A 144,179-nucleotide genomic window follows, 5' to 3' on the forward strand; every position below is an offset into this window, starting at 1 on the left:
CTGAGTTAAATTCACCCATTCCAGTCCATTTTTGTTCACTGATTCCTAGAATGTCGATGTTCACTCTTGCCATCTCTTGTTTGATCACTTCCAATTTGCCTTGATTCATGGACCTGACATTCCAGGTTCCTATGCAATATTGCTCTTTACAGCATCAGACCTTGCTTCTATCACCAGTCACATCCACAGCTGTGTATTGTTTTTGCTTTGGCTTCATCCCTTCATTCTTTCTGGAGTTATTTCTCCACTGATCTCCAGTAGCATATTGGGCACCTACCAACCTGGGGAATTCCTCTTTCAATATCCTATCATTTTGCCTTTTCATACTGTTCATGGGGTTCTCAAGGCAAGAATACTGAAGTGGTTTGCCATTCCCTTCTCCAATGGACCACATTCTGTTAGACCTCTCCACTGTGACCCGCCCATCTTGGGTGGCCCCAAAGGACATGGCTTAGTTTCATTGAGTTAGACAAGGCTGTGGTCCTAGTGTGATTAGATTGACTAGTTTTATGTGATTATGGTTTCAGTGTGTCTGCCCTCTGATGCCCTCTCACAACATCTACCATCTTGCTTGGGTTTCTCTTACCTTGGACAAGGGGTATCTCCTCACAGCTGCCCCTCCTGACCTTGAACGTGGAGTAGCTCCTCTCGGCCCTCCTGCGCCCGTGCAGACAGAGGCCGCTTCTTGGACTTGGGGTAGCTCCTCTCAGCTGCCACCCCTGACCTCAGACGTGGGGTAGCAATGGTATATTTTATATTCTGCATAAGAATCTTTTTATATACTTTCTCTAGTTATTAAAAAGAGAGATTTCAATGATCCATAATAGATTAAACTAAATCAGTATGTATGAGGTCAGATACTGATTCTGTATACTAGAAACTACCATAAGGAGTCTGAGAATCACAGAGATGGAAGAATATCTGAAATATACTTTACTAAAATATTTTAAATGACTATTCATTGACTGCTTCTTAACTCCCTTCTTAAAATTAAAAAAGAAGCTATATAAAGTCAGATGCACAGGCCATATGCTCAGAGATTCATACAGGAAATATATGGTCTAACCAGCAGGCTGTATATTTAAAAGTCTTATAGTGACTATTTTGTAGGAGCAGGATTAAAAATATTTATTATTATTTGTTGTGAAATCTGAAATATTACATAGATGAACCTATCTACAAAACAAAAACAGACTTACAGACATAGAAAACAATCTTCTGGTTGCCAAGGGGAAGGGGAAATGTGGAAGAATGGGATGGGAGCTTGGGGTTAGCAGAAGCAAACTATTATATAAAGTGTGAGCAAACAACAAAGTCCTACTGCATAGCACAGGGAATTATTTTCATTATCCTATGATAACACATAATGGAAAAGAATATGAAAAATAAGTATACACACACACACACATATAGCTGAATCACTTTGCTGTACAGCAGAAATTAACACAACATTGTAAATCAACTGTGTGCATGTGTGGTAAGTGGCTTCAGTCATGTCTGACTCTGTGAAATGTAGCCTGTTAGGCTACAAATGTACCCTATGAAATGTAGCCTGCTGGTCTCTTCTGAGCATGGGATTCTCCAGGCAAGAATACTGGAGTGGGTTGTCATGCCCTCCTCCAAGGGATCTTCCCAACCTCAGGATCAAACCCATGTCTCATTATGTCTCCTTCATTGGCAGGTGGGTTCTTTACAACTAGAGAAACCTGAGAAGCCCAAAATCAACTACATTCCAATTTAAAAAAGAATATTTACTTTTTTAATGTTGAAGACTGTATAAAATTGAGTTCTACCAACATACAAAATTTTAAAGAAAATATATGTATTTATCAGTTTGGCTACTTAGGACCATCATTGATCTACTTAAGAATAATTAAACATACTCATTAAATTAAATGTAAAAATTGTTCACTTTAAAATCATCCTGGAAGAGTATAACAAAGAGTATACCAAATGTTATATTAATAATATGAAAAGTTAAGCTCCTCAAATCCCCACTTTCTAATTCTACATATTAAAAGTGAGTTAATAATTTTCAAATATTTGTTTTCAATGATATATATATATATATATATATATATATATATATATATGAACCGTGAACTTCCAGATGTTCAAGCTGGTTTTAGAAAAGGCAGAGGAACCAGAGATCAAATTGTCAACATTTGCTGGATCATTGAAAAAGCAAGAGAGTTCCAAAAACATCTATTTCTGCTTTATTGAGTATGCCAAAGGCTTTGACTGTGAGGATCACAATAAACTGTGGAAAATTCTGAAAGAGATGGGAATGCCAGAACACCTGACCTACCTCTTGAGAAACCTATATGCAGGTCAGGAAGCAACAGTTAGAACTGGACATGGAACAACAGACTGCTTCCAAAAAGGGAAAGGAGTACGTCAAGGCTGTATATTGTCACCCTGCTTATTTTATGCAGAATACATCATGAGAAACGCTGGAGTGGATGAAGGACAAGCTGGAATCAAGATTGCTGGGAGAAATATCAATAACTTCAGATATGCAGATGACACCACCCGTATGGCAGAAAGTGAAGTGGAATAAAAAACCTCTTGATGAAAGTGAAAGAGGAGAGTGAAAAAGTTGGCTTAAAGCTCAACATTCAGAAAACGAAGATCATGGCATCTGGTCCCATCACTTCATCGGAAATAGATGGGGAAACAATGTCAGACTTTAATTTTTGGGGCTCCAAAATCACTGCAGATGATGATTGCAGCCATGAAATTAAAAGACACTTACTCCTTGGAAGGAAAGTTATGACCAACCTAGATAGCATATTCAAAAGTAGAGACATTACTTTGGCAACAAAAGTCATTCTAGTCAAGGCTATGGTTTTTCCAGTGGTCATGTATGGATGTAAGAGTTGGATATGCAGAAAGCTGAGTGCCAAAGAACTGATGCTTTTGAACTGTGATGTTGAAGACTCTTGAGAGTCCCTTGGACTGTAAGGAGATCAGATCAGTCCACCCTAAAGGAGATCAGTCCTGGGTGTTCATTGGAAGGACTGATGATAAAGGTGAAGCTCCAATACTTTGGCCACCTCATGCAAAGAGTTGACTCATTGGAAAAGACTCTGATGCTGGGAGGGATTGGGGGCAGGAGGAGAAGGGGACGACAGAGGATGTGATGGCTGGATGGCATCACCGACTCGATGGACATGAGTTTAGGTAAACTCTGGGATTTGGTGATGGACAGAGAGGCCTGGCGTGCTGTAATTCATGGGGTCACAAAGAGTCAGATATGACTGAGCGACTGAACTGAACTGTTATGGTAAAACCAACAACAACATTAAAAAAAAAAAAAAAAAAAAACTATATATATATATGTGTGTGTGTGTGTGTGTGTGTATGTGTATATATATATTAGAATACATCCTTTTTTCCTTATCAGACACCTGAGAATGAAAGAGAAGTCGCTCAGTTGTGTCCGACTATTTGTGACCCCATGGACTATAGCCTAAGACTATCTACACATTAAATTTTTTCTTTCCTTTCTCATTAAAACTGTATAATATTACCAACACTCTGTGTTTTATTGAACTTTTCCAGATATGTGGGCAATCTTCCCATACTAGAACTTACAGTTTAATTGTTTTAATGGACATTTATACTTTACATTTATAAATAATGTATTTAACCATTACTTCATTTATAAATATTATATTGCTCCACATTTGATCTTTACATCTTTTAACATTTTAAGAATGTAAAAGTAATGTTTTATCACTTCAGTTTCTACCACTGAGGAAAAAACTTTTTTTTTTTAACTGGCAGGCTAGCGATAAACCACTCTCCAAAAATTTTCCATAGATCACACATTTTTAATGCATTACCAATAAAGCATGAATGTTCATGCCCCATACATTCTCATCAATAGTGATAAATATAAAATGATTTAATTATGGCATTCTAATTTAAAAGGTGTTTGTTGTAGCTTTAATTTTCATTGCTACAATTATAAGCAAAATTAAACCTTTCTGTCTATTTATTGCTGTGGTGGTTTAGTTGCTAAGTAGTGTCGACTCTTGTGACCCCATGGACTGTAGCCCACCAGGCTCCTCTGTCCATGGGATTTTCCAGGCAAGAATATTGGAGTGGGTTGCCATTTCCTTCTCCAGGGGATCTTCCTGACCCAGGGATCGAACCTAGATCTCCCACACTGCAGGCAGATTCTTTACGAACTAAGCTATCGGTCTATGTATTAATGATACGATTTTTTATGTGAATTACCTGTTTGTATTATTTTGTAATATATGTGATCATGTTGTGTGTGTACATGTACACATAGTAGTAAAACAAAACAAAACAAAAGAAAACCCCACTAGTCAGTGTTCTATTACCCATAATTACTAAGCATTTATTAAAATGATGATTTTTATATTGGGAAATTAGCATTTTGTAATTTTATTTTTTTCTCACAATTATTCCCACCTCATATATGCCTACATAACATTTCCACCTACAGGAGCATGACCTATTTTAATAAAATCTAGATTTGTAGATGTTTGACTTTGCTCTTATAGCCATTTGTGCTGATTTAGTGAAGTGTACTCAATGTGCTTAGATAAAATGTTTTCTGACAGAAAAAATAATATTGTTTCCATCTAAAATGCATTGTCTCAAGGAAAAATAGCCAATTTCAGTCTTTCTTTAGAAAAACAAAACAAAAACATAGCATTTATATAATAACAGTATGAGAGTCAGAGTGGTGGCTTACCAGGCTGTATTTCTGGGAGACTTCCTAAAGCCTGAGTTTCCAGTCACATAGGGCTAGTTAAGTCCTTCATCTTCTCTAGGTAGATAAATTGAGTGCCGTGCACTTTGCTGTGCAGGGAACTTTTAAATACAAACTTTTTAAAAAGTATTTTGGTTGCTATGAGTGAAAATCAAATGAGAGCCTTGAAATTTTTATTAATAAAAAGGGTTTACATGGAAGCTGATCTTGTCCTAGAAAATGTTTGATGTTATTGAATATTTACAAAATTTTGTTATTTGATAATATTTACATAATAACCCCTAGTCAGTTTTCCTCTGGATAGAATATGATTTTTATCTGTATTTTATCCAATGTCATCTTTATTTGTATTTATAGTACAAATAAAAATGTTTTCTGGGTTAATTATTCTAGTGTGCTGATAAAAACTGTGAAAAGAAATCACTTCTAGAGTGATAGTCACAAAGGTAAATTTATTTTTAGAAAAACTAACATCATGACTAAGAGAATAAGAGTAAATATAAAGGTAAATAATAAAAGTAAATACAAGAGTAAATATATATTCTACTTGTTTTTATTGTAGAACATATATTATGCATGCCATGCAGTTGCAAAAATAACTCAGTTAAAAATAATAAATACCATTAAACTGTCCTAATGTTCTTTCATAATTTCATTCATCAATATGAAAGGCAAGTATGGTTTTGGAATTTTCTTTATTAAAAATAAATGTCATGTAATATTCAAGCACTAAACCCTGGAATAACTAGAATCAGACTTTTTGGTCTAATTATTATGCAAGTTATTTAAATGACTAAATTTCAACCTTACAAGGTTATTGTGAGAATCAATTTACATTTGTGCATAAAAATATTTAGCAAACTACTTAGCACATAATAAGAGCTCAAGAAATGTTAGCTCTTGTTATCACTGTGATAAATAGCTGCCAGTCTCTATATGAGAAGTCTGAATTTCCTGTGACAGAACAGGGAAAGAGAATGTTGATAGGTGTATTACACATTTATGGGGTTGTGTGTTCTGTTCCTTGAGGAAATAAGGGGAAAATGCCTGGAAGGTATGCTCTAGTTTAAGATGAAAGATTACAAATCAATGCACATTAAAACAAAGAATTAAGGGTGAGAATGTGAATTAAGACCAGACTAGCAAGAAAAAGGCAATGGCACCCCACTCCAGTACTCTTGCCTGGAAAATCCCATGGACAGAGGGCCTGGTGGGCTGCTGTCTATGGGGTCGCACAGAGTCAGACATGTCTGAAGCAACTTAGCAGCAGCAGCAGCAGCAAGAAGAAAAACTAAGAGGGAGACAAAGTATCAAGAAAGAAATGAAAATGGATATAACTTTGAAATACGTATTTTGAAACACTGCGTTGAGAAAAAAGCAAATAAAATATATGATGCTTTTGAAACTGTAGGTTTTGTTGTTTATAAATCATTTTCACTCTTTTCTAGGGTGATCTTACAATAACAATTTGAGTTTGTTAAATAAGTGTTATACTTTCTATCTAGCAGTTGAGGGATTAGGATCTAGACATTGTAAGTGGTATGACCAAAGTTGTATCACAAAGTATCAGCAAGGCCTGTAGTTAAATCCTATTTTTCCTTATTGCTTTTTCAAATTGTCTCTGTAAATAAATCTTACCAATACAGATTACCTCAAACCTTTTTTTCAAATCTATCATACGCCAAGAATTCTGTCACACACTCTACACAGCTTTTATCATTTAAGGCTTCTAATAATCTTTGAATATGTCATAGAACAGATCTGAGAAAACAGAGATGTTAGCTAATCCCTAAAATATATATACCTGCTTGTAGATTATGGATCTGTGGCTTGAACCCACTATATCAGACTCCAAAAGCATCCAACATTTTGCACTAGATCTCACAGAAGAATGGTTCCAGGGAAAGTGCTTAATATTCTTACACATAAATCTACTATTCATTTTTGAACCCAAAGGTTTTCATTCTAAATTTTGGCTTCAATTAGAAGTAACCCTTTCTGTCAAGTCCAGTGGGACTCTACAGCTTTCCCATTTCCTGTGGCAAGGCTAAAAGCTGGCTAATTAAATTACCCTGTTTGGATTATGAGCTTGTTCAGTACAAGAACATTTGTCTTTATTCACTCCTACATCCCTCAAACTTACAATGTTTACTCACAGAGTACCTAGATTAAAAATAGATATGGTGGAAAACTAGCCATTCATTCTACCAAAGTAAATACAAGATAGAAAATTTCCCAATTTTTTTTCCTATGTTTTATTTTTCTATACAATGAAAAAAAAAAAAAAGAAGAGAAAAACACCTGGATGCTTTACAGAGGATTGAATTTTGCAATACCAAAACCTTTTACATTCACCAGTTTCTTTTTACCTCTTTTGAATGACCATACTTTAACATATTTATTAAAACCTATTTTATCTTAAAAGACCTAAATTCTTTGAGTAATTAATCCTGACTTTTAATTAATCAGAGTTAAGATGAAAACACAAGTGTTAGATAAAATAACTGCTTTCTGTTTTGTTTTATAACTGTAATTATGAAGTTTCTAAAATGCAGAATCACTAGAATTATCTAGTGCACAATTAACAACAGAAAAAGTTCAATGTCTGATTTTTTAAAGCATTTGGGGATTCAGTTTATTTCAGAAACAGCATTGGATAGATATACTCTATTAAAAGACTATTTAAACACATGAAATACTCTTTTGCAGGAATTATCCAGTATTTCTAGTATATCCTATGCCTATATATTCTATCTAGAAGTCTTATATTGTAAAAGAAGAAACCAACACTCATCCTTTAAAATCCGTTATGTTTATTCACAAAATTTGCAATGTGTAATAGAAAGTATCTAAATTTTGATAATGAAACAAAAACCATTGTTGACTTTTATTAATTCTACTATCCAATTATCATCTACTAGTTTCTAAAAATAGGAACTACTAAATTCTAAAAGTTAGTACACCATCTGCATTCTGGAGATGATTGTGGTTTGAAAGAGGAATCTGACTCATTAAGAAAGAAAAAAAAAGTATGCATATTTGCAGTTGCACCAAAACATTTACAGAACAGTAGAAGAAACCAGCCTAAGAAACAGGTTTGTCATTTTAAACAATTTTAAATCTTTTTTAAAGTTTCTACTACAGAATACCTAATTGTAAATGCCAAACACCATTATATGTTATAAAATTGTAAAACACAGTCTTAAGAAAAAATTTCTTATGTTTCACCTTTCCTTTTCTATTATCAAACAATTTTCCCAGATATTCATTTAATATGGCATTATTTTCATTACTTTCCAAATGTTCACCATGCCTATGTATATATCTATCTATCAGAGTACACTTCACTTTCAATTCTAATATTTTATTTTTAATTTTTAATTTTTTTTAATTTTACAATATTGTATTGGTTTTGCCATATATCAACATGAATCCACCACAGTTATACACGTGTTCCCAATCCTGAATCCTCCTCCCTCTTCCCTCCCTGTACCATCCCTCTGGGTCCTCCCAGTGCACCAGCCCCAAGCATCCAGTATCATGCATCGAACCTGGACTGGCGACTCGTTTCATATATATTATACATGTTTCAATGCTAGCAAATTGAAAAATGAAAACCATATGATTATCTCAATAGATGCAGAGAAAGCCTTTGACAAAATTCAACATCCACTTATGATTAAAACTCTCCAGAAAGCAGGAATAGAAGGAACATACCTCAACATAATAAAAGCTATATATGACAAACCCACAGCAAACATTATCCTCAATGGTGAAAAATTGAAAGCATTTCCCCTAAAGTCAGGAACAAGACAAGGGTGCCCATTTTCACCATTCCTATTCAACATAGTTTTGGAAGTTTTGGCCACAGCAATCAGAGCAGAAAAAGAAATAAAAAGGAATCCAGTTTCATCCACCTCATTAGAACTGATTCTGGAGCCTATTATACAGAGTGAAGTAAGCCAGAAAGAAAAACACCAATACAGTATACTAACACATATATATGGAATTTAGAAAGATGGTAACAATAACCCTGTGTACGAGACAGCAAAAGAGACACTGATGTATAGAACAGTCTTATGGACTCTGTGAGAGAGGGAGAGGGAGGGAAGATTTGGGAGAATGGCATTGAAACATGTAAAACGTCAGGTATGAAACGAGTTGCCAGTCCAGGTTCGATGCACGATACTGGATGCTTGGGACTGGTGCACTGGGACGACTCAGAGGGATGGTATGGGGAGGGAGGAGGGAGGACGGTTCAGGATGGGGAACACATGTATACCTGTGGCGGATTCATTTTGATATTTGGCAAAACTAATACAATTTTGTAAAGTTTAAAAATAAAATAAAATTGTAGTTGGAAAAAAAATAATAATTGTACAATATCACTTATATGTGAAATCTAAAAATAAAAGGAATGGACATAACAAAAACAGACTCACAGATATAGAGAACAAACTAGTGGTTATCAGCAGTGGATTAATAGGCACAAATTACTATGCATAAAGTAAGCAATCTATAAGGATATATGGTATAGCACAGGGAAAGATGGCCATTATTTCATATATAATTTTAAATGTGACATATAAAATATTGAATTATTAAGTTGTGTACCTGGAACTAATGTAATATTGTAAATAAACTCTACCTGAATTAAAAAAAAAAAAAAGGAATCCATATTGGAAAAGAAGAAGTAAAACTCTCACTGTTTGCAGATGACATGATCCTCTACATAGAAAACCCTAACGACTCCACCAGAAAATTACTAGAACTAATCAATGAATATAGTAAGGTTGCAGGATATAAAATCAACACACAGAAATCCCTTGCATTCCTATACACTAATAATGAGAAAATAAAAAGAGAAATTAAGGAAACAATTCCATTCACCATTGCAATGAAAAGAATAAAATACTTAGGAATATATCTACCTAAAGAAACTAAAGACCTATATATAGAAAACTATAAAACACTGGTGAAAGACATCAAAGAGGACACTAATAGATGGAGAAATATACCACGTTCATGGATTGGAAGAATCAATATAATGAAAATGAGTATACTACCCAAAGCAATTTATAGATTCAATGTAATCCCTATCAAGCTACCAATGGTATTCTTCACAGAGCTAGAACAAATAATTTCACAATTTATATGGAAACACAAAAAACCTCGAATAGCCAAAGCAATCTTGAGAAAGAAGAATGGAACTGGAGGAATCAACCTGCCTGACTTCAGGTTCTACTACAAAGCCACAGTCATCAAGACAGTATGGTACTGGCACAAAGACAGAAATATAGATCAATGGAACAAAATAGAAAGCCCAGAGATAAACCCACACACCTATGGACACCTTATCTTTGACAAAGAAGCAAGAATATACATTGGAGAAAAGACAATCTCTTTAACAAGTGGTGCTGGGAAAATTGGTCAACCACTTGCAAAAGAATGAAACTAGAACACTTTCTAACACCATACACAAAAATAAACTCAAAATGGATTAAAGATCTAAACGTAAGACCAGAAACTATAAAACTCCTAGAGGAGAACATAGGCAAAACCCTCTCCGACATACATCACAGCAGGATCCTCTATGACCCACCTCCCAGAATATTGGAAATAAAAGCAAAAATAAACAAATGGGACCTAATTAAACTTAAAAGCTTCTGCACAATAAAGGAAACTATAAGCAAGGTGAAAAAACAGCCTTCAGAATGGGAGAAAATAATAGCAAATGAAGCAACTGACAAACAACTAATCTCAAATATATACAAGCAACTCCTACAGCTCAACTCCAGAAAAATAAAAGACCCAATCAAAAAATGGGCCAGAGAACTAAATAGACATTTCTCCAAAGAAGACATACAGATGGCTAACAAACACATGAAAAGATTCTCAACATCACTCATTATCAGAGAAATGCAAATAAAAACCAGTATGAGGTACCATTTCACGCCAGTCAGAATGGCTGTGATCCAAAAGTCTACAAGCAATAAATGCTGGAGAGGGTGTGGAGAAAAGGGAACCCTCTTACACTGTCGGTGGGATTGCAAACTAGTACAGCCACTATGGAGAACAGTGTGGAGATTCCTTAAAAAACAATTCCAATATTTTAAAAGATTGTTATTTAAAAACTTCAATATATCCCATGACCAAGAAAAATAACTATTGCTTTGAACTTAAATATACTTGAAAAGTAGCTAAAATTACACAATAAATAATATCTCATTTAAATAGCGATTCTCAACTCAAAGAAAAGAGAGCATAAATCACTTTGGAAATCCTTAGATGATTATGGTTCAGACAGTATCATCCTCCCGTTTGTCAAAGTTAAATCTTTTGCTAAGGCAGAGTGAACCTTCCACAAAATTAACTGTAAATCACAGAATATCCTTCCTCCATTCCCACTATCTCCACAAATATTTCCCAACATTTAGACCTCAGCATTATCATATTGATGAATATTTGACTCTATTATCTTAGAATTCCGTAATGTTTGCTAGTTATATTGCTATGTTCTCCTTTCTTCATCTTATGCTAACTTCAATAAATGAATTACTTTATATGCACGACAGTTTAATTTCTCATTTGCCTAAAAATCTCCCTAACAGATTGAAAGGTTGAAAGTCAATGGATCTTCAAATCAATTACAGTATTAACCCCATCACCAGGCATGTAGTATTTGATTAAAAAATACTTGAATAAATGAGAACTTGAGAATATTACTTAATTATTCAAATCAAAGTTACTGAGAGAGTCAATTTCTGGGTAGGTTGTTAAGAAGTCTAGGAGCCCTCAAGGAGGAGATAGGGTCCTGGAATTCTCAAGGAGAAGGAAAGGACAATTTTTTTTCCTATATTAATTAATCACATAAAACATTTTTAGTTTTATGTGATTTATTTTATTTTCATTTTATTAGTCACATAAAATATTTTTTTCTTTAAACCCAGAGATGATGATTTTATAAGAAAACAAGTCAGCTTAAACTCTGTACTAAGGATTATGTAACCACGATGTTGTGATCACTCACCTAGAGTCAGACATCCTGGAATGCGAAGTCAAGCAGGCCTTAGGAAGCATCCCTACGAACAAATCTAGCAGAGGTAAATTCCAAGTGAGCTATTCCAAATTTTAGTAATAAAGCTGTTAAACTGCTGCACTCAAGTTGACAGCAAATTTGGACAACTCAGCAGTGGCCATAGGACTGGAAAAGGTCAGTTTTCCTTCCAATCCCAAAGGAAGACAATGCCAAAAAATGCTCAAACTACCGTACAATTGCACTCATCTCACACATTAGCAAAGTAATGCTCAAAATTCTCCAAGCTGGGCTTCAACATTACGTGAACTGTGAACTTCCAGATGTTCAAGCTGGTTTTAGAAAAGGCAGAGGAACCAGAAATCAAATTGCCAACATCCATTCAATTATTGAAAAAGCAAGAGAGCTCCAGAAAAACATGTATTTCTGCTTTATTGACAATGCCAAAGCCTTTCACTGTGTGGATCACAACAAGCTGAAAAATTCAAGAGATGGGAATACCTGACCATCTGACTTGAGAAATTTGGATGCAGGCCAAGAAGCAACAGGTAGAACTGGACATGGAACAACAGACTGGTTCCAAATCCAGAAAGGAGTATGTCAGGGCTGTATATTTAACTTATTTAACTGCTTATTTATCTTATATGCAGAGTATGTCATGTGAAATGCCAGGCTGGATGAAGCAAAAGCTGGAATCAAGATTGCCAGGAGAAATGCCAGTAAACTCAGATATACAGATGACCCCACCCTTATGTCAGAAAGTGTAGAACTAAAGAGCCTCTTGATGAAAGTGAAAAAGGAGAGTGAAAAAGTTGGCTTAAAGCTCAACGTTCAGAAAACTAAGATCATGGCATCTAGTCCCATGACTTCATGGGAAATAGATGCGGAAACAGTGGAAACAGTGGCAGACTTTATTTTTGGGGGCTCCAAAATCACTGCAGATGGTGACTGCAGCCATGAAATTAAGACATTTACTCCTTGGAAGGAAAGTTATGACCAACCTAGACAGCATATTAAAAAACAGAGGCATTACTTTGCTGACAAATATCCATCTTGTCAAAGCCATGCTTTTTCCAGTACTCATGTATGGACGTGAGAGTTGGACTGTAAAGAAAGCTGAGTGCTGAAGAATTGATGCTTTTGAACTGTGGTGTTGGAGAAGACTCTTGAGAGTCCCTTGGACTGCAAGGAGATCCAACCAGTCCATCCTAAAGGAAATCAGTACTGAATATTCATTGGAAGGACTGATGCTGAAGGTGTAGCTCCAATACTTTGGCCACCTGATGCAAAGAACTGACTCATTGGAAAAGACCCTGATGCTGGGAAAGATTGAAGCAGGAGTAGAAGGGGACGACAGAGGATGAGCTGGTTTGGATGGTATCACCGACTGGATGGACATGAGTTTGAGTAAACTCTGAGAGTTGGTGATGGACTGGTGTGCTGTAGTCCATGTGTTCACAAAGAGTCAGACATGACTGAGTGACTAAACTGAACTGACTGAATGTATCCTGCTTGAGCCAGTTTCTCCTTGTAAACCTTCTGACTAATTCTGTTATCTTAAAATGTGTATTATGAGAATAGGTCTGGTAAGATCTTTCTATTGTTAGTTCTTATCCTGCCATCTTAAAATGTAAATTGTGGGAGTGGGTCTAGGAAGGTCTTTACAGCCTTGAAACGTTTTGATTTATTGTAATAACGAATTAAAAAAGTATATAGCTCCCTTGCTAAGATTAGGGAGGGGGGCACTCTCCGTCCCCCTTCCGATGTCTATGTCAGAATCTTTCTCTGTCCCTTTTTACTTTAATAAAACTCTGCTATGCAAAAGCTCTTGAGTGATCCAGCCTAGTCCCTGGTCCCAAACCTAAATCTTCTTTGGAAATCACAAATCTGACATTGTTCACCATAAGCTACTGGACAGAATAAAATAATCTATGTGAATAGCACCTATTCATTGAAATGGGACTGATACAAGATCATTTAGATAAATGGGATGACACACTCAAAAACTTGTAAGAGCAAGGTTATTGAGTGGTTATGTTTTCTTTCGGGGTGCATTGGAGAGTTACTTAAACTCTAATTTAAGTATAACTCACACTGGATGTTCAGGGCCCAAATCCCTTTTCTCTCTCCCTCTTTTTTCCCCCTATGCCTAACACAAATAATCACCAATTCAGATCCCTGGTCTATTTTTCAACCATTTCACAGTGTCTTTACCAATAGTCTATAAGTATGTATCCACTGGCAGTGAGTAGTTTAGCAGGAAGTGTTTCCTGTTTTTATAAAAAGAGACAAAACAAAGAAGCATGTTCTCTCTCGCCTTCCCCTTTCTGTTAGTCTCAGTTTAGCATTAGATGATTGGAACGGAAGCAATCATCTTTCAACCATGAAAACACAAGTATGAGGATGCACCCTATACTCTTGAAACAGTGAAGTGGAAAGATGAAGATGTATATTTTGAGCAACTCATCCAATGCTCCAGTTGTCTGACTCTGAAGTTGGTTAAACCACCGTCCATCAAGATTTTTGTCACTCACATTGGCAAATACTACTCCTTGGTACACTAAAATTGTAATTTGAATTTATGATCACTCTAAAATTTCTTTATAATTGTCAGATAAAGCAGCATATTTCTCTTTAGTTTTATATCCTGCTTTCAGACTGACTCTAAAATACTTAGTAGGAATATTGAAAACAAGATTATTTATCCTAGAAACAGGCAGTTTAGGCTATTGCAAAGCCTTTGACAAGTTTTACCACATCACGAAAGTCATAAGAATCACCTTTAAAAAATGAACAAGATAATACTGACACTGACCTGTTCTTGGACTTCATTTTCCACAAGTTCAGTCATATTAGATAGAGATGAGTTTTCACTTCTTTGCTTTCCAACTTTATGTGTGGAAAATGCAGTTTCTCTTCATGCTGCAAATATTGAGTTAAATCCCTATCTCTTAGTGTGTGATTCAAGGAAGACAAGCCTCAGAGAGCTAAATAGTGAAAATAATTATAGACAGTTCCACTCTCACAGCTTAAGTGTGGGGTCTTGCAACATTAGGATTTTAACTTGACATATAGTATTTGAAAAAAATCTACTGTATTATTATTTTTCTTTCAAAACCTTGAAATAAAATCATGTTATACTCTGTGACACCAAAGAAAATGTGCTTTTGTTTTGAATTTGACCTTTTTGGTCCATAAAACGGCTCTTGCATGTTCTAATTTCCAAGACCGATTAACCATTTTTCTAGAGTCTTATGCTGTCATCTTTGTAACTTCACCCTGAACAACACAGAGTTAAATAATCTCCTTTAAACAGTTCCTTTCTTTTCTAAATTGAAAAAGAAACAATAGGTATGCAGAAAGATTATGGTGACGTTTCAAATACCTTTACAAGAGTATCAAGGCAATGTGTCATTTCAGACTACTATTAAAAAGCTTCTATTGATTACAGTGACATTTGTTGTTTAGAAGAAAGTAGCACTTTATTTTCTTATATTAGTTTTACTGGTTGAGGGGGGTGTTACTAACTTTGTTGTGTAAAAGCTATGTTTTGTTTTTTTTTTTTTGCATTTTGCTTATGCTTGATATAATTATTATTTTGAGAAATAATTGTAAATTAATAAATGTTTTACATTTCCTGAAAGAAATTGTGGCATAGTCTGAATGAATTCTTTTTTCTTGGCCAAGTTTCCTTTGTTTTTTAAAAGTTGCAAAGATGAGAATAAAATCTATGTTGAGACTTCTGTTTTAGAAACATGAGAATTAATTTTTTAGCAAAGTCCCTTAGGCTGATTATCATCTGACTTTAAAAAGTAAAAGCCTTTTTTATTATAATTTAATAGAATAGACATCTTAAAATAAGAGCAGTATTTTATAGGATACCATTGTATGCATGGGCTTCCTTGGTTGCTCAGTGATAAAGAATCTGCCTGCCAATGCAGGAGATGTGAGTTTGATCCCTAGGTCAGTAAGGTCCCCTGGAGAAGGAAATGGCAACCCACTCCAATATTCTTGCCTAGGAAATCCCATGGACAGAGAAGCCTACACCAATAATTGTAGATATGCTTTTCCCGTATCTGCTCAGTTACTTTTAAATGGGATAAATGAATCCAGAAGAGATGGCTTTACTATCTTTAGGGAAAATATTAATACCACATGTTAATGAAGTTTTAAGTTCCAAAACAATTATGAATGCTGAAAAATAAGCAAAGAAAATTAAAACAACTTTATCAGGAACAACAAACACATTATCAGTTGTGTTCTGAAGTGGTTAGGTTTGCTGGTCTTTAGGTTTAGTTTACTTCATAAAACTAGAATCATAGTATAACAAAAATGCCAATTTGGATGAGATCAGCTTTGTTTTCCATATAGGATTGTTCTAATAATATAAATCAGAAATTTCAGTAATTCACATGATATACAAATTAATCTTTCCTGTGTCAACACATTTTTCACTCTACACAGTCTAATTCTTATCATATACATTAATTCAAGAATGCTACCACATTGTAAGCCTATCAAAACTTTTCTTCTGCATATTTAATTCAAAGCAGTTCTTACAATGTTGATACTCAGAGCTTATGGAAATGGTAGTTGTTCAGATGAAAGTAATTGCATTTAGAACTCAGTATTGTTCAGATGAAAGTAATTGCATTTAGAACTCAGTATCTAAGATGGCTGTATATTTGTTTATTTTCCTACATGATCAAGACTGTTTCATTCCAGAAGACAGCTTTCCAGGATCCAAATCACAAATGTACCAGGAACTCCAGGTAGGCTTTTCTATTTATCAATAAACAGAAACATTAATGATGGCAAAGGCTGCAGTACGTTAAAGGTTGGCCTTATGGCTCAGGCTAGATATCTATTTATTTGTTCTTCATCTGTGGCATAAAGTTACTATAATTCTTCATGATTCATTGAAGAAAACTGACCTCATTTCATGGAAATCCTACTGGCTCCTAACCTGTCTATGTAGTACCCAATGGAAAAGCACTTGTAAATGTACATTTATCAAAAAAGCATAAGGTCAAATATTACTGCTCCTATACTGTCATTAAGTTGTTATTACAATAGCATTTATTGAAAAACATCTTAAATTTCTGATGATTCAAAATACCTTATTGTCACTAGAAAATTCAGGTAGACAGCTAAATAAACACAGTAAGTTCTTGTTAATTGCAAGTTATGTTCTAAAAAAAAATCACCACAAACAGTGATTTGGTAAATACTGAAGAACTGCTCTTAGAAGCATAGGGTTAGATTCCTGCCAAACTCTGCTCCTAACATTTCTATCAACTTATCAGTAGGTAACTTGTTTTAGGCATGGTGCTGTTTAAAGATATATTATGTAATGTATAATATTGATTCCCTAGCATTAAACTCAAGGCAAACATTACTGCTACTCATACATGAACAAAGCCTACTGAAAACACTTATTTTCTTTGCATGTCACATAACAGCTTTCTTACACTAGGAATACTAGATAACCTTTAGCACTATGACTAGGGTCCATTTTAAACAGCAAAATCACTAACAAACACAAAAAAATCTGAGAAACATGTTACAAAATAGATTGTGAAAAGGATAACGGTTTTGCATATGACAGCTGGAAGAAGGCAGAGTGTTGCCCTTTCTATCAGCTGGAAATGTATACATTAGCAGTCAAATTTTTTGCTGCCTTTAGCAAAATATCTGAGTATGAGTGTGAAAATTGCATGAATGTTGATTTGGAACTATATACAAATTTTAGTGAGTAAACAAATTCACAAATATGGAATCCTCAGATGGTAAGGATAGACTGTAGGTAGGTAGACAAATAGCCTCTTTTGTGTTTGGTTTTGTTTCTTCTGGTACAACAATTTTTAACCCCCAAATTTATAAATGTTTACTTCTTTATATAGGTATTATGCTATAATGCATAATCTAAAGCATAGTACTTTCTCTTATTATAAAGTAAAAAAGTGTTGAAAAGACCCTGAAAAATACTGTAATATATGAAATGAAACAAGTTACACAGAATCATAATATTTAATGGTGTATCAAGTCAGAAAATCTACATCATGTATGTCTTTGGCTGTATAAATTAGCATTAATCTTGTTGGGCTTTATACTGTTTTCCTTTTTCTTCTCATTATAAATAAATTATGATAATTCAATTTTCTTAATTTTTTCCTTTTTTTGGATTATTATTGAAATTTAAGTTTAAAAGTTATTTTTTAAGGCTCTTAGTTAATAAAAATGGTTAAATGAACTTACATCCTCCACATCCTTATAATGTAAAGTTTTGCTCATTTCATCTCACCACTTTTTCCTGCCATTGGATATAATCATTAATACATATACATACATATACTCATAAACATACTTCCCACTATGAAATTTATGTAAGCATTAACATTTTATTTCTTTTGTGTAGATCTATATAATTGTCTTTAAAATGAATTTTTAACATTTTTTTTACCCTTTATTTTCCAAGTTCTGAATGGCAGAATTTTTTGTCTTATTCATTTGTATGAATTCTTTTTTAATTAGTCCTTTGTCTATCACATGTATGGGCTTCTCAGGTGGCTCAGTGGTAAAGAATCTTCCTGCCAAATCAGGAGATGCAGAGGTCGTGAATTTGAATCCCTGGGTCAGGAAGAATCCCCGGAGTAGGAAACGACAACCCACTATAGTATTCTTGCCTTCCAGAAAATTCCAGGGACAAAGAAGACTAGCGGGCTGCAGGCAGTCCATGAGGTCAGAAGGAGTTAGCCATGACTGAGCACTATCACCTGTATGGCAAATTATTTCTCCCAGTTTATCATTACAACTTTGTGGTTAATTGCCTCTCAATATTCATTATTTCTGTCTTCCCTGTGTTCACAGAAATCCTATATATTGCCTCAAATTCATCCTTTAAAATCAATCCCTTCTCAATTAATAGTCATTCACTCCTCTCAGATTCTATCTTTAAAACATTTGCAGTCACTCTTGAAATTTCTCTTTCTATCATATTCTATCCGTAAATTCTGACAGAACATACTTATTCCAGTCAGTTTCCACTATCACCAATGCTAACAATTCACTCTGTGTCACCATCACTTCTCACTTGGCTTATTTTAGTATCTTTATGACTGACCTCCTAACTTCTGTGTTTCCACATTTGCCCTTAGTCTATTTTCCACAGAGTTGCCAGAGTGATCCTATTAAAATGTCAGGTTAGATCAGATCAACCCCACAAAAGTTTCTTCATAAAAGCCAAAACCCTAAAATAGCCTACTAGAGCTTCTTGATCTATAAACTCTTGAAACTCATCTCCCATCATTCAACTTCACCATTACTCTTCTAAAACACAATGGTCTCTGTTCTTCCTCAGTCACGTCAGGTTCATGCCTTTAGTTCAGGGCTTTGTACTGGCTTTTCCCTATACGTGGAATGTGTTAGGGAGTCAGCTGCTTGAAATCACTTGAAAACAACATCTCTACTCATTTATTATTACACTTACTATTTTCAAATGTACTTAAAAGTGACACATATATTCTCTATTAATTATACATTTAGTTAAAATCATTAATACCCCTTTTATAAGCTTCATGCTCAGTCAGTCACGTTTGACTCTTTATGAGCCCCCTGCCAGGATCCTCTGTCAATGGAATTTTCTAGGCAAGAATACTGGAGTGGGTTGCCATTTCCTCCTCCAAGAAATTTTCCTGACTCAGAGACTGAAGGTACATGTCCTATGTCTCCTACCTTGGCAAAAGAAAGCTAGTTTAATGATCCAAAACAGTCTGCATTATGGACTATTTTGTCATAGAATCTTAGCAGTACGTAATAGTCTTAAAAAAGTAATCAATCCTGAACAAATGGATTAGTTTTAAAATAGCCCATCCTATTAAAAGATTCACTTTCAATAAATCACATTTTTTTTCATTTTTAATACATTTTGTCAAAATGTATGCTTTACGGTGTTTTGCTCAGTTATACTAGTTATATTTTCAATAACAATCCTGAAGATTTTTTTTTTTTTTTAACATCTAAACTAACAGAAGCAGAAGATATTAAGAAGAGGTGGCAGGAATACACAGAAGAACTGTACAAAAAAGATCTTCATGAGCAAGATAATCAGGATGGTGTGATCACTCACCTAGAGCCAGACATCCTGGAATGTGAAGTGGGCCTTAGGAAGCATCACTACGAACAAGGCTAGTGGAGGTGATGGAAATCCATTTGAGCTATTTCAAATCCTGAAGGATGATGCTGTGAAAGTGTTGCACTCAATATACCAGCACATTTGGAAAACTCAGCAGTGGCCACAGGACTGGAAAAGGTCAGTTTTCATTCCAATCCCAAAGAAAGGCAATGCCAAAGAATGCTCAAACTATCGCACAATTGCACTCATCTCACATGCTAATAAAGTAATGCTCAAAATTCTCCAAGCCAGGCTTCAGCAACATATAAACCTTGAACTTCCAGATGTTCAAGCTGGTCTTAGAAAAGGCAGAGGAACCAGAGATCAAATTGCCAACATCCACTGGATCATCAAAAAAGCAAGAGAGTTCCAGAAAAACATGTTTCTGCTTTATTGACTATGCCAAAGCCTTTGACTGTGTGGATCACAATAAACTGAGGAAAATTCTGAAAGAGATGTGAATACCAGACCACCTGACTTGCCTCTTGAGAAACCTATATGCAAGTCAGGAAGCAACAGTTAGAACTGGACATGGAACAACAGACTGGTTCCAAACAGGAAAAGGAGTACGTCAAGGCTGTATATTGTCATCCTGCTTATTTAACCTATATGCAGAGTACATCATGAGAAACACTGGACTGGAAGAAGCACAAGCTGGAATCAAGACTGTTGGGAGAAATATCAATAACCTCAGATATGCAGATGACACCACCCTTATGGCAAAAAGTGAAGAGGAACTCAAAAGCCTCTTGATGAAAGTGAAAGTGGAGAGTGAAAAAGTTGGCTTAAAGCTTAACATTCAGAAAACGAAGATCATGGCATCCTGTCCCATCACTTCATGGCAAATAGATAGTGAGAGAGTGGAAACAGTGTCAGACTTTATTTTTTGGGGCTCCAAAATCACTGCACATGGTGACTGCTGCTATGAAATTAAAAAACGCTTACTCCTTGGAAGAAAAGTTTTGACCAACCTAGATAGCATATTCAAAAGCAGAGACATTACTTTGCCAATAAAGGTCCATATAGTCAAGGCTTTGGTTTTTCCAGTAGTCATGTATGGATGTTAGAGTTGGACTGTGAAGAAAGCTGAGCACTGAAGAATTGATGCTTTTGAGTTGTGGTGTTGGAGAAGACTCTTGGGAGTCTCTTGGACTGCAAGGAGATCCAACCAGTCCATTCTGAAGGAGATCAACCCTGGGATTTCTTTGGAAGGAATGATGCTAAAGCTGAAACTCCAGTACTTTGGCCACCACATACGACGAGTTGACTCATTGCAAAAGACTCCTTTGCTGGGAGGGATTGGGGGCTGGAGGAAAAGGTGACGACAGAGGATGAGATGGCTGGATGGCATCGCTGATTCAATGGAGGTGAGTCTGAGTGAACTCCGGGAGTTGGTGATGGACAGGGAGGCCTGGCGTGCTGCGATTCATGGGGTCGCAGATAGTCAGACAAGACTGAGTGACTGAACTGAACTGAACTGAGAGGATTTTATCACATTAAAGTTAAAACTAAGGCCATACTTTATTTACATATTTTGGTATGTTTGCAGAGGATCAGTACACATTCAAATGTAAATCAATATGACTTTCAAGGGAAAATTACAAATAAAGTGTCTAAATGTTTTTGCTGTGATGGAGTAACATATTCAAACATTTATAAATGAATGATGGTGGGTATGATGATTAGTTTTATGTGTCAACTCAGCTTTGTTATGGCACCTTGCTGTTTGATCAAATACTAGCATAGATGCTGCTGGAAAGATATTTTCATAATTCGTTGATTTTAAGTAAAGCAGATTACTTTCTATAATGTGGGTGGATCTCATCCAATTAGCTGAGGATCTTGAAAAAAAAAGTACTGAGGCTATCCGAAGTTGATGGAATTCTACCTCAAGGGTGAAACACAAGAATTCCACATAGGTTTCTTGCCTATTAGCCTGATGAACAGATTTCAGAGGCTAGACTCCAACATCAACAGACAAAAATCAGTTGTTTTTCTATACACTAACAATAATTCAATAAGTAAATTAAGACACTAATTCCATTTACAAGGGGCTTCCCAGGTGGCAGTAGTGGTATAGAATCCACCTGCAAATGCAGGAGATGTTAGAGATATGGGTTCAATCCCTGGGTTGGGAAGATCCCCTGGAGAAAGGAAAGGCAACTCACCCCAGTATTCCAGCCTGGAGAATCCTATGGATGGAGGAACTTGGCAGGCTACAGTCAATAGGGTCATAAAGAGTCAGACATGACTGAAGTGACTTAGCATGCATGCATAAAAATAAATGTTTAGAAATAAAATTAATAAATAAAGCAAAATAAAATTGTACATTGAAAACTACAAATCTTTTAAAAAATTAAAGAAGACAGAAATAAATGGTAAGACAAGCCACATTTAAGAATTTGAAAAATACTGTTAAAATATTTGTATGATACAAACAAAGAGAGTTACAGAGTCAATACAATCCACATCAAAAACTCAACAGTAGTTTTTACAGAAATGAAAAAATAATCTAAAATTCACATGAAACTTCCCAAGATCTAAATAGCCAAAAAAAATTGAGAAAAATGAACCAATCTGGAGGTCTCATACTTTCTGATTTCAAAACATATCACAAAGCTATAGAATGTAAAACAGTATGATATTGGCACAATGACAGAAATATAGACCAATGGAACTGAACAGGAGCTCACAGATGAATACATGTATATACAGTCAACTGATCTTGAGGAAGAAATGGCAAGAATATACAACAGGGAAATGTTGGTCTCATTAACAAATGGTGTTGGTGGTGACTCACTTTAGATTTAAGGACACACATAGGCTGAAAGTAAAGGTATACAAAGTAAAGGTATACAGACTGAAAGTGTGTATACACATAAGAAAGCTCCAAATAAATTGCCTAAAAATAGGTTTTTCTCAGGTCAGAAAGCTTTGTTGTGACACTATCATTGCATAAAGAAAAATGAAAAATATAAATTTATGTCACAGTGAAATAATGTGAACTTCCTATCAGTTTTCAAGGACTGCTTTATCATTCAAAATAAATGATGCAACCTCTCATAAAATCTCAGTTTTGTTTGAATAACATTTATATAAATGCTGACAGATTCTATGAAGCCATTCTATGTGATGATTAATTAGAATTCATATTGACATGTTTTCATGTTAAAAATATTGCAATAATAATTTATGCTTTATACTAATACATATTTATTTATATAGAATTTATAGAAAAGGAATATACATCCAAATTATTGTATAATATATAATTGAATGGCACTCCAGTGTTTATCAGTTCAGTTCAGTTCAGTCACTCAGTCATGTCCGACTCTTTGCGACCCCATGAATTCCATTACGCCAGGCCTCCCTGTCCATCAACTCCCGGAGTCCACTCAGACTCATGTCCATCGACTCAGTGATGCCATCCAGCCATCTCATCCTCTGTCGTCCCCTTCTCCTTCTGCCCCCAATCCCTCCCAGAAAATGAGTCTTTTCCAATGAGTCAACTCTTTGCATGAGGTGGCAAATTGGAGTTTCAGCTTTAGCATCATTCCTTCCAAAGAGCACCCAGGACTGATCTCCTTCAGAATGGACTGGTTGGATCTCCTTGCAGTCCCTGGGACTCTCAAGAGTCTTCTCCAACACCACAGTTCAAAAGCATCAATTCTTCAGTGCTCAGCTTTTTTCACAGTCCAACTCTCACATCCATACATGACTACTGGAAAAACCATAGCCTTGACTAGACGGACCTTTGTTGGCAAAGTAATGTCTCTGCTTTTGAATATGCTATCTAGGTTGGTCATAACTTTTCTTCCAAGGAGTAAGCATCTTTTAATTTCATGGCTGCAGTCACCATCTGCAGTGATTTTGGAGCCCCAAAAAATAAAGTCTGACACTGTTTCTACTATTTCCCTATCTATTTCCCATGAAGTGATGGGACCAGATGCCATGATCTTCATTTTCTGAATGTTGAGTTTTAAGCCAACTTTTTCACTCTCCTCTTTCACCTTCATCAAGAAGCTTTTTAGTTCATTGCTTATTTTCTACATCACTCATTATGTCTGTAAGGGAAATTGGCTTTTGTATATCATACAGTATAATAAATTATTCTGATGTATTAGTCTGTTCTTCCAATACATAAACATATAAATTCTTTGTATACTGTCAAGTCATATTTGCTTACTGATTCTTAAACTCACAAAATATGTCAGTTTTAAAGGCACATATTTAGACATTATCTGAACCAACAGTGCATACTGATTGCTTGGGTATATATTAAATATATATATATATATAGATTTATTTATTTAATAAAGCTGAGTTTATTAATAAATAAAGTTGTGTTTATATAATAAAGCCAGCTTTATTGAATACATTATTTATTTATTTATTTAATAAAGTTGGGCTTAGAAAAGGAAGAGAATTTAGAAACAGGGTTTTAAAAGGAAGATAAACCAGAGATCAAATTGTCAACAGTTTCTGGATCATAGATAAAACTAGGGAATTCCAGAAAAACATCTACCTCTGTTTCATCAACCACACCAAAGCTTTTGACTGAGTGTATTGGAGTGAGTAGCTGTTCCCTTCTCCAGGGGATCTTCCCAACCCAGGGATCGAACCCAGGTCCCCCACATTGCAGGCATATTCTTTACCAGCTGAGCCACCAGGAAAGCCCAAGAATACTGGAGTGGCTAGCCTATCCCTTCTCCAGTGGATTTTCCAGACCCAGGAATTGAACCAGGGTATCCTGTATAGCAGACAGATTCCTTACCAGATAAGCTACCAGAGAAGCCCTATGAATAGGGTAATAAGCTATGAAAAGCTCTTAAAGAGATCGGAATAACAGACCATCTTACCTGTCTCCTGAGAAACCAGTATGTGGGTCAAGAAACAACAGTTAGAACCCTGTATGGAATAACTGATTGGTTCAAGATTGAGAAAGGAGTATGGCAGGTCTGTCTGCTGTTACCCTATTTGTTTAATCTATATGCTGAGCACATCATGAAAAATGCCAGGCTGGATGAATTACAAGTTGGAATTATGACATGTGGGAGATACATCAGCAACCTCAGATATGCAGATGATACCACTCTACTGGCAGAAAGGGAAGTGAACTAAGGAGCCTCTTGATGAGGGTAAAGGAAGAGAGTAAAAGAGCCTGCTTAAACCGAATATTAAAAGAAACTAAGATCATGGCAGCCAGCCCCATTCAGTTCAGTTCAGTTCAGTTCAGTCACTCAGTCATGTCTGACTCTTTGCGACTCTAAGAATTGCAGCATGCCAGGCCTCCCTGTCCATCACCAAATCCTGGAGTTCACTCAAACTCACGTCCATCCAGTTGGTGATGCCATTCAGCCATCTCATCCTCTGTCATCCCCTTTTCCTCCTGCCCGCAATCCCTCCCAGCATCAGAGTCTTTTCCAATGAGTCAACTCTTCGCATGAGGTGGCCAAAGTACTGGAATTTCAGCTTTAGCAACATTCCTTCCAAAGAAATCCCAGGACTGATCTCCTTTAGAGTGGACTGGTTGGATCTCCTTGCAGTCCAAGAGACTCTCAAGAGTCTTCTCCAGCACCACAGTTCAAAAGCATCAATTCTTCAGCACTCATCTTTATTCACAGTCCAACTCTCACATCCGTACAAGACCACTGGAAAAACCATAACCCTGACTAGACGGACCTTTATTGGCAAAGTAATGTCTCTGCTTTTGAATATGCTATCTAGGTTGGTCATAACTTTCCTTCCAAGGAGTAAGCGTCTTTTAATTTCATGGCTGCAATCACCATCTGCAGTGATTTTGGAGCCCAGAAAAATAAAGTCAGCCACTGTTTCCACTGTTTTCCCATCTATTTCCGATGAAGTGATGGGACCAGATGCCATGATCTTCGTTTTCTGAATGTTGAGCTTTAAGCCAACTTTTTCACTCTCCACTTTCACTTTCAGCAAGAGGCTTTTTAGTTCCTCTTCACTGTCTGCCATAAGGGTGGTGTTATCTGTATATCTGAGGTTATTGATATTTCTCCCAGCAATCTTGATTCCAGCTTGTGCTCCTTCCAGCCAGGCTCATCACTTCATAGGAAATAAATGGGGAAACAAAGCAATAGTTCAATACTTTTTTTCTTCTGCTCCAAAATCACTGCAAATGGTGACTGCAGCCATGAAATTAAAATATACTTACTTCTTGGAAGAAAAATCTATGACCAACCTAGACAGTATATTAAAAAGCAGAGACATGACTTTGCTGAAAAAGATCCTTCTAATCAAAGCTATCGGAGAAGGCAATGGCACACCACTCCAATACTCTTGCCTGGAAAATCCCATGGACAGAAGAGCCTGGTTGGCTGCAGTCCATGGGGTTGCGAGGAGTTAGACATGACTGAGCTACTTCACTTTAACTTTTCACTTTCATGCATTGGAGAAGGAAATGGCAACCCACTACCGTGTTCTTGCCTGGGGAATCCCAGGGACGGCGGAGCCAGGTGGGCTGCTGTCTTTGGGATCACACAGAGTCGGATATGATTGAAGTGACTTAGCAGCAGCAGCAGCAGTCAAAGCTATGGTTTTTCCAGTAGTCATGTATGGATGTGAGAGTTGGACTATAAATAAAACTGAGCACCAAAGAATGATGCTTTTGAACTGTGGTGTTGGAGAAGACTCTTGTGAGTCCTGTGGACTGCAAGGAGATCCATCCAGTCCATCCTAAAGGAAATCAGCCCTGCATATACATTGGAAGTACTGATGCTTAAGCTGAAGCTCCTTTACTTTGACCACATGATGGAAAGAACTGACTCATTGGAAAAGACCCTGATGCTGGGAAAGATTGAAGGCAGGAAGAGAAGGGGACGACAGAGGATGAGATGGTTGTATGACATCACCGACTCGATGGACATGAGTTTGAGCAAGCTCTGGGAGCTGATGATGGACAGGGAAGCCTGGCATGCTGTGGTCCATGGGGTCACAAAGAGTCAGACATGACTAAGTGACTGAATTGACTGACTTAGGAACATTTTTCAGACACAGTTATAGGTACTGATCCAGATGTGATCTGTATGTCCTAACAGATCAAGCCAGCTTTTGGAATATGATATGGTGCTATTTATCATGCATTTTAAAATATCTCTTTCAACTATTCTCTCTTCCCACTTTCTCCTCTTTTTCATAAACCCTATGCTCTTTGGACAAAATCACAAATTTTTATTTAAGTTTTAATTGAAGCCAATATGAACACAGACAGAAGAGAAAGACAACTAGAATTGTACAGCAGAGGGAAAAAAGCTAATATTTTATAAAAACTTCAAATGGTGTAGAAGCTATAAAATATGGAATACTATGTAGTATACCTGAAACTAATATTGTAAATCATCTACAGTCCAAACTCTTCTATAGTATAAAGGAACTGGAAGTAAAGTACTTGTTTTGTTCATTTTCCTCCTCAAAGTATAATAAATGGACTAGCATTTAGAATTTCACTTATTATGAAAAAATGTTGAAAATTTTAGTGTTTCCAAAATGCATGGATTATTTCTCCTCAACTGTGTATTGTGCATGTGTGTGTGAATCTGTCCTTAATAATTAAATATTGATGAGTTGTACGTTATCTAAATCTATAATATGTATGAATTCTATATTGTTAGCACATTCGATTCAGTTGGCCAAAAATTTGTTCAGGTTTCTCTATAATATATTATGGAAAAATGCAAATGAATTTTTTGGCCAACCTAATATACTGTTACACACATTAACTAGATTAAAGGTTAAAATATTTTTATATGTACTTTTGGGTCCCGTGAAATATCTAGCACAGTGTAATTATAAACTTGTTGGAAAAGTAAGAAATGAATAAATACATATTACCTTTGTGACTAAAAGTGTAAACTTTCAAGATAACTACTTAGGATTCAAAGTGTACTCTTTTTTAGATTAAAATAGAGTTTTTCTTTGACAAGTGGCGGGTTAAAATATTACCTAAAATTAACCAAGACTGCTCTCTCGGGAAAGACAAAAGTTTAATCTTGTATGCTTGGTTGATTGGGATCAGCTAACTAAAATTCTTTAAGCTGTCTCAGTAATTAACACTAAAAGTATACAGATCAATGTGTGGTAGGTACCAATGACCACCATGTATTCTATATATAGCAGTAGTAACGTGCACATTTGCTGACCCTAATTTAATTCATTTATGAATCCTGTTCCTCTATGGAACTATAAAACATCAAATTTCAAATGTGAAAAAATCTTACAACAGAGGCTCAGAGAAGGGAGAAACAGTATAAGAATATATGAGCCACAGGTAAGTCTTAGAGAAGAAAAGGAAGATACGATTAACTTTTTGCAGCCTGGTGGAAATGTTAGAATTCATAAGAAAATGTAAGTGAAAAATATACACATAGAATACTATTTGTTGGACATTAGTATCAAATATAGGAGATACCACGACAACAGATTGTATTCTTAAATGCACTTCTAAGTAATCTCTCCTGGCCTTGCCATTACCTTTGCTGTATTTCCTCCATTCTGACTCTATTTTTAATTTCTCTTACTTAGAATTCTGCAAAAAAGGATCTGTGATTGCTGTTTCCTTTCTGCATCTGTAGTTGTTCTCAAGTAACTCTTCTTTTACTTTAAAACCTATCCCTCATGAAACTGTTTTCTTCAAGGTTACCAATGATCTCCAAATTGCTAAATTTGATAGCTTTCATAATTGTTCTTGGCCTCTGCAGAATTTGACAGTGTCAAAAATCCATTTCTATTAATAAAAGTTTCACTCTCTTTCTATCCATGAAAATTTGTTCTCTTTGTTTTATACTGAATCTCCAGGGCCTTTTACTAGGTCACCCAAAATGTATTATCTTCTTTTTTTATTTCTTTAACATTACTTATTGAGCTCTAAGTATTTGTCATGATCCTTATGAGTATGGAAAAATAAGACTTGCCCTCAGTGAGCTAATGCTCCAATTGGGTTGTTAGGAATACAGAGAAATATACAGTGTTCAAGGGAAAGAATGCAAACACACATTTGGGAAGTAAAAAAGATACTTTCTATATTTAAAAAAGTTTCAGAACTAAGTGATTAGTGGATACTGGGTTTTATGTTGAAAAAAATTTCACTAATTTGGAAAGTTGCTTATTCATCCCTATTATTAATATTCATTGATGGGATAATGAACCTTATCTATCTCAGAAAATAAAGAGAACCCTCTCTGAGGGGAGACTATTACACTTTTGGCTTCCCTGGTGGCTCAATGGTAAAGAATTTGCCTGCAATTCAGGAGACATGGGTTTGATGCCTGGGTTAGGAAGATCCCCTGGAGAAGGAAGATCCCCTGGAAAAGGAAATACTGGAGTGGGTACTCCAGTATTCTTGCCTGGGAAATCCCATGGACAGAGGAGCCTATCAGTCTGTAGTCCATGGGGTCGCAAAAGAGTTGACATGACTAGTGACTAAATAATACATACTTATTGATACATTTAAGTATAGAAAATTTAAGAAAACAAGTCAATTTCACAAATTCACATATGATTATCATCTAATGATGTGTGGTATTACTCCTCTAGTTTTCAAGCATTAGTCCAAAAAGTTTTCTGAAGGATGATTAATGTGGTCAAGGGGACTGATTAGTGGAAATAATAACATTTAGTACATATACTGATCTGTGATTTATACATCACTATCAGTTGAAAAGCAGTACAGGAAATAATGAAACTTGTGTTTTTCATTTTTTAGAAAAATCAGTTCAGTTCAGTTCAGTCACTCAGTCATGTCTGACTCTTTGCGACCCCATGAATCGCAGCATGCCATGCCTCCCTGTCCATCATCAACTACCAGAGTTCACTCAAACTCACGTCCATTGAGTCGGTGATGCCATCCAGCCATCTCATCCTCTGTTGTCCCCTTTTCCTCCTGCCCCCAATCCCTCCCAGCATTATATATGAATGTGGTGTTCAAAGTAAAACAATAACAAGTGATGGAAAAAGAATAAAATAAGCATGCCTCTTTTTTTTGTCTTCTGTTTTTGTCACTATTCTGTGTAGCCCTTATTGACGATATTCTTTTAAAACAATCAAAATATCAATAAATATTTTTTTGGTGAATATAAAGTTTTCCTTAATGAAACCAAATGGGTTGCAGTTATAAAGACAATATCACATTGATAAACCTGAAATAGAAACATTTCAAAGGGTACATGTGTGTGCTTAGTCACTCAGTCGTGTCCGACTCTGCAACGCCATGGAATGTAGCCCAACATGACAGTCTATCCACGGGATTCTCCAGGAAGAATACTGGAGTGGGTTGCCATTTCCTTCTCCAAGGGATCTTCCTGACCCAGGGATCAAACTCAGGTCTCCTACATTGCAGGCAAATTCTTTACCATCCGAGCTACCAGGGAAGCCCAATAAATTCTCTTTAAATCTGAATCAAACGTCAAAGGTTCATGACCTTAATTTCTTTGAAATGATGTCTTGAAACTTCTCAGGGTGTGAGAATATTATACCAGATTTACACTGATGTCAATTACAAAAAAAAAAAAAAAAAAAAAAAACCCTAAAACCCTGAGCCATAATTATGTTAATTATAGCAAGGGAAATCAAGGATAAAGATGAACTGTACTGCTTCATGGAAAGATATTGTTTCACAAATCTAAATGTCACTTAAAGAATTAAAGAAGCAAAGAGAATTTATAATGTGGATATTACTTTGGGATATAAATCAAAATAATGATAATTAGATATTAATTGATGAGAAAATACAATTTTAAAATACTAATAAGTCTCTAAAGATATGAACTATTTAAAGACTTTAAACAATTAAGAAATAGCTCTTTAATGACTGAATTTTATGGCATTCCATGGAATTTTTACATAAATTAAAATATAAATAAACATAGTAGTTTTGAAGTAAGTAATATTTTAGCACAGTGGTATTTTAATTGTTTCTAATGATACAATTAGAAACAATTGTATCTAATTGTTTCTAATGATACACCTCAATCAGGAAAAAAGCTTTTGACACCATGGTCTCAATAACTATTATTATTTATTAATGTATTATATATAGGCATTATTTAATTATTGTACTTTGTCAATCATAAAATAGACACAATGTAGAAATGAGGAAGATTTGCTTGATATCATCAGGTTGTATATGCCCTGCCTTAAAGACTACTACTTTGATATCATAAACAACCAGATCAATGTATCAAAAGCTAATTCCAAGGCTTAGAGCCCTGTATTATCCATAGAAACCTAGAGTTCTTTATTACTGTTTCCAAGAATCTAAAGTCTATTTAAACAATATGAAGGAGATTGTTTCAAACAGAATCCATCTGTGAAAAATATCCCCAATATTTTTCCAAAGGTATCTTACAACTGCTGAGCTCTTGTTAGGTAGCACTGGAAAGAACTACTGCAAGATAAGCATAAGAAGCATACATATTATAAGAGATAGTGTCAAGGACTTCCTTTCTAATTCAAAGAATATTTGGTATACTCCATATAAGTAAAAATGTTTGATCATCTTTATTCTACAGACGAAACAGGTAAAGTCAGGAAGTTAAAGTGAAAGTGAAGTCATTCAGTCATGTCTGACTCTTTGTGATCCCATGGACTGTAGTCTGTCAGGCTCCTTCATCCATGGGATTCTCAGAAGTGGGTTGCCGTTTCCTTTTCCAGGAGATCTTCCTGACCCACACTGCAGGCTGACTCTTAAAGGCCCCCTCTAAAAGTTGGTTTATCAAAAAGATGCAGGACCATCTTTAAAATGGTGAAATGGAAATTAGAAACAAGAGTTTCTAATTATCACATATACAGTATACTAACGCATATATATGGAATTTAGAAAGATGCTAACAATAACCCTGTGTACGAGACAGCAAAAGAGACACTGATGTATAGAACAGTCTTATGGACTCTGTTGCAGAGGGAGAGGGTGGGAAAATTTGGGAGAATGGCATTGAAACATGTATAATATCATATATGAAACGAGTTGCCAGTCCAGGTTCGATGCACGATACTGGATGCTTGGGGCTAGTGCACTGGGACGACCCAGAGGGGTGGTATGGGGAGGGAGGAGGGAGGAGGATTCAGGATGGGGAACACATGTATACCTGTGGCGGATTCATTTTGATATTTGGCAAAACTAATACAATTTGTAAAGTTTAAAAATAAAATAAAATTAAAAAAAAATAGCTACAAGGTTATAAAGTACAACACAGGGAATGTAGCCAATATTTTATAACTACAAATAGAATATAACCTTTAAAAATTTTGAACCACTATATTATACACCTGAAACAGATCTAATACTGTATGTATATTGACTATACCTCAAAAGTAAAAAGAAAAAAGAAATAAAGATTCCTGTCTTGCAGATCAATGAGTGAGAGAATTGAGTCAATTAAAAATCACTAATGAAGAAAAAACCAACAATCTCTTTATATTTTGGTTTCAATCTAGGATCAGCTGTAGAATTTGACTACCAACATAACATAACATTATAGTATCAAGTACCTAGAAGCAAAGTAAAAATCTAAGTCAATATTTCTGTATGAATTTGTGAGGCTCATTTTGTAGTTTACTCCTTGAAAGTGAAAGTGAAAGTCACTCAGTTGTGTCTAACTTTTTGTGATCCCTTGGACTATACAGTTCATGGAATTCTCCAGGCCAGAACACTAGAGTGAGTAGCCTTCCCCTTCTCCAGATCTTCCCAAGCCAGGTCTCCCACACTGCAGGTGGATTCTTTACCAGCTGAGCCACAAGGGAAACCCAGTTTACTCCTTATTATGTAGTTATTTCAAAGGGAAGTTGCCCATCTAAAGTGAAAGTGAACTTAAGACACGCTTTTCTAGCCACTACACATCCTTAGAAGACAGAGTCAGACTTATTTTGCTGCTGCTGCTGTTGTATTTTCCTCAGTCTTGATTCCACTGATTACATTCTGATATTTGGAGGAATACATGATTTACCTGGTAAGTGTATGAGATGGAAGTTAAAACTGGAACAGGGGTAATGATGCTGCCTGATGCAAACTGTTGAGAATACCCTTCTACTAGGCAGTGATCCCAATCAAGAAGAAATGCAGAAATAGATGTCAACCTGGTCCTTGAAGCAAAAATTGAGTAATAATTTCATGTTTTTGCTAAAAGGAATATTACAAAAGAAAAACACAAAGCACTGATTTTGAACAATATCAAAATGAACAATGACAAAGAAACAATATCAATTTTTTGATATTGTTAAAGTTAATTTGTTAATCAAACTGAATTTGCATGGAACATGCAGATATTTCAATCCTGAATTATTGTCCATCTTGTCTTTTTGCACCCAGAGCTTTTACTAGTATATCTATATTCAGAAGACAGCTTACTGTTGTTTTAAACATTTATTTTTAATTGAAGAATAATTCCTTTACAATGCTGTAGTGGTTTCTGCCATACAACTACATGAATCAGCTGATAAGTATATGTATATCCCCTCCCTCCTGAGCCTCCCTCACACCCTCTTCATCCCTCTAGGTTGTCACAGAGAACCCGGCTGAACTCCCTGTGTTATGTGTTATACAGAAACTTCCCACTAGCTATATATTTTACACAGAAGAGACCCTACTCTAACTATATGGTAAATTATTTGAAATACAAACATATATAATAACAAAATATTTAGAATTTCACATAAAGGTTTCATAAGAATTATTCACTTAACTGTATTTAAATATAAAGAATAAAGTGGGTTTATTATTACAGGTATTTGACACATACTCTATGTTGATTTTCTATATTATGAGTGCTTCATGTGATACATAGGCTTATTTTATTAGAATTGTATTTAATATAGGAAAAATGTTACTCTGTATAGATATTTCTGATCTATCACCATAGCCACACTGATTAGATTAATCTGGCTTTTCTGTATTACTAAATTTAATCACATGCTGAAAAATAAAGATTTTCAACATGTGGTTGTCATTCAACTAGATTTCTTTCCAGTTTTGCTTGCAAACTAAATTTCAGGCATAAATTACATTAAAAAAGAAAATGATCCATTAGGTAGCAACATTTCTCTTGAGTGTTCCAGGATCAAACTCATCTTGGTGATTATATTTCATTTATTCTTCAGTACAGGTTAGGAAGATCATTCTCATTTTTAACATTGTTAGCTTTACTTTAAAAGTACAGAAACATTTCCAGGTAATAAAACATGTTTACCCAGTTACATTGCCTCAAGGCTACACCACCTACACCATATAGAGATGATCAAATGAAACCATCATTCTTTACAACAGCTCTGTCATAAATGTTTACTGAAATGGTGCTGTCAGACTACTTGAAATACAGTAGGCCAGAGTCCTTGCACACAACATTTCAGACTTCTATTCTATGGCTACCCTGTGTTATCCCTCAAGCTCCCTGTGGTGGAACTCACAAAAATTGGTAACGAAGCAGATCCTTGGTCAGCAGATCAGCAATATGCCAATTTCATTTATTTCAGAAAACAGAATATAGGCTAATCTTTAAACAGAGTTATAAGCATTCGAGTAAAAACATTTCCAATGGAAGATATAATTTGTCATCACTTTGATGACTTAACTGAAGTAGCACACATTGCATATTTATTTAATTCTTTTGAATCTGCTTTTTAGTCTCAGATAATCACATAATAAAGAATATAATTTTAAAAAATGGAACAGTTGTTTCAAAAACAGAGAAAATCTAGTTTTAAATATGGTTAAAAAGACCAAAAACAGTCAATATACAAATATTTTTTTTTTCTATAGCTTCAGTTCAGTTCAGTTCAGTTCAGATGCTCAGTCATGTCCGACTGTTTGAGAATCTATGGACTGCAACACACCAGTCCTCCCTGTCCATCACGAACTCTGGAGTTTACTCAAACTCATAACCATTCAGTCCATGATGCCATGCAATCATCTCAGCCTCTGTCATCCCCTTCTCCTCCTGCCTTCAATCTTTCCCAGCATCAGGGTCTTTTCAAATGAGTCAGTTCTTTGCAACAGGTGGCCAAAATACTGGACTTTCAGCTTCAGCATCAGTCCTTTCAATGTATATGCAGGACTGATTTCCTTTAGGATGGACTAGTTGGATTGCCTTGCAGGCCACGGGACTCTCAAGAGTCTTCTCCAATATCACAGTTCAAAAGCATCAGTTCTTTGGCACTCAGCTTTCTTTGTAGTCCAACTCTCACATCCATACGTGATTACTGGAAAAACTATGGTTTTGACTAGACAGAAATTTGTTGGCAAAGTAACGTCTCTGCTTTTTAATATGCTGTCTACGTTGGTCATAACTTTTCTTCCAAGGAGTAAGTATCTTTTAATTTCATGGCTGCAGTCACTATCTTCAGTGATTTTGGAGCCCCTGAAAATAAAGTCTGTCACTATATCCACTGATTCCCCATCTATTTGCCGTGAAGTGATGGGACCAGTTGTCATAATCTTAGTTTTCTGAATGTTGAACTTTATGCCAACTTTTTCACTCTCCTCTTTCACTTTCATCAAGAGGCTCTTTAAGTCTTCTTTCCGGTCTACCATAAGGGTGGTGTCATCTGCATACCTGAGATTATTGATATTTCTCCTGGAAATCTTGATTCCAGCTTGTGCTTCATCCACTCCAGCATTTCTCATGATGTACTCTGCATATAAGTTAAATAAGCAGGTGACAATATGCAGCCTTGACATACTCCTTTCCTGATTTGGAAACAGTCTACTATTCCATGTCAAGTTCTAACTTTTGCTTCCTGACCTGCATACAGGTCAGGAATTTCTCGAGAGGCAGGTCAAGTGGTCTGGTATTCCCATCTCTTGAAGAATTTTCCACAGGTTTTTCTGATCCACAGAGTCAAAGGCTTTGGAATAATCAATAAAGCAAAATTAGATGTTTTTCAGAAACTCTGTTGCTTTTTCAATGATCCAGTGGATGTTGGCAATTTGATCTCTAGTTCCTCTGCCTTTTCTAAAACCAGCTTGAACACCTGGAAGTTCATGGCTCATGTATTGTTGAAGCCTGCCTTGGAGAATTTTGAACATTACTTTGCTAGCATGTCAGATAAGTGCAATTGTGTGATAGTTTGAGCACTCTTTGGCATTGCCTTTCTTTGGGATTAGAATGAAAACTGACCTTTTCCAGTCCTGTGGCCACTGCTGAGTTTTTAAATTTGCTGGCATATTTAGTGCAGCACTTTCACAGTATCATCTTTCAGGATTTGAAAGAGCTCAAAGGGAATTCCATCTCCTCCACTAGCTTTGTTCATAGTGATACTTCCTAAGGCCCACTTGTCTTTGCATTCCAGAATGTCTGGCTCTAGGTGAGTGATCACACCATCGTGGTTATCTGGATCATGAAGATCTTTTTTTGTATAGTTCTGTGTATTCTTGCCACCTCTTCTTTTATCTTCTGCTTCTGTTAGGTTCATATCATTTCTATCCTTTATTGTGCCCATGTTTGCATGCAGTGTTCCCTTGGTATCTCTAATTTTCTTGAAGAGATCTCTAGTCTTTCTCATTCTCTTGTTTTCCTCTATTTGTTTGCATTGATAGCTGAGGAAGGCTTTCTTATCTCTCCTTGCTATTCTTTGAAACTCTGCATTCAAATGGGTATATCTTTCCTTTTCTCCCCTGCTTTTCACTTCTCTTCTTTTCACAGCTATTTGTAAGGCCTCCTTAGACAACCATTTTGCTTGTTACATTTCTTTTTCTTGGGGATGATTTTGATCCCTGTCTCCTGTACAATGTCATGAACCTCTGTCCATAGCTCATCAGGCACTCTGTCTACAACATCTAATTCCTTGAATCTATTTCTCACTTCCACTGTATAATCGTGGTGTTTTACGTGATTTAGTCACTAAGACGTGTCTGACTTGTTGCGTCCCCATGGACTATAGCATGCCAGGCTCCTCTGTCCATGGGATTCTCCAGGCAAGAATACTGGAGTGGGTTACCATTTCCTTCTCTGGGGGATCTTTCCAGCTCAGGAATCGAACCCAGGTCTCCTTCATTGCAGGCGGATTCTTTATCAACTGAGCTATGAGGGAGGCCCTAATATAATCTATAATTGTAAGGGATTTGATTTAGGGTCATACCTGCATGGTCTACTGGTTTTCCCTCCTTTCTTCATTTTAAGTCTGAATTTGGCAATAGAATTCATGATCTGAGCCAGTCAGCTTCTGGTCTTGTTTTTGCTGACCATATAGAACATCTCCATCTTTGATTACAAAGAATATAATCATTCTGATTTATATAGCTTACATGATAAGAATTAAATTTATTATCATTGTGGTCCTACAACTTCCTTTTCCCTCTTTGCTTCTATTTGTGTTTTATTCTTCCTCTTTTTCATTATTTCTTCTTTCTGCAAAGTTATATCTATAATGTGTTCATGGAAATCTTTCCATTGAATTAACAATATATCTACAAGGGGGTAACCAGTGGCTCAGGGGTAAAAAAAAAAAAAAAAAAAATCTGCCTGTAATTCAGGAAACTTGACTTCAGTCCCTGGGTCAGGATAGTCCCCTGGAGGAGGGCATGGCAACCCACTCCAGTATTGTTGCCTGGAGAATCCCATGGACAGAGGAGCCTTTCAGATTATAATTCATAGGGTAACAAAGAGTCAGACATGACTGAAGTGATTGAGCATGCATGCACTATTAAAATAAGTTATCTGTATATATCAGATTATCAAGAGTTACAGGAGTACACTGTTGACACATTATACATCCTTTTTTTGCTGGCTTCATTTTTAGTTAGAAAGATGACAGGTTGGTCTGATAAAGCCATTTCAAACACAATACTGTATCTTATGTTTTAATTTTATCTGAAATGTATGAAAATAAAAGATTAAAATACATCAAATTGAAATGAAAAAATGAATTATTATCCTTCTAGATAAGTATAAGGCAAAATCACTGCAGATGATGACTGAAGCCATGAAATTAAAAGATGATTACTCCTTGGAAGAAAAGTTATGACCAACCTAGACAGCATAATAAAAAGTAGAGATGTTACTTTGCCAACAAAGGTCCATTTAGTCAAAGCTATGGTTTTTCCAGTAGTCATGTATGGATGTGAGAGTTGGACTATAAAGAAAACTGAGTGCTGAAGAATTGATGTTTTTGAACTGTGGTGTTGGAGAAGACTCTATAGAGTCCCTTGGACAGCAAGGAGATCCAACCAGTCCATCCTAAAGGAAATCAGTCCTGAATATTCACTGGAAGGACTGATGTTGAAGTTGAAACTCTAATACTTTGGCCACCTTATGTGAAGAACTGACTCATTTGAAAAGACCCTGATGCTGGGAAAGATTGAAGGCAGGAGGAGAAGGGGATGACTGAGGATGAGATGGTTGGATGGCATCACTGACTCAATGGACATGAGTTTGAGTAAACTCCAGGAGTTGGTGATGGACAGGGAAGCCTGGCTTGCTGCAGTCCATGGGGTTGCAAAGAATCGGACACAGCTGAGCAACTGAACTGAACTGAACTGAAGCATATGCTTTAGCAATTAGCTTTTTAAATAGATACATCAAATCAAAAGCAGATTTCACATACAGCTCTCCACCTAATAAATGGTCTATTTTGTGTGGAGTTCAGCATACATAAGGATTAATAAGTTCAAAAGATCAAGTTACTCTTTACTGTCTGTTGTATAAAGTATTCAAGTGAAACTTGTCATGTGTTATATTTTTATATCATTGTTGATTCAATTGCATTAAAAAACGTAACTTTTTCAAATGTGAGAGGAGGATCCCATTACTCCATCTTGAATGCAAAAGCTTATAAATCATAAAACTGAAAAATTCAATAAATCAACTGAAGAAATCTGCTGAGACGATGTATCACTGATTTTATGCACCTTTAAGTATATATAAAATGCTGGACTCTAGGGATATCATTATATAAAGGAATTTTCTAGTATATTCATTAAACCAACCATTATTTTTGTTCATTTTAGACATTCTATATTATACACACAGGACTTAAAATATATGATGTGCTTGATTTGATGTTGGTAGGTAATCTTCTCCCATCTGGCATCACACATAATCATGCTAAGTTTCTCTAAGTGGCATTTTTGGGGGGAACATAATGAAAGATGATTTACATTATGCTAACATCATTTTATGTATTTGATTCTCTAGTAGTGCATTGTTCTTCCCATAAAGTTAGATTCAGGGAACCATATACCAATCTGTAGAGTGGGTAGCATATTAAAAAGAACAATAATAAGAAATACTGCCAAGAATGCATATTCATTTTAGAGTGTCATTTAATCATTTTCAAATACTCATTTCCTTTCATCTTCATTTTAAATAATCAGTTACTGGATACCTTATATGGAGATTTCAATGTTTCTCAGTTTGATATATTGTGCACTTTACCTTTTCAACTTATGTACTAAGGCTTATTGAGTTTTCTGTAGATAAAATTTTGATGCTTTGATTCACTTTTAAATAAAATACAAGAATCTTCTTTAAGTGAAATAAAAATCAACTTTGAGGAGTGAAGTTTTTTAAAGTGTATCTTCCTCTCATTCTCTTGGTGTTACCACAAATCACAGGAAACAAAATCACATTTATTTTATTTTTTAAAATTTTCTAGACAGAATAATCAAGTAGTGGGATTTTTTTGTCCAAGTTTAGCCACATTGTTCTTTCTCTCTCCATTTATGATTTATGATTTCATCACTCCCAATTTGGCTGATAAGTGTGATTTCCAGTTGCTCAAATAAAATTTCCATCAATAAAAACACAATTTGCTCAAGCTTTAATTGAGCTAAAGGATAAAATCATATCTATGTCTTGAGTATGGTAATTCCATTATTTACATTTTTACCCTGTTTAGGTAGAGAAACTAACAAAACAAACAAAAAAGGATAATCTTATAATAACTTAAGAAATTCTTTTGTTCACAAATTTGCAGAAAGCAGACTTATAATGATGTATTGCTGTCTGAGGTTCTTATTTTGATAGTTTCAGAAATTATGATGTCATCATGATCATAATTATTAATTATCCTGGTGAAATATGTTTTTGTATGAAAACCAAAAATCTTTTAAGAAAATTGATTAAATGGTCCTTCAAACTGTCTTTTGCTTTTGGACATATTTTTATTTCAGCTGTAGTTTTACCAATGTCCTTACTAAAATACTGAATGCATTATACTAAAATTAACTTTAGTGACAAATGTTCAAAAATTAATTCTAAGTAATCTATGTATATTCACTATTGAATATATACTATGTACTTGGCATTCTACTCTGTGAACTAAAGGATATATTTATGATCAAGTTACAGAGATCAATTAACATACAAAAAGCAAACATTAATTATAACAGTATCAACTCTAGGAATCCATATTTGGGATTCAAAATTTGTAACATCAGTATTAGAAAAATCTTCATCAAGGAATTAAACACTGCTGTCATAAAAATACAAAACACTTGCCAAAACTTTATTAACATAAATGAGGCACAATCTTTTAATCCTCTATTACTTAAAACATTGAAGTAACTTTTAAAGTGGCTCCTTGATGATTTAACTGGCAACTCATTTTCTATACTACTTCTAGAGGTTTTAAATATCAAAAATTGATAATGCCATGTCATTTTAGATACTCTGCTGTCTGTCTGCAATTTGAGAAAATTCAAACTTTAAAGTGAAAAACATGAAAGGTATTTCCATCTTAATGCAGCCTAAAATTTTTTTTCTGGCTTATGTGCAATTCCCTTACTTACTCCTGAAGACTCGGCTCAAATGGCATTTCCACTGTAAAACTTGCTTGGCTCCATAAGCTAGGTTTTGTGACTATCTTCAGTTTCTCAACTTTTGAGTTAGATCTATAATGGACTATGCAGAGTTCCAAAGAATAGCAAGGAGAGATAAGAAAGACTTCCTCAGTGATTAATGCAAAGAAACAGAGGAAAACAATAAAATGGGAAAGACTAGAGATCTCTTCAAGAAAATTAGAGATAACAAGGGAACATTTCATGCAAAGATGGGATCAATAAAGGACAGAAATGGTATGGACCTAACAGAAGCAGAAAATGTTAAGAAGAGGTGGAAAGAATACACAGAAGAACTGTACAAAAAAGATCTTCATGACCCAGATAATCACAATGGTGTGATCACTCACCTAGAGCCAGACATCCTAGAATGCAAAGTCAAGTGGGCCTTAAGAAGCATAACTATGAACAAAGCTAGTGGAGGTGATGGAATTCCAGTTGAGCTATTTCAAATCCTGAAAGATGATGCTGTGAAAGTGTCGTACTTAATACGCCAGAAAATTTGGAACACTCAGCTGTGGCGACAGGACTGGAAAAGGTCAGGTTTCATTCTAATCCCAAAGAAAGGCAATGCCAAAGAATGCTCAAACTACCACACAATTGTACTTATCTCACATGCTAGAAAAGTAATGCTCAAAATTCTACAAGTTGGGCTTCAACAGTACATGAACTGTGAACTTCCAGATGTTCAAGCTGGTTTTAGAAAAGGCAGAGGAACCAGAGTTCAAATTGCCAACATCTGCTGGTCATCAAAAAAGCAACAGGGTTCCTGAAAAACACTTATTTTTGCTTTATTGATTATGCCAAAGCCTTTGACTGTGTGGATCATAAAAAAAAAAACTACAGAAAATTCTTCAAGAGATGGAAATACCAGACCACCTGACTGGCCTCTTGAAAAATCTGCATGAGTTCATTAAGCAACAGTTAGAACTGGACATGAAACAGCAGACTGGTTCCGAATCTGGAAAGGAGTATGTCAAGGCTGTATATTGTCACCCTGCTTATTTAACTTATATGCAGAGTACATCATGAGAAACTCTGGGCTAGAAGAAGCACAAGCTAGAATCAAGATTACTTGGAGAAATATCAATTACCTCAGATATGCAGATATTACTACCCTTATGGCAGAAAACAAAGAAGAACTAAAGAGCCTCTTGATGAAAGTGAAAGAGGAGAGTAAAAAAGTTGCCTTAAAACTTAAAAGTAATGTCCCTGCTTTGAATATGCTATCTAGGTTGGTCATAACTTTCCTTCCAAGGAGTAAGCGTCTTTTAATTTCATGGCTGCAGTCACCATCTGCAGTGATTTTGGAGCCCAAAAAGATAAAGTCTGACACTGTTTCTACTGTTTCCCCATCTATTTCCCATGAAGTGATGGCACTACTTTGCCAATAAAGGTCCATCTAGTCAAAGCTATGGTTCTTCCAGTAATCATATGTGGATGTGAGAGTTGGACTACAAAGAAAGCTGAATGCCAAAGCATTGATGCTTTTCAACTGTGGTGTTGGAGAAGACTCTTGAGAATCCCTTGGACAACAAGGAGATCAGTTGTTGACCAGTCCATCCTAAAGTAAAACAGTCCTGAATATTCATTGGAAGGACTGATGCTGAAGTTGAAAGTCCAGTACTGTGGCCACCTGATGGGAAGAACTGACTCATTTGAAAAGACCCTGATGCTGGGAAAGATTGAAGGCAGGAGGAGAAGGGGATGACAGAGGATGAGGTGGTTGGATGGCATCACCGACTCAATGAACATGAGTTTGTGTAAAGTCTGCTAGTTGGTGATGGACAGGGAGGCCTTGCGTGCTACAGTCCATGTGGTCGCAAAGAGTCAGACATGACTGATCGTCTGAACTGAACTGATAATAGTCTGTATAGTCCATGGAATTCTCCAGGCCAGGATACTGGAGTGGGTAGCTGTTCCCTTCTTCAGGGGATCTTCCCAACCCGGGATGGAAACCAGGTCTCTTGCATTGCAGATGGATTCTTTACCAGCTAAGCTACCAGGGAAGCTCTATAGTATAGTACATATAGCATATATTATATGCTAATATACAGACATACGCATGTGTTTCTTTGATTTCAAGGACCATTTGTGGTACAGGATGACTGAGAACATATTCACCTTCCTATTACTCTTGGACTTCTCCTTATTATCTAACATCTTAATAAATAACTTCTGGTGATGATCTGGTTTATGGGAACAAGTTGCTCTTTAAAGTGGCTCAGATTGAGCCTAATAGGAATGAAGATACAAGAAAGATGAAAGGACTATACTTTAATATTGTCTACTTTCAAATATGCCTGCTTTCATAGCACTATATGTAGAATCTGGAGAGCTGTGGAAAGTAATCTACGTATCAAATAATTTCATAAAAGATACTTTAAGCACAAATTTACTATTTAAAATGTTATTTGAGTAGGATATTCTGTTACTATTTTATTTTGAAGACTTTCAATTAGCCCTCAAATCTTCAAAGCAGAACTTATGATTAATATGAATTTGGAACATGAGATTTTAAAAGGAAAATATGTTTTAAAAGTATGTAAAGAATATTTCCTTGTAAGAAAGAACCAAAAGTAAAATATCTGACCTTAAAATTTGGGAAGGTATATTTTCTATTATCCAGATCTAGTCAACTCCAGTGTTCTTGCCTGAAGAATTCCAGGGATGGGGGATCCTGGTGGGCTGCCATCTATGAGGTCGCACAGAGTCGGACATGACTGAAGTGCCTTTGCAGCAGCAGCAGCAGTCAACTAACTCCCATTCTAGAAATAAAATAGTGAACAGCCAAATAAAAATCAATTCACCATGTATGAGGCTGCCAGTTCCAGAATGAGCAAGAGCAGACATAATATGATTATGAGGACTCAGAGCATCCAGGACATACAGCTGAATCCTACATAAATTGCCAGCCAAAGGGAAATGTTGCTGGATGCCCTACTAACAGGGATTTACAACAACTGAGCTGTTTGATATGTATTTCTGTGGTGAGGTGGATTCCATGTCCAAAAATTAGGCTTTCACAGTCATAAATTCTGCCAACATTTTAGCTCATTACCTCTACAAGTCTTTGATAATTACAACATTAATATTGTTGGGCATTTAGTACATTAAAGCATTTGCTACTGTTTTGAATATTTTCCTGAAATAAAATAATTGAATCCATCCATATTTATATAAAATTGAAACATGAAAAAATTGCTTTTCATTATGGGATGAGATGCACTCGTGCAAAAAGACGTCTAGCAGGATTAATTTAACACTGTTTACAATGGTATTTGGCAATAAACTTAAAAAATAAAAAGAGAATTTTATGTTTCCCCCTGATTTATGAATACTCATATATATAATTTTATAAGTATCAGATATGAAAATCACATTTAGTGTGCACATATGCAAGATTTAATACATATATTCCAATAGATCTTCTATTATAGAAAAATATCATGCCATTAAATCTGGAACATGAGGGTTATTCTCTGCATATGGACAACCCAGCTAAACATGTTAAACTGAAGCTCCTTAGGTAGTTTCTGTGTCTCAGAGAACACAATTTTGTATTGTTTACCTCAGCTAAACAGCCATAAATGGATACCACCAGGCCCTGAGTCAAGTTAAATAGGACAAAATGACTAGTCAGATTTTCATAGCAGATGCTAGGAAAATGCAAAAGAATGGGAATAATCCTCAGCAGACCTAAGCTCGAGCATAACTCGGGGGGAAAAAAACCTTCAGAAGAGAGAACAGACAGTAGCAAGGAGACATTACTGACCCAGCAGCTTCACATATAATGAAAAGGGGTCATGAAACATTCCCTCCACCAGGGAAAGTTTCATTATCTCTATAGGAACTTGAATATTGAACTAGTTAAATAATTAGCCCAAATATTTTTGGATAATGAAATTGAGTGAGGTATTATCTAGCAAGTTTTTCAGGCATGTGAATAAGGATGGCTGAAATTCTTGATATTGTGTACTATTAATTTAGTAAATACCTAGTCTGTTAATGTGTAACTATTTTCATAATTTGTATTCCTACAGTTCTGTATTTTCTTGCCTTTTTAATATACAGCAGTATCTTTCACACAGAAAAAAATGTCAACAACCTGTTTTGTCCCAAGAATAACTTGGCCATGAGTGCACTGCTTTAGATTTTTCTCACTTTTCCTATGCAACAAAGATACAAAAGTTTTATCTGTCTTCAGCTTTTAGCATTAGAAAAGCATTCTTCCCCTGACTTGAGTCCAATAATAATCAGCCCCTTTATTTTGCAGATAGTATTAAATACACTGACACTTCCTATGAGCTACTCCTCTATATTTTCCTTGGGGGCACTCACCTGGCATAGTGCTGTTAAATAATTTATGCCCACTATGAAACAGGATACAATCTGACTTACCGTCTTTCCCAACCATTCAATAATAAAGCCTCTTAACAAGAGGATTGTTCTGAGTAACAATTCATGATTTCTTAGCTTCTATGTTGGTATTTGCAGAAGGTATAATTACCTCTGTAAAAATCCAACCTTGGTGTATCTTTACATCATTTTCAGAACAAGAGTAATGTGATTTGGAAGGAGCTCTGCAGTCCAAGGGGTTGCAAAGAGTCAGACACGACTGAGCAACTGAAATGAACTGAACTGAACTGAACTTGTCCACTTGGGAAGATTCATGGGACTATGAACAACTACATTTTTGCTTGCAGAGTCATAATTTACCTATTAAAAATGAAGTCAATAGCCTACACACTTTATATAATAATTTTATATTTAAAAAAGGGAGATGAATAGTACTTTATAGAGAAAAATGAGGAAGTTAGGAGAGGCTATTTTGAAGGAGAATTTCATTAAAAGCAAGCAGGGGTTTAGAATGGTTGTAGTTTCTCAATAGTTGAGATCTTGCAATTTCTCCTTGGCTGCTCTTTTGCTGGGTAAGGAGAAAATCTTCCTTCCTCCATCTAAGGTGGTAAAGCAACTTCTTCTTGCCCAGGAATGTAAAGTAAGCAGCAAGGGATGGTTATATGTGTGAGAGCTCCCCCTTAGGACTTCCTGACTCCACTTTAAATGAGGTTCCCCTTCTTGAATAGGGAAGAATTAAAATGTCTGAAAGAATTAACTATTTTGTAAAGAATTAGTAATATTTATATCAGATTATTGAAAAGAATTTATATATAACAAAATTTAACATTCTTGTGTAGAAGTCTATGACTTTTGACAAATACTTAGAATTATGTATCAGTCAAAAAAGATAAAAGTATCTCATAGCACCAAAAATAAGAAACCACATACTCTTATCCCCTCATACTCTCTGAGACAATCATTTATCTATTTTCTGCCTATGTAGTTCTATCTTTTCTTGAATATTATATGAATATGATGGGATTTTTATCTGGCTTCTCTCCCTTAGCAAAATGCATCTGAGATGCATTCAGGTATTATAGGTATCAATTGTTTTTTCCCTTTTATGTCTGAGTATTGGCATTTATGGATATACCACAGTTTGTCCATCCATTCATCAGTTGAAGGGTATTTGGGTTGTACAATTTGGATGATTATGAAAAAATTTGTTATAAACATTTGCATACATGTTTTTGAGTAACATACACATTTTAATTTTTCTTAGTTAATTACAAAGGAGTTGAATTTTAGCTTTCAAAACTGTTGTCCAAATTGCTATAACATGTTTCAGTCCCACCAGCATTGTAAGAGTTACAGTTGCTTGACAGTTCTGTAACTACTTTGCATTGTCAGCTTTTTTCTATTTTGATTTTGGCTATTTCACTTTAAATGTGCAGTGTTATCCCACTGCTTTCTTTTTAATTACATTTCCCTAATTACTGATGATGTTTATTCCTTTTTATATACTTATTTGCCATATTTATATAAAATACATATAATGTGGTGAGGTATCTACTCAAATAGTTTTTCTGTTTATTAGTTTGTTTATTTTCTTATTATCGATTTAAAAGACGTTTTTATACATTATGGACACAAGTCTTTTTGAAGCATATTTGGTAAATTTTACTCTTCTAATTCATGTGTTTTTCATAGGAGTACTTTTTGGAAATCTATCATTTTTTTACTGTAATAGATCATACATATAACATCAGGATAAGTACTTTTGAAGGTACATATGAATACATTCTACTAAAAGGGGAATGTCTTAGAGAATTAAATTTAAAATCAAACAGATCTATTTAAATAGTAAGGAAACAGACACTCTGACCTTGAGTAAATTTGAGAATGAGTTTATTTTCTTGATATACATCTTTAATGTAATAATAATGGCTCTTACTTCTATCAGGATTATAGAAGAAAATGAATGGAAAAGAAAATACTTCAGTGTTTTAAATAAATAAACTGAAGCTGACCTTTGCTGCCTCCTATCAGTTCATCTCAAGAATAAGAGAAATAAATAACTCATCATTTATATATTCATCTATTTACTAAAATATTTGTTAAAGAAATTTTGTGTGCTAACAATGAGACAGCTGCTGAGAATTCAATGATAAAACAAAATTCAAGAAATAATAAAACTGTAAAGGAAAGAGCAATATGTCATGAGAGGAAATAACAGAGATCTCCAAATTTAAATTTGTAGTTTAGAGGATTGCTTCTCTGAGAAATAAGATTTGACCTAAACTTAAGTTAATTATCAAGTATTAGCCATCTACAGAAATGTAGAATAGTAAGGAGATGATAAATTCACACAAGAAATAATATATATGATGTCCCAACCTGGGAAAGGTTATATGGAGTTGATGGGAGACCAGTAGGACTAAAGCATAAAGTGTGATAGAAATAATAATTTGAAGCTGAAATAAACTATGTAAAACCTTATATACCTAAGTATATAAGGCTCTTTGTTAGAATATGGGTGATTGGAACTTTCTTCTGGCCAATATTTTTAAGAAATGCAGGTTTACTCTATGGTGTTCTGCTTGGAGGAGAATCATAGAACCCAAATTCAAGGTTAGGAGTATCACTAAGCTTTTTAATTTCCATTATGTGTATATAATCACTCTTGCTGATTGTATACTCTAATAATTAGACACAAAAATTATAAGACACTGATGAAAACTTGAAGATGACACAGAAGGAAAGATATATTGTGTTAATAGTTTCAAATAATTAATTTAGTTAAAATGACTATATTACCCACAGTAATCTATTGATTCCATAAAATTCTTTAAAGTGGCATTTTGCACAGCACTAGAACAAAAAAAATCTAAATTTTTTTTGGAAATACAAAAGACCTCAAGTAGCCAAAGCAATCTGAAAAAGAAGAAAGCTGGAGGTATCACTCTCTAAGATCCCAAACTATACTTCAAAACTACCATAATCTAAACAGTATGGTAATGGCACAAAACTGTACACATAGATCAATGGAACAAAGTAGAAAAGTCCTAAAATGAACCTTAATTTATATGGGAAATTAATCTATGACAAAAGAGGCCAAAATATACAATGGGAAAGACAATCTATTCTCTAAATGGTGTTGGGAAAACTGTACAACCTCATGCAAAGTAGTCAAACTGGACTGCTATCTCACACCAGGCATAAAAATAAAATCAAAATGTATTAAAGACTTAATGCAAAACCTGAAACCATAAACTTCTAGAATAAAATATAGGCAATACACTCTTGGACATCAGTCTTAATTTTTTTTTTTAAATATGTCTCTTTAGGTAAGGGAAACAAAGGCAAAATTAAACAAGTGGGACTATCAAACTAAAAATCTTTTGCACAACAAAGGAAGCTATCAACAAAATTAAAAAAAGGCTGCCTACTGAATGTAAGAAGATACTTGCAAATGGTATATCTGATAAGCAATTAATATTTTAAATATATGAAGAACCCTTACAAATCAATATTTTAAAAAAATGATTAAAAATGAGCAAAGGATCTGAATAGATACTCTTCCACAACTCTACACATACACACAAAAATGAATAGATGTTTTAAAATTTATGACTATGTGCACAGGACAATCTACCTTGAAAATTTACTGTGGAACTGACTAGAAAACTCAGAAAAGCAGGGTGATAAAGGAAAGAGACATAAGATAAAAGGAGGATTTTTAATAGGAATCACATAAAATTCAGATGATCTAATTGTAAGGGACATCCTGAAGATGTAAGAGAACTTTAAAGATCTAGGCAAAAATTGAAGATGTGAATTAATTAGCAGGATAAGAGAAGATATAGTGCAAAGTAAATGTGAAGGAATTGGCCTCTATTAGGAAGAGGAATGATTTCTCTTTCTTAACAATAGAAAAATAAATAAAGCCTGGGGTATATGGCTTTAGGTTCTAGACTGCCTATTAGAGAAATGAGGGAGCTCCCATCTGATGGCTTCTATTTCTTACAATGAGTTCCATGGCAATATCAGCAGTAGAACATATGTATTGGGGGTGTTAGGAAGAACTAAAATGTTGGAGAGCAGAAAAACATAATATACAGAGTCTTTAGGGAATGTGGTAAACTGAGTTAGACAGGACTGAATTGTCTACCTTGAAATTAGTTTTGAAGAGATGACTAGCACAGGATGATCCCTTTTAGGAAGGTTCAAATTATCGCATACCTGGGAATACAAATTTATGTTATGAGTCTACACCAAGAGAAATAACACATAGATATCAGATATAGTGTGGTAGTATAAGTAAGAAGAGTAAACATGTTACTAGGTTCCACCACTTACCACACAACTTGGACAAGTAATATAACCTCATAGTTTAAAATTTCCCATGCGAAGATTTAAAATAATAATAAACCTCACAGAATTGATGTATTAAAGTACTTAAAATGTGTAAAACATTTAGCACAAAATGTGGTGCATAATGATATTTCAGCAATGGCCCTGGTGAGAGTGGTAGCAGAAATAATTTTAGACTCACAAGATAAGGACAATCAAAAAGAGCAGAATACAGTGAAATCTGTTCCCAGGCTCATTATTCAAGTAAATTTTTTACTGTGTTATCTGTTTATATCACTTCTTTCTAGAGATGCCCCCTTATTTCAACCTTGTCTGCTATACTCCAGCCATCCTGAACTCTATATAGCATTGCAAAAAAAAAAAAAAAATCAAAAAACACACCAAGGTACTTTATGTATACACCTTTGCACAAGGTTTTCTTTGTGCCTAGATTATAACCAGAAACACTAACAAGCTCACCAAAGCATACATATGTTTACACACATGCTGTTGCTGCTGCTAAGTTGTGTCAGTCGTGTCCGACTCTCTGCGACCCCAGAGATGGCAGCCCACCAGGCTCCCCCATCCCTGGGATTCTCCAGGCAAGAACACTGGAGTGGGTTGCCATTTTCTTCTCCAATGCATGAAAGTGAAAGTGAAGTTGCTCAGTCATGTCCAACTCCTAGTGACCCCATGGACTGCAACCTACCAGGCTCCTCTGTCCTACACACACACAAAACCGCCCCACTCTTCATTGCCAAAAGAGTATATTTAACCTTTAAAATGCAATTCAATCATCTTTCCAAAAAGTCTTTGCTGAATGTAGGTCAGTGGCCATTCCTCTTTTCACTCCTCTGATATATAGTGAATCATATAATATTCTATGTGTCATCTGGGATCAAGTGTGAGCTCCCTGAGAGAACAGGAAGTTTCTTCCATACATTAAGTACTTTACACTGTTACTAACAAAAGTAGGACTCCATTTGTAGTCACTTTTTCCTGTGGTCATGTATGGATGTGAGAGTTGGACTGTGAAGAAGGCTGAGCACTGAAGAATTGATGCTTTTGAACTGTGGTGTTGGAGAAGACTCTTGAGAGTCCCTTGGACTGCAAGGAGATCCAACCAGTCCATTCTGAAGGAGATCAGCCCTGGGATTTCTTTGGAAGGAATGATGCTAAAGCTGAAACTCCAGTACTTTGGCCACCTCATGTGAAGAGTTGACTCATTGGAAAAGACTCAGATGCTGGGAGGGATTGGGGGCAGGAGGAGAAGCGGATGACAGAGGATGAGATGGCTGGATGGCATCACTGACTCGATGGACATGAGTATGGGTGAACTCTGGGAGTTGATGATGGACAGGGAGGCCTGGCGTGCTGCGATTCACGGGGTCGCAAAGAGTCAGACATGACTGAGTGACTGAACTGAACTGAATGAATGCATGGGACCTATGAAAGAAGAGATGTCTCCATGCATGCCTTAAGCAAAGTTTCATATCAGCACATTTTGCACAAGAATAATTTGGAGATAAATGGAGTCTTTCCAAGTGATTAAAACCCTGCTAGTGTGCCATTAGCAATACCACTGACAGCAGCAGAACCCCAAGGTGATTCCAGATTTGTTAAGAAGAAGGATCATCAATTCTGAAGGATAATAAACTATATAATATAAGGTGATATTGGTGCACAAGTGAAGGCAGGTAATTGTGGCGCTTTCCAGGAATAAAAACATCAGATACCTAAATTCTTAACATCCAAATAAAATGAATGATTAAAACAAGCTAGATATTTTTTGAAGAGAGGGATTATGGTATGTACATAACCTTTTCTGATAGGTAATACAGAAAAGCACATAACAAGTAACATGATATTTTGTGCTACTTCATATTTTGGGGAGATTTTCTATATTATTAGCAAATTTTATTTTCTGACTATCTTTTAATCTAGCATTTCTTCTCATAAGTTAATTTAATTGTTTTGTGGTAGACTTTGGTGATAATTGTTGGGTGTACAGCAACTCTGCAGGTAGTTAACAGACTTACCTATCCTTACAAAGAATTTTGCTTGACCATGAAATAATTTTACCTCCCACTTTAACAAAATGTGTTATTTCAATAATCTAATTCAGTGTGTTTTTTAGAAGCAAAACCATGGATTTACTGGGATAGAAAGAAAAAGACAAAACAACTAAATAAAAAGCTTTGTCTCATCTATTATATTTTTTAAGCAAGAATACAGCAAGGATATTTGAGTTTGGTATTATTTAATGTTATGAAGCAAAAGATGTCCATATAATTAAAAGAATTAAGTCATATATCAGATAATCAACTATTTCCCATTGTTCATTGTCAATGCATAATATATTCCCACCTCCTTCAAATTTGTTTAATATGACCTGTTAAAAGTAGCTTCCAGTATTTTATAAGCTTTAACTATGACTCACCAGTCTCACCCATCAGGAAGCTTACATAAGCCTTTTATCCCTATCCATCAGAGGGCAGACACAATGAAAACCACAACCAGAGAACACTACCCAAACTGATCACATGGACCACAGCCTTGTCTAGCTCAAGGAAACTATGAGCCATGTTGTGTAGGGCCACCCAAGACAGACGGGTCATGGCAGAGAGTTCTGACAAAATGTGTTCCACTGGAGAAGGGAATGGCAAAACACTTCAGGATTCTTGCTTTGAGAAAACCAAGGACAGTATAAAAAGGCAAAAAGATAGGACACTGAAAGATGAACTCCCCAGGTCGGTAGGTGCCCAATATGCTACTGGAGATCAGTGGAGAAATGACTCCAGAAATAATGAAGAGATGGAGCAAAAGCAAAAACAACACCCAGCTGTGAATGTGACTGGCGATGGCAGTAAAGTCTGATGCTGTAAAGGGCAATATTGCATAGGAACCTGGAATGTTAGGTCCATGAATCAAGACAAATTGGAAGTGGTCAAACAGGAGATGGCAAGAGTGAACATTAACATTTTAGGAATCAGCAAACTAAAATGGAGTGCAATGGGTGAATTTAACTCAGATGACTATTATATCTACTACTGTGGGCAAGAATACCTTAGAAGAAGTGGAGTAGCCATCATAGTGAACAAAAGAGTCTGAAGTACAGTACTTGGATGCAATCTCAAAAATGACAGGATGATCTCTGTTTGTTTCCAAGGCAAACCATTCAATATCACAGTGATCCAAGTCTATGCCCCAATCAGTAATGCTGAGGAAGCTGAAGTTGAACAGATCTACGAAGACCTACAAGACCTTCTAGAACTAACACCCAAAAAAGATGTCGTCTTCATTATAGGGGACTGCGATGCAAGAGTAGGAAGTCAAGACATACCTGGAGTAACAGGCAAATTTGGCCTTGGAGTACAAAATGAAGCAGGAAAAAGGCTAACAGAGTGTTGTAAGAGAATGCACTGGTCATAGCAAACACCCTTTCCAACAACACAAGAGAAGGCTCTACACATGGACTTCACCAGATGAATACCGAAATCAGACTGATTATATTTTTTGTGGCCAAAGATGGAGAAGCTCTATACATGCTGCAAAAACAAGACCAGGAGCTGACTGTGTCTCAGATCATGAACTCCTTACAGCCAAATTCAGATTTAAATTGAAGAAAGTAGGGAAAACCAGTAGACCATGCAGGTATGACCTAAATCAAATGCCTTACAATTATACAGTGGAAGTGAGAGAGAGATTCGAGGGATTAGATCAGATAGAGAGCCTGAATAACTATAAATAAAGGTTAGTGACTTTGTACAGGAGGCAGTGATCAAGATCATCCCCAGGTAAAAGAAATGCAAAAAGGAAAAATGGTTGTAAGGCCTTACAAATAGTTGAGAAGAGAAGAGAAGCCAAAGGCAAAATAGAAAAGGAAACTTATACCCATTTGAATGCAGAGATCCAAAGAAGAGCAAGGGGAGTTAAGAAAGTTTTCCTCAGTGATCAATGCAAAGAAACAGAGGAAAACAATAAAATGGGGAAGACTAGAGATCTCTTCAAGAAAATTAGAGATACCAAGGGAACATTTCATGCAAAGATGAATACAATAAAGGACAGAAATGGTCTGAACCTAACAGAAGCAGAAGATACTAAGAAGAGGTGGAAAGAAAACACAGAAGAACTATACAAAAAAGATCTTCATGATCCAGATAACCATGATGGTGTGATCATTCACCTAGAGCCAGACATCCTGGAATGTGAAGTCAAGTGTGTCTTAGGAAGAATAACTATGAACAAAGCTAGTGGAGGTGATGGAATTCCAGTTGAGCTATTTCAAATCCTAAAAGATGATGCTGTGAAAGTGCTGCACTCAATATGCCAGCAAATTTGGAAAACTCAGCAGTGGCCACAGGACTGGAAAAGGTCAGTTTTCATTCCAATCCCAAAGAAAGGCAATGCCAAAGAACGCTCAAACTACCAACCAATTGCACTCATCTCACCGGTTAGCAAAGTAATGCTCAAAATTCTCCAAGTCAAGCTTCAACGGTATATGAACCATGAAATTCCAGATGTTCAAGCTGGATTTTGAAAAGGCAGAGGAACCAGAGATCAAATTGCTAACATCCACTGGATCATCAAAAAAGCAAGAGAGTTCCAGTAAAACATCTATTTCTCCTTTATTGATTACGCCAAAGCCTTTGACTGCTTGGACTCACAACAAACTGTGGAAAATTCTTCAAGAGATGTGAATACCAGACCACCTGACTTGCCTCCTGAGAAATCTGTGTGCAGGTCAAGAACAACAGTTAGAACTGGACATGGAACAATAACTGGTTCCAAATTGGGGAAAGGAGTCCGTCAAGGCTGCATAGTCTCACCCTGCCTTTTTAACTTAGATGCAGAGTACATCATATAAAATGCCAGGCTGGATGAAGCACAAGCTGGAATCAAGATTGCAGGGAGAAATATCAGTAACCTCAGTTATGCAGATGACACTACAGTTATGGCAGAAAGTGAAGAACTAAAGAGCCTCTTGATGAAAGTGAAAAAGAAGAGTGCACAAGTTGGCTTAAAACTCAACATTCAGCAAACTAAGATCATGCATCTGGTCTCACCACTTCATGGCAAATAGATGGGGAAACAATGGAAACAGTCAGAGACTTTATTTTTATGGGCTCCAAAATTACTGCATCTGATGACTGAGGCCATGAAATTAAGACTCTTGCTCCTTAGAAGATAAGCTATGACCAACCTAGACAGCATATTAAAAAGCAGAGACATTACTTTACAAAGATGGACCACAACAGTCCATCTAGTCAAACTATGGTTTTCTAGTAGTTATGTATGGATGTGAACATTAGACCATAAAGAAAGCTGAGTGCTGAAGAATCGATTCTTTTGAACTGTGATGTTGGAGAAGACTTCAAGAGTCCCTTTGACTACAAGGAAATCCAGTCAATCCTAAAGGAATTCAGTCCTGAATATTCATTGGAAGGTCTGGTGCTGAAGCTGAAACTCCAATACTTTGGCCACCTAATGCAAAGAAACGACTCAAGAAAAGACCCTGATGCTGGGAAAGATTGATGGTGGGAGGAGAAGGGGATGACAGAAGCTGAGATGGTTGGATGGCATCACCGACACATTGGACATGAGTATGAGTAGGCTCCAGGAGTTGGTGATGAACAGGAAGCCTGGCGTGCTGCAGTCCATTGGGTCACAAAGAGTCAGACCCGACTGAGTGATTAAACTGAACTGAACTGATGACATCAGTGGTATTGCAGAGCTGCCGGTCAATAGAAAAAGACACAAGGCTGTGACGTTTTAGAGGGAGTGACTCTGTCAGTTCTTAAATACCATCAAAATAAGGAAAAAAGAAAGGAATATTTCAAATAACCTTTGTTTAAAGAATTAATTGCACGTGCACTAAAGTGAACTAGACTATTCATCCATGAGAATTATAAATGGATTTCTTTCCATTGAAAAATGTGACATTGCAGATATTCAAGGGCCTTTCCAAACATTTTGCCTCTTGCATATTTTAAGATATCTTTGTGTGTCAAAAATACTGCTTTCAAGAAAGAATAATTCTGTCCTATTGATCACATAAAATTATAAGTATTTGTTTTAAATCTGCATTCTACACTTGGTTGATAAGTCATAGTAGACATAAACATGTGAAATCCCTTAATCCTTTAAGAATGTATGTTCATAGTCCAGAATCCATTTAGATTACAAATCAAACTGAAGTAATTTCTTTAGGAGAACCGTCTTACCTAACTATAAATAGTGACTGCATATATTGAAGGGAAATGTTTTTGATACATATTAGAAAGCATTTTTTTCCTTATGGCTGAGAAAGTTATTGTTTACACACAATATTCAATGTATTCACTTTATGCTAGTGAATTCAATTTGCTAAAGGTACGTTTCCTAGGAAGAGTTAAAAAAGCTAACCTGTAATATCAGGCCTTTCAGGTTTCTCATGTGATCATCTCTTTATTCCTCAGAATAAAGTGCTCATTAGATCTCAGTTTTATAGATTAGGAAGCTGAGGTTTCAAGAGAATCAGTGACTTGCTTAAAGTAATAGGTTTCATTGCTGGAATCTCAATGTAAGTTTTTTTTCTGAGTTCAGGGACTATTCTCAGAAATCCCACTTCAAAGGCTTCTATGACAATTATTATTTTAATTCATTAATTTTTATTTCTTGAATATGTGCTATTGGCTCCTTTCTGGGTTGCCTGTTTAGACTCTATCACATTTTTCAGGGCATGGCCTTGAGTTTCTCAGTTGCACTATTTAAGTAATCTGGTTAATACTATAGAGTCTTGGTGTTACAGAATCCTAATATCAACTACAAGCAAGGTGAAATGTGATCAACTTGGGATTATTTTGGTGGATAGGTATGTTTGAATCATCCCTTAAGTCCTATGCAAAGGTTTGATTTCAATTACTCATGATGGAATTGAATTGAATGGCTTAGCATTTGTGTATAGAAATATTTAATTTTTTTTCTAAATTCCACATATATGCATTAGTACACTGTATTGGTGTTTTTCTTTCTGGCTTACTTCACTCTGTATAAAAATTTTTCTTCCAATCATTCATTAGTTAATTTAGAATGCTGTTTACTGTGTTTTTACAGATTCCTATTAGGATCACATTCCTCAAATAGGTAACTTTTATTGTTTTTACTTGATCAAGTATACAACAACTTAAAAATTTTCAATTTGTAGTTGCATATCACATGGTAGAAAACATTGCAGGGAATTTCAAGAACAGATGAGTGAAGGTTTCTACTCTGGATTCCCCTATCAATTCATGGTGCATTGCCATACACTAGTGAGAGAGAATGGACAGTAATTTGTGTTGTACCCCACTTTTACTTAAGTCTAGTCTGGGACACTGCCCAACTCCCTTTGTGTGATGGACTCCATGCATTAATAAAATCTCCTAATCTTCTCCTATTAAACTTTCTCTCTTTTTTTAATTACCCAAACGTGCTATTTTTTTTTTTTTTTAACTAGAATGATTGTTACCAATGACATTAGTTTCCTTCTCCTAATCACAAATCCTAGGATCACAAATCCTAAGTGATCTCATTCAAACCCATGATTTAAACTCTTTTGGTTTCCAGTAAAGATACATATACTGACGTTTAGAAACATACATCCATCATTATGAGCCCAATTTGATATGCCTCTTACATTTTAAACAAAGCTCTTACTTTGCTTTCTTTAATTTCTAGTTTTTTGTTTGGTTAATTTTTTGTTGTTGTTGTTTTTAGCCTGTAACCAGGAATAAGACATTTCTTTTATATGATTATCCAATGAAATTGACAACAATAATGACATAGATGATTAGCATGTAATTTGGCTCACAGAATTAAAATTGTTAATAATCTGGATTCACTTGGAATGTAGTGAAACCTCTGTTTTAAAAGAAAAAATTCAAGATTGTTCATCTTCCTGTGGTACAGGAAACTCTTGGAAAAAATTTTCTTTGAATTTAAGAGAAAGCAATAGTTATATTTTTAGTGTTCTTACTGAGGAGCTCCAAATATCAGACTAGTCACACTGATTTGAAGAATGCATGTATTTATATATTAATTATACTCATTAAAAGTAAAGATCAATCATTTGACATGTATAAAGTTTTTAGCTATGTTACATGAATAAGTTCTATAGACCTGCTCTATAACACACTGCCAGTAAGCATACAGTACTGTGTACTTCTGTATTTGTTAATTGAATAGATCTCATGCTAAATGTTTATACCACCAAAAAAAAAAAAAGAAGTGGGGGAGGCATGAGGGAACTCTGGAAGAAGGTGTTGCATATGTCTATTATCTTAATTGCTGTGATAGTATAATAGGTGATTGCATGTAGCCAAATTCATCAATTAAACATGTTAAATATGTACATTTCTTTGTATATCAACTGTACTTCAATAAGGCTGTTTAACAAAAGTAAAGGTAGAAATAATATAGGGGAAGACAGTGAAGTAGGAAGCTTCAACAATTTCTTGCTACCTACAACACTGCACTAGCAGAACAGATGTAACTATTTTGGAGCCCTGAAGTTTAATGAAAGCTCATAATTTACAGAAGGAAACTTAGATGGCAAATTGTGGTTAGTTCTAGTCACTTTCAGGTCTTAGCATAGCAACAACTACTCCCTACCACCCTAGCCCATGTCAGGCAGTCACAGATGCATTCCAGACACAGTTTATATGCAACTAGTAGGGGCCAGGATGGGAAGAATTATCAGAATCTGTGCTCTGATCATTCATTGCTTCTTCAGATCTCAGAGGTACAGACAAATAGGAAGGCAGCCATGGTTATGCTTCCTCTACTTGTGGAAAGCCCTTTCCCTTCTGACTGAAGAGACTACCACAAGACTTATAAAGCTAGTGCCTAAGTTGACTTCATTTTAATATTTTCCCCTCTTTGGGAGCCACACATTACAGATGAGAACATTCAAAAGCAACTGCTTATGTGTGTGTGGAGGTAGTGGCAGATTAAAGAAAGCTGCTATGTATCTCCAGGGAAAGGCATAGGCTCAGATAAAATTGAGAAAACTTTGAGTTGACACCTCAGGCTCTTAAAATGGAAAGAACCTTTATCAATTAAAAATAAACAAAGTGAAAAAAGAGCAAACATGGGAAAGAGGGAGTCAAATGAATTAGCAGAATTACTATATAATTATGTTCATATGCTTAGTTTTCAACAGCAACAACAAAGATCACAGGAGAAAGAAACATGAACATAGTTCAGTCAACAAAAAATATGTCAACAAAACCTTTCCCTGAGAAAGATCTACTGATGGATCTACTAGGTGAAAACTTTAAAATGACTGTCTCAAAAATGTGCAAGGAAAGGAAACAAAGGAAGATGTAGAGAAAGTCAAGAAAACAAGGTATAAAAGGATGAAGATATCAGAAAGACATAGAAAACTTAAAAGATAACAAAAAGAAATTCTATAGTTGAAAAGTAAAACTGAGATGAAAATTTTACTAGTAGGATTCTAAGGCAGCTTTGATCAGGAAGCATAAAGAAAAAGTAAACTTAAAGTTAGAATGATGGAAATTAGGGAGTCTAAGAATAAAAAGAAAAAAAAATAAAGTGAGTTGAGCATTAAGAATCTAAGGGACACCCTAGATCAGCATATACAGTATGAAAATCTCAGAAGGAGAAGAGAGAAAAGGGTAGAGAGAATATTTGAATGATTACAGTAAAAAAAAATCCCATATTTGAGGAAGGACACTAAGGCAAACATCCAAGAAGCTAAAGAAACTCGAAGATGAACTCAAAGAGTCCCACATCAAGACACATTATAATCAAATTTTCAAAAGCTAAAGAGATCATTGTAAAAATAGCAAGAAGTGACTCACCACATATGAAGGATCCTCAATAAAATTATAAGGAGACTTATTACCAGAAACATCAGAGGCTAGAAGGCAGTTGGCCAATATAATTAAAGTGCTAAAACAAACAAACAAAAGACACAAAATAAATGTTAACCAAGAATCCTATATCTGGCAAAAGTTTCCTTCAAAAGTAAAGAAGAAATTAAGACATTTCTAGGTGAACAGAAGCTGAGGAATTTGTTGCTATTAGACCTTTGTTGAATTTCTAAGGAAGATCCTGAAGGCTAAAATAAATTGACTCTAGAGAATAACTTGAGGCCATATGAAGAAATAAAGATTATAGTAGAGACAAGTACACAGATAATTACCAAATCTGACATTATTTTAACAATGGTTTGTAAATCCAGCTTTTGTTGTATATATGATTCAAGAAACTAATATGTTAAAAAATATGTTAGTTGAAAAGCTATTGTAATGTTTGCTAATGCCACATTTTTCTACATAATTTAACAGACTAATCTATTTAAAATAAAAAAAAAACAGTTTATATTTGGGGGCATGCAATATACAAAGACTTAATTCTGTGATACTAAAAACTGAAAAAAGTGAGGACAGAGCTAAAAGAAGCAGAGTTTTATATGTTATTGAATTTGCTGCTGCTGCTGCTAAGTTGCTTCAGTCGTGTCTGGTTCTGTGTGACCCTGTAGATGGCAGCTCACCAGGCTCCTCTGTCCATAGGATTCTCTAGGCAAGAATACTGGAGTGGGTTGCCATTACCTTCTCCAGTCATTGAACTTAATCTAGTATAAATTCAAGTTAGAGTGTTAAAACTTTAAGACTTTAAATGTAAACTCTATGACAATCACAATGAAAATAGCTTTAGAATGTGCACAAAGGGAAATGAGAAAGAAATTTAAACATTTCATTGAAAAAAAATTCAACTAAACATAAATAAGACAGTAATGCAGGAAAAGGACAAAAAAGCTATGAGACAAATGGGAAACAAACACAAGACATATCGAAAATACTAGACGTATGTCCATCCTTTTCAGTAATTACTTTAAACGTAAACTGATTAAATCAAATCAAAAGACAGAGACTGACAAAACGGGTAAAAAACATTATCTGACTGTCTATTGTCTCGAAGAGATTCGCTTTCGATCCAAACACACAAAGGGGTTTGTGATGAAAAATGCCATTTGCTATATCAGCAAACAAACGATGTGTGGCCATCGAGCCATCAGCCAGTACCTCCCCGCATCCCACCCTTCCCAAGAGTGAGCCCAAGAGATTTCAGGAAGGAAACTAATGTGCTGTACATTGCCAAGTCCTTAGCCACTGCAGACACTCCCAGCAGTGTACCCTGGGGGAACTCAGGATGGGAAAGAACAGGATACTGGCCCTAGAGAGCTAAGGTACACATCAAAGGGATGATTTCAATAAGCCCAGACTCTTGCATCTTCCCATACACTAAAAAGTGCTAATAAATTCATTAGGCTGAAATATTTGGTTTTCTTTAATTAGCAGTACTTTTTGATAGCCTGACTACTTGGTCTTTGTTCCAACGCCTATATATCCCAGCTGTTCCATTACCTCTTCAGAGCAGTCCCTCAGCGCTATCTGAAAGACTGCCTTCCAGGCTTGAGGTTCATAAAATGAATAAAACAAAATTCTCAACTTTTGTGCATTTTTTTTCAGTAGTCAGATTGAAACTGAAAGGATGGAAAGATATTCCATGCACACAGCAACTCAAAAAGAGCATGAGTGGCTACACTTTTATTTAAAAAAATAAATAAATCTGACAGAATTAATGGGAGAAAGTTCCACAATAATAGTTACAAACTTCAATATTCCACTCTCAATAATGGATAAAATACCAAGCTAGAAGATAAGTAAGGAAACAGAGGATTTGAATAACATAATAAACCAACTAGAACTTAGAGACAAATACAGAACATTCTACCCAAAAACAACAGAATGCAAATCTTCTCAAGGTCCCATGAAACATTTTTCAGGATAGATAATACATTAGATAACAAATTAAGTCTTCACAGATTTAAAATGGCAAACATCATACAAAGCATGTTCTCTAACTACAATGGGATGAAGTTAGAAATCAATAAATGAATGAAAACTTGAAAAAAAAAAAAGAAATTGGACAATGCCTTCCTAAAAAACTAATAGATCAAGGAAGAAATCACAGAGAGAACTGCAAAATACAGACAAAAATGCAAACAAAATGAATAGGACATAGAGAAAGTACTGATAATGAGAAAATGTGTAGCTATGAATACTTATATTAAAGAAAAAGTTTAAATCAGCAATCTAACTTTAGAAATAAAGAACTAGAACAATAAGAACAAACCAAATTTAAATCCATCAGAAGGAAAGAAATAATAAAGATTAGGGCAGAAACAAAGAAATAAGAAATATAAAATCAAGAAAGAAAAATTAATAAAATCCAAAGTTATTTCTTTGAAAAGATCAACAAACCTGAGACAACTTTTAGCTAGATAGAAAAAGTAAAAAAAAAAAAAAAAGACTAAATTAATAAAACCAGAAATAAAAATGGAAGCATTGTTACTGATTCTATAGAAATAAAATAATTTTATAAGAATGCTATAAAAATTGTATACCAAAAAACTGGATAATGTAGATGAAAGGAACAAATTCCTACAAAAACAAAACCTAGTAGGGTTAAATCCATATAAACAGAAAGTCAAACAGACTTAAAACTGGTAGGGAGACTGACTCAATAATTTAAAAAAAAAAAAAAAGCCCTGGACCTGATGGCTTCATTGGTGAATTCTACCTAGCATTTTAAGAGAACTAACACTAACACTTATCAAATTTTCAAAAACAAACAGGAGAGAACACTTACCTAATAATTTTGAGGCCAAAATTACCCTGACATCAAAGTCAGAAAGAAAGATTACAAGGAAAGAACACTACAAATTAATATCCTTTATGAACATTGATGCAAAAGTTTAAAAAAAATTAGCAAACCAAATTCAACAGCATATGAAAAGAATTATACCACACACCCAAGTAGGATGTATTTCTGGAATGAAAAGATGATTAAACATATAAAAAATGACCAATGAAATATACCATATTAGCAGAACTATTTTTTAATCCCATTATCATTCAATTGATACAGAAGAAGCAAAAGCATCTGACAAAATTCAACACCTTTTCTTAGTTAAAAAAAAAAAAAAAAAGCAAAATAGAAATAGAAGAAAACTGCCTCAAAATGTCATGCATGAGCAGAGTTCTAAAGATGGATGGTGCTAATAGTATCACAACAACATTATGAATTTGTTTAATACCTCTTAACTGTATAGTTAAAAATGGTTAAGATTATACATTTTATGTTAAATTTTTCCACAATAAAATTTTTCATTGTGGTGATAATTATCCATTTTTTCTACAATGAAAAATAAAAAATAAAATAAAGTTCTATTTTATATAATGGAAAAATAATGTAATTTGAAGGTTTTGGTTTTTTTTTTTTTAATAAATCTTTAATATAGGACATTGCATATTTGAGAAGGGCTTAATTGTTCCAACATTTCGAATTTCATGTGTAGGTACCACATTTTCAGTATGGATATGGGGTCGCTTATCCTATGTTGCAGTGGGGTTTTTGATGTTTGTCTCAATTGTTGTAGCTAGCCTATATTGCAATAAAAAATAGCTTCATTTCTTTCACCAGTGTTTTATAGTTTTCTATATATAGGTCTTTAGTTTCTTTAGGTAGATATATTCCTAAGTATTTTATTCTTTCCGTTGCAATGGTGAATGGAATTGTTTCCTTAATTTCTCTTTCTGTTTTCTCATTATTAGTGTATAGGAATGCAAGGGATTTCTGTGTGTTGATTTTATATCCTGCAACTTTACTGTAGTCATTGATTATTTCTAGTAATTTTCTGGTGGATTCTTTAGGGTTTTCTATGTAGAGGATCATGTCATCTGCAAATAGTGAGAGTTTTACTTCTTCTTTTCCAATTTGGATTCCTTTTATTTCTTTTTCTGCTCTGATTGCTGTGGCCAAAACTTCCAAAACTATGTTGAATAGTAATGGTGAAAGTGGGCACCCTTGTCTTGTTCCTGACTTTAGAGGAAATGCTTTCAATTTTTCACCATTGAGGATAATGTTTGCTGTGGGTTTGTCATATATAGCTTTTATTATGTTGAGGTATGTTCCTTTTATTCCTGCTTTCTGGAGAGTTTTTATCATAAATGGATGTTGAATTTTGTCAAAGGCTTTCTCTGCATCTATTGAGATAATCATATGGTTTTTATTTTTCAATTTGTTAATGTGGTGTATTACATTGATTGATTTGCGGATATTGAAGAATCCTTGCATCCCTGGGATAAAGCCCACTTGTGAAAGAAATCAAAGAGGACACTAATAGATGGAGAAATATACCATGTTCATGGATTGGAAGAATCAATATAGTGAAAATGAGTATACTACCCAAAGCAATTTATAGATTCAACGCAATCCCTATCAAGCTACCAACAGTATTCTTCACAGAGCTAGAACAAATAATTTCACAATTTGTATGGAAATACAAAAAACCTCGAATAGCCAAAGCGATCTTGAGAAAGAAGAATGGAACTGGAGGAATCAACCTACCTGACTTCAGGCTCTACTACAAAGCCACAGTTATCAAGACAGTAGGGTACTGGCACAAAGACAGAAATATTGATCAATGGAATAAAATAGAAAGCCCAGAGATAAATCCACGCACATATGGACACCTTATCTTCGACAAAGGAGGCAAGAATATACAGTGGATTAAAGACAATCTCTTTAACAAGTGGTGCTGGGAAATCTGGTCAACCACTTGTAAAAGAATGAAACTGGACCACTTTCTAACACCATACACAAAAAAATAAACTCAAAATGGATTAAAGATCTAAACGTAAGACCAGAAACTATAAAACTCCTAGAGGAGAACATAGGCAAAACACTCTCCGACATACATCACAGCAGGATCCTCTATGACCCACCTCCCAGAATATTGGAAATAAAAGCAAAAATAAACAAATGGGACCTAATTAACCTTAAAAGCTTCTGCACATCAAAGGAAACTATTAGCAAGGTGAAAAGACAGCCTTCAGAATGGGAGAAAATAATAGCAAATGAAGCAACCGACAAACAACTAATCTCAAAATATACAAGCAACTCCTACAGCTCAACTCCAGAAAAATAAACGACCCAATCAAAAAATGGGCCAAAGAACTAAATAGACATTTCTCCAAAGAAGACATACAGATGGCTGACAAACACATGAAAAGATGCTCAACATCACTCATTATCAGAGAAATGCAAATCAAAACCACTATGAGGTACCATTTCACACCAGTCAGAATGGCTGCGATCCAAAAGTCTACAAATAATAAATGCTGGAGAGGGTGTGGAGAAAAGGGAACCCTTTACACTGTTGGTGGGAATGCAAACTAGTACAGCCACTATGGAGAACAGTGTGAGATTCCTTAAAAACTGGAAATAGAACTGCCTTATGATCCAGCAACCCCACTGCTGGGCATACACACTGAGGAAACCAGAAGGGAAAGAGACACGTGTACCCCAATGTTCATTGCAGCACTGTTTATAATAGCCAAGACATGGAAGCAACCTAGATGTCCATCAGCAGATGAATGGATAAGAAAGCTGTGGTACATATACACAATGGAGTATTACTCAGCCATTAAAAAGAATACATTTGAATCAGTTCTAATGAGGTGGATGAAACTGGAGCCTATTATACAGAGTGAAGTAAGCCAGAAGGAAAAACATAAATACAGTATACTAACGCATATATATGGAATTTAGAAAGATGGTAACAATAACCCGGTGTATGAGACAGCAAAAGAGACACTGATGTATAGAATAGTCTTATGGACTCTGTGGGAGAGGGAGAGGGTGGGAAGATTTGGGAGAATGGCAATGAAACATGTAAAATATCATGTAGGAAACGAGTTGCCAGTCCAGGTTCGATGCATGATGCTGGACGCTTGGGGCTGGTGCACTGGGACGGCCCAGAGGGATGGTATGGGGAGGGAGGAGGGAGGAGGGTTCGGGATGGGGAACACATGTATACCTGTGGCGGATTCATTTTGATATTTGGCAAAACTAATACAATTATGTAAAGTTTAAAATAAAATAAAATTAGAGAAAAAAAAATAGCTTCATATCTACAGAGCTTAAAACAATTATAGTTTGTTTCCATTTGTGCTACAAGTTCACACTGGTTTTGCTGGCAGCTCTCTTCCAATATGTCTCTACTCTGAGACACTGGATAAAACAGCTTTCATGAAAATACTTCTCAAACTTTAATGTACATACAAATCACTTGTTAAAATGCATATATTGACTGAACTCTGGAGAAGTATCTGACATTCCGTATTTCTAGAAAGTTCATAGATAATGTTTATGTTGTTGGCCTGTAAGCTTCACTGATGAGAAAGATTCTAGAGCAGAAACTCTTCATGCAGGAGGAAGAGAATCTAGCAAATCGCTCTTTGGCTGTTAATGAATTCCAAAAGGAAGTAAAATGTGTCAGTTCCATTCACATTCCATTTACAGGAACAAGTCAGACATCCATTTTCAACTTGAAGAACACAGGGAAACACAGCTGCACTGTATTTCCAGAAATGGGAGAACTAAACACTAGGTAATGGCCTTGGTAACTATCATAGAGAACAAAATGTCTTCAACGCATAGAGATGTTATTATAAAGGAACAGCTGCATCAATGATGGCTATTTCTGAGCACCACAGACTAAAGCAGCTGAGCGTGGTCCAGAAACTTAGGTTGTGCCAGTGCAGGTAGGCCCCTTGATAGAGTTTTGACTTTTAAAGCCAGGAAATACAAATAAACATGTAGCATCCCATGTCTTATAAGACATCTTATGAAGAGAAAAAAAAAAATTTGTTTAATCCTAAAACAAAGTTCTTATCTAAGATCAATTATCATCCTGCCCCACAGAAATTAGCTGAAGAAATAGAGAGATGATTCTATGCAGATACTGTAAGAGTCTAAGGAAGCTCAGAGCTCAGATTGTCCAGTTATACCAGAAGACCATTTGTATGGATTAATTAAAGAGAGATCCTAATGTTCTCCAGGATCCTAAGTGTTCTTCCATTTACTTAATAATTTACCATGATCAAGTCATAACATCACTCTAGGTATCCTGAGTAGCCATTCATCTGAAACAATAACCACTGACGATGACCTGGAAGAGTAAAAGAAGAGTATATTTTAAGATAATTAACCGGAGAAGATAAGGCTATGGTCAAGTCTGCATTTGAGTTTCAAGAAAGGAATGGAAATGATAAATATAGTCATAGGAACCTTATCACCTAAGAAATATTCCAAAATATAACATGTTATCTCAAAATGTTGAAATACTCAGTTCTATAGACAAATTCTAGTTTTATTTAATTACTCAATAAAATGGCTTATTGCTCTACTTTTTATATCCCTTTTTCTACAATTCTGAACAACGTATCTCCTCTTTTAAACCAGTTCCTCAATCTTCATTGGATTTGGAGAACTGGTAGCTATGCGGTCAGGAAAGAAGGATGTCTGTCATAACAATATTTAGCCTTATCATTTTATCTCAAGGTAAAGTTATTATATTCAGCCTCAATCAGAAGTAAGGAATGACCAGAGTCAGTTAAAAATAAAGACTTACATCTCAGGAAGGTCAGTACAGGATTTATAAAATTGGGATGTAGTTACATAGACATGGTATTTCAAAAGATGTAAGAGTATAAAGATATATTTTGTAGATAGAGCAAAGGGTCATGGAGATATTCATTGGGTAACAACTGCATTTGACTAAATGAAGGACGGATAAAGTGTAGCAGTAAAGAAAAAAAAAAAAAAAAAAAAAAAAAAGGGGAAGTATAAAAATGAATTAATAACATGGCAGTTAACAGTGATGAATCATACAGAAAATTCAAGATAACAACTAAAATAACTCTGTGATAACTTGTTTGTTTTGAAATTTGGTTTCTACTAAGAAAAGGCCTGGTGGTATATAAGCTCTGGAAATAGAAAACCTGAAATTAATCCCATTTCTTGCCACTTTCTAGCTCTTTTGTACCTTTGGGTGATTTGCTAAGTTTTCTAACTGCCAATTTGTTATCTATGTGTGGGTTAAAGTATCATCCATGTGAAGGCTCTAGTTTCTGTTGGAAATAAAAAACCTTCAATAAATTTTAGCCTAAGAATAATGATTTGATTATATTTATAAGAGCAGTTGTGAAGAGTGATGAGAATCAAGCCTAACTCCAAAGGATTTATGATTTGGACGTTAATTATAACACAGAAGCAGTAAATACTAACTTGTCCAATAATTATTGCAGTAGAGAGGTTAAGTGTATCAGCTTTGATGGGTACAAGATTTGAGGTTATAAACCTTTATTTTTCCTGTTACTAAATTTTTAGAATGAAGTTCTTTTTAACATATTTTTAGTGGACTGGAAAGATACAGTGAAGAGACAGATTTGAAAAGAGAGAAAAGTCACAAAGGATAAGAAGAAAGAATCATAGCCTCAGTAGGCAGGTTAGCTCTGGTAAACAAGACTGAAAGGTATTCCTCTGAACCCAGAGGGGAGTAGAAAAGGAACAGGCATGTTGAGATTAGAAGGTGGAAGTTTTTTTTCAAGTAGCCTCAGTCTAAAAATACATTGTGAAAGGTCAGCTGGAAAGTGACAGTAGCAGAGATGGGGTTTCATATTGAGAAAGCAGAAAGTTTGGGGTAAGACCAAACAGAATACTACATAGTGTCCAGTCTTAAATGACTAAAACATTTCCCAGAGTTAGGAAGGTAATAAAGATAGGGTAGGGATCTTTGTTATACCTTAACCCAAAGTATAGAATCTGGATGTGATTTGCAAGCATTGGACACCAAACAAAAATAAAGTTAATCACATAAAAACTGTAATTGGGAATAATAATCTCAGAAATCCATTGAAAAATAGAGGGGGAGAATAATCTTATAACAAGAAAGATTTGTCAATAGCCATCTTTATAAAATAACTCAGTGTGCAAAACAATTAAACTGAAAATGTGAGCAGGGAGAATGAAAGGGATGGCTGATACAAGATTTTTCAGTTCAATTGATCAATTTACATTTATAAAACAGTACATGGACAAGAAGGACAAGGCAATGGCACCCCACTCCAGTACTTTTGCCTGGAAAATCCCATGGATGGAAGAGCCTGGTGGGCTGCTGTCTATGGGGTCGCACAGAGTTGGACACGACTGAGCGACTTTACTTTCACTTTTCACTTTCATGCATTGGAGAAGGAAATGGCAACCCACTCCAATGTTCTTGCCTGGAGAATCCCAGGGACGGGGGAGCCTGGTGGGCTGCCGTATATGGAGTCGCACAGAGTCGGACACGACTGAAGCGACTTAGCAACAGCAGAGGCAGAACACGGACAAGAATGTGGTTGTCTGTTATTTTCTACTTTCCCAACACAGATCCCATTCTAGAATATGTAATTTATTTGAAACTTAATTTTCAAATAAAACTGAAGAAGTATGGCTAAGTTTTATTTATCCAAGTAATTGACTCTTGACTGTGTGAAAAACAATGAACTAAAACAATGAACTGACTGGACTGAAAAAAAATTAATTAGCATGATTTGAGACTATGGAATCAGCAATCTGGATTATTTCATGAGGGCTGTAGTCTATTAAGTTTTTATATTAAACCAACTTAACTGTTAACTTTCTCTAATACAAAAGTTGAAGAAAAGGCTCTTATGTAACTTGGTGCTTATAAAATTCTCCTCAACAGATCACCTTTTTTGTTCTTTTAATCTGAGTTAACTTCTGCTTGCTTTTGTTTTAAGTTTAGGGCTACTCTTTGGAATCAAAGCAAACTTACAAGACCAATATAGTCATTGGAAGTTTTCTCTAAAAATGAATGAAATGAAAGTCCTGTTTGTAGAGGAAAACCATGTTTTGTTTACATGGGGAGGAAAGGCAGCATACAATTCTTCTCAAGGGAAAGACATTCTCTGTTGATTTATGTCTGTGACAGGAGAATAACATAACAGATATATATTGACTGGAATAAAGTATATACTGCGCACAAATTTAAATCATATACAACTTGTATTTTATAGAACAGCTGTGAATTATGCTTTTTTGTTTCCATGTGTAATTAGAGAATATAATAAACATGAACATTAACTTTAATATTCCCATTACAAAGAAAAAAAAGATATATGCTGCTCAGGGAAAGGAGGAATTTTCTCTTGGTGTAGATTTTTTCCTTTAGAAAGATACAAGACATGGGAAGTGTACTTTAGGCCTCACTATCTGGAAACCTACACAGTAAGAGAAGTCATAAAAGATGTCAACACTAATTTATGACTCATACTCTGTGTTACACAGTAGCCTGAGAATTTGGAGTCCTTTGCTGAGAGATTTAGAGAGTAAAGTACTGGTGAAACTAATACATTATTGTCCAAGATATTCCTACTTTTGGATGGCTTATTGTGTCTACCTGCTCTTTCTAAAATGTCTCTGTCCCTCCCTCCACTCCCAAAAATGGGATTAGAGTACAAGACAAGCTAATAAGCAGCATTTGCCCTTTCCTACTGTGGCTATTTTGGCTGGAACTATCTCCAAGAGTGTGGCGCCCTGTAGGTTGGCTGTCTGTCATGCTAGAAAAAGTAGATGAAATAAATCAACCCATGGAAACAAGGCTATAGAGTACACTGTGGTAATAATTGTCAACTTTATGTTTGCATCACACAGTATAAAACAGGACTGTGTGTTTTTGCTGTCATTAATTTAATTTGTACCCACTAAATTTTATGTTTTCAATTTGAATTGGGATGCAAAAGCAGGATTAATGATGATCTGCCAAGACTCACCCTAAGGTATTGAGCAATATTCTGTACTAGATGAAGAAATTGTCAACTATTTTGCAATATTTTGCACAAGATTATTTTGCCTTAAGCTTTTTGAAAGCAGTATTTAGGCAAGCACTATGTCAGGGCCAAATTCTATCTATACATACCATATTTGATCTTTTGGATTTAATTTCCTTACTAAAAAGTTATTATGTAATTCCAGAAAGAAAACCTCCTAAAAGGACTCCACATTCTGAAGACTAAAAGACAGAAATAGGAAAGCACTTGATTCACAGCGTTTCCTAAGAAAACAAGTATTTAGTATTAATTGAATATCTGAAAGGAAGTCTTTGAAATGTTTCTAATTATAGCCAGAATGTTTAATAATTTTTGAATTTAAAGGCTTCTTAATAATTATCATAAGACCAGTAATTAAATTTTATAAATATACATGATAGTGGTATTGATTCCATAAGAAGTAAACTGGTTATTAGTTTCATAGTGATTAAACAAACTATTTCCATAATATTTCACTCAATTTAATCAGACTGCCAGGATGAACAAAGAATTTGTATTTTTTACATACTTTTTGATACTATTAACAAAAGGTATTTTCAAAGACATCAGTGATTGTCAAAATCCATGAAATTCACAATAGCATATCATTTCCTCATTTTTCATCTGTATAATATAGATGGCAATGCCAATTTCAGCAATCTTTGTGTGAATTCAATAAAATGTTGTGTTAAATGAGACCAACAAGGTTGCTTTGGGAAGCGATAGATATCTAGATTTGAACCCTCACCACAAAACTTCCTTCTACACCCTGATATTTACTTTGTGTTTCAGATTCATGTCTCAGCAAAGGAACTACTATTATTTGTAGTGAATGGGCAGAATCATTAAATCTACAAATGTTTAAATTCATTATCAAAGATTTACCCTCAACTCTGCCCTCAGTTCTAACTGACCAGTTTTTCTAAAGGTAAAGTGGTTGTCCAAAATCTGCTATAAATGTCTCTGATTCTATCAGCAATATGAATCACAATTTTATTGTTATTTGTTCTATACACTTGGACATAAATAACCTTGATTTTTTACATTTGTTGTTTGATTTTCAATTACCAGAGTGTAGATTATATGAAGACAAAATTAGATAAGTACAGGTGCAGTTTCTTATTTAAAGCTCTGTGGGTTTTTTCCTTAGCGAAACCATAGCAAATCCTAATAGTTTCAAATAGATGTTATTTGCTAACCTGCAAGAGAACAAAGTGAGTTTTAACAGCAGGTGATGGCCACAGTATTCCAAGGAGGACCACATGAGATATGGATGAGGGATTGAGCCTGGATAATCTCACCTTTGTGATGCTGTCCAATTCTGTAAATTACTTCCTCACTTCATTCCACCCCCTCCATCCAGCCATTGGCCAGCCTATTCTATTTAAATTACTCTGTCTCAGCTTCTGGTTTAATCAGAATGGTAGTCAGCGCTGCTCAACTTATTGCTCCTGCAGTGTTCAGCTCCACAGGAGCCAGAACATAATGGACCTACATAATGGATGACTGAATTGGAAATAAAAATAAGCTATTTGTTTGAAATTTACCTCCCATTTATTATATACTTACATAGGCGGTCTCTTAAGAATTTCTAGGAGAGCCTTGTCTGGAAAAGTTATATAATAAATGTTTATGTGCTGAGAGTAGAATACACATGTGATTACCATTGTGTTTCATTGCACTGATTTTTTTTAGTAATATAGCCTTGAGGAAGTTGAAATGCAAGTCCTGTCACCAAACACATGCCTAAATAACATACTCGTTATAAGAGAGTCATGCAGATAACATACACACAGACATAAATCATAGATGGTAACCGAAGTTCTGATCATTAGGGAGTTTGAAATGTTCTTCAGTTGTACAGTGTGCCTAAGAGGATCTTAGTGAAATAAAAGTGATCTCTCCATGCATACCATGAGCTCTGTCAAAACTGAGAGCCCATCATCTAATGATCTAGAATTAAACATTATAAAGATTTATTCTCTATACTCTCAAAGAGCTATTACTTCAAGTACAAGTGCTATTATTGGTAGAAGGAAGTTTACTCATATTTCACCCTATGTATTATTGAAAACACACTTCTATGCGTCTTGCATTATTATTATTACCTGATGGCCACTCAGCATGCAGGCATCAAAGTGCAATCTATCTGGCTCTCCAGCTGAACACCAGAAAGCAATGAGTTGGTATAATTTGCCAGCTCTGGAGAGGAGTGTCACTTGAAGTTTATGACTTCTTAAGTGAAAATTAAGGATGATAAACAAAAGCTTATAGGAACAGCTGTCTCTATGGCAAAAGGGTTAACACTGGTAATCTAACAGGCTTCAGATATTTTCTTAAAGTCTCTTAAAACAAAATCCTCATTATTGAAGCCTCTGCATAGTAACTTGTGAATGCATCTAAATCATGACATTGTTTTGTATAAACCTTAAACAAAAGAAAGCCTATTTGTCCAGGGGTTGCAGATATTAGTGTTAATCATCTCCACACATATTGGAAGATACTTTAGGTTATTCTACAACTTAAAAAAAAGACAATTAAATGTGTGTGGAAGAAGACTGGGTTAGGAAATTCTACTGCTTCTAACTATGCACAGCAAAACATAAGATAGAATGACTAATTCATCTGTTTTTCCTGGGACTTTTATCCTAGTTTTAAAACTTAGTCCTATACCCTGAGAACACCCCTAGTACTGGACAAACTAGAATAGCTGGTCTCCCTAGATTAGAAAGTGACAACAGTTCTTTATTAAGACACTTTTTTTAATCAAACAATAGAAGGTATAGAGTTCATGTGACTTGGCTCCATATCACAGACACTTAGATATACATAAATACATAAACATAAAGATGACTAGGTAAAATCAAAAAAGAGGATCTGTGAGTCAGAAACTAGGAAATGAATGACAGACCAACAAATGGCAAAGGCAAAACTAGCTGGTGCTCACCTTAGCTAGTGCTTACTAATTATGTAGTTCAATATTCATCAAATGATAAACATCTTTAGCACACACTGTTGGTTAACAGCGTAATCTTTGGAGTTAGATTACTTATAAAACACAGATGATGCATATGAATATAATGACATATTATTATGTATAATTTAATACATATAAATATACACATATATTTAATACATATAAAACACCAAATATAATAAATGTTAGTATCATCTTTTTATCTTCTGGTTGTCATTTGATATGAGAAATAGTATACTTGTTCTCTTTACTAATATAACATGTGACTCTTGGAACTGGGATGGCACTGAGCAATAGGAAATACAAAAATGAGGTGATAGAGATTCTGATGCTGATATTTTGATATTGCTTCACTTTTAGACTACTCTGAGGTACATATCATCAGATTCCCTGTAGAGAGTTCACTTTGAGTTGGCAGTTATATAAATGAGTCATTCCTCTAGTGAGCACAAATTCAACACTAACAGTGTTTTTTTTGTAATACATGATTGCATTATTTATAAACATTTAAAAGTTTCATTTTGCCACTTATTCATAAATCACCTAAAGTATCATATTAAGATAGAGAAAAGGGGCAAGGGAAAATTAAATACACAAATTGGCTGAACTTTTAACTGCAGCTTTGGCAAGTTTCTTATGTAAAAAAAACTTTGTTGAATAAAACTCAGGAAAAAATCGTGAAAGTTGGTGTTTCCCTATTATTTAAATTTATAGATAACATGAAAGATAGAAATAGTATAATATTATGAATAAATAGTTCCGGGTTTGAAGGTACTAATAATGTGTGTGTGTGCCATGTGCTCAGTCGTGTCTGACTCTTTGCAATCCCATGGACTGTCGCCTGCCAGTTTCCTCTGTCCATGGAATTTTGCAGGCAAGAATACTGAAGCAGGTTGCCATTTCCTTCTTCAGGGGATCTTCCTAACCCAGGGATCAAAAGCATGTCTCTTGTGTCTCCTGCATTGGCAGGTGTGTCTTTACCAGCTGAGCACTAATAAACTGGAATGCATTTGTAGAGTTTGTATTTCTTCCTGTTCAATTGATGTAAAATAGTGAATAAAACATTTAGGAGTCAAGATTAACTCATTACATGAAATAGAATAAAGATGTAAATTATATAGCAGCTCTCCGTTTCTGAGATAACCCCATGGTTTAGAGCTGCTCTCAACTCCTGACACAGAATGCATATTCTGCTACACAATGTAATCTCTCTCTCAATAAACATGCTTTCACTTAAAAATAATATATATATATACACAAAAGTCATAAGCTGCAAATATATTAGGGCCCACTGTATTTACTTTTCAGAATTTCTATCATTTCAGCCAATACTATAGTTTACAAAGAAAAGGAGAATAGCTTGGATTTATAGATATAATTAATATTAAAGTTGATTAGATATCTATTTGAAGAGAAAGCTGTTTTCCTTCCTACTTCTTTAGGTATTTACAAGAATCTATTCTGATTTCTTGGGAAATGCTTTACCAGGTTAATTCAATGGAGTAGGATTTTTTTTAAAAAATAAAAATTTCATAGGCTTTTATTGGTGCATAATTCAGCTGATGTTATGCTTCTATTCATAGGTTACTGCAAATTTTATAGACACATATGTATGTACACATTTAATTAGGATAATGTTAATTATTAATGTCTTAAAAGATGGTGGTCTCCTGAATTAGTTTACAAGCTACATTTAAAGTAAAGCCTACTAATACTTTAAAGATACACATTTTATATAAAGGCATAATTCTTCCATATGTTTCCTAAAATGTCAATCTACAAAAGATGCTGATAAAGAGAGCATCCTGAAATTAAATTTTGAGTGGAACTCTCATTTCCTGGGGAGATAGTGAGCTGGCATAGACAGATGTTTTTTTCCCACCATATTTTACTCTGTAGAAACTATGGAAGACATAGCTTAAGCCTGAACCTCGGGACTACAAATAACTGTGAGAACTACCTGTAAAGACTAAGGTTCTTTGAAATGATACAAAGAGAGAGGTATGTGCCAGTAGTCAGGGATGTTTGGTGATAGACTTACCAGAAGGAGAATATTTTGGAAAAATTAAGTTGTTCTTGGAAAGAACTTCCTTACTTTCACTATAAGATGGAAATAAGCAGCAATACCACACATATGGGGAATAAGATACCTATCATCAAACTTTGCTAAAGTCCTCCTGGGGAAAATAGTTGATGAAAACAGGTTTGGGCAATCAATTTGTCTGCTCGCCTCTGTTCTTCTGAATATTCAAATGTTGAGGATTATAAGCAAGGAAATGTAATTATTTTTCAGTGATATTCATTTCAAAAATTTTGAGTGAGATTCTCTGATTAAAACTTTGCATGAGAATATGGTAGCAAACTTTGTTGGTCAATCATTGATCTGTGATACCTAAAATGATGTATCCATAGTACTTACCATATTCATAACATCACCAGAGATCCATCTCCTACTCTGCTACCCTTCTAGAGAAAGGATAGCTAAAACTTCTGTGGAACTTGAGCTTACAGGTCAAAAATAGCTAGACATTTCAAATAACACATGACCACAGTAAAAACAGTAAACAAAGCCTTATATCAGAAACAAAACATTGGAACAACAATACCAAGGGTAACATATAGACTATTATATAATGACATACACACATTATCAGATCAGATCAGATTAGTCGCTCAGTCATGTCCGACTCTTTGCGACCCCATGAATCGCAGCATGCCAGGCCTCCCTGTCCATCACCAATTCCCAGAGTTCACTCAGACACGTCCATTGAGTCAGTGATGCCATCCAGCCATCTCATCCTCTGTCGTCCCCTTCTCCTCCTGCCCCCAATCCATCCCAGCATCAGAGTTTTTTCCAATGAGTCAACTCTTCACATGAGGTGGCCAAAGTACTGGAGTTTCAGCTTTAGCATCATTCCTTCCAAAGAAATCCCAGGGCTGATCTCCTTCAGAATGGACTGCTTGGATCTCCTTGCAGTCCAAGGGACTCTCAAGAGTCTTCTCCAACACCACAGTTCAAAAGCATCAATTCTTCGGTGCTCAGCCTTCTTCACAGTCCAACTCTCACATCCATACATGACCACAGGAAAAACCATAGCCTTAACTAGACGAACCTTTGTTGGCAAAGTAATGTCTCTGCTTTTGAATATGCTGTCTAGGTTGGTCATAACTTTCCTTCCAAGGAGTAAGCGTCTTTTAATTTCATGGCTGCAATCACCATCTGCAGTGATTTTGGAGCCCAGAAAAATAAAGTCTGACACTGTTTCCACTCTTTCCCCATCTATTTCCCATGAAGTGGTGGGACCGGATGCCATGATCTTTGTTTTTTGAATGTTGAGCTTTAAGCCAACTTTTTCACTCTCCATTTTCACTTTCATCAAGAGGCGTTTTAGTTCCTCTTCACTTTCTGCCATAAGGGTGGTGTCATCTGCATATCTAAGGTTATTGATATTTCTTCTGGCTATCTTGATTCCAGCTTGTGTTTCTTCCAGCCCAGCGTTTCTCATGATGTACTCTGCATATAAGTTAAATAAGCAGGGTGACAATATACAGCCTTGACATACTCCTTTTCCTATTTGGAACCAGTCTGTTGTTCCATGTCCAGTTCTAACTGTTGCTTCCTGACTTGCATACAGATTTCTCAAGAGGCAGATCAGGTGGTCTGGTATTGCCATCTCTTTCAGAATTTTCCACAGTTTATTGTGATCCACACAGTCAAAGGCTTTGGCATAGTCAATAAAGCAGAAATAGATGCTTTTCTGGAACTCTCTTGCTTTTTCCATGATCCAGCAGATGTTGGCAATTTGATCTCTGGTTCCTCTGCGTTTTCTAAAACCAGCTTGAACATCAGGAAGTTCACGGTTCACATATTGCTGAAGCCTGGCTTGGAGAATTTTGAGCATCACTTTACTAGCATGTGAGATGAGTGCAATTGTGTGGTAGTTTGAGCATTCTTTGGCATTGCCTTTCTTTGGGATTGGAATGAAAACTCACCTTTTCCAGTGCTGTGGCCACTGCTGAGTTTTCCAAATTTGCTGGCATATTGAGTGCAGCACTTTCATAGCATCATCTTTCAGGATTTGGAATAGCTCAACTGGAATTCCACAAATTATACACACACACAAATACACATACATGCCTCAGGGGAAAATATTCATTTTATACAATAATTAAATATTTATTTAATTATAAATTAAATTTAATTAAATAATTAAATGGATATAAAACATTCATTTTATAAAGTAAATGAAATTATATTCAAAATTCGGAGGAGGATATATAGGATGAATGGAGACAAAGGAAAATTTAAATTCATAATCTGAAAGAACACATTGAATAACTCTTCCAAAAGATATCAAGTTAGGTTAAAAAGACACAAAATATAAAGAAACAAGTTATAATAATATAAAATATGTCATATAAATAACAGTTTCAATGGTATGGGAAAAAAAAAACAAAGACAGAAAATGAAGAAATAATGAAAAGAATTTTCCAAAATCACATCAAGATGAAGACATAAGATTAAAAATTCTCAATGACTGCCAAACAGGATAGAAAATGAAAGTACATATAAAGACTGATTATAGTGAAATTTGAAAAATTAAGATATATAAATTATTCTAAAGACTTCAGAGAGAAAATAAAAATCAACACAAGCAACAAAAACTAAGAATGATAACAGTAGCCTGCCCAGCAATCCTGGGTCTAATGTAAAAACAATGTCTTCCAAGTACAAAAAGAAATGACATCTGAATGCCCATCCTGTAAAATTGTGAATTATATGAGAATATGCAATTGAAATATTTTTTAGGCATATAAGGCTTCAGAAGTGAGTGCCAGAAGGGACCATGAGAAAACACTCTTAGAGAAAGAACTGAAACAAGAATAGAAGCAAATTCCCCCAAATGAAGGGGAGCACCACTTGAAGTTATGTACCAATTATATCAATGTGACTCACTAAAACTGGAAAATGAGATATTATTCCCTGTAATAATACACTGTTGCTAAAGCAGGAGAGTTCCAAAAAAAAAAAAAAAAACCATCTATTTCTGCTTTATTGACTATGCCAAAGCCTTTGACTGTGTGGATCACAATAAACTGTGGAAAATTCTGAAAGAGATGGGAATACCAGACCACCTGATCTGCCTCTTGAGAAATCTGTATGCAGGTCAGGAAGCAACAGTTAGAACTGGACATGGAACAACAGACTGGTTCCAAATAGGAAAAGGAGTACGTCAAGGCTGTATATTGTCACCCTGCTTATTTAACTTATATGCAGAGTACATCATGAGAAACGCTGGGCTGGAAGAAACACAAGCTGGAATCAAGATTGCCAGGAGAAATATCAATCACCTCAGATATGCAGATGACACCACCCTTATGGCAGAAAGTGAAGAGGAACTAAAAAGCCTCTTGATGAAAGTGAAAGTGGAGAGTGAAAAAGTTGGCTTAAAGCTCAACATTCAGAAAACGAAGATCATGGCATCCCGTCCCACCACTTCATGGGAAATAGATGGGGAAAGAGTGGAAACAGTGTCAGACTTTATTTTCTTGGGCTCTAAAATCACTGCAGATGGTGATTGCAGCCATGAAATTAAAAGACGCTTACTCCTTGGAAGGAAAGTTATGACCAACCTAGACAGCATATTCAAAAGCAGAGATATTACTTTGCCAACAAAGGTTCCTCTAGTCAAGGCTATGGTTTTTCCAGTGGTCATGTATGGATGTGAGAGTTGGACTGTGAAGAAGGCTGAGCACGGAAGAATTGATGCTTTTTGAACTGTGGTGTTGGAGAAGACTCTTGAGAGTCCCTTGGACTGCAAGGAGATCCAAGCAGTCCATTCTGAAGGAGATCAGCCCTGGGATTTCTTTGGAAGGACTGATGCTAAAGCTGAAACTCCAGTACTTTGGCCACCTCATGCGAAGAGTTGACTCATTGGAAAAGTCTCTGATGCTGGGAGGGATTGGGGGCAGGAGGAGAAGGGGACGACAGAGGATGAGATGGCTGGATGGCATCACTGACTCGATGGTCGTGAGTCTTGGTGAACTCTGGGAGTTGGTGATGGACAGGGAGGCCTGGCGTGCTGTGATTCATGGGGTCCCGAAGAGTCGGACACGACTGAGCAACTGAACTGAACTGAACTGAAGTCACTTCAGCTGTGTCTGACTCTGTGCGACCCCACAGATGGCAGCCCACCAGGCTCCCCCGTCCCTGGGATTTTCCAGGCAAGAACACCGAAGTGGGTTGCCATTACGTTCTCCAATGCATGAAAGTGAAAAGTGAAAGTGAAGTCGCTCAGTCGTGTCCGCCCCTCAGCGACCCCATGGACTGCAGCCTTCCAGGCTCCTCCATCCATGGGATTTTCCAGGCAAGAGTACTGGAGTGGGGTGCCATTGCCTTCTTCGGTAATAATACACAGTAGTAGGTAATCTATGAAATATACTATTTAAGGCAAAATTAACTTGACTCTAACCAACAAAATAAAAACACAAGTTCCTGGGAAATATGAGGAATATGAAGGCAAGTACATCCTGGGAAGCTCAAATGGTAAAGGATCTGGGTTCAATACTTGGATCAGGAAGATCCCAAGGAGAAAGGCATGGCAACCGACTTCAGTATTCTTGCCTGGAGAATTCCAGAGGAGCCTGGTGGCCTACAGTACACCAGGTGGCAAAGAGTTGGACATGATTGAGCAACTGTTAGTAAATTACATCATTAAGAAGCAATCATCCTACATAATATGGCCATTTTAGAGCACAGATAACATGGTTTTTACTACAAAGCAATGGTTACCAGCAGTTGAAATTAAAATGATGGGAAAAAAAGCTAAGTATGAATATAAGCAAAAATAAGAATAAAAGAGTGCAGCATATTTAATATTTGACAAAATAGAATTCAGCTAAAACAGATAGTTTTATACTTCTAAAAGAATACTTAAGAATGTTTATTTTCAAAATATATGTGTAGAGCAAGGAATGACATGAGTCAAAATGAATCAACATATTATTAAGTACTGTATTTACAGAAACTTATAATTGAATATGGGCTTACCAGGTGGCTCAGTGGTAAAGAAATTAGTCTGCTAATGCAGGAGCCACAGGAAATGTAGTTTCAATCCCTGAAATGGGAAGATTCTCTGGAAAAGGAAACCGCAAACCACTTCAAATATTCTTGCTGGGATAATCCCATGGACAGAGAGGCCTGGAAGTCTATAGTTCATGGTTTGCAAATAGTTGGACATGACTGAGCACGTATGCAAGAGCAAATAATTGAATATATTGATTTCTGACTAAAATTTAATAAAATTATAAAAATCAATATCAAAATTTTGTGTCACAATTCTACAAACTTTCTTTAAAAGAAAACCATCAGATATAATATTATATTTAGGGCTGAATGAAAATTCTACTGTTGTTATCAACATTTTTGAAGGTATAAATAAATTGATTAGAAAATAGAAAAAAACATATAAAATACTCAATTTGAGAATTTAGGATAAAGGATTATGAGAGTAATCTCAAGTGAAAGTGAGATAATAAAGATAGATATCAATGAAATAGAGAACAGTAATAATAAGTAGAAAATATTTGGTTATTTGGAAATGCTATCTACATTGATTTTCAAAAATTGGTAAGTGAAAAAATAGAGATAAAAGTTAACAAAGTTCAAGATTAAAATGGGGAAATCTTTAGAGAAATAGCTATTAGATACAATAATTTTAAAAGATGCACTATATCAACACTGGTAATTATCCAGAGATTTAGATATTTCAAAGAATGTTAAAGAAGTAGAAATGGCATCACCTTCCAAAAAGAAAGGAGAAGTAAGTTCAGACATTTTATCAAATAAGGTCTTTTGAACTTTGAAGGAACAGATTATTCTTATTTTAACTTTATGGAAAATATAAACAATAAAGCTCTTTATTTCATTTTAAAATCAAGTAAAACCTTGATACTGGAAAAGATGCAGTGAGAAGCCAATTTCAGTTATAACTAGATGTGAAAACCCTAAATAAAATATTGGCTAACTGAATCCAATGATGTGTTAAAATGATCCTCTATGTTTAACTAAACTAATAGGCTAATGGAAAAAAACTTAAATGAATTAACTCAATAGAGGAAGTATTAATATTTTATGGTATTAAAAACTTCAATTATGACTTTTAAAATTCTTGGAAAATTTAAAATCAAAGGGAAATTATTTAAGACAAACAGAATTTTAGAAAATCTGTAGCAAATATTATCCTTAATGGAGAAATTTCACAAATATCTCCTCTAAATATCAAGAACATAACCAGGAAAAGCAAAACAAATAATATATGAATACATATAATAGGAAGCACATATTCTATTATTTAGAGATGATATAAATATTTATGTAAAAAACAGAATATGAAATTACTACAAATAATTTCAGTATTTTAAATACAAAATCAACTTCAACATATCAACTACAAAAGTCATTAACATTCCTTCAAAAGAACAGCAAAGAGAATATAATTCAAAGTAATATACCAATATGAAGAGCAACAAAAACTAAAAACAGTATTTTATAACCAAGCTTAAAACATGCAGCTTAAATTGCAGCTAAAAATGACTATGGTGAATTTTTAATTCATATTAAACAACATACATACACTTTTAATAATAAAACAGTCCATGCTCTTGGATGAGAGAATTTAAAATTATAAAGATCAGTAAGTTTTCCATAAATTCATTACAATTCTAATATATACTGAAATAATATTATTCTAAACTGGAAAAAATAGTGAAAATACGTGCTGTGCTTTGTTGCTCAGTCGTGTCCAACTCTTTGCAACCCCATGAACTGTAGTCCGCCAGGCTCCTCTGTCCATGGGGATTCTCCAGGAAAGAATACTGGATTGGGTTGCCATGACCTCCTCCAGGGGATCTTCCCAACCCAGGGATTGAACCCAGGTCTCCTGCTTTGCAGGCAAATTCTTTACTGTCTGAGCCACCAGAGAAGCTCAGTGAAAATAATAACAGCTATAAAACAGGCAAAATATGGCTTAGTATAAAATATGCAAAACAATAATTGAATAAAAATATACAAAGTTAATAGACAAAATGAGTGAAGGGCCTATACTAGGAATTTCTTAGAAACACTTCTTTTCTTAAATAAGAATGTCTTTTTCTTACTAAAATCAATACAATTATTAGTAAAATAATAATCTTTGACTTGTCTACTAAAAAGTACTAAATGAAAACTGTAAGACAAGTGCTTAGTGGGGAGCTGCTTGAATAAAAAGGCATTATCATATCCTGGGAACAGGAAAGTAGTTTATATAATCTATTCAGTTAATAAACATGCCTAATTCTGACAAAGAAATATGGAGTGATATTAAGTAGCTGGGTTTCCCAGGTGGCTCTGTGGTAAAGAAATCTGCATGACAATGCAGGAGCCACAGGAAACATGAGTTCCATCCCTGGGTTGGGAAGATCCCCTGGAAGAGGAAATGGCAACCCATTCCAGTATTCTTACTTGGAAAATCCCATGGACAGAGAAACCCCAGAGGGCTATGTTCCATAGTATTGCAGAGTTGGATATGGCTGAGCAACTGAGCATTCATTAACTAATTGTCTGTAGGGTGGGTTTGGAGGATGTCTTTTCTTTTCCATTTGCTGATTACATGATATTTTTGTATTTTTTAAAAATCACACAGAATTTTCTTTCCATTGTTCCCCAAGTTTCTTTCATGATATGTGCTCTTAACATATTCATTGGTTAAACATATTTCTTTTCTTAGATGAATAACGGTATGAGCATCCCTGTTTGATAAACCTGTATAAGAAACCTGTGATTATATAAAAGCTTCTTTTCTACTTGATTGATTCTCAGGAACACAGCAAAAATATGTGATTATTTTTTCTAAGGCTCATCATCCTCTCTCTTTTACACTGCAAACATCAGAAAAACACTACAATTTATCCATATATACAATATTCACTAAATACCTAAGAGATTCAAAAGGCTCAACTGATAAAATTATACATTTTGGCATATTTTAAATCTATGAAATACATGTATGGATGTGAGAGTTGGACTATAAAGAAAGCTGAGTGCCGAAGAATTGATGCTTTTTAACTGTGGTGTTGAAGAAGACTCTTGAGAGTCCCTTGGACAGCAAGGAGATCCAATCCATCCTAAAGGAAATCAGTCCTGAATATTCACTGGAAGAATTGATACTGAAGCTGAAACTCCAATACTTTGATCACCTGATGGGAAGAGCTGACTCATTTGAAAAGACCCGGAAGCTGGGAAAGATTGAAGGCAGGAGGAGAAGGGGATGACAGAGGATGAGATGGTTGGATTGCATCACTAACTCAATGGACACGAGTTTGAGCACACTCCGAGAGTTGGTGATAGAGAGAGAAGCGTGGCGTGCTGCTGTCCATGGGGTCACAAGGAGTCACATATGACTGAGCGACTGAACTGAACTGATGAAATACTTGAGTAATTATTATGTTTTCTAGCCCACAACAGACAGCATAAAACAAATGGATGTTTTATCTTTATGACTTTAAATGTCATGTGTATTCTTATTTTTACAAGAGGCAAAATCATAATATAATAAAAAAAAGCAGACTTTTAAAAATTTTGTGATTTCTTGTATTTTTCTCCTCTTAGAAAGTGCTATTTTCTGAATCACCTATATCAAATAAATGTCATAATTTTAAGCTTTGCCCAATTCTAGAACATTAGTTAAACAACCCATAGCTGGTATGAGGCAAATATAAAGATTTCTAATCATCTAACACTACTGACTAGGACTTGTGACTGCTTCCTAAGGGCACTGCACAATGTATTTCTTTTGGTCATTTGAATTTCTCTTTGAACATTTCTATCTTAGTCTACCTGGAGGTAACTTCTCATATAACATTGATACAAACAGCTTTGGATGCAATGTGCTGGAGTTCAATATTGGCTCTACCACTTAATAGTTCTGTGACCTCAGACAAGTCATTTTACTTTTTTGCAGAGTATTTTAATATGTAAAATAAAGATGATGTCAGTTCAACACTGCAGTAATATTTCTTTCCCCATGCCTATCTCCACACATAGTCTAGAAACTCCTGTCCCCCGAAGAGCAGAGATCCCTTCTCATTCACCACAGAACACCTCATCCTGGCATCCTTTCTGGTCATAGGTGCTCAGTGGGTGAGGACAGAATGTGTGAGGCCAGTGTTTACCTCTTATACTCACTTATTCTCTTCTAAGCAGAGTTGGAGTTGTATTCTGAGATGCCTGAGTGAGCTTCACACCAGGAAAGCACAGTCAAGGAGGAGAGGCCAGAAGTGCCGAGCAGATGAGTTCCCGAATGCCAAGACCCAGGGAGGATTGCAGAAAGAACTAAGGGCTGTATCTAGAGAACCGGGGTCTTTGTCTAGGATCTGCAACCAATTCCCTACATATCCTTTGGCAAGTCACTGCACATGCCCTCTGGAGCTTTCTGGAATCCTCCCCCTGAACTGTTTACATGTATAATCTAGGAGCAGTTTGGACCAGAACTTTCTCACTTTAGCAGTCTACCTTTTCCTCTGGAGAACCCAGGGTTGACTTCCTTTAGAATTGACTGGTTTGATCTTACAGTCCAAGGGACTCTCAAGAGTCTTCTCCAGTATCACAATTCAAAAGGATCAATTCTCTGGCACTCACCCTTCTTTATGGTTCAACTCACATCTATACATGAGTACTAGAAAAACCATAGCTTTGACTGTACAGACCTTTGTTGACAAAAGTGATGTCTCTGCTTTTTAATATGCTCTCTAGGTTTGTCATGGACTTCCCTGGTGGCTCAGACAGTAAAGTGTCTGTCACAATGTGAGAGACCTGGGTTCAATCCCTGGGTTGGGAAGATTCCCTGGAGAAGGAAATGGCAACCCACTCCAGTACTCTTGCCTTGAAAATCCCATGGACGGAGGAGCTTGGTGCAGGCTACTGTCCATGGGGTCGCAAAGAGTCGGGCACTACTGAGTGACTTCACTTTCACTTTCTAGGTTTGTCATAGCTTTCCTTCCATGGAGCAAGTGTCTTTTAATTTCATGGCTGCATTCACCATCCACAGTAATTTTGGAGACTAAGAAAATAAAGTCTGTCACTCTTTCCATTATTTCTCCATCTATTTGCCAGGAAGTGATGGGACCGGATCTTTTCTGATGACTCAGATAGTAAAGAATTTACCTGCAATATGGGAGACCTGGGTTCGATCCCTGGGTTGGGAAGATTCCCTGGAGGAGGACATGGGAACCTACTCCAGTATTCTTGCCTGGAGACTCCCAATGGACAGAGGAGCCTGGTGGACCACAGTCCATGAGGTCACTAAGACTTGGACACGACTGAACACAACACAGCCATAATCTTAGTTTTTTTGAACGTTGAGTTTTAAGATAGCTTTTTCATTCTTCTCTCACTTTCATCAAGAAGCTCTTCAGTTCTTCACTTTCTGCCATGAGTGGTATAATCTGCATATGTTTTGGACACCAAATTTTTGGGTTCCAAAATCATTGCAGATGGTGATTGCAGCCATGAAATTAAAAGATGCTTGCTCCTTGGACGGAAAGTTATGACCAACCTAGACAGCATATTCAAAAGCAGAGACATTACTTTGCCGATAAAAGTCTGTCTAGTCAAGGCTATGGTTTTTCCTGTGGTCATGTATGGATGTGAGAGTTGAACTATGAAGAAAGCTGAGCACCGAATAATTGATGCTTTTGAACTGTGGTGTTGGAGAAGACTCTTGAGAGTCCCTTGGACTGCAAGGAGATCCAATGAGTCCATTCTAAAGGAGACCAGTCCTGAGTGTTCTTTGGAAGGACTGATGCTAAAGCTGAAACTCCAATACTTTGGCCACTTTATGGGAAGAGTTGACTCATTGGAAAAGACTCTGATGCTGGGAGGGATTGGGGGCAGGAGGGGAAGGGGACAACAGAGGATGAGATGGCTGGATGGCATCACCGACTTGATGGACATTAGTTTGAGTAAACTCCAGGAGTTGGTGATGGACAGGGAAGCCTGGTGTGTTGCTATTCATGGTGTCGCAAAGTGTCAGACATGACTGAGTGACTGAACTGACTGAACTGAATCTGCATATCTGAGGCAATTGATATTTCTCCTGGCAATCTTGATTCTACGTTATGCTTCATCCAACCTGGCATTTCACATCATGTACTCTGAATGTAAGTTAAATAAGCAGGCTGACAATATACAGCATTGACATACTCCTTTCCCCAATTTGGAACCAGTCTGTTGTTTCATGTCAAGTTCTAACTGCTGTTCTTGACCTGCATACAGATTTCTCAGGAGACAGGAAAAGCTTTCTTGTATTCCCATTTCTTTAAGAATTTTCCACATTTTTTGTGATCCACACAGTTAAAGCCTTTCATGTTGTCATGAAGCAGAACTCCAGTAAACAGCATCAATATGGAGTTTACACCTTAAGACTCTTTGAATCCCTTGCCTTAAAACCCATCCTTTGTTGTTGTGTACCAATCCTAAACTATTAAAAAAGGATCACTATTAAATATTTTTCTGGTTATAATTGTATACATTTCTGTAGGCAAATAGTATACTCTATAATCTGGATACAGTATTTTCATTTATTCATATTATTTTCTTTGAATTTGTTGACAGTATCCATGCTGTCTATACTTTTAATGAAAAATAAGCATTCTTGCGTATAGGGTTGTTACTGTCTTTCTAAATCCCATACATATGCATTAATATACTGTATTAATGTTTCTTTTTCTGGCTTACTTCACTCTGTATAATAGGCTCCAGTTTCATCCACCTCATTAGAACTGACTCAAATGCATTATTTTTATAGCAGAGTAATATTCCATTACGTAAATGTACAGCAAAAGAGACACAAATGTAAAGAACAGACTTTTGGACTATGTGGGAGAAGGCAAGGGTGGGATGATATGAGAGAATAGCATTGAAACATATATATTAATATATGTAAAATAGATGACCAGTCCAAATTCGATGCTTGAAGCAGGGCACCCAACACTAGTGCAGTGGGACAACCCAGAGGGATGGGGTGGGGAGGGAGGTGGGTGAGGGGTTCAGGATGGTGGGACACATGCATATCCATGGCTAATTCATGTTAATGTATGGCAAAAACCACTACAGTGTTGTAAAATAATTAGTCTCCAATTTAAATAAATAATTAAAAAAAAAGAAAAGTAAGCATTCTTGAAGTGATTAACTTAGTTATGGAGAGTCTTACATAAGAGTGGTGTAGGCTAGTATCTTTATTCTCAATTACTTGTGCAAATCTTTCCTAAAGTTGGAGAGAGAACTGAGACAGTAACTAAAGACACACAAAATGAATTTTGTCCTTATCTTTTAAGAGAAAATGACTCCAGACTGTTGTTCTCCTTAGCAATTTCAGCCTGTAAAACACTGACAAAATCTCCTTAAATAGAATTTTAAAGCCTCTCATTACTAGAGGAAAAAAAAAAAGAAAAACTCATAGAGGTAACACTCCTGAAAACTATAGCAATTTTTGCCTAAGAAGTAAAACAACACATTTCAACTGAGAAAACAATTTTTTAAATTTGTATTTAATATCACAATGACCTGAAAAGTATATATTAACTATAAATTAACTATAGAACATTTGGGTTTTATGTAAGAAACAATGGAGAGATTTGTTTGGTTTATATAGAAGAAATTCAAAGGAGTTTTAAACTGCATGTTTTCAGAGACATATGCCCTTTCTTTTTAGGGAAAATTAACATTTTATTTGAATACTGCAATTGTTAGGGGTAGAAAACATCAGTTTACAGAATACTTATGACTAGGATAAAGGTAGTGACCTCAAAGAGAGCTTGACATCTTCATTCATCCACATTCCTTCTGTTAGAGTGGGCTTCATTCAGGCAGTGGCAAAAGGGATATTTGAATTGCCAGCTTATAACAGCAGCTGAGGGCATCTGTGACACCCTTAAGACAATATGATGAGTATCAGTGTTGGAAGCTGGAGCTTCATCCCTGTAGACATCAAGCCAATGAAATGCAGTAGACAAAGACACCAATACAATACTTAACACCCTCAGGAGAGCTCTTGGAAGCCAGCAAACATAAAAGCAAAAGCAAATCCCAAAGAGCCCATATTATCCTATTCTTGTAGAAAACCTTAGTGCACCTGTACCTTGAATACTGCAAGCACTTCTGGTCATCACATTTTAAGAATGATACTGGAGAAGGTCCAGAGAGGAAAAAGTAAATAGCGAAAGGATATGAATGCCAACTGAACGTAACACTACCCTGATGAGGAGGAGAAAAAACAAACAAACAAACAAAAATGGAGTAAGGCACAATTAAAATAATTTAAGAAAAATTAAAAATAGTTTAAGAGTCAAATATAAAAGAGTTAAGGATGTATATTAATAAAAGCAGGTGTACATTACATAAGGTATAACAAATATATGGAATTGCTTACATTATTTTATAATCTACAAAAATGTGTAGTTTTAAGACAGACTTTGGAAAATTCATGGATACTGCACAATGAGAGTATTCATGATGGTTAAGTAAGATGACCATACAATTTATTAACCAAATACGGGTGATGCTGAGAATAAAAGAATAGTTAGAAAAAAGTATATAAATACAAGTATAAACCAGGAGAATCAAGCTGGCAAGTATGCTCACATTATAATTAGGAAATATTTTCTTTGACTTTTAAATTAATGTAAGGAACAAAATATATTTCCTTCTACATCACAGAATAATGTCCTTGCTGTTACTGTTAAACTTTGATTAAATGCTTACATTAGAGATTGTTACCTGAGAAATGTATTTTAAGATGAAAAACACCAAGTCATAAATAATCCCACTTAGATAACACAGATTTTTAAATTCTACCCTTTCATTCTTTGAAAAAGAGAAAAATATTCTCTTTTCCACTTAATTTCAAAAGCAAATATTATTTGTACTATTTGTATTCCCAGATAACATATTAAATAAATACCATATTATATGATTATGATTTTTAAGTATGCTTTTATTTCTGTAGGAAGAACCTGGAGAAAAGAAAATGCCACACTCTAACAAAGTTGTAGAATATGAATTTGAAGTATTGTGTTGAAATAGATGAGACTAATAGACATGACCTAATTCCAGGAGAAAGTTAAAACTGCAGGCAATTTTTAGGAGTTGTGTTAATTCAGTTTAAAACGTGCTTTGAAAGATACAGCATGTTAAGTTGCTAAATCATAACTGAGATGATAAACATATATGTAAATATAACAACATATCCTAAGCTGGATTTATACAATAAGCTATCAAGTAAATAAAAGTAAAAGCAGTAAAATACCCATCTTATATATCCCATACATCCAAGAGGTCGCTTGACATTTCAACTCAGAAATGTGAAAGGAACTAGGAATCATATGTCAAAAATTCACTTAGCCTCCCAAGTCAGATACCTGGAAAGAAAATTCCAGAATCTGAGAAAGCTATACCCTTGACAAAACTCCTTCACTAATAACTCTGTCCAAAAATTCACCAAGTTCTGTTGATTTTACTTAAAAAAAAAAAAAAATTCTCATCTGTGAGTCCCTATCCGTCTCCATCTTTAACTACCAGACAGAGCTACCAGCATCTCTTTTCTGAATTACTGAAATATTGATTTAAATATTCTCCAAATATACAGTTGTTTCCCCCAGTTCATCACGTACTATGTAGCCAGTGTAAACTTTAAACATAAAGAAACATATCAGTTCTTAACACTAAGAGCCCATGACTGAGTATAAGAAACTAAGATCCTTACTATGGGTTTCAAGACCCAGAACTATCTGTTCTAACTTGCCTCTTGTATCTCATTTCAAACCACTCTCTAATTCATGCAATTCAGGGGCACAAACAGTCAAACTGAATGCTGATCTATTATTATACCAGTATTTGCACATGCTACCTCTGCCTGCAGTCCCACATACTCAACTACTTCACCTTGTCACTTGTATTTAACCTTCATTAGCAGTCCATAAATTATTCTTTGATTCCCCCAAATTAAATTATGCTCCCCTTATTATAGAGGCACAGAGCTCCCTAAAGTTTTTAATCACTCACATAATAATTTAGAACAATATTTTGAAGAGATATTTTGACTAATATTTGTATTCATTATTAGATATAGCACAGTGACATAAGGGATTCCCTGATAGCTCAGATGGTAAAGAATCTGACTGCGATGCAGGAGAGCTGGGTTAGGTCCTTGGGTTGTGAAAACCCCTTGGAGAAGGACATGGCAATCCACTCAAGTAATCTTGCCTGGGAAATCCCATGGACAGAAGAGTCTGACAGGTACATGGGGTCGCAAGAGTTGGACACAACTTAGCAACTAAAAATCACCAATGACATATGGGATGTATCTGTTTGACATATTAAAGATCTAAATAGATATTTTGAGTAAAATATGTCCTCAGTACCATATAACCAATGCTTTTTTTTTTTTTTGCCTAATATGGTAAATACGGAATAAGTATTTCTGAACAAAAGATAGCCACTAAATAAGGTTAGTTACAATTCCTTCTTTGCCATACATTCATTTTGACTTCCATTAAGCAGTAGAATGCAACCCAAGTGAAGTTATGTATCTTCCAAATCTAAGCTAAAAGAAGACTGGTAGCTTTCATCTCTCATTTTTTTGTAAAATCATTCACATAATTTTACAGGCTATAAGCAATTTCAGACTGTTATGAAAGGGAGAGAGGAAGGGAAGGAGGGGGAGGAGAAATGGGAGAAGGAGGAGGAGGAGGGTTCTCATTCCAGTTTTTTCTCTTCTCCCTAAATTGATCATTTTTTAAATTAGATATCTTTGGTCCCCAGTCATGTTCCTTTACCAGGTAACCAGTCAAACCTTCTTTGTAAACTTGTCTTTAAACAGAAATTTGATACAGAGTTTTCTTGGATATACATTCTCTTTTCAAATTTAGATTACAGAACTAATTCACCCTCTGAAGCTTCAAGTCTCCTTTAAGGTACGCCCCTCTGCTCTTTTATTTCTGCAGATTTGTTGCTCAGTGCCACTCTAGTGCTCTGTGCTGTGCTTAGTTGCTCAGTCGTGTCTGGCTCTTTGTGAACCCATGGACTGTAGCCCACCAGACTCCTTTGTCCATGGGGATTCTCCATGTAATACTGGAGTGGGTTGCCATGCCCTCTGAAACTATTTCCTGAGCTCCTATCCTTTATTTAAATATCATGTAACTTCTCTATATTTTTCTCTACTTCCTTGCATCATGCTTAAGTACTAACTCACCTCAGAAGTATTCTGTAAATATCTTGACCTTAAGATTCTTACAAAGTCATCTGGCTTTCTCTATTTCTTTCCAGGAGCTATTCTATCTCTGACCTGGTAGCATAACCTGTTGCCTTTTATTTCTGAGTGTAAAGCCATAATGCTGATTTCAGATATTCATAAGTATAATGAGCATAGGGTGGATGAAGAAGGCCTTGGGATTATGCCAACTAAGACAAGCCACAGAATTTCTGCAACACTGCCTGGGAATCAGATAAAGGTCAAAGCTGACAGTTTCAAGACTACAATTTCCTCATGACAAGGACCTCACAGAAAAAAACATCTGTTCAATTCAGTTGCTCAGTCATGTCCAACTCTTTGCAGTCTCACGGACTGCAGCACACCAGGCTTCTCTGTCCATCACTAACCCCAGAGTGTGCTGAAACTCATGTCCATCGAGTCAGTGATGCCATCCAACTATTTCATCCTCTGTCACCTCGTTCTCCTCTTGCCTTCTGTCTTTCCCAGCATCACAGTCTTTTCCAATGAGTCAACTCTTGGCATAAGGTGGCCACAGTATTGAAGCTTCAGCTTTAGCATCAGTCCTTCCAATGAATATTCAGGGTTGATTTCCTTTAGGATGGACTGATATGATCTTCTTGCAGTTAAAGGGACTCTCAAGATTCTTCTCCAACATCACAGTTCAAAACCATCAATTCTTTGGTGCTCAGGCTTCTTTATGGCCCAACTCTCACATCCATACATGAATAATGGAAAAAAATATAGCTTTGACAATATAGACCTTTGTCAGCAAAGTAAAGTATCTGCTTTTTAATATCCTGTCTAGCTTTGTCATGGCCTTTCTTCTAAGGAGTAAGTGTCTTTTAATTTCATGGCTGCAGTCACTGTCCACAGTAATATTGGAGCCCAATAAAATTAAGTCTCTCACTGTTTCCATTGTTTTCCCAACTATATGCCATGAATGATGGGGCCAGATACCATGATCTTAGCTTCTGAATGTTGAATTTTAAGCCAACTTTTTTCACTCTTCTCTTTCACTTTCATCAAGAGGCTCTTTAGTTCCTCTTTCTTTCCTTCCATTAAGGTGGTATATCATCTGGATATCTAAGGCTGTTGATACTTCCCCCTGGCAATCATGATTTCAGCTTGTGCTTCATCCAACCAAGCATTTTACATGATGTACTCTGCATATAAATTACATAAGCAGGGTGACAATATAGAGCCTTGACACATTCCTTTCCCAATTTTGAACCAGTCTGTTGTTCCTTGTTCGGTTCTACAGTTGCTTCTTGGACTGAATACAGATTTCTCAGGAGGCAGGTAAAGTGGTCTGGTATTCCCATCTTTTGAAGAATTTTCCACACTTTGTTGTGATCCACACAGTGAAAGACTTTAGCATTGCCAATGAAGCAGATGTTTTTCAGGAATTCTCTTGTTTTTCTCTATGATCCAACAAATTTGATCTCTGGTTCCTCTGGCTTTACTAAATTCAGCTTGAACATCCAGAAGTTCTCAGTTCATGTATGGTTGAAGCCTAGCTTGAAGGATTTTGAGCATTACCTTGCTGGCATGTGAGATGAGTACAATTGTGTGGCAGTGCCAACAATTTTTGGCATTGCCCTTCTTTGGGATTGGAATGAAAATTGAACTTTTCCAGTACTCTGGACACTGCTGAGTTTTCCAAATTTGCTGGCATACTGAGTGCAGTAGTTTAACAGCATCATCTTTTAGGATTGGAAACAACTCAGCTGGTATTCCATCACCTCTACCAGCTTTGTTTGTAGTGATGCTTCCTAAGGTTCACTTGACTTAACAACCCAGAATGCCTGGCTCTAGGTGAGTGATCACACCATCATGGTTATCTGGGTCATTAAGATATTTTTTATAGTTTTTCTGTATATTCTTGCCACCTTTTCTTAATATCTTCTGTTTCTGGTAGGTCCATACCTTTATCCTGTCCTTTATTGTGCCCATCTTTGCATGAAATATTCCATTGGTATCTTAATTTTTTTGAAGACATCTCTCGTCTTTCCCATTCTATTGTTTTCCTTTTGGTCTCTTAGGAAAGCTTTCTTGTCTCTTCTTGCTATTCTTTGGAACTCTGCATCTAGATGGGTATTTTCTCCTTTTCTCCTTTGCCTTTTGCTTCTCTTTTCACATCTGTTTGTAAGGTCTCCTCAGACAACCATTTTGCCTTTTTGCATTTCCACTTATTGGGGATAGTTTTGATCACTGCCTCCTGTACAATGTTGTGAACCTCCGTCCATTGTTATTGAGGCATTCTGTCAGATCTAATCCCTTGAATCTATTTGTCACTTCCGCTATATAATCATAAGGGATTTATTATAGGTTATCCCTGATTTTCCCTACTTTCTTCAATTTGTCTGAATTTTACAATAAGGAGTTAATGATCTAAGCCACATTCAGCTCCCAGTTTTGTTTTTTCTCACTGTTTAAAGCTTCTCCATCTTCAGTTGCAAAGCATATAATCAATTGATTTCAGTATTGTCAGTCTGATGATGTCCATGTGTAGTCATCTCTTGTGTTGTTGGAAGAGGGTGTTTGCTATGACCAGTGTGTTCTCTTGGCAAAACTGTTAGCCTTTGCCCTGCTTCATTTTGTACTCCAAGGCCAAACTTTTCTGTTACTCTATGTATCTCCTGACTTTCAACTTTTGCATTCCAGTCACCACCCAAAAAAGATGTCCTTTTCATTATAGGGGATTGGAGTGCAAAAGTAGGAAGTCAAGAAACACCTGGAATAACAGGCAAATTTGGCCTTGGAATATGGAATGAAGCAGGGCAAAGACTAATAGAGTTTTGCCAAGAAAATGCACTGGTCATAACAAACACCCTCTTCCAACAACACAAGAGAACACTCTATACATGGACATCACCAGATGGTCAACACCAAAATCAGATTGATTATATTCTTTGCAGCCAAAGATGGAGAAGCTCTATACAGTCAGCAAAAACAAGACCAGGAGCTGACTGTGGCTCAAATCATGAACTCCTTATTGCCAAATTCAGACTTAAATTGAAGAAAGTAGGGAAAACCACTAGGCCATTCAGTTATGACCTAAATCAAATCACTTATGATTATACAGTGGAAGTGAGAAATAGATTCAAGGGCCTAGATCTGATAGATAGAGTGCCTAATGAACTATGGAATGAGGTTCGTGACACTGTACAGGAGACAGGGATCAAGAGCATCCTCATGGAAAAGAAATGCAAAAAAGCAAAATGGCTGTCTGGGGAGGCCTTAGAAATAGCTGTGAAAAGAAGAGAAGTGAAAAGCAAAGCAGAAAAGGAAAGATATAGACGTATGAATGCAGAGTTCCAAAGAATAGCAAGAAGAAATAAGAAAGCCTTCTTCAACGATCAATGCAAAGAAATAGAGGAAAACAACAGAATGGGAAAGACTAGAGATCTCTTCAAGAAAATCAGAGATACCAAAGGAACATTTCATGCAAAGATGGGCTCAATAAAGGACAGAAATGGTATGGACTTAACAGAAGCAGAAGATATTAAGAAGAGATAGGAATAATACACAGAAGAATTATACCAAAAAGATCTTCATGACCCAGATAATCACGATGGTGTGATCACTGACCTAGAGCCAGACATCCTGGAATGTGAAGTCAAGTGGGCCTTAGAAAGCATCACTACAAACAAAGCTAGTGGAAGTGATGGAATTCCAGTTGAGCTATTCCAAATCCAGAAAGATGATGCTGTGAAAGTGGTGCACTCAATATGCCAGCAAATTTGGAAAACTCAGCAGTGGCCACAGGACTGGAAAAGGTCAGTTTTCATTCCAATCCCAAAAAAAGGCAATGCCAAAGAATGCTCAAACTACCGCACAATTGCAGTAATCTCACATGCTAGTAAAGTAATGCTCAAAATTCTCCAAGCTAGGCTTCAGCAATATGTGAACCATGAACTTCCTGATGTTCAAGCTGGTTTTAGAAAATGCAGAGGAACCAGAGATCAAATTGCCAACATCCGCTGGATCATGGAAAAAGCAAGAGAGTTCCAGAAAAGCATCTATTTCTGCTTTGTTGACTATGCCAAAGCCTTTGACTGTGTGGATCACAATAAACTGTGGAAAATTCTGAAAGAGATGGGAATACCAGACCACCTGATCTGCCTCTTGAGAAATTTGTATGCAGGTCAGGAAGCAACAGTTAGAACTGGACATGGAACAACAGACTGGTTCCATATAGGAAAAGGAGTACGTCAAGGCTGTATATTGTCACCCTGTCTATTTAACTTATATGCAGAATACATCATGAGAAACCCTGGACAGGAAGAAGCAAAAGCTGGAATCAAGATAGCCGGGAGAAATATCAATCACCTCAGATATGCAGATGACACCACTCTTATGGCAGAAAGTGAAGAGGAACTAAAAAGCCTTTTGATGAAAGTGAAAGTGGAGAGTGAAAAAGTTGGCTTAAAGCTCAACATTCAGAAAACGAAGATCATGGCATCTGGTCCCATCACTTCATGGGAAATAGGTGGGGAAAGAGTGGAAACAGTGTCAGGCTTTATTTTTCTGGGCTCCAAAATCACTGCAGATGGTGACTGCAGCCATGAAATTAAAGACGCTTACTCCTTGGAAGGAAGTTTATGACCAACCTAGATAGCATATTCAAAAGCAGAGACATTACTTTGCCAACAAAGGTCCGTCTAGTCAAAGCTATGGTTTTTCCTGTGGTCATGTATGGATGTGAGAGTTGAACTGTGAAGAAGGCTGAGCGCCAAAGAACTGGTGCTTTTCAACTGTGATGTTGGAGAAGACTCTTGAGAGTCCCTTGGACTGCAACCAGTCCATTCTGAAGGAGATCAACCCTGGGATTTCTTTGGAAGGAATGATGCTGAAGCTGAAACTCCAGTACTTTGGCCACCTCATGCGAAGAGTTGACTCATTGGAAAAGTGTCTGATGCTGGGAGGGATTGGGGGCAAGAGGAGAAGGGGACGACAGAGGATGAGATGGCTGGATGGCATCACTGACTCAATGGACGTGAGTCTGAGTGAAGTCCAGGAGTTGGTGATGGACAGGGAGGCCTGGCGTGCTGCAGTTCATGGGGTCACAAAGAGTCGGACACGACTCAGCGACTGATCTGATCTGATCACCTGTGATGAAACATCTTTTTTTGGTTTTAGTTTTAGAAAGTCTTGTAGGTTTCATAGAATAGTTCAACTTCAGCTTCTTTGGAATTAGTGTTTGGAGCACAGACTTGGATTACTGTGATATTGACTGGTTTGCCTTTGAAACGAACCAAGATCATTGTGTTGTTTTTGAGACTGTACCCAAGTACTGCATTTTGGACTCCTGTGTTCACTATGAGGACTACTTAATTTCTTCTAAGGGATTCTTGCCTACAGCAGTAGATATAATGTGATAAAAGTCCATAAACAATTAACTTTAAGTAAGTTAAATTATCCTAGATAATCTAAATGGGTCTGATTCAATGAATTCAAAGTCTTTATAAGTAGACTGAAGGCTTCCCTGAGGAAAAAGAAATACTACCTACAAATAGAGGCTTTAGCTCATGTCTAAAAGTTTCATCTTGCCTTTCTTGATGGCCTGCCCTATGGGTTTCAAACTTGTCTTTTTGTCCATAACCAGGTACACCAATCCCTTGCAGTTAGAATATATATAAAATCTACCATTATTTGTTTCCCTGGTTGTTATTTTAGTCACTAAGTTGTGCTTGATTCTTTGCAACCCCATAGACTATAGCCTGCCAGGTTCCTTTGTCCATGGGATTTCCCAGGCAAAATTACTGGAGTGGATTGCCTTTTCTTTCCTCAGGGGACTTTCCTGATCCAAAGATTGAACCCATGTCTCCTGCATTGCAGGCAGATTCTTTATTGCTGAGCCATCTGGGAAGTTCTCAGTAAGTTAGATTTTTAAAGACACTGGTATAATTATACTACCATGTTTTACATAATATTATAGCTCAATATAAATACATGCCATAATATCACAGAAAATTTTTATTTAAAAACTGTCTAGAGTGTTTTACAACCAGGTTCAAAACAAAATACACGCAGAGAATGATAACCCTGTATTTGTATACTGTACCCTTCTCTCTTACTGCTATGAACAGATTAACCAATCTAAGAGATTTTGCACCTCAAATGCTGAATGGTCCCCTCAAGAGATGAAAAATTCTGTATCTCAGCAAAATTGTGATCTGGCTTGGCAGTCCTAACTTGGTGAACCAAAACAGTATGGTCTAGGCACAACATTCTTTTGTGGATTTACTTAATCAGAAACAGTCTTAAAAGTAAGAATGAATAGATGACATAACCTTCAGACAATTATCAATAGTTATTTTCTTTCAACAAAGTTGTGATAAGTACTTCACTAAAAAAATGATAAAGAAAAGAAAGATACAGATAAGGAATTAAAGCACAGCTAATCTATGACAGTTATGAAGAAATGCACAATATATAGAAAAATAGAGACATATAATTTTAGAATGCACTATAAGGACATGCTTTTGTCTTCTTCAGTACAAAAACAGATTATTCATTAAGAACTAATGATTTATATCATAGCCATAATAACCTAATTCCCAACTTGAAATAACAGTCTTACACTGTTTAATTTTGAGAAATATAAATTCCAGTAAACCAATTAAGATTACTCAGGACAAAGCATATTACTACACAGCAGAATGAGGAGTTTTATATTTATTTCTTTAGTCATTTTATATAAGATTATAGCTATGAGTCAGTTAAAATATCATGAGACTGCTACTGAAAATTATGATTTTAGATTTATTGTAGTAAAACTGTCAGTTTGTACAAGATACTGAAAAATAAAACCAATTGATATGGGGGGCAATGTGGATTCTGTTGTACAGCCTACAAAAAAGTTAGTGATAAAAAAAAAAAAAAAAGAATATACCAGATGCTGAAGATTCTAGCCATAATGCAGAGAGAGAAACTATAAGAACTTGAGTTTTTAGGTAGAAAAAGGAGCCTAAGAAAATCAGATTTTTTCATATATAGGTGATTGCAAGAATGATGTTGTGCTAAGAGAAACAGTAAAAAGGAAGAAAACTGGTCGTGATGGAATGGGGAAGAGAAAAGGATAGGTTCCCAAGCGTGCAGTACTTGTAGAACCTCAAGGTGGAGACCTTAAGCAAAGAACAAGAATCAAGGGCCACTTTCAAGGACAGTTTCTACAAATACAGATTCTGGGATTTCATAGATATGTTACTTAAATGTAGACTAAATCTGGTTGAAAGGAATCAGAAGAAGCTGGAGATGGACACACAGCATCAAGATATAATACAAAAGTTAAGGAGACCACAGGAGAAATAACTGCATCTTGTTATCTTGGAAAATAGAAGTAAAACCAGTAAGACAAAAACAAGTGGCCCCAAATTCTAAGAGGAGCCTACCTCACAAAAGGAAACTCATGTAATCCATTTAAGCATACTCTGATAACTTTCTGCTGCTAAGTCGCTTCAGTCATGTCCGACTCTATGTGACCCCATGGACCGCAGACCACCAGGCTCCTCCATCCGTGGGATATTCCAACAAGAGTACTGGAGTGGGGTGCCATTGCCTTCTCCTATAACTTTCTAGACTATGGCAAATTCAGTTCAGGGCTTCCCTGTCGGCTCAGACGGTAAAGAATCCGCCTGTAATGCGGAAGACCTGGGTTCCATCCCTGGTTTGAGAAGATCCCCTGGAGGAGGGCATGACAACCCACATCAGTATTCTTCCATGGAAAAGCCCCATGGACAGAGGAGCCTGGTGGGCTACAGTCCATGGGATCGCAAAGACCTGGACATGACAGCAATTAAACACAGCACAACACAGCAGCTTTTGCTGTTTGTGTTAGTTGCTCAGGCATATCTGATTCTTTGCCACCCCATGGACAGCAGCACACCAGGCTCCTCCGTCCCTGGCATTTTCCAGGCAAGAATACTAGAGACGGTTGTCATTCCCTTCTCCAGGTGATCCTCCCGACCCAGGGATAGAACTGGGGTCTCCTACATTGAAAGCGAATTCTTTATCATCTGAACCACCTTTTATATTCAACCTAAATTCCTCAACCCTCTTCATTAAAAACACACTTAATAAAGATGATTAAAGAAAACACACACACACAAAACTGCATACAGCTGAGGATTATAACTCTAACCGGTCATAAGAAATTTATATATTGTGAGTGTACTGTGAAAATTTTATAATATTGATTTGGATCTTTAGAAAAGTTGTTCAAGTTCAAAACAGAAAGACTGGAATGAAATGACTTACAATTCATTCTAAGACTATTCACACTAATGTATAATAAATGGTCATTGATATAATTTAATACAGTATGTTTATATATTCATTGTTCATTCATTCTATAAATATTTATTGAACACAAAATAGCTCTCAGGCACTGAAATGCAAGAAAAAAAGAGATGGCCCTTACTTTCAGAAGTTTATAAAGAAAAGACACATACTTAATTAGTATTTATTACCAAAATCATTACGCCAGAAATGGGTAAATATAAAAAAGAGCTTCTCTGAGTAGTTTATAGCTGAGCTGAAACATAAAGATTTAATAGCAATTAAGAATACATTGTTTTGGTAGGCATTCTAGATACACCTCAAAAGCAAACAGAAGGTGAGAAATAACTAGGACTGTGCCATGACTAGAGCGTTTTATTAATTCCCAGAGCATAAAATTAAAGCCTTAGAGATAGGTCTGGAGAAGCAATAGGGGCTAGAATGACATGTTAAAAATTTGAGATTTATCCTGGGGTCCATTTGGAAAAGCAGATCTGCAAGGTGTTAATAGATATTATAAATGAATAAAAGGGGTTCACTCTTGAATAAACTTGAAAAATGCCAATTAAATAATATTAACCAAGCATTCTTTTTAATTTTATTTTATTTTTAAACTTTACAATATTGTGTTAGTTTTGCCAAATATCGAAATGAATCAGCCACAGGTATACATGTGTTCCCCATCCTGAACCCTCCTCCCTCCTCCCTCCCCATACCATCCCTCTGGGTCATCCCAGTGCACCAGCCCCAAGCATCCAGTATCGTGCATCTAACCTGGACTGGCCAAGCATTCTTTAAGTTGTTTGATACATCTATACGTTTCTTTCATTACCAAATATAAGTGACTCATAAAATCATTTTTTCAAGGTAATTTTTTTTTAAGAAATATCTTACAGGTGTAGGATATCATCAAAAATTTCATAGAAAGTATAGGAATCATGGAAGATTTCAAAAATGGAAGTAACAGGATCAGAGTCACAATTTAGAAATACTCTGAGGAATTTTGTAGGGGCTTGGTTAAAGGTTAAATGGATATAAGAAAGCTAGTTAATTGGTTAGATCAAGCAATAAACAATGAAGTAGCACAAGAGCAGTTTAGCAAGAGAACAGCTGAACTATGTTAAGGTATTGGAATCTGTTAAGATTTGTCTCTGGATGAATGGGTAAGGGGAGAAAAAGAAATCAGTTACCTCTTGGTTTTCAGATTAAGTGACTGTGAAAGTGATGGACAGCCAAACGAAATAACATTATAGAATACCAATTAATTTTCTGAGAGAAAAATGATGAGTTAGGACTTGGAAACACAGAATATGAGGTGCATCTGTAAACAGCTCTGGTAAAGTTCAACAAGCCGTATTTACATAAACTCTGAAGTACCTGGGAAAATATCATAAGACGGGATTTCTGACATCAGTAGCTTGGTTTTATGGAAGTTCTTCACACTCAAAATGTCATCTGTAATCTCCATTTTGGTTTTCCCATTCACACAATGGTGTCATTCAATTAGCTCACCCACAGTTCTTTAGATCACATTACTTATGCTTGTTCAGCACGCGTGCACACACATGCACACACAAACCTTCTATTTGTACCACTGGCAAATGTTCCACCGAGAAACTGGCATTGCTGTTACTCAGAATAAAATAAGTTATCCTTGAGTCTTTCAGTAACAATACAAAAATAAGTGACTTACGACAACCAAGATAAAACTTTCACTGTAGTCTGGGCAATTCTCTAAGACAATGACCTTCCAGTGACTTATCATTCAAAAACACTGTAAGTTTTTGGATATCCATATTGATATATGTCTCAATTATCATGGTGTCCTAAGAAAAAGAATGTGGAAAATCACCAATTGGCTCTTAGGTGATAAATGTTTCAACATGAAGTTAAAACAAATTAAATTCTCCTTAAAACACAATTCACTACACTTCCTATGAACAGAGGAGCCTGGTGGATTACAGTCCATGGGGTCACAAGAGTCAGACATGACTTAGCAACTAAACCACCACCACATCTCCTGTAATCTCAAGGAGATGAAAAAAATGCAAAAAAAAAAAAAAAAAAAAAAAGGAATCAGACATGTTGGTGATCATCATAATACTCTATTTTAAAACAATTAACCAAGCAGCAAATTTTTATTTAGGCTCTAGCACTGTCATAGCACTGTGTCTACCTAACAAAAGAGAAGTTTTATTAATATAAAATCATTTCTAAATTATTCTCCAAAATTCCAAATCAGTTGAGGTCAGTTCAGTTGTGTCCAACTCTTTGTGATCCCATGGACTGCAGCATGCCAACTTCCCTGTACATCAACAACTCCCAGAGCTTACTCAAACTCATGTCCATCAAATTGGTGATGCTATCCAACCATTTCATTCTCTGTAGCCCCCTTCTCCTCCCTCCTTCAATCTTACTCAGAAAGGGTATTTTCCAATGAGTTGGTTCTTTGCCTCAGGTGGCCAAAGTAATGAAGTTTTACCTTCAGTATCAGTCCTTCCAGTGAATATTCAGGACTGATTTCCTTTAGGATGAACTGGAAGGATCTCCTTGCAGTGCAAGTGCCTCTCAAGAGTCTCCTCCAACATCACAGTTCAAAAGTATTAATTTTTCAGGGCTCAGCTTTCTTTATAGTCCAACTCTCACATCCATACATGACTACTGAAAAAACAAAACAAAAAAAAAGCTTTGACCAGATGGAACTCTGTTGGCAAAGTAATGTCTCTGCTTTTTAATATGCTATCTCTGTTGATAGAGGAAGCATAAGCTGGAATCAAGATTGCCAGGAGAAATATCAATAACCTCAGATATGCAGATGACACCACCCATATGGCAGAAAGTGAAGAAGAACTAAAGACACTCTTGATGAAAAGGAAAGAAGACAGTGAAAAAGTTGGCTTAAAGCTGAACATTCAGAAAACTAAGGTCTTGGCATCCAGTCCTGCCAGGAGCTGGCGAGAGACATTCCGCTCGTGACAAAGGTCATGAGGAAGGAGGCTCGGCATAGGCAAAGGCGGGATCGAGCCTCGGGAGTCTCCCCGGATATTCTCGAGTATCTTCCCCCCAAAAACCAGAGTCTGCCTACTTTATTGCTTTGTGCTCTCACCTCTGACTTTACTGGGGGCTGTCCCCCACCACCATCTCGCTCTCTCTGTCAAAGAGTTAACTTACAGCTCCAATTAATAAAGTTCCTGGGCAATTAGGAGTGTTTAAATCCAAACCCCTCAGATGGCTCTCTAACTCACCTGACAAATTTACCCTGACTTCTACAGCTATGCATACGATTGTTTACAGTCTCCCAGCCTCCAGAGGCACGGAAAGCTTAAGATATTCAAATAGCTTAGAGCTTCTCAGAGAGTTAGAAACTGTCAGAATAAGACTAGTAAAGGATTTCATTGATGAGCCAATACTTGCTGCCAAGTTTTCACATCCCCTGAATTGTATCCTTGAATGTGTATTAATTAATATAGTTGGTATATAGAAAAAATAAGTAGTGGCCTTGGTGTTAGTAACTTTAGACCCTTAAGGTAATAAATTCTTTCCTTTGTTGTAAACCCATTACACATCCGCCCTATAGGAATGCAATTTTATCTTCGGAAGATGGCGCCAAACCTTAAAATAATTACTCTTAGAGAAAATAAGTCTTTGTTGATAAGTCCTTGTCAAGAGTCATAAAATGTTAGTAGGCCTTCTGGCCAGAAGATGATGTAAATCACCTAAACCATTTGTATACGATAAATTTGCAGGAAAGAAACCCTGGTTTTTGATAAGGATCAAAAACTGCTGACTTTGCATCCCCTATTATCCTCTATTTGTAACTTAGGGTATAAAAGCCCCTGTTAAAAATAAAGCTACGGGCCTTGTTCACCAACTCTTGGTCTCCCCATGTCATTCTTTCCTTTAACTTCCGGCTGAAGTCTCCATCTGGAGCGTGGATATCCTCTGCAACCACTTATTTGCCTGGGCTTCTAAGACCCACTCGAGAAGGTGTCTAAGGTGGGGCACCTTCCGCTATTCGAGAGGGCACCTGCGGCCTCCGTGGTCAAAGCTAACCTGGTGTCACGGGTTATATTGATTTTCCACATAAACCAAGCTACTCAGCCTCTTTTCTCCACTGAATTTTCCTACTGAGCTATCCTCATTCTATTACTCTTTATATCTCTAATTACCATTTGAATAGGTCGCCGACGCTGTCTCCCCTTCGAATACCCTGGATCAGCCGGGGCTGGTCCCCAGCACGGTCCCATCACTTCACGGCAAATGTAGAGGGGGAAACAGTGCAAACAGTGGATGACTTTATTTTTCTGGGCTCCAAAATCACTGCAGATGGTGATTTCAGCCATGAAATTAAAAGATGCTTACTCCTTGGAAGGAAAGTTAAGACCAACCTAGACAGCTTACTGAAAAGAAGAAACATTACTTTGTCAACAAAGATCCATCTAGTCAAGGCTATGGTTGTTCCAATTGTCATGTATGGATGTGAGAGTTGGACTATAAAGAAAGGTGAGCGCAGAAGAATTGATGCTTTTGAACTGTGGTGCTGGAGAAGATTCTTGAGAGTCCCTTGAGTGCAAGGAGATCCAACCAGTCCATCCTAAAGGAAATCAGTCCTGAATATTCATTCGTAGGACTGATGCTGAAGCTGAAACTTCAATATTTTGGCCACCTGATGCGAAGAGCCAACTCATTTGGAAAAGACCCTGATGATGGGAAAGATTGAGGGCAGGAGGAACAGGGGATGACAGAGAACGAGATGGCTGGATGGCATCACCGACTCAATGGACGTGGGTTTGGGTGGACTTCAGGAGTTGGTGATGGACAGGGAGGCCTGATGTGCTACGGTTCATGTGTTCGCAAAGAGTCGGACACGACTGAACAACTGAACTGAACTGAACTAGGGTGGTCAAAAATAGTCTTCCAAGGAGCAAGTGTCTTTTAATTTCCTAGCATCAGTCACCATCTGCAGTGATTTGAGAGCTCCAAAATATAAAGTCTCTCACTGTTTCCATTGTTTCCCCATCTATTTGCCCTGAATTGATGGGACGAGATGCCATGATCTTAGTTTTCTGAATGCTGAGCTTTAAGCCAACATTTTCACTCTCCTCTTTCATTTTCATCAAGAGGTTCTTTAGTTCTTATTCGCTTTCCGCCATAAGTGTGGTGCTATCTGCATATTTGAGGTTATTGATATTTCTCCTGGCAATCTTGATTCCAGCTTGTGCTTCATCCAGTCCAACATTTCTCATGATGTACTCTGAACAGGAGTTAAATAAGCAGGGTAACTTTCAGGAACTTTACCGATTTAGAACCAGTCTGTCCTTCCATGTCCATTTCTAACTTTTGCTTCCTGACCTGCATACAGATTTCTCAAGAGGCAGGTCAAATCATCTGGTATTCCCATCTCTTTAAGAATTTTACACAGTGTGTTGTGATCCACACAGTCAAAGGCTTTGACATAGTCAATAAAGCAGAAGTAGATGTTTTTCTGGAACTCTCTTGATTTTTCCATGATCCAGCAGATGTTGACAATTTGATCTCTGGTTCCTGTGCCTTTTCTAAAACCAGCTTGAACATCTGGAAGTTCATAGTTCATGTACTGTTGAAGCCTAGCTTTGAGAAGTTTGAGCATTACTTTGCTAGTGTGTGAGATGAGTGCAACTGTGCAGTAGTTTGTACATTCTTTGGCATTGCCTTTTTGGGGGGATTGGAATGAAAACACATTTTCCAGTCCTGTGGCCATTGCTGAGTTTTCAAAATTTCCTGGCATATTGAGTGCAGCAATTTAATGGCATCATTTTTTTAGGATTTGAAAGAGCTTAACTGGAATTCCATCACCTCCTCTAGCTTTGTTCATAGGGATGCTTCCTAAGGCCCACTTGACTTCATATTCCAGGATATCGGGCTCTAGGTCAGTGATCACACCACTATGATTATCTGGGTGATGAGGATCTTTATTGTGCAGTTCTTCTGTGTATTCCTGCCACCACTTCTTAATATCTTCTGCTTCTGCTAGGTCCATACTATTTCTGTCCTTTATTGTGCTCATCTTTGCATGAAATGTTCCCTTGGTATCTCTAGTTTTCTTGAAGAAATCTCTAGTCTTTCCCATTCTACTGTCTTCCTCTATTTCTTTGCATTTATCACTGAGGAAGGCTTTCTTTTCTCTCTTTGCTTTCTTTGAAACTCTGCATTCAAATTGATATATCTTTCCTTTTCTCCATCTATTTGTAAGGCCTCCTTAGACAAACATTTTGCCATTTTGTATTTCTTTTTCTTGGGGGTGGTCTTGATCCCTGCCTCCTGTACAATGTCATGATCTCTGTCTGTAGTTCTTCAGGCACTCTGTCTATTAGATCTAATCCCTGAATCTATTTTTCACTTCTACTGTATAATTGCAAGTTATTTGATTTAGGTCATATCTGAAAGGTTCTAGTAGTTTTCCCTACATTCTTCAATTTAAGTTTGAATTTAGCAATAAGGTGTTCATGATCTGAGCCACAGTCAGCTCCTGGTCTATTTTTTTTTTTTCCCCCCACTGACTATATAGACATTCTCCATCTTTGTTTGTAAAGAATAAAGTAAATCTGATTTCAGTATTGAGCATCTGGTGATGCCCATGTGTAGTCTTCTCTTGTGTTGTTGGAAAAGGGTGCTTGCTATGACCAATGCATTCTCTTGGCAAAACTCTATTAGCCATTGCCCTGCTTCATTCTGTACTCCAAGGCCAAATTTGCCTGTTACTCGAGGTATTTCTTGACTTCCTAATTTTGCATTGCCATTCCCTATAATGAAAAGGACATACTTTTGAGGAGATATCCCACATCCAAGGGCAGAGAAGCCCCTGCAAGATGGTAGGTGCTGCAGCGGCAGCTGTACAGTGCTGGAGTGAATTTGAGGAGATAACCCATGTCCAAGGGCAAAGGAGAAGCCCCAGCAAGACAGTAGGAGGAGCAAGATTATGTTTAGAATAAAATCCCATACCTGACAGAGACACTCAGAGGGCTCCAACAAACCTTGTGCAAACCAAGACCCAGAGACCCCACAGAGACTGAGACAGAACTCTGTTTGAGTGTCTCCTGTGGAGGTATGGGTCAGCAGTGGACTGCTGCAGGGGCTCTGGGTGAAGTAGACCTGGGTATGGCATAAGCCCTCTTGGAGGAAGTCACCATTAATCCCACCATAGATCTGCCAGAGCTTACATAGGACTGAGGAAAAACAGACTCTTGTGTGCACCAGCACACAGTGGAAAGGAGCAGTGACCCCACAAGAGACTGACCCAGACTTGCCCATGAGTGTCCAGTGGAGGCGTGGGTTGGCAGTGGCCTACTGCAGGGTTGGGGGCACTGCGTGCAACAGTGCCTGCATGGGACCTTTTGAAGGAGGTCACCATTATATTCATTACCTCCACCACAGTTTGGCCTCAGGTCAAATAACAGGGAGGGAACACAGCCCCACTTATCAGCAAAAAATTGTATTAAAGATTTACTGAGCATGGCCCCACCCATCAGAAAAGTCCCAGTCTCCCCCTCAGTCAGTCTCTCTCATCAAGAAGCTTCCATAAGCCTCTTATCCTTCTCCATCAGAGGGCAGACAGAATGAAAACCACAATCACAGAAAACTGAAATCAAAATCAAACTGATCACATGGACCACAGTCTTGTCTAACTCAATGTTATGAGTCATGTCATGTAGGGCCACCCAAGATGTATGGGTCATGGTGGAGAGTTCTGACAAAACATGGTCCACTGGGAGAAGGGAATGGCAAACCACTTCAGTATTCTTGCGCTGAGAACCCCATGAACAGTATGAAAAGGAAAAAGATTGGACACTGAAAGATGAACTCCCCAGGTCAGCAGGTGCCCAATATGCTACTGGAGATCAGTGGAGAAATAATTCTAGAAAGAATGAAGAGATGGAGTCAAAGTGAAAACAATACCCAGGTGTGAATGTGACTAGTGATGGAAGCAAGGTCTGATGCTTTAAAGAGCAATATTGCATAGGAACCTGGAATGTTAGGTCCATGAATCAAAGAAATTGGAAGTGATCAAACAGGAGATGGCAAAGGTGAACATCAGCATTTTAGGAATCAGAGAACTAAAATGTACTGGAATGGGTGAATTTAACTCAGATGACCATTACAGCTACTACTGTGGGCAAGAATTCCTTAGAAGAAATGGAGTAGCCATCATAGTGAACAAAAGAGTCTGAAATGCAATACTTGGATGCAATCTTAGTAACAACAGAATGATCTCTGTTTGTTTCCAAGGCAAACCATTCAATATCACAGTAGTCCAAGTCTATGCCCCAATCAGTAACACTGAAGAGCTGAAGTAGAACGGTTCTATGAAGACCTACAAGACCTTCTAGAACTAACACCCCAAAATGTCCTTTTCATTATAGCGGACTGGGATGCAAAAGACATAAATAATGAATAATAATAAAAGGTAACCTCTGGAATTTGTTTTGGAGAATATATTGCCTATGCTTCCACCTCATCTCTGACTACTTAGGAAGAATCTTAGTGAAAGGGGAAAAATGTAAGTTCATCTTGAGTACTACTTGGAATGTGATTTTAGGTAAAAACATGTTCAAAAAAAAGTGATCATCCATGAGATGTTCTAAGCTGTATTAGGAAAATCACAAATGATATTAAATTAATAAATACTATAATAAATTACACATCTGCCATAATAAACAATAATACAATTTTCATTTCCATACATTTTATCAACCACTCATACTTGTCTCAACTTCGGCTCAAGAAGACAGATTTTTGTTGACATTATTAACAATGAAACTAGACATTCCATATGGCTGGTAACTTTTCAAATGTGGTATAGTTAATAAACTGAAAAATGTGGAGGAAAAAACATCAAAATATACATATAAAACTTTTTTTTTTTTTTTTTCTTATATGTTCTGCAACTGCAACAGAGAAGCCAACAGAATCACACTGACTGTTTTTAGGGAAGATTAAGAATTTGGCATCAAGTGAATTCTTCTTGGGCCATGGCTTCTATATTTCAAAAAATCATTTCTTTGGGGGAAATTGATATTATAAAGTATAATGTGTCCTCATGCGATTTAGCAAACAAATGAGCATTTCTAACATATCACTTTGTAATAATAAAAATATACTCATGGACTTGAATTATTATACTGTTTATAACTATTCCCTTGGTGTGAATTACTTTGTAACAATTGAAAGCCTGCTCACTTGGCTTAATTAAAGTGTTCCCATTCTTACAAAGTGCTTAAGTGAAGTAGAATTATTTTAAAATATGTCATTTTGGGGGAAAGAGTCTAATTAGTATTTGATTTAGTGGCACAGAGAAATGAGTTTAGCTATGGGCAGCAGAGCTCTGAGAACCAATGAAACTGTTGGGGAAGGTGAAATTATGAAGATATAAAAAGAAAATTCTTTTTGACTTTAAGCATGCTTCCCAAATTATTAGAGATAGAATAACACTGTCTCCCAGGTTTTCGTTGTTTTGTTTGTTTTGTTTGCTTTTCACACAACAAACAAGTCATGGTGATGGTAAATGCAGCATCCTCAACATGCAAACAACATATTGAAAATTATACCATATATTTAAAAATCTTAGTAAGTTTAATATGCCACTGTAGAACATTCTAAGTAGTAATACTTAAAGTTAATCTATATTTGCTAAAAAATCATAAACATATGATCACTAGGAAGTAACAGAGAAAAATTATCCTTTTTTTCTACAGATCTTCCTTAGATAAGAACAGGAAAACTGTAATATCACATTGTGTGTGTTAGTCGCTCAGTCGTGTCCAACTTTTTGTGACTCCATGTAAAGCTCTATTATTTCTTGAACCTGCATATAGGTTTCTCAGGAGCCAGGTAAGGTGGTCTAGTATTCCCATCTCTTTAAGAATTTTCCACAGTTCATTGTGATCCACACAGTAAAAGGCTTTGGTGTAGTCAATAAAGCAGAAGTAGATGTTTTTTTCTGGAATTCCCTTGTTTTCTCTATGATCCAAAAATATTGGCAATTTGATCTCTGGTTCCTCTGCTTTTTCTAAATCCAGCTTCAACATCTGGATATCCAATTCCTAGTATCCACACATCATTTCAAAACAGCAATGCTTACATGTTTAATTGTTTTGTTGAAGAATGGATTTCTATCCTAATTATAAATATAGATTTGGAGAAAGGTATTTAAGACTAACAGCAGATCATTTTTTAAAAGGAGGCACGGACTAGAGTAACTATTTATTTCATATAATTTATGACACTTCTTCATCTACATAACTGTCCAGTTCAGCACAATCTTTAGATATAAAAATAATAAATAATTTTCCTACAAATCAAGTATCTTTTTTCTCTCTATTATACTATACATTCACTTTGAAAAGACATCATTTTCCAGATATGTCAAAATGAGCTAAATTTTTTAAGCATCATAATATCTATGCTGTAATGAGCACTTTGCTGTTTTATCATGAGTTCAATATGATCAAATGCTGGGTATACATCTGAGATTTCTGAAACAGAACTGAGAGGATCACAGGATTAAAGGCATATGAAATGTGAAATCCTTAATCATTTTTCACACATTTTTATGGCTAGTCTATCCTTTCTCACAACTCAATGAGGTTGAGATGATGACTAGTGGAAAATAGTCAACTAATTAAATTTCAAACTTTCAAAAAGGTCAAAATAGTATAGCATATTACTATACTTCACAGAATAAATGGAGCATGCAAATGCCAATACTTCATTCTGGTGACAAAACTAGGGAAAAAGTGAAAGGAAATTGAGCAAAATTGTCTCACTTCTTTAGACGGGGAAGTCAAATTTTAGCTAGAATTTTAAGTTCATTGTGAGCTACTTGCTATAAGTAGCAAACGTTGCTTCTTTTCTTACAACTATTTCTTTAAAGTTACCTTTAAGTTGTACTTCATGAATATATCTTAAACAACTATATAGGTTACAAATTGTATATAAATATGTAATAGATGGCAATTTATAATCTATATTTCTAAAATTATAAATATGAGACAAAATCTCCCTTGGCCACATATCTGAGAACCTTCTTTTAAAGCTTTCTTTAAGTGTGGTGAAGTTACATATATTGTCCATTAATGAACTATATCTTATCAATATGTTCAGACGCGACAAATCAGCCAACATAAATACTACATCAGAAAACAATGCTGATGTTATAAATCTTGCATAATTGTATAGACATTGTGCATCATATACAAAACATAACTCTTAGTGTTTCTTATATTTTTGATAGTAAGAGCTTGTTGCTGCTTTCCTTCTATTCTCAAGCAACCTAAATACCATTCTTCACCTCTTATTCTAGGCTCGGTATTTGTTCCAATTCCACCTTAATGATTGATGTTTTCCTTTCTTTATGATGTTCCCTGATAGCTGATCTTTGAAAAATTATTTAAGTAGCAAATAAGATCATGCATGTAAAGCACACTTCACAGAACTTGACACAGAAAAGATGTTTTAAGAAATATGGCCTTATTTGGACACAGCTTTGAAAGCTGCCCCACAGTATCTGTAAACTGAAACCTCACTCCTTCATAATTATGTTTTCTTCAGAACATTATTCAACCTCTTCAACTAAACATTAGTTTCTACATGTAGAGAATTAACAAAATGATACTTATCTCATAAGGTTATTAATGTGGCTATGTATGATAATATTTTAAGATGCTAAACATTTAATATTCAGTACTTAGAAAAGATTCATTTTTATTTTACCATTTTAGTATAACTCTGCTTTGAATTGAATCATTTCAACTGACTGAACTTTCTCAAGCTTTTCTATGCATACAGAGTTAAGGCAAAACCCAGTGCATTAATTTCTATTTCTGTTGTAACAAAGTACCACAGCTTTGTGACTTGAAACAACATGATTCTATTATGTTACATTTATATAGGTCAGAAATCTAACACAGGACTCACTGGACTAAGATCAAAATGTCAGGTTGCTGTATTCCTTACAGGGAGCTCACGGGTAGAATCTGCTCTCAAACTCAGTTAATACTGTTCCTTATAATTGTAGAAGAAAAGGTTCTGTTACTTACTATTAACTGTGGGTCAATTCCAACACTTTTTAAAATTTTTGTTGGAGTATATATGATTTACAATGCTGTAAATCACCTCATTCCTTGGTTTGTGCACCTCTTTCATCATTCTTTAAAGCCAGCAGGTTCAGGTCAAATCCTTTTCATTTCTCATCTTCTTATATTTTAAGGACTCATATGATTAGATTAGGCCAACTGGGACAAACTCATCTCAAGATTTATAACCTTAGTCACATATCCACACTCCCTTTTGTAATGTTCAGTAATATGTTCACAGTTCCCAGGGGTTAAAGAACTTGGACATCTTTGAGGAGCCATCACTGTGTCATCCACATCCTGAGTGGGAACATGTCATAAGACTAGTCTTTTGAACACATTAAATTCACAAAAGCACACAGTTTCTACTGTTCCAGACCTGATTATTAGAAGTAACCCCATCTAAGAATTTTCCAGAAGGGCTACCAACAGAGGAACATATTTTTTCCATCCAAATAATGAGTTAAGTAACAATGCTGACTCACAGTATTGGTCTCAAATGCCCTTCCTTCCCTACATCACCTACAATTCACTTCTGTCTGAAGATGCTTTGTACCTTATTACTTATGATGATTTACTACCTTATCTTAAACTCACTTATTTCTGGTCACAATGTGGTAAAACTTAAATACATTTATTACATTCTAAACTGAACTATCAGCCTAATGGCTACATATTTCTTATTAGACCCAATTTAAAGGATTCTCAGGTTTTTCTTTACCTCTAACTGGTAAAGTAAATAGGTTTTGGACCTTATGTTTCATATTTCAGTATTACTATTACTGAAAAAATATTATGTGACATTTCTATATTCTCCTCATCCTATTGGTATTTTTAGAACACCATCATAGGTCCAATTTTCATTTTCCTTATTGAAATTTGATATCAGAAATGAATTTATCTGGAATGTTTCTTTCAATCCCCATTTCTCCAACTCCCTCTCTCTATTTCCAAAGCAGTCTCTCTGATAGTATATAGTGGAATTTTAGTCCTACTCTTATTCGTTCTCACCACACTGACCTATTCAATTTGGTTAACTCCTTCCTGATCCTTTTGATTTCCTCTTCACTTTTCTGTTCCTTATGTTTACAATTCCATTGGGAAGTATGCTCCTCTACTATGCCTATGATTATTTTCTCACATATGTGTTTATGCAGTCTTGCAGCTGTCCTAGAGTTCCCCACAACTGCTACATTGGCTGGGTATCCAGTGGCTATTTATGTGGATATGTGTTAAAACTGTCTCAGATTTTTAACTTCATACTGAGTTATTTACTATAAAATAGCACTGTAAACTCATGATTTTAATATACAAATCTGTGTGTGTTTATATATACAGAACACAGCGTAATCAGCACACACAGTGTTCCATTTTGCCTTCTAAACACCATTCCCTAATAAAAGGAGCTGTGACTATTTAGAGAAGTGAGTGACTTCAGGACAGAGGAAATACAAGAGCTGGAACATTTTATATTCTCAGAAAATAAAGAAGGCTCAAAAAAAAAAAAAAAAATGAGGGCTTGTTGAAAGAACACAAAAGCCAATCAAACTGAAGAATCTCCTAATGGCAAAAACAGGAAAAGAAATTTGAACAGCAAAATAAATGACAGTATTAGACTTCAACTATAGAATATTAATAAATTCATATTGTTAAAATAGTCTATTTATTAATATATGGGGAATGACAGGCTATCCTTTCTTATAGTACTATTAAAACTGATAAAGAAGGCAAGAAGAAAAAAAAATTACCATTAGGAAAACACCACAGTAGTAAATTTTAAAGACAGAATCCTCTGATGGATATTAAAAAGTATGAAGAGAGTCAGGATTTCATAATCTCAAACTACCTTTCCAATATATTGGTAAAGTACAAAGGAAAAGATAGTAACTTTATTATGAAGAACCATGGAAGAAGCCACTTTGATTATATTACCAAGTTTAATAACATCTTATTATGAACTACTTGATACAATTCACTAAAAAAGATAAAGCATTATTTCTAAGGTGTCCTTTCAAAAAATGCATAACATCATTTCTATGATGAGAAATCATCAGACAAACCCAAATTCAGAGACATTCAACAAAACTATTGATCATTGCTCTTCAAGTGTCAACATGATGAAAGACAAAGAAAGGCTGAGAAAATCTTACAGGCTTGGAAGATATTAAGGAGACAAAACTGTAAGTAATATGGATCCTGGATAGAATCCTAAAACAGAAAAGGACATTAGTGGAAAATCTGATGAAATTTCTTTAAGCCTGTAAATCGGTTCATAGTATAGTATCAACACTAATTTTGTGATTTTTGTCTATTATACTACAGCTACATAAATTGCTGACACAGGGAAAGCAGAATAAAATAATAAGGGAACACTTCATAAGATTTTGGCAACTTTTAGGTATGTCTTAATTTAAAAAGTTATCTAGTAAATGTTGTTAGAACTCTGCATAGTCACAAACTAATAAACTGAAAGTGAAAGTAAAGTTGCTCAGTTGTGTCCAACTCTTTGCGACCCCATGGACTGTAGCCTACCAGGCTTCTCTGTCCGTGGGATTTTCCAGGCAAGAGTACTGGAGTGGGTTGCCACTTCCTTCTCCAGGGGATCTTCCTGACCCAGAGATTCAACCCAGGTCTCTCACATTGCAGGCAGACGCTTTACCCTCTGAGCCACCATGGAATACACTGAAGAAGGTAACAATAATGGTAATATTATTAGTCACATACTATTTAGCTATCTAATTCTGGTGTTTTTATGATTTAATCCTGGTAACACTCAGGGTCATAGTGTGCTATAAGGAATACTGTAACCAACTACATTTCATATTTGACGAAACTGAGGCAAAGAGAGGGTGAATACTTTCTTGTTGTTATTCAGTTGCTGAGTAATGTTTGACTCCTTGCGACCCCATGGACTCTAGCATGCCAGGTGTCCCTGTCCTTCACTATTTCCCAGAATTTTCTACCCAGTATTTTACATTGAATCTGGGTGAAACCTATGTTCTGTCCACTATGCTGCAAAGCCTATCTCTGAAGCAATGTGTGCAAACTCAATAAAGGTTTTATTAAGCTGGCATTTGGATTGAAAAGTGTACAATTAAACTATTAAACTTTGAGAAAAGGAGTTGAAAAATAAGTAAGCACAATTTCAGAGTAAACAACACATGCTGTAACTCAAAAATATATGTTAAATAATGAAAAGTAAAAATGAAGACATTAATCAGAATATGTTCATATTGGCCTCAATTTTATCCTTATTTGTTCAACTTTTATTTCCCTGTGCTTTATAAAACATGGAATTAGTAACATTTTTATTTTGGTTTAATATTCCTACCTCCCAAATTTACATTATGGCCCTCCCTACTTTTGTCTACATTTTCTCTTTTCCTTCTTTTCTTTAAAATACCATAGATCTCTGTGCTTGCTCCACTCCTTCAATAACTCTATCCTTTCTATACTTTATATAACTTGCTCCAGCTGAGAGGATAATGTGCCTCAGCAGTGTACATCTCCTTACATCACAGGAGCTAACAGAATAAGCATTAATTTTCATGTTAAGTATCAATATAAATCTCACTTTAATATAATTCTGAAATGTTCCAGTAAAATCCTTATTCTTCCAGCAGGTCTCTTTCATAACTCCATATCCAAGACGAGTTTAGGCAGTGGCAGTAAACTGTCGAGCTGTTCAGTGGCTCTGACTCCCTCCCATTTCCTTCATTTATCAGCCTCTCAGGAATAAAAAATGAGAAAATCCACTGTTGATTATATTGTAAAAATTGCATCATACTTTCAAATACAGATAATAGTTCTTGTGGATGGGGAAAAGAAAAAGAAAAAATTGCTTTTACTTCACTATTTCAGAGACCATAAGTATTTCACATTGTTAAGCTGTCATACCAAAGGAACAGAGTGTTGTTACCAGCCTGAAAATCAAAGTTGTTAGTCCTGTTACAAAATGACACATAAGACTACACACCTTATGAATCCACAGAACTGTTCTTCACCTCTTTACCCAAGTGCTTTTGTGTGAATGACACAGATTTCCCTTGACTGAGAGTAAGACCAATTTATCTTCATCTCCATTTTTCTGGGATCGATGAGTATCTTTTACTTTTTCAAGATTTATTGTGGTATCACTGACAAATAAAAATTCCATAATTTAAGGTATACAATTTGATATTTTGATATAAGTATACACTGTGAAGAAATCACAAAAATCAAGCTACTTCACCTATCTATCATCTCACATAGGTACCATATTTTGTTCTTTGTGAGTGAGAACAGTTTAACTCCATCCTCTTCAGATCAGATCAGATCAGTTGCTCAGTCATGTCTAACTCTTCGCAACGCCATGAATCGCAGAATGCCAGGCCTCCACCACCAACTCCTGGAGTTCACTCAAACTCACGTCCATCGAGTCGGTGATGCCATCCAGCCATCTCATCCTCTGTTGTCCCCTTCTCCTCCTGCCCCCAATCCCTCCCAGCATCAGAGTCTTTTCCAATGAGTCAACTCTTTGCATGAGGTGGCCAAAGTACTGGAGTTTCAGCTTCAGCATCATTCCTTCCAAAGAACATCCAGGGCTGATCTCTAGAATGGACTGGTTGGATCTCCTTGCAGTCTAACGGACTCTCAAGAGTCTTCTCCAACAACACAGTTCAAAAGCATCAATTTTTTTCACAGTCCAACTCTCACATCCATACATGACCACTGGAAAAACCATAGCCTTGACTAGATGAACCTTTGTTGGCAAAGTAATGTCTCTGCTTTTCAATATGCTATCTAGGTTGGTCATAACTTTTCTTCCAAGGAGTAAGCATCTTTTAATTTCATGGCTGCAGTCACCATCTGCAGTGATTTTGGAGGCCCCCAAAATAAAGTCTGATACTGTTTCCACTGTTTCCCCAACTATTTTCCATGAAGTGATGGGACCAGATGCCATGATCTTCATCTTCTGAATGTTGAGCTTTAAGCCAACTTTTTCACTCTCCTCTTTCATTCTCAAGAGGCTTTTTAGTTTCTCTTCACTTTCTGCCATAAGGGTGGTGTCATCTGCATATCTGAGGTTATTGATATTTCTCCCTGCAATCTTGATTCCATCCTCTTAGCAAATTTCAAATATAAAATACAATATTACTAAATAAATTCAGAATGTTGTACATTAGATGTCCAGAACTTATTCATCCTGAATAACAGAAAATGTGTATATTTTTATCAACTTCTCCCATCTTCCTTTGCCCTACTTCCTTGCCGTAGTTCTACTCTCTGTTTCTATAAGTATGATTATTTTCTACATATCAATCAGTGAAGGCATGAAGTATTGATCTTTCTGTGTTTGGTTTATTTTACTAAGCATAATGTCCTCAAAGTTCATCAATGTTACCACAAATGGCAAGATTTTATTCTTCTTTAAGGCTGAATAAAATTTCATTTTCAATGAGCATCTTAAACTCAATATGTATGCTGAGTATGAGTCAACCACTTTTGCTCCATCAGTCTCAAGGGTATCCCCACAGCAGTTCACCATCCCTCATGGATCTTTCCCTTGGCCAAATATCTATATATAGGCTTCTCACTAAAACTTTCCTCATTTGTCCCTCTTCATTACACCATGTGAATTTTACTGAGTCCTTGGAGAAGGAAACAGCAACCCACTCCAGTATTCATGCCTGGAAAATCCCATGGACCAAGGAGCCCAGTGGGCTACAATCCATGGGTTCTCAAAGAGTCGGACACGACTGAGCGACTTCTGTGTGTTCTGTGTGTGCCCAATACAATGAATAATTTTCTTTTATAAAATACTAATAACTTTAAATAAAATCCCTTACACAGTGGAAGCGGGGAGTAGATTTAAGGGACTAGATCTGACAGACAGAGTGCCTGATGAACTATGGACAGAGATTCGTGACATTATACAGTACAGAGGGAGCAAGTCCATCAAGAAAAAGATGCAAAAAAGCAAAATAAGTCTCTGAGGAGGCTTTACAAATAGCCTTGAAAAGAACAGAAGTGAAAAACAAAGGGGAAAAGCAAAGATATAACCATTTAAATGAAGAGTTCCAAAGAATAGCAAGGAGAGATAAGAAAGACTTCTCAGTGATCAGTGCAAAGAAACAGAGGAAAACAATAGACTGGGAAAGACCAGAGATCTCTTCAAGAAAATTAGAGATACCAAGGGAACATTTATGCAAAGATGGGCTCAATAAAAGACAGAAATGGTATGGACCTAACAGATGCAGAAAATATTAAGAAGAGGTGGCAAGAATACACAGAAGAACTGTACAAAAAAGATCTTCATGACCCAGATAATCACGATGGTGTGATCACTGACCTAGAGCCAGACAACCTGGAATGTGAAGTCCAGTGGGCCTTAGAAAGCATCACTACAAACAGAGCTAGTGGAGGTGATGGAAATCCAGTTGAGCTATTTTAAATCCTGGAAGATGACGCCATTAAATTGCTGCACTCAATATGCCAGCAAACTTGGAAAACTCAACAGTGGCCACAGGACTGGAAAAGATCAGTTTTCATTCCAATCCCAAAGAAAAGCAATGCCAAAGAATGCTCAAACTACCGCACAATTGCACTCATCTCACACACTAGTAAAGTAACGCTCAAAATTCTCCAAGCCAGGCTTCAACAATACATGAACTGTGAACTTCCAGATGTTCAAGCTGGTTTTAGAATAGGCAGAGGAACCTGAGATCAAATTGCCAACATCTGCTGGATCATCAAAAAAGCAAGAGAGTTCCAGAAAAACCTCTACTTCTGCTTTAATGACTATGCCAAAGCCTTTGAGTGTGTGGGTCACAATATATTATGGAATTTTCTTCAAGAGATGGGAATACCAGACCACCTGACCTGCCTCTTGAGAAACCTATATTCAGGTCAGGAAGCAACAGTTAGAACTGGACATGGAACAACAGACTGGTTCCAAATAGGAAAAGGAGTACATCAAGGCTTTATATTGTCACCCTGCTTAATTAACTTATACACAGAGTACATCATGAGAAACACTGGGCTGGATGAAGCACAGCTGGAATCAAGATTGCCCGGAGAAATATCAATAACCTCAGATATGCAGATGACACCACCCTTATGGCAGAGAGTGAAGAAGAACTAAAGAGCCTCTTGATGAAAGTGAAAGAGGAAAGTGAAAAAGTTGGCTTAAAGCTCAACATTCAGAAAACGAAGATCATGGCATCTGGTCCTACCACTTCATGGCAAATAGATGAGGAAACAGTGGAAAAGTGGCAGACTTTATTTTGGGAGGCTCCAGAATCATTGCAGATGGTGACTGCAGCCATGAAATTAAAAGAAACTTACTCCTTGGAAGCAAAGTTTTGACCAACCTAGACAGCATATTAAAAAGCAGAGACATTACTTTGCCAAAAAGGTCTGTCTAGTCAAGGCTATGAATTTTACAGTAGTCATGTATGGATGTGAGCATTAGACTATAAAGAAAGCTCAGGAATGAAGAATTGATGCTTTTGAACTGTGGCATTGGAGAAGACTGTTAAGACTCTCTTGGACAGAAAAGAGATACAACCAGTCTATCCTAAAGAGATCAGTCCTGAGTGTTCATTGGCAGGATTGATGTTGAAGCTGAATCTCATATACTTTGGCCACCTGATGCAAAGAACTGACTCATTTGAAAAGACCCTGATGCTGGGAAAAATTGCAGGTGGGAGGAGAAGGGGACGACAGAGGATGAGATGACTGGATGGCATCACCAACTTGATGGACATGAGTTTGGGTAAACTCCGGGAGTCGGTGATGGACAAGGAGGCCTGGCATACTTCAGTCGGTGGGGTTGCAAAGGGTCAGACACAAATGAGCGACTGAACTGAACTGTCCTGCATAACTTTAAAAATAAATTTTGAGCAAAAAAAAAGAAAAACGTTTTCATAGCTAATTCACATCACACAGAAGTTCAATTATTACTGTATGCTAACTTATTTTCTTTTGGTATTTATTTAACAGCTTTTACTGAAGGGTCTATGAATAATAAAGAGAAAACAAGATATATGTTCCTTATGATGTGCTCAATTCTTGGAAGACTAATAATGTATCACAATGGCTAATAATATATTTATCTGTAATTTCCCTGCTCTAGGGAGGAGGGACTTTTTATATGAGACCAATAAAGTTATACAATGTTGTGTGTGTGTGTGTGTGTGTGTGTGTGTATCTCCTTTGCTATTTAAGGTTTATATAAGGAGTAGTTGACCTAGTTGTACTAGGGTCTGATGTGCATCCCTTTTACCTAGCAAGGTGGAAACAAGGAGAATTCAGGTTCCTTCTAGCTTTCAGTTTTCTCTCGATGGAATAATGAAGAATTTTTCTAGAGCGGGAACCTTAGGACATATGAAAATTGGCAAGTGTCCTATTAGAAGCAAATTGAGAACACAAGGAATATCTACACTAAATGGAAAAAAAAAAAAAAAACTCATCTTTGAAAGTTGATATCAGAGGGTAAAAATGTTTTCTTTATTGAATAAAAGTGAGATATCTGTGAAATCACAGTTTCTCTCCCTCTGGTTGCTGGCTTTGGAAAAATTCATTGGTACATAATCAGCAAGGGTAGGGTAAAATTTCAATTGGTTCTAACAGTACACACCACTGCTGAGTAATTAACAACAGAGTAGAAATTGCTAATCTAGTTTCAACATTTACTGCTGCTGTTGCTGCGTCACTTTAGTCGTGTCCGACTCTGTGAGACCCCATAGATGGCAGCCCACCAGGCTCCCCCGTCCCTGGGATTCTCCAGGCAAGAACACTGGAGTGGGTTGCCATTTCCTTCTCCAATGCATGAAAGTGAAAAGTGAAAGTGAAGTCGCTCAGTCGTGTCCGACTCTAGCGACCCCATGGTCTGCAGCCTACTAGGTTCCTCCGTCCATGGGATTTTCTAGGCAAAAGTACTGGAGTGGGGTGCCATTGCCTTCTCCATCAACACTTACTAGCTGACCTTAAATTACATATCTTCTTTAATGATATGACTTAAAACATGTAAAGAACATAGGACAATGTCCAGTGCATAGTAAATTCTACGTATTTGCTATTATTATTTCCATTAAAAATGAGTGATTTAAAATGTCAAGATCTCATGCCTTGAAGATCATTCAGCAATCCTGTCAATCTTACAGTAATTCTTCAGTAAATTCCTCTTTTTCACAATTGCTACTTCTAAAGTTTTCTAACATCCTACAAGTTTCTATCTTTCTACCAAAACTTTCCCATTTTTTATAAGATGAGCTTGCCATCTAAATCATAGGTTACATATAAACCATTCAACTGGAACTTATTCAATGCTGTTCGTTCATTTTTCTCCAATTTCTTTTTAACAGAGGAAACATCTCTTATCAAAGATCAATATTTTCATCTAAGTTTTGGGTTTCATACTTTCCACCCTCTTAGGAATATCAGATGATCAGTTATCTATTTTTAACCTATTTTCCTCTCAATAATATTCACCATTTAAACATAATTTTCTCTGTTTAGGAAAAAAAAAAAATCCTGAACTCAATAGCTCTCTTAGACTGTCTTTTGTAATAGTCAGTCTCTTTAATAGTATCACAGAATATCGTCATTCTTCATCTCTGCATTTCCACTCAGTGCAATCTATCTTCTGTCTCTCTCCTTCCATAAACACACAAACAAACTGTAGCTAAAGACATTAACAGCAACCGTATTGTTAAACCCAATGTACATTTCCAGAGGTTAGATTATTTCGTCTCTCCCCAAACTGATCAGATATCATTGTTCCCTCTTTGTTAGAACCCTCTTCTACTTCCATATTATCTTCTGATACTTTCCCTATATTTCTAATAATTAATTTTCATCTTATTTATTAGTTTGTTTTTAAACAATATGATCCTTTAGCTAGCCATTAAAAGTTGGGTTTTCTCAAGTCTAGGTTGTAGACTGAATCAAATGCTTTAATTTGTATCAATCTCTCCCCTAACTATAGGAAATTAAAGCTTATATTCAAACAATTCTAAATTTATATATTTCAGTCATGACATTTTTTGTTCTATATCTGGTGTAGATCTTAATATCTTACATTATCTATATCTAATTGTGTATCTAAATGCCCACTTTGGATTCAATATGTCCTAAACAATGTTTATGACTTTCTCTCTCCTTCACTCCACATCTGATATCCTCCCAATATTTACAACATCAATGAACTACAACACCAACCTTTCTTCCTGCTTTCAGAAACTTTAAACCTGCAAGGTATTTGATTCCTAGTTTTCTCTTACTCCCAAATTCAGTCTTTCATTCACTTAGTATTTCTTGGGTGTCTACTCTTGGCCAATACTAATTTATATTCTAGGGACATAACAGGAAAAAATAAGTCTGTATCATCATGATGAATCATTTCAATGAGAGGGTGCAGGAAGTAGAAAAAAAAAAGTCAAGAAATAATATGAGAGAATCTATCAGTTCATGATAGGTATGAAGAAAAATAGAGCAGGTTATATTTGATAGTGAATTATGATTGGCTATTATATATTAGGTAATCAATGATGGCCATTTTGATAATGTGACTTTTGAACAGCTTTTGAAATTTTGTATGTTGAATTTCTCTCAAATCCATTAATTATCTTCATCTCCACTGTTGTCACCCTTATCCAAAGTACAATTCCTCTCTTGAGGTCTAGTATTAGCTGATAGATTTATCCTCATTTGCTTTGGACCTCTCTTATCCTACATTTCAAACAGAAGTGAAAGCTATCACTTTATAAACAAATAAAATACAAATCTAGGCAAGTCTTTGGACTTTTATATACAACAATCTCTGCCAGAAATATGTAAAATTTTTCAACTCAGATATTTAGCTTTCAAGTTTTCTTCATATTAAAATTCAAATGACACTTTCTATACTCCTTTATAATCATTAACAAATTTGAAAATTTACATTTTAATCATTTGAATATCTTTTGATTTTTTAATCAGAACTTCAAGATAGTAAAACACACTTAGACCACCACAGTATGAGATTTCCATTCCATAATGCAATGATTATTACATATTAGTCTTACAACTGATGTTTGTGATAAAATGAAATGGCATCCATATATTTGAGAAGGGACAGAATTTTTAAACTTCTGTTTAAACAAAGATCAACAATAATACTTATCTGCAATCTACCTCAACAAGATTTATTTTAATTTACTATCAACTATTTAACTATTTTAACTCTGTAATGTTTATTAAGAGTTTAACACATGTATACCCTATACTATTTGCTAGGGAAACATGAAGAACAAGGCAGACAAGGTCCACACCACATGCTACACTGGCATAGGGAAACATATAATATTTATGCATAAATGTATAATATAATTGTTGCTGCTGCTGCTGCTACATCGCTTCAGTCATGTCTGACTTTGTGCGACCCCATAGACAGCAGTTGTAGAAACACAGGCATATGTTATATATAAGCATACAATATAAAATATTTATATTCTATATAATGTATAAAATGGTATATGTAAATTATATGTACAATTTAACCACATATGTGTATGTGCATGTGGAATCACACATATATGTATATATGCATATACATGTATATGTTATTAATACTTAATATGATTCTATGATATATAAAAATGAAGGAACTGCACTCTGGACAGGATAATCAGGGATTACCTCTTACAGATGACATTTAAAAGAGACTATCATTAATAAGAATGATCCAGTAAAAGAACTATCAGGAAAAGAGTCAGTTATTGAGGTAGAAAATGGTTTGGTGTGTTCCAAGGACTGACAATGTGCTACTAGAACTAAGTGAACAAAGAAGAACTGAGAATAACCTGAGTCATGAGAAGTCAGGGGATAGACTTAACATGGGGAGAGGCTTGGAGACTGACATATATTTAATTGAAAACCTTACATTATGATTTACACTATTTTAAATACTCATTTTGGTTTATCCAACATAATAGGAATAAGGAAGGGGTAAGAGGGCAAATAGAAACAATATTTACAAGAAAATGGTCAAGAGCATAAGAATTAAAAGGAGAGAGCAAATTCAAGATACATTTTGAAGTGAAAATAGGTTGAATAGGAGGAAATAAGGAATAAAAGTCTCGGGTCAGATTCCAAATCTTAATATGATGTATGTATTTAATATTTAGTAGTATTTCTGATGTCTACAAATGAAGCCGAAAATGCTCAGGCAATAATAATACTCTGAGAGGAAGTCTAGAGTTCTGTTTTGTAACTGTTGAGTTTGAAAATTATTATGAAATTTCCTAGTGAAGAAGATAAAGAAGTCACTGCATATAAACAGTTGAAAGTCAGTGGATAGGTCTGGCTGGATAAACACATTTGGGAAACATCAGTATATGTTTAACATGTGGAATAATATACCTTGTTTTTAAATAAAAATATTTTGTCCAGCTTGAATCTTGAAAAGTGTTACCATTATAAACTTTAGTCAAGAAGGTATAGTGTGCAGAAGAGTCTGTGTGGGAGCATCCAGTAGGACAGGAGGGGAATCTAACTGTATTAGTTCCAGAAATAAAATATGAAATTAGAACATTGTCAATAAACCAAAGTTAAGACGATTAATACCCCAAAATTTGCAGATGACAGAATTCGCTCACTGACCCAGATAAATCTGCATGGCTGACCTTGTGCTTGTCTGGGTTCTCTTACTTTGTGTTCGCCTTCAGCGGCGCGGGACGGGAACAGAGGGAGGGAAAGACGTCTGGAAGGCGCCCCGCCCCAGGCCGTCGGGTCCGGTGGCCTTCCTGGTGTTCCAGGACGAGGAGCCGCGCGAGAAGGTGAGGGTGGCGTGCAGAGGCGGGGTCGGGTGGGAAAGGCGGCTCTCCTTGCCTTCCTGCTCGCCCCGCCCCGCCGGCCCCTCCGCACCTCCGTCCCCGGCCGGGGGCGCCCGCCACCCTGCCCCGCGTGGCGTCGTCTCCGGTGTCCCTCTTCCGCCCGACCTCCCCGCCACGTCCCTTCGAGGTTGGGCTCGAGGTTTCGGGGGGAGGGATGCTCAGCGCGCCCCCGCCCCACCCCACGCGCCTTTGCCCCTGGCGCCGGCCACGACTGCCTTCCTCCCGGCTGTGGACCTCATGGCGCGGATCCTCCGGTCGCATCTCGCGGGCTGTGCGGCATGATGGGTGGTGGCTCCCTGCCGCTGGGCCGCTTGCTTGCCCGTTGCCTCCCGCCGCTGGCCCTGGACCGGTCTGCCTCGGCCGGTCGTCGGTCGTCCGCTGCTCTGGGCCTGCTGTGCGGTCACCAGTCACCTCCCCATGCCCTCCGAGCCTCGGGGCTTTGTCCCAACCCTGCATCTCCACGCCTCCCGCGGCTTTCTGTCCGGTTCTCTCGCCCTCTCGCCTCCTTACCTCTGTTGTGTCCCTTGCCCGCTTGGCACCACGCTTCCTTTCGGAGCCCCTTCCCTCTGCCCTTGGTGGTGGGGGAGCCGGGGGGAGGGTGCCTGGGAACGCGGGCATGGGTAGGGGCCCTGGTAGTTGGGGAAGAGGACGGGGTCCGGGGAGGCCGGCCGTACGGGTGTGCGAGGTTAGTGGGGGAGGGCTCTACTCCGTTCCGGGAGAACGTGGGGGTGGTCGTCTGGCGTCGGCCGGGATGGGCGGCGGTCGACTGTCGCACGGCGGGGCCCCCATGCGTCACGGGTTGGCAGCGCCGAGGCCCGAGGGCTGGGACGCGGTGGTTGGTGGTCGACGTCGGGGCGGTGGCCTGTGAGGGGCGCCGTGCCCCTCGCCCGCCTCCCACTTTCCAGGTACCTAGGTTGTCCCGGCGCAGAGGTTTAAAGGCCCCTGCTTTAACCTTCCCTCGTGGCTCAGACGGTAAAGTGTCTGCCTACAATGCAGGAGACCCGGGTTTAATCCCTGGGTCGGGAATATCTGGAGGAGGAAATGGCAACCCACTCCAGTATTTTGCCTGGAAAATCCCATGGACGGGAGGAACTTGGTAGGCTACAGTCCATGTGATCACAAAGAGTTGGACATGACTGAGAGACTTCACTTTGCTTCAGAACTATAGAAATCAGTCTATAACATCACTTGATTATTTAAGACTCATTCCCTACCCATTTCTTGACAGTGAACTCTATAGCGAAGCTCATCTTTGCTCTCTGTGGTCAGTGGCTCACTATTAACAGACATAATCATGTTCCTAATGTTGCAGTAGATTTTTTTTTTTTTTTAATTAGAAGTCTAGCACTAGCAAAGAATCATAGATTCACGAACACCAGGTTGATGTCTTCTAGGACAACACTTAAAATTTCAAGAGAGTATAGAAATTATGTATGCCTTTCTTTTTTACATAAATTCCTAGAAGCCTCAATGATAATCTATTTTTCCAAAAATTTCTATTACTCTTTGTGAATAAAACTTTCTTTTTTCACTACCAAGACCAAGTTCTGGGAAGATTAAATGAAAACTCTGTTGATTTGAAATTTTGTCCCATAGATATATTTGTCTATGATTATACTTTTTCTCATAATTATTTTAAGGAGAGGTGCTTCAGCTTCTATTCTCTCATTGTTTTTTTCTGATATATTTATCTTTTCTGAATGTATGTGAAGTCAAGGAAACGGTATCATAGAAACAAGTGAAATCTGAAATTGCATTTATGGGTTCAATATAACATCAATGCATCCAAACCTTTATTTTGTAAAATGCCATTTGATTTTTCAGTGGATTAAACCTGTCCAGCAAACTAACCACTATACCTCACATGGATTTTGTCACAATCAACAGGAAAAAGTTTCCCTACAAGAACAAGTGCTATGCACTCAGTAAAACCAAGTGAATAGCTCTCAGATGAGGGAAATTCCAAAGAATATTTAAAATTAAACAAGCAGAGTTAAAGGTCAACACTACTACAACAATGGTATTCCCAGGTGGCTCAGTGGTAAACAATCTGGCTGCCAATGAAGGAGATGCAGGAGACATGGGTTCCATTCCTCCATTGGGAAGATCCCCTGGAGGAGGAAATGGTAATCCACTTCAGCGTCCTTGCCTGGGAAATCCCATGGAGAGAAGAGCCTGATAGGCTATAATCTGTGGGGTCACAAAGAGTCAGCCAGTTTGTCACACGTAAACCCAAACTACAGCAATGCTTACTAAATGAGAATTTGTGATTTGAGAAAATCTCAGTTAGTGTTGCACTTTCCAAAGCAACTAAATATATGTTATAAAATAAAGAACAATAGACATTAGTGTTTATTAAATTAGAAATTAGTCTTTAAGATCCTTCATTTTTCATCAAAAATTCAATACTGTCTATGTCTGTTATTTTAATATCCCTCATATGTTACCAAAAGCCCCATATATAACTAAATTAAAGATCTGAAAAATATATTGATTGGTCATAACAGTATATTTATTAGCAAAGGAACTGATTTTAATTACATATATAGTCCATCAGAAAAAGCATAGTAAAATTTTTACTACCTGATATGCAGGTGGTATTTATATGGTTTATAATGTAAAATAAATATTAAAAGCAAAAAAAAAAAAACACCCTCTTCCAACAACACAAGAAGACTACGCATGGACTTCACCAGATGGTCAATAACGAAATCAGATTGATTATATTTTTTGAGAAGCCCTATTCAGAGCAAAAACAAGACCAGGAGCCAACAGTGGATCAGATCACAAACTCTTTATTGCCAAATTCAGACTTATATTGAAGAAAGTAGGGAAAACCACTAGACCATTCAGGTATGACCTAAATCAAATCCCTTAAGTTTATACAGTAGAAGTGAAAAATAGATTAAAGAGATTAGATCTGATAGACAGAGTGCCTGAAGAACTATGCACAGAGGTTTATGAGATAGTACAGGAGGCAGTGATCAGACCATATCCAAGAATAAGAAATGCAATAAGGCAAAATGGCTGTCCAGTGAGGCCTTGCAAATAGCTGAAAAAAGAAAATAAGCTGAAGGCAAAAGAAAAAAGGAAAGATATACCCATTTGAATGCAGACTTCAAAGAAGAGCAAGGAGAGATAAGAAAGCCTTCCTCAGCGATCAATGCAAAGAAATAGAGGAAGATAGTAGACTAGGAAAGCCTAAAGATCTCTTCAAGAAAATTAGAGATACCAAGGGAACATTTCATGCAAAGATGGGCACAACAAAGGACAGAAATGGTATGGACCTAACAGAAGCAGAAGATATTAAGAAGAGGTGGCAAGAATACACAGAAGAACTATACAAAAAAGATCTTCACAACCCAGATAACCATGATGGTGTGATCACTCACCCAGAGCAAGACATCCTAGAATGCAAAATCAAGTGGGCCTTAGGAAGTATCACCACGAACAATGCCAGAGGAGGTGATGGAACTCAAGTTGAGCTACTTCAAGTCCTAAAAGATGATGCTGTGAAAGTGCTGCACTCAATATGCCAGCCAATTCAGAAAACCCAGCAGTGGCCACAGGACTGGAAAAGGTCAGTTTTAATTCCAATTCTAAAGAAAGGAAATGTCAAAGAACACTCAAACTGCCTCATAATTGCACTCATCTCCCACACTAGCAAAGTAATGCTCAGATTTCTCCAAGTCAGGCATCAACAGTACATGAATTGTGAACTTCCAGATGTTCAAGCTGGTTTTAGAAAAGGCAGAGGAACCAGATATCAAATGCCAACATCTGTTGAATCATCAAAAAAGCAAGAGAATACCAGAAAAACATCTACTTCTGCTTTATTTATTTATCCACATGCCAAAGTCTTTGTGTGGATCACAACAAACTGGAAAATTCTTCAAGAGATGTGAATACCAGACCACCTGACCTGCCTCCTAAGAAATCTGTATGCAGGTCAAGAAACAGCAGTTAGAACTGGACATGGAACAACAGACTTGTTCCAAGTAAGGAAAGGAGTACATCAATGCTGTATTGTCACCCTGCTTATTTAACTTATATACAGAATGCATCATAAGAAATACTGGATAAAGCACAAGCTGGAATCAAGATTGCCCAAAGAAATATCAATAACCTCAGATATGCAGATGGCACCACCCTTATGGCAAAAAGTGAAGAAGAACTAAAGATCCTCTTGATGAAATTGAAAGAGGAGAGTGAAACTGTTGGCTTAAAACTCAGCATTCAGAAAACTAAGATCATGGCATTCAGCCCATCATTTCATGGTAAATAGATGGGGAAACAATGGAAATAGTGAGAGACTTTTTTTTTTTTTTTTTTGGTCTCTAAAATCACTACAGATGGTGACTGCAGTCATGATATTAAAAGATTCTTATTCCCTGGAAGAAAAGGTATGACCAACCTAGACAGTATATTAAAAGGCAGAGACATTACTTTGCCAACAAAGGTCCTTCTAGTCAAAGCTGTGATTTTTCCCATAGTCAGGTATGGTTGTGAGAGTTGGACTATAAAGAAAGCTGAGCACCAAAGAACTGATGCTTTTGAGCTGTAGTGTTGGAGAAGACTCTTGAGAGTCCTCTGGACTGCAAGGAGATCCAACCAGTCCATCTTAAAGGGAATCAGTCCTGAATATTCATTGGAAGGACTGATGAAGCTGAAACTCCAATACTTTGGCCACCTGATGCAAAGAACTGACTTATTTTAAAAGACCCTGATATTGGGAAAGATTGAAGGCAGGAGAAGGAGACAACAGAGGATGAGATGGTTGAATGGCATCACCGACTCAATGGACATGAGTTTGACTAAGCTCTGGGAGTTGTTGTTGGACAGGGAAGCTTGACATGTTGTAGTCCATGGGGTTGCAAAGAATCATGCAAGACTGAATGACTGAACTGAACTGAACACCTTCAGGGTAAGATTCAAAAAGAAATCAGCTACACTGAGGTGGATACAGAAGTGAAGTTTGACTACCTCAACTTTGGCAGAATAAATAACAATCTTTTATGAAGATCTGAAATCCTAAAATGGCTCTAGCACTAATTCTTCATCCCAACATGCTACTTGTGTTCTTTGAAAAACATCAAATAACAAAGAGGGGTTTAAAATTTAAAGTGGCCCTGGTTATTATTGGCCCTAGGTTGAAGACAGTAGCAAATGAAAATTCTTTCTGGAGAAACTGAAGTCAGGCAATGCTTAAAAATGATCAGAGATTAACTTGCTTTAAAAACTTCAAGCAGTTTGCAGACAAAATAATGCAAATAATCAAGTCACTAGTGATAACCAGCATAACTATAGACAGCATATAGTGCCCCAAAATATTTTACACTTTGGAATTATCAGACACAAGTTTAAAAATTGGACATAAAATTTATTAATCATGCTTAATACATTAAAATGATTAAAAATAAAAACGAATAAATTAATCAGAAACAGAAGTATAAAAAATTTCTAAGGAGATCAAAAAATCAAAGTTTCTAGAAATAGTAATTGATATAATAACTAAATTATATCACAGTAATTAAAGTTAAACATTCAAGGTATAGGTTTAAAGATCAAGAAAGATTACAAAAGATTTTCCAGGGCACAGCCAGTAAAGCAAGAGGTATTAGATCTGAAAGATAATTTAAGAGACATGCATGATACTGTCTCTTCATGAGATTATGAAGATCCTATAGTCTCTTCCTAATTGCTACAGGGGAGAGAGAATGGGTCAGAGGTAAAGATAACTGTGAAGATTCTGTAAAGTTACAAAGGACAAGCAGCAAAAGATTCAAGGAAAACAACAAATATAAATCAGATTAAATTAAACAGAAATCAGCATATAGTCATATCATGGAGAATGCCAAATCTTAACATCAGCCCCAAATAATAGAGGTTCCAAGGTAAAAATTTTATATTTAATAATAAAAAAATTCTCAATCACAATAAGCAACTTAAAATTACAGTGGAATAACTCTGTAAATAGGTTGAAAGAGTATTAATCTGTCACTTTATATGTTAGCCAGGATAGGCTAGGCCATGTTGTCAACATTTAAACAAAAGTTATCTGTACTCCTATCCCCTCCACTTAGATGTAATGTAAAATAGCCTAACAGGAAAAACAAATAGTCCCATATGGAAAGAGGAAGAATGGAATACAAGCAGAGCCACAAGTGTTACTGACTCCAAGCTTCATAGGCATGACAGGCCTATAAATCCAAGAGACAAGATGTCGAGAAAATTCATGTTGATGTATGGCAAAACCAATACAATATTGTAAAGTAATTAGCCTCCAATTAAAATAAACAAATTAATATTTTTAAAAAATGACAGACTAATGCCTCAACATAACCATCTTATTGGGGTCTGGACACCAGGTTCTTTTACAGAACAGATATTGGGTGGGGGGAAGAGGTGAGGAAACAAAGTAAAAAGGCAATCTTGCAAATATCTCCTAGAATTGCAAGTCTTGGGCAGAGGATGTGATAATTTCTTCCTTCTTACTATCCAGGATTAGACAGGGTCCTGAACAAGGCACTTTAGTTTAAGTCAAGCAGAGGGGCAGGATTTTCTGAGGCAGGCCATTATGTATGATTATAATATCTGTGAGTGCTCTGTTGTGTCTGACTCTTTGCGACCCCATGGGGTGCAGCCTGCCAGGATCCTGTGTCCATGGAATTTTCCAAGAAAACATACTGGAGTGGGTTGCCATTTCCTCCTCCAGGGGATCTTTCCAACCCAGGGATCAAACCTGCATCTCTGGCATCTCCTACACTGGCATGAAGAATTTTTACAAAACTGGATATTTGGTACTATCCCTTCTTCCTTGGAAGCTACATAGTCTTCTCAGCCCATTTCCTGCTAATGGGAGAAGGGAAAGCAACAGTTATTTGAAGACTTAAATAGTCATAGAATTTTTCATTTTATACTCAAGGGATCTTTAACAAAACAAGTTTTTTGTTTTTTTTTTTTTTTAGAAAACTTCAGTATCTGGTAAGGAAGTAGGTCACAGGGAATCTGACAACTAGAAAAGCAGGATACAGCAACTAGAAAAAGAAGATATAGCACAGCTAGACAATTATTTTACCACTTAAATCTGGGCTGGGTTTGTAATTTCTTTGACTAATGGAATGTTATGGACATTGTGCTTTGTCTGTTCCAAGCCTAAGACTTGAGAAGCCTCACAAATTTTGCTCTTGCCCTCTTGCAATGCTGTCACCATGTGAAAAGCCTGAACTTCCCATCTATGGATGTGAGACCATGTGAAGGGAAAGGCTCAGCCCTGTAAGCTAAGACCCCAGACATAGGACAGATCTTATAAGATAATTGTTCTCAGATAATCCCAGTCAAAATTTCTGACCCAAGGAATAATGACTAAAAAAAAAGGAAAAAAAAACAAAACAGTTTTTTAAAGGAGTAAAGTTATGACCAACCTGGTCAGCATATTAAAAAGCAGAGACATTACTTTGTCAACAAAGGTGCATCTAGTCAAGGCTATGGTTTTTCCAGTGTTCATGTATGGATGTGAGAGTTTTACTATAAAGAAAGCTGAGCACCAAAGAATTGATGCTTTTGAACTGTAGTGTTGGAGAAGACTCTTGAGAGTCCCTTGGACTGCAAGGAGATCCAACCAGTCCATTCTAAAGGAAATCAGTCCTGGGTGTTCATTCGAAGGTCTGATGTTAAAGCTGAAACTCCAATATTTTGGCCACCTGTTGCGAAGAGCTGACTCATTTGAAAAGACCCTGATGTTGGGAAAGTTTGAAGGCAGAAGGAGAAGGGGATGACAGAGGATGAGATGGTTATATAGTACCACAAACTCTATGGACACGAATTTGGGTAAACTCCCGGAGTTGGTGATGGATAGGGAGGCCTGGGGTGCTGCAGTTCATGGGGTCACAAGATTCGGACACGACTGAGCAATTGAACTGAACTGAAAAAAATTGTTTTTTAAAGATCAAGTTATGGAGTAATTTGTTGCTTGGCAGATACTTGGTTATATGTTTATAGCAACACTGTTCAAAATACAATAAAACTAAGAAAAGTCTAATATATTCAGTAGAAAACTGATGATCCAGAGAAAATGGATTGCTACAGAATAGTATGGGCGCAATGGCCTGAATGCTTTGTGTCCTTTCCAAAATGTATATGTTGACATTCTAATGCACAAAATGAAGGTATTAGGAGGCGAGGCTTTTAGGAGATGCTTTAATCATGAGGGTAGAACCCCTCTTACAAAAGGGGCCTCCAAATCCCCTAGTCTCATCCACCAAGTGAAGACACAGAAGTTGACAGTCTGTAACTCAGAAGGACTTTAGCAAGAGCCAGACCATGCTGGCACCATGATTTTGCACTCCTAAGTCTATGCCCCAACCAGTAACACTGAAGAAGCTGAAGTTGAATGGTTCTATGAAGACTTACAAGACATTTTAGAACTAACACCCAAAAAAGATGTCCTTTTCATTATAGGGGACTGGAATACAAGGGTAGGAAGTCAAGAAACACCTGAAGTAACAGGCAAATTTGGCCTTGGATACGGAATGAAACAGGGCAAAGACTAGTAGAGTTTTGCTAAGAAAATGCACTGGTCATAACAAACACCCTCTTCCAACAACACAAGAGAAGACTCTATACATGGACATCACCAGATGGTCAACACCGAAATCAGATTGATTATATTCTTTGCAGCCAAAGATGGAGAAGCTCTATACAGTCAGCAAAAAGAATACCAGGAGCTGACTGTGGCTCAGATCATGAACTGCTTATTGCCAAATTCAGACTTAAATCGAAGAAAGTAGGTAAAAACCACTAGACCATTCAGGTATGACCTAAATCAAATTCCTTAATATTATACAGTGGAAGTGAGAAATAGATTTAAGGTCCTAGATCTGATAGAGTACCTGATGAACTATGGAATGAGGTTAGTGACATTGTACAGGAGACAGGGATCAAGACCATCCCCATGGAAAAGAAATGCAAAAAAGCAAAATGGCTGTCTGGGGAGGCCTTACAAATAGCTGTGAAAAGAAGAGAAGTGAAAAGCAAAGCAGAAAAGGAAAGATATAAGCATCTGAATGCAGAGTTTCAAAGAATAGCAAGAAGAGATAAGAAAGCCTTCTTCAGCGATCAATGCAAAGAAATAGAGGAAAACAACAGAATGGGAAAGACTAGAGATCTCTTCAAGAAAATTAGAGATACCAAAGGAACATTTCATGCAAAGATGAATACAATAAAGGACAGAAATGGTATAGACCTAACAGAAGCAGAAGATATTAAGAAGAGATGGCAAAAATACACAGAAGAACTGTACAAAAAAGATCTTCATGACCCAGACAATCACGATGGTGTGATTACTGACCTAGAGCCAGACATCCTGGAATGTGAAGTCAAGCAGGCCTTAGAAAGCATCACTACGAACAAAGCTAGTGGAGGTGATGGAATTCCAGTTGAACTATTCCAAATCCTGAAAGATGATGCTGTGAAAGTGCTGCACTCAATATGCCAGCAAATTTGGAAAACTCAGCAGTAGCCACAGGACTGGAAAAGGTCACTTTTCATTCAAATCCCAAAGAAAGGCAATGCCAAAGAATGCTCAAACTACTGCACATTTGCACTCATCTCACAGGATAGTAAAGTAGTGCTCAAAATTCTCCAAGTCAAGCTTCAGCAATGTGTGAACCGTGAACTTCCTGATGTTAAAGCTGGTTTTAGAAAAGGCAAAGGAACCAGAAATCAAATCACCAACACTGGATCAAAGAAAAAGCAAGAGAGTTCCAGAAAAACATCTATTTCTGCTTTATTGACTATGCCAAAGCCTTTGACTCTGTGGATCACAATAAACTGTGGAAAATTCTGAAAGAGATGGGAATAAAAGACCACCTGATCTGCCTCTTGAGAAATCTGTATGCATGTCAGGAAGCAACAGTTAGAACTGGACATGGAACAACAGACTGGTTCCAAATAGGAAAAAGAGTTCGTCAAGGCTGTATATTGTAACCCTGTTTATTTAACCTATATGCAGAGTACATCATGAGAAATGCTGGGCTGGAAGAAACACAAGCTGGAATCAAGATAGCCAGGAGAAATATCAATAACCTCAGATATGCAGATGACACCACCCTTATGGCAGAAAGTGAAGAGGAACTCAAAAGCCTCTTGATGAAAGTGAAAGTGGAGAGTGAAAAAGTTGGCTTAAAGCTCAACATTCAGAAAATGAAGATCATGGCATCCGGTCCCACCACTTCATGGGAAATGGATGGGGAAACAGTGTCAAACTTTATTTTTCTGGGCTCCAAAATCATTACAGATGGTGACTGCAGCCATGAAATTAAAAGACGTTTACTCCTTGGAAGGAACGTTATGATCAACCTAGATAGCATATTCAAAAGCAGAGACATTACTTTGCCAACAAAGTTCCGTCTAGTCAAGGCTATGGTTTTTCCTGTGGTCATGTATGGATGTGAGACTTGGACTGTGAAGAAGGCTGAGCGCCGAAGAATTGATGCTTTTGAACTGTGTTGTTGGAGAAGACTCTTGAGAGTCCCTTGGACTGCAAGGAGATCAACCAGTCCATTCTGAAGGAGATCAGCCCTGGGATTTCTTTGGAAGGAATGATGCTAAAGCTGAAACTCCAGTACTGTGGCCACCTCATGTGAAGAGTTGACTCATTGGAAAAGACTCCTTTGCTGGGAGGGATTGGGGGCAGGAGGAGAAGGGGACGACAGAGGATGAGATGGCTGGATGGCATCACTGACTCGATGGACGTGAGTCTCAGTGAACTCCGGGAGTTGGTGATGGACAGGGAGGCCTGGCATGCTGCGATTCATGGGGTCACAAAGAGTCAGACACGACTGAGTGACTGATCTAATCTGAACCTCCATAATTGTGAAAAATAAATTTCTGTTGTTTATAAGCTACCCAGTCTATGGCATTTTGTTACAGCAGCCCTAATAAACTAAGGATTAAGAAGTAGTATCTCTGAAGCTCAGAAGATCCCCTTGGTACCTCCTATTACTGTCCTGCCCTGTGATTAAGTAAAAATACAGCACAATGTATTTGGGCAAACCTGACAATGGCACACACACTTTACAGATGTTGTAGGTTATCTTACTCCACTAGGAATATAACAGCCAAGATGATTGCTGAGGATAAAGAGAATGCAGCATGAGTACTAGAAGCAGTTATAAATACTGGTTGGAATCATGTGACCACCTGCTGTACATATTTTTCTGAATTTATATATATTTATATAAATTATTTTTCAATCTTTAGTAATATTTGTATATAGAACATAAATTATATTCATATATTATTGAATTGTGTAATCTTAATACATAATTTAGTAATATATGATTTTGATCAGTTTTGCACAAAAATAAATATGTGTTTAGGAAAGAGTATAAAATACAGCAATGATTGCAAGCTACTGTGCAAAATAATCCATTCACAAAAAATATATACTAAATTTCAAGTAAATTTCACAAGCTGATGTAAAAAACAATAAATTAGGGGAAAATAAAGAGATGATTAGGCTTTTATAAGAATAAAATTTTTGTTTTTCAATTTGTTAATGTGGTGTATTACATTGATTGATTTGCGGATATTGAAGAATCCTTGCATCCCTGGGATAAAGCCCACTTGGTCATGGTGTATGATCTTTTTAATGTGTTGTTGGATTCTGATTGCTAGAATTTTGTTTAGGATTTTTGCATCTATGTTCATCAGTGATATTGGCCTATAGTTTTCTTTTTTTTGGCATCTTTGTCAGGTTTTGGTATTAGGGTGATGGTGGCCTCATAGAATGAGTTTGGAAGTTTACCTTCCTCTGCAATTTTCTGGAAGAGTTTGAGCAGGATAGGTGTTAGCTCTTCTCTAAATTTTTGGTAGAATTCAGCTGTGAAGCCGTCTGGACCTGGGCTTTTGTTTGCTGGAAGATTTTTGATTACAGTTTCAATTTCCATGCTTGTGATGGGTCTGTTAAGGTTTTCTATTTCTTCCTGGTCGAGTTTTGGAAAGTTGTACTTTTCTAAGAATTTGTCCATTTCTTCCTCGTTGTCCATTTTATTGGCATATAATTGTTGATAATAGTCTCTTATGATCCTTTGTATTTCTATGTTGTCTGTTGTGATCTCTCCACTGTCATTACTAATTTTATTGATTTGATTTTTCTCCTTTTGTTTGTTGATGAGTCTGGCTAATGGTTTGTCAATTTTATTTATCCTTTCAAAGAACCAGCTTTTGGCTTTGTTGATTTTTGCTATGGTCTCTTTTGTTTCTTTTGCATTTATTTCTGCTCTAATTTTTAAGATTTCTTTCCTTCTACTAACCCTGGGGTTCTTCATTTCTTCCTTTTCTAGTTGTTTGAGGTGTAGAGTTAGGTTATTTATTTGACTTTTTTCTTGTTTCTTGAGGTGTGCCTGTATTGCTATGAACTTTCCCCTTAGGACTGCTTTTACTGTGTCCCACAGGTTTTGGGTTGTTGTGTTTTCATTTTCATTCATTTCTATGCAAATTTTGATTTCTTTTTTGATTTCTTCTGTGATTCTTCACAGAGCTAGAACAAATAATTTCACAATTTGTATGGAAATACAAAAAACCTCGAATAGCCAAAGCGATCTTGAGAAAGAAAAATGGAACTGGAGGAATCAACCTACCTGACTTCAGGCTCTACTACAAAGCCACAGTTATCAAGACAGTATGGTACTGGCACAAAGACAGAAATATAGATCAATGGAACAAAATAGAAAGCCCAGAGATAAATCCACGCACATATGGACACCTTATCTTTGACAAAGGAGGCAAGAATATACAGTGGATTAAAGACAATCTCTTTAACAAGTGGTGCTGGGAAATCTGGTCAACCACTTGTAAAAGAATGAAACTAGAACACTTTCTAACACCATATACAAAAATAAACTCAAAATGGATTAAAGATCTCAACATAAGACCAGAAACTATAAAACTCCTAGAGGAGAACATAGGCAAAACACTCTCTGACATACATCACAGCAGGATCCTCTATGACCCACCTCCCAGAATATTGGAAATAAAAGCAAAAATAAACAAATGGGACCTAATTAACCTTAAAAGCTTCTGCACATCTAAGGAAACTATTAGCAAGGTGAAAAGACAGCCTTCAGAATGGGAGAAAATAATAGCAAATGAAGCAACCGACAAACAACTAATCTCAAAAATATACAAGCAACTCCTACAGCTCAACTCCAGAAAAATAAATGACCCAATCAAAAAATGGGCCAAAGATTTAAATAGACATTTCTCCAAAGAAGACATACAGATGGCTAACAAACACTTGAAAAGATGTTCAACATCACTCTTTATCAGAGAAATGCAAATCAAAACCACTATGAGGTACCATTTCACACCAGTCAGAATGGCTGCGATCCAAAAGTCTACAAATAATAAATGCTGGAGAGGGTGTGGAGAAAGGGAACCCTCTTACACTGTTGGTGGGAATGCAAATTAGTACAGCCACTATGGAGAACAGTGTGGAGATTCCTTAAAAAACTGGAAATAGAACTGCCTTATGATCCAGCAATCCCACTGCTGGGCATACACACTGAGGAAACCAGAAGGAAAGAGACACGTGTACCCCAATGTTCATCGCAGCACTGTTTATAATAGCCAGGACATGGAAGCAACCTAGATGTCCATCAGCAGATGAATGGATAAGAAAGCTGTGGTACATATACACAATGGAGTATTACTCAGCCATTAAAAAGAATACATTTGAATCAGTTCTAATGAGGTGGATGAAACTGGAGACTATTATACAGAGTGAAGTAAGCCAGAAGGAAAAACATAAATACAGTATACTAACGCATGTATATGGAATTTAGAAAGATGGTAACGATAACCCTGTGTACGAGACAGCAAAAGAGACACTGATGTATAGAACAGTCTTATGGACTCTGTGGGAGAGGGTGGGAAGATTTGGGAGAATGTCATTGAAACATGTGAAATGTCATGTATGAAACGAGATGCCAGTCCAGGTTCAGTGCACGATGCTGGATGCTTGGGGCTGGTGTGCTGGGAAGGCCCAGGGGATGGTATGGGGAGGTTGGGAGGGAGGGGGTTCAGGATGGGGAGCATGTGATTTTTTTAAAAGTAATAAAGAGAATTAAAAATAAAATAAAATAAAATAAAATTGGAATGGTGACTTAAAAAAAAAAAAAAAAAAATAAAATTTTTAATGAAAATGTAGGCAATAATATTAATAACAATAAATATATCATAAATTAATTTAGGTCCAATGTTCTAAGGGGTTTTAATGTTATAAATGTTATTTAGACATCATCTTAATTCTATGAGTGTGGCTCTAAAGCATGTAAATACAACATATATGTGGATATTATCTACATTTTACACATATCCACATTATCCACTTGTAATTGCATTATTATTCACATTTATCACTCAGGGTTTGATTAAACAAATGGAAACTCTAGCAGTATCACATGGACTGCTTGATCTGCTCTGATAACTGGATAAGTTTAACTTTGTATATAAAAGCTCTCATTTTATATATAAATGAATAATACAACATGATATTAATATATAAATATATTCTAATTTATATAATCCATAAAATAGAAGGAAGTGTTACTTTATATGATCAGTTCAGTTCAGTTCAGTCGCTCAGTCTTGTCTGACTCTTTGCAACCCCATGAATTGCAGCACGCCAGGCCTCCCTATTCATCACCAACTCCAGGAGTTCACCCAAATTCATGTCCGTAGACTTGGTGATGCCATCCAGCCATCTCATCCTCTGTCGTCCCCTTCCCCTCCTGCCCCCAATCCCTCCCAGCATCAGAGACTTTCCAATGACTCGACTCTTCAAATGAGGTGGCCAAAGAATGCAGTTTCAGCTTTAGCATCAGTCCTTCCAAAGAACACGAAAGTCTGATGTCCTTTAGAATGGACTGGTTGGATCTCCTTGCAGTCCAAGGGACTCTCAAGAGTCTTCTCCAACACCACAGTGCAAAAGCATCAATTCTTTGGGGCTCAGCTTTCTTAACAGTCCAACTTTCACATCCATACATGAGCATTGGAACAACCATAGCCTTGACTAGATGGATCTTTGTTGGCAGAGTAATGTCTCTGCTTTTGAATATGCTATCTAGGTTGGTCATAACGTTCCTTCCAAGGAGTAAGCATCTTTTAATTTCATGGCTGCAATCACAATCTGCAGTGATTTTGGAGCCCCCAAAAATAAAGTCTGACACTGTTTCCACTGTTTCCCCATCTATTTGCAATTAAGTGATGGGACCAGATGCTATGATCTTAGTTTTCTGAGTGTTGAGCTTTAAGCCAACTTTTTCACTCTCCACTTTCACTTTCATCAAGAGGCTTTTGAGTTCCTCTTCACTTTCTGCCATAAGGGTGGTGTCATCTGCATATCTGAGGTTATTGATATTTCTCCCGGCAATCTTGATTCCAGCTTGTGCTTCTTCCAGCCCAGCGTTTCTCATGATGTACTCTGAATATAAGTTAAATAAGCAGGGTGAAAATATACAGGCTTGACATACTCTTTTTCCTATTTGTAACCAGCCTGTTGTTTCATGTCCAGTTCTAATTGTTGCTTCCTGACCTGCATATATGTTTTAGAAGAGGCAGGTCAGGTGGTCTTGTACACCCATCACTTTCAGAATTTTCCACAGTTTATTGTGATCCACACAGTCAAAGGCTTTGGCATAGTCAATAAAGCAGAAGTAGATGTTTTCTGGAACTCTCTCTCTTTTTCTGTGTTCCAGTGGATGTTGGCAATTTGATCTCTGGTTCCTCTGCCTTTTCTAAAACCAGCTTGAACATCTGCAAGTTCACAGTTCACGTATTGCTGAAGCCTGGCTTGGAGAATTTTGAGCATTACTTTACTATCATGTGAGATGAGTGCAATTGTGTGGTAGTTTGGGCCTTCTTTGGCATTGCCTTTCTTTGGGATTGGAATGAAAACCCACCTTTCCAGTCCTGTGGCCACTGCTGATTTTTCCAAATTTGCTGGCATATTGAGTGCAGCACTTTCACAGCATCATCTTCCAGGATTTGAAATAGCTCAACTGGAATTCCATCACCTCCACTAGCTTTGTTCATATTGATGCTTTCTAAGGCCCACTGACTTCACATTCCAGGATGTCTGGCTCTAGGTCAGTGATCACACCATCATGATTATCTTGGTCATGAAGATCTTTTTTGTAGAGTTCTTCTATGTATTCTTGCCATCTGTTCTTAATATCTTCTGCTTCTGTTATGTCCATTTCTGTCCTTTATCGAGCTCATCTTTGCATGAAATGTTCCCTTGGTATCTCTAATTTTCTTGAAGAGATCTCTAGTCTTTCCCATTCTGTTGTTTTCCTCTATTTCTTTGCATTGATCACTGAGGAAAGCTTTCTTAAATCTCCTTGCTATTCTTTGGAACTCTGCATTCAGATGCTTATATCTTTCCTTTTCTTATTTGCTTTTCACTTCTCTTTTTTCACAGCTATTTGTAAGGCCTCCCCAGACAGCGATTTTGTTTTTTTGCATTTCTTTTCCATGGGGATGGTCTTAATCCCTGTCTCTTGTACACTGTCACGAACCTCCTTCCATAGTTGATCAGCACTCTATCAGATCTAGTCCCTTAAATCTATTTCTCACTTCCACTGTATAGTCATAAGGAATTTGATTTAGGTCATACCTGAATTGTCTGGTGGTCTTCCCTACTTTCTTCAATTTAAGTCTTAATTTGATAATGACATCATGATCTGAGCAACAGTCAGCTCCAGGTCTTATTTTTGCTGAGTGTATAGAGCTTCTCCGTCTTTGGCTGCAAAGACTATAATCAATCTGGTTTCAGTGTTGACCATCTGGTGATGTCCCTGTGTAGGGTCTTCTCTTGTGTTGTTGGAAGAGAGTGTTTGCTATGACCAGTGCGTTTCTTAACAAAACTCTATTAGCCTTTTCCCCTCTTCATTCCGTATTCCCAGGAAAAATTTGTCCATTACCCCAGTTTTCCTTGACTTCCTACTTTTACATTCCAGTCCCCCAGAATGAAAAGGACATCTTTTTGGGGTGTAAGTTCTACAAGGTATTGTAGATCTTCATAGAACCATTCAATTTCAGCTTCTTCAGCATTACAGATTGGGGCATAGACTTGGATTACTGTAATATTGAATGGTTTGCCTTGGAAACGAACAGAGATCATTCTGCCTTTTTTGATATTGCATCCAAGTACTGCATTTCAGACTCTTTTGTTGACCATGATGGCTACTCCATTTCTTCTAAGAGATTCCTGCCCACAGTAGTAGATATAATGGTCATCTGAGGTAAATGCACCCATTCCAGTTCATTTTAGTTCACTGATTCCTAGAATGTTGATGTTCACTCTTGCCATCTCCTGTTTGATCACATACAATTTGCCTTGATTCACAGACCTAACATTCCAGGTTCCTATGCAATATTGCTGTTTACAGCATCAGACCTTGCTTCTATCACCAGTTACATCCACAACTGGGTACTGTTTTTGCTTTGGCTCCATCCCTTCATTCTTTCTGGAGTTATTTCTCCACTGATCTCCAGTAGCATATTGGGCACCTAGCAATCTGCGGAGTAATAAGTTTGCCATAAAGTTCATTTTTATTTTTTCTGTAAAATCTGTGGAAAAATCCCAAATGAAATTTTTGGCCAACTCAATATATATTTATATCAAAACAAGAAAGAAATAAGCATACTGGAAAAGGTCAGTTTTATTCCAATCCCAAAGAAAGGCAATGCCAAAGAATGCTCAACCTCAGCAAAACTGCACTCATCTCATGTGAACCATAAAGGAAATGGAGCAGGAAATGGCAACCCACTCCACTGTTCTTGCCTGGAAAATCCCAGGGACGGGGGAGCCTGGTGGGCTGCCGTCTATGGGGTCACACAGAGTCGGACACAGCCGAGCGACTTAGCAGTAGCAGCAGCAGCAGCAGCAGCATGTGAACCATGAACTTCCTGATGTTTAAGCTGGTTTTAGAAAAGGCAGAGGAACCAGGGATCAAACTGCCAACATTCACTGGATCATTGAAAAGGCAAGAGGGTTCTAGCAAAAAACATCCATTTCTGCTTTATTGACTATGCCAAAGCCTTTGACTGTGTGGATTATAATAAACTGTAGAAAATTCTGAAAGAGATGGGTATACAAGACCACCTGACCTGCCTCTTCTAAAACATATATGCAGGTCAGGAAGCAACAATTAGAACTGGACATGAAACAACAGTCTGGTTACAAATAGGAAAAGGAGTATGTCAAGCCTGTATATTTTCACCCTGCTTATTTAACTTATATGCAGAGTACATCATGAGAAACGCTGGGCTGGAAGAAGCACAAGCTGGAATCAAGATTTATAGGAGAAATATCAATAACCTCAGTCAGATATGCAGATGACACCACCCTTATGGCAAAAAGTGAAGAAGAACTAAAGAGCCTCTTGATGAAAGTGAAAGAGAAGAGTGAAAAAGTTGGCTTAAAGCTCAACATTCAGAAAACTAAGATCATTTCTGGTCTTACATTTAGATCTTTAATCCATTTTGAGTTTATTTTTGTGTATGGTGTTAGAAAGTGCTCTAGTTTCATTCTTTTACAAGTGGTTGACCAGTTTTCCCAGCACCACTTGTTAAAGAGATTGTCTTTAATCCATTGTATATTCTTGCCTCTGTTGTCAAAGATAAGGTGTCCATATGTGTGTGGATTTATCTCTGGGTTTTCTATTTTGTTCCATTGATCTATATTTCCATCTTTGTGCCAGTACCATACTGTCCTGATGACTGTGGCTTTGTAGTAGAGCCTGAAGTCAGGCAGGTTGATTCCTCCAGTTCCATTCTTCTTTCTCAAAATGGCTTTGGTTATTCAAGGTTTTTTGTATTTCCATACAAATTGTGAAATTATTTGTTCTAGCTCTGAAGAATACCGTTGGTAGCTTGATAGGGATTGCATTGAACCTATAAATTGCCTTGGGTAGTATACTCATTTTCACTATATTGATTCTTCCAATCCATGAACATGGTATATTTCTCCATCTATTAGTGTCCTCTTTGATTTCTTCCACCAGTGTTTTAAAGTGTTATATATATAGGTCTTTAGTTTCTTTAGGTAGATATATTCCTAAGTATTTTATGGAGAAAAGGGAACCCTCTTACACTGTTGGTGGGAATGCAAACTAGTACAGCCACTATGGAGAACAGTGTGGAGATTGGCAGTTCTATTACTGCCTTATGATCCAGCAATCCCACTGCTGGGCATACACACTGAGGAAACCAGAAGGGAAAGAGACACGTGTACCCCAATGTTCATCGCAGCACTGTTTATAATAGCCAAGACATGGAAGCAACCTAGATGTCCATCAGCAGATGAATGGGTAAGAAAGCTGTGGTACATATACACAATGGAGTATTACTCAGCCATTAGAAAGAA

Source organism: Bos mutus, chromosome 1 (assembly GCF_027580195.1).
Source record: "Bos mutus isolate GX-2022 chromosome 1, NWIPB_WYAK_1.1, whole genome shotgun sequence".
NCBI lineage: Eukaryota > Metazoa > Chordata > Mammalia > Artiodactyla > Bovidae > Bos > Bos mutus.